The sequence below is a fragment of the Canis lupus genome, chromosome 24 (assembly GCF_011100685.1).
Source record: "Canis lupus familiaris isolate Mischka breed German Shepherd chromosome 24, alternate assembly UU_Cfam_GSD_1.0, whole genome shotgun sequence".
In the NCBI taxonomy this organism is placed as follows: domain Eukaryota; kingdom Metazoa; phylum Chordata; class Mammalia; order Carnivora; family Canidae; genus Canis; species Canis lupus.
The window spans coordinates 17982112-18119046 of NC_049245.1; the positions used below are offsets into that span (position 1 = coordinate 17982112).

General features: G+C 51.5%; 8 protein-coding genes and 1 pseudogene across 26 annotated transcripts in view; 6 read left to right on the forward strand and 3 right to left on the reverse strand.

Annotated features, from left to right (window-relative positions):
- Positions 1 to 8018: 8018 nt before the first annotated feature.
- On the reverse strand, positions 8019 to 14266 carry AP5S1 (adaptor related protein complex 5 subunit sigma 1). 3 transcript variants are annotated; one of them, XM_038571710.1, is made up of 3 exons: positions 13856 to 14266; positions 12936 to 13127; positions 8019 to 11278 (listed from the first exon to the last, which is right to left on the reverse strand). In XM_038571710.1, the coding sequence occupies exons 2-3, from the start codon at positions 13109 to 13111 to the stop codon at positions 10852 to 10854; spliced, it is 603 nt and encodes a 200-aa protein (XP_038427638.1). In that variant the 5' UTR covers positions 13112 to 13127; positions 13856 to 14266; the 3' UTR covers positions 8019 to 10851. The 3 variants fall into 3 exon arrangements, with proteins under 3 accessions (XP_038427638.1, XP_038427637.1, XP_038427636.1); XM_038571709.1 differs by having other exon boundaries at positions 13847 to 14266; XM_038571708.1 differs by lacking the exon at positions 13856 to 14266 and adding an exon at positions 13566 to 13744.
- Positions 14267 to 22746: 8480 nt separating this feature from the next.
- Positions 22747 to 32092, reverse strand: CDC25B (cell division cycle 25B). 2 transcript variants are annotated; one of them, XM_038571712.1, is made up of 16 exons: positions 31858 to 32057; positions 30896 to 31005; positions 30219 to 30270; positions 28340 to 28381; positions 28090 to 28126; positions 27742 to 27864; positions 27511 to 27633; positions 27175 to 27309; positions 26741 to 26821; positions 26448 to 26624; positions 26183 to 26278; positions 25631 to 25693; positions 25372 to 25470; positions 25022 to 25155; positions 24229 to 24340; positions 23941 to 24081 (listed from the first exon to the last, which is right to left on the reverse strand). In XM_038571712.1, the coding sequence occupies exons 1-16, from the start codon at positions 32055 to 32057 to the stop codon at positions 23941 to 23943; spliced, it is 1725 nt and encodes a 574-aa protein (XP_038427640.1). The 2 variants fall into 2 exon arrangements, with proteins under 2 accessions (XP_038427639.1, XP_038427640.1); XM_038571711.1 differs by having other exon boundaries at positions 22747 to 24081; positions 27511 to 27864; positions 31858 to 32092.
- Positions 32093 to 39924: 7832 nt separating this feature from the next.
- CENPB (centromere protein B) lies at positions 39925 to 42609 on the forward strand. Its single transcript, XM_038571713.1, has one exon. The coding sequence runs from the start codon at positions 39959 to 39961 to the stop codon at positions 41777 to 41779; it is 1821 nt and encodes a 606-aa protein (XP_038427641.1). The 5' UTR covers positions 39925 to 39958; the 3' UTR covers positions 41780 to 42609.
- Positions 42610 to 42762: 153 nt separating this feature from the next.
- Positions 42763 to 48890, forward strand: SPEF1 (sperm flagellar 1). 4 transcript variants are annotated; one of them, XM_038571714.1, is made up of 8 exons: positions 42763 to 45147; positions 46561 to 46672; positions 47008 to 47164; positions 47355 to 47394; positions 47509 to 47569; positions 47777 to 47900; positions 48017 to 48120; positions 48417 to 48890. In XM_038571714.1, exons 1-8 carry the CDS (start codon positions 45039 to 45041, stop codon positions 48739 to 48741), a joined length of 1032 nt encoding a protein of 343 aa, XP_038427642.1. In that variant the 5' UTR covers positions 42763 to 45038; the 3' UTR covers positions 48742 to 48890. The 4 variants fall into 4 exon arrangements, with proteins under 4 accessions (XP_038427642.1, XP_038427643.1, XP_038427644.1 ...); XM_038571715.1 differs by having other exon boundaries at positions 48017 to 48110; positions 48413 to 48890; XM_038571716.1 differs by having other exon boundaries at positions 48413 to 48673.
- Positions 48891 to 56414: 7524 nt separating this feature from the next.
- C24H20orf27 (chromosome 24 C20orf27 homolog) lies at positions 56415 to 70341 on the forward strand. 4 transcript variants are annotated; one of them, XM_038571724.1, is made up of 6 exons: positions 56415 to 56438; positions 64236 to 64352; positions 65755 to 65897; positions 68323 to 68509; positions 69333 to 69455; positions 69689 to 70341. In XM_038571724.1, the coding sequence occupies exons 2-6, from the start codon at positions 64334 to 64336 to the stop codon at positions 69787 to 69789; spliced, it is 573 nt and encodes a 190-aa protein (XP_038427652.1). In that variant the 5' UTR covers positions 56415 to 56438; positions 64236 to 64333; the 3' UTR covers positions 69790 to 70341. The 4 variants fall into 4 exon arrangements, with proteins under 4 accessions (XP_038427652.1, XP_038427651.1, XP_038427654.1 ...); XM_038571723.1 differs by lacking the exon at positions 56415 to 56438 and adding an exon at positions 56941 to 57075; XM_038571726.1 differs by lacking the exon at positions 56415 to 56438 and adding an exon at positions 56941 to 57075 and having other exon boundaries at positions 68323 to 68461.
- Positions 70342 to 70697: 356 nt separating this feature from the next.
- On the reverse strand, positions 70698 to 90363 carry HSPA12B (heat shock protein family A (Hsp70) member 12B). 5 transcript variants are annotated; one of them, XM_038571719.1, is made up of 15 exons: positions 90250 to 90315; positions 89530 to 89533; positions 84711 to 84770; positions 82932 to 83029; positions 82711 to 82761; positions 81782 to 81906; positions 78537 to 78723; positions 78123 to 78227; positions 77706 to 77822; positions 75691 to 75865; positions 74410 to 74496; positions 73879 to 73983; positions 73504 to 73762; positions 72903 to 73006; positions 71656 to 72293 (listed from the first exon to the last, which is right to left on the reverse strand). In XM_038571719.1, the coding sequence occupies exons 3-15, from the start codon at positions 84751 to 84753 to the stop codon at positions 71656 to 71658; spliced, it is 2094 nt and encodes a 697-aa protein (XP_038427647.1). In that variant the 5' UTR covers positions 84754 to 84770; positions 89530 to 89533; positions 90250 to 90315. The 5 variants fall into 5 exon arrangements, with proteins under 5 accessions (XP_038427646.1, XP_038427647.1, XP_038427649.1 ...); XM_038571718.1 differs by lacking the exon at positions 89530 to 89533 and having other exon boundaries at positions 70698 to 72293; positions 90250 to 90363; XM_038571721.1 differs by lacking the exon at positions 89530 to 89533 and having other exon boundaries at positions 78537 to 78639; positions 90250 to 90363.
- LOC111092247 lies at positions 79135 to 80042 on the forward strand (annotated as a pseudogene).
- Positions 90364 to 106572: 16209 nt separating the features above from the next.
- The window catches only part of SIGLEC1 (sialic acid binding Ig like lectin 1), a 30985-nt gene continuing 622 nt past the window's right edge, over positions 106573 to 136935 (forward strand). Inside the window, exons 1-22 of one of the 6 annotated variants that reach the window (XR_005377652.1) lie at positions 106573 to 106730; positions 112433 to 112507; positions 112772 to 113131; positions 113389 to 113685; positions 115053 to 115319; positions 115632 to 115886; positions 118321 to 118620; positions 119319 to 119576; positions 120331 to 120651; positions 120911 to 121165; positions 121317 to 121619; positions 122888 to 123148; positions 123310 to 123621; positions 124371 to 124622; positions 124927 to 125196; positions 125286 to 125537; positions 125851 to 126153; positions 126795 to 127055; positions 128066 to 128368; positions 129068 to 129170; positions 129552 to 129617; positions 130321 to 130463. Coding sequence is in view for 5 of the 6 variants with exons in the window: in XM_038571729.1 (XP_038427657.1) it covers positions 112459 to 112507; positions 112772 to 113131; positions 113389 to 113685; positions 115053 to 115319; positions 115632 to 115886; positions 118321 to 118620; positions 119319 to 119576; positions 120331 to 120651; positions 120911 to 121165; positions 121317 to 121619; positions 122888 to 123148; positions 123310 to 123621; positions 124371 to 124622; positions 124927 to 125196; positions 125286 to 125537; positions 125851 to 126153; positions 126795 to 127055; positions 128066 to 128368; positions 129068 to 129170; positions 129552 to 129621; positions 130321 to 130428 (5160 nt within the window). In the remaining variant the exon portion in view is untranslated. Of the gene's footprint in view, positions 106731 to 112183; positions 112234 to 112432; positions 112508 to 112771; positions 113132 to 113388; positions 113686 to 115052; positions 115320 to 115631; positions 115887 to 118320; positions 118621 to 119318; positions 119577 to 120330; positions 120652 to 120910; positions 121166 to 121316; positions 121620 to 122887; positions 123149 to 123309; positions 123622 to 124370; positions 124623 to 124926; positions 125197 to 125285; positions 125538 to 125850; positions 126154 to 126794; positions 127056 to 128065; positions 128369 to 129067; positions 129171 to 129551; positions 129622 to 130320; positions 131667 to 136935 lie in introns of those variants that run through there. The other 5 variants (XM_038571729.1, XM_038571727.1, XM_038571730.1 and 2 more) reach the window with 5 other exon arrangements.
- Positions 131878 to 136935, forward strand: part of ADAM33 (ADAM metallopeptidase domain 33) — a 20664-nt gene continuing 15606 nt past the window's right edge. The window contains exon 1 of the mRNA XM_038572980.1: positions 131878 to 131907. Coding sequence (XP_038428908.1) covers positions 131878 to 131907 — 30 coding nt within the window. The remainder of the gene's footprint in view (positions 131908 to 136935) is intronic.

A 136935-nucleotide genomic window follows, 5' to 3' on the forward strand; every position in this document is an offset into this window, starting at 1 on the left:
CTGTGTAACCAGCACCTGAACCAAAATCTGGAATATTTCCATCTCTCCAGAAAGTTCCTTTGTACTCCTTTATCAATCTTAACCCTAACTCACTATTCTGACTCCACCATAGTTTTTGCCTGTTCTTGAATTTAATATAAACAAAATCAAGGGGATCCCTGGGTGGCTCAGCGGTTTAGCGCCTGTCACATTGGGCTCCCTGCGTGGAACCTGCTTCTCCCTCTGCCTGTGTCTCTGCCTCTGTGTGTGTGTGTGTCTTTCATGAATAAATAAATAAAATATTTTTTAAAAAAAATAAACAAAATCAAATAAATACATGCTGTTTTGTGTCTGGCATCTTTCATGTAGTATTTTTTAAAAAGATTTTTATTTATTTATTCATGAGAGACAGAGAGAGAGAGAGAGAGAGAGAGAGGCAGAAACACAGGCAGAGGGAGAAGCAGGCTCCATGCAGGGAGCCTGATGCAGGACTCGATCCTGGGACTCCAGGACCACGTCCTAGGCCAAAGGCAGGCGCCAAACCACTGAGCCACCCAGGGATCCCCTAGCATTTTTTTTTTAAGTAATCTCTTACCCTAACATGGTGCTCAAATTCAGAGTTGCATGCTCCACTGACTGAGACAGCCAGGTGCCTCTACCCAACGTGTTTTTGACATTCATCTATGTTGTTGCTTGTTTCAGGAATTTGTTATTTCATTGCTGAGTAGTATTCTATTATATAAATATGCCACAATTTTTTTATTCATTCTATTTTCTATGGAATATTTGGGCCTCTTTGGGTTCGGGCTACTAGCAATAAAGCTGCTATGAACATTCACATATAAATCTTTTTGTGGAGTTATGCACTCATTTAAAAATTGTTGGACAATAGGATATGTTTACTTTATTAGAAGCTTCCAGGGATGGCTAGCTGTCTCAGTTGGTAGAGCATATGACTTTTGGTTTCAAAGTCGTGAGTCAAGCCCCACATTGCAGATGGAGACTACTTAAACAAACAAAAAGCTTCCAAGCAATTTGCCAAAGTGGTTGCATCATTTTACACTCCCACCGGCAGGGTACTGATGGTTTCAGGTGATCCAATTCAGTCCTCTATTTCACCAACACATAACTTGGTCAGTTTCTTTTTTCCCCAACAGGTAGGAATTTTATAGAGAGAATTAGTTTATTTCAAAATTGGAGGTGGCGGGTGTGGGGGGCGGGGGTAGCTGCAGGCAGCAGGAGGCTGCCAAGGGGAGTAACTGAATCAAGAGCACATCACCCAGGCAGAAGCAAGAAGGCCCCTGCTGTCACCCTCAGCCCCACACAGCTCTCTCTCAATATCTAGTCAGTGCAGGAATGCCAAGTCTGGCTGCTGAGACTGGCTCTAGACCCTCACATTTGTGTCCCTGCTGTCGGCAGAAGTGGTAGCAGGAAGATGGCCCCCACCCCCTAAATCTCTGATGGGGGCATCTAATAGATCATATATACCTATGTCTCTATGTCTCTATCATCTATCTATATAATTTAAAATATTTTTTTTATTTAAAAGATTATTTAAGAGAGTGTGTGTGTGAGCAGGAGGAGGGGCAGAAGGAGAGAATCCCAAGCAGATTCCCGCTAAGTACAGAGCCCAACTGGGGACTTGGTCCCATGACCCATGGGATTATGACCTGAGCCAAAATCACAAGTCTGGACATCCAACTCACTGAGGAACCCAGACACCCCTCATTTTATATTCTTTTTTTAAAGATTTATTTATTTATTCATGAGAGACACACAGAGAGAAGCAAAAACATAGGCAGAGGGAGAAGCATCCGCAGGGAGCCCGATGTTGGACTCCATTCCAAGACCCTGGGATCACGCCCTGAGCCAAAGTCAGATTCTCAAACACTGAGCGACCCAGGCATCCCTCATTTTATATTCTTAACTCTAGCTGCAAAGGACTCTGGTAAATGTATTTTTCTACTTTCCAGCCTTTGCAGATATAGGAAAGCCCCCTAAAAGGACTTAGAACTGGTTGTAGCACTTGGCTTTCGGGGAGTAAAAAAGCTATCCCAAAATGTAACTGACTAAAATACCAACCATTTATTTAGCTCACGATTCTGCAGGTTGGTGATCTGATCTGAGGCTCAGCTACACTGTTCTCATCTTAGTCCAGCTCACTCATGCCAGTTCCCAAATTTGTTGGGAACTGACTGGCCAAAGACAATATCAGCTGGGATGGATCATCTCTGTTCCATGTGGTCTCTCACTCTCCAGCAGGCTAGCCTAGGCTTGTTTTCATGATGGCCTGGCAGGTTTCTGAGAGCTCAAAATGTTCTTTGGGCCTCAACTCCAATATGGCCCATCACTTCTGCCACATTCTGCTGGCCAAAGCAAGTCACTAAGACTGGCTCAGATTCAATGGGAGTGGAAATAGATTTCCACCTCTTTCAGAAGGTGATGTAAAGCTACAGGGCAAGGGTGTGAATGAAGGGTGGAATGATAAGTCAGGGCAGTCCACCACATGAGTCCTTGGCACCCACAATATCTCCCACTCCTAGAACTAGCCAGCAAATCTCAAGTACCTTCTTTCTCTTCTGTCCAAAGCAACAAGATTTCCTGTATCTTACCTTTTCTGTTCCTGTATTTTGTCCTGTTTCCTGGGTTCCTTTACTTTCCAGATCTTCAAATTAAATTTTAATGTAAGCAATATCTTTACTTTCTGAGAACTCATTCTTATACTCTGTTGTTCCATAAACCAAACCTTATGGATGTGATATCTTCCTGAATCTAATTACTGAGAATAGTAATTAGAGAGGCTTACTTTTTTTTTTTCTAATGTTCCCTGCATGGTTTTCCTCTAAAGCTACTTTTTGCTCTTTGCTTAGTTTCTTTTTTGTGTTGGCAGTCTTTCCCCTAATGGCTGGAGAACACTGTTTGCATTAAGAATGAGGCTATAAAAAGCACTGGGGAGTTCTGTACACATCCACTGGTTGGCTTCCTATTGGGGCAGCTAGATGGGGATTGGCCTCTACAAAAACCCCACAGGCCAGAACATAAGAAGAGTCTCATGTATGAGACTATTCTGTCTCTTTAGAGCATGGATGCTTAACTTGGTTCAGGCCAATGATTCCTTGCATGAGTAAAGTCCAGAGGCCAGAGCAGCGTGTTTCAAAGCATTTAAAAATACACAGGATTACCCAAATGTCCCAACTGTACTGAAATAGTCACTGAAATATTAAACATTTCCTCTCTGTGGGGGCCAGCGCTCTTTTTGTTGGTGGATTTATTTATCTCCTGAGCACTACACATACTTAACGTGTACAATTTGATGAGATTTGACTTATGTGTATACCTACAAAACCATCATCACAACCAAGATAATGAATACATCCATCATCCCCCAATTCCAAAACTGCCTTTTATAATTTCCTTCCTTTTTATTTTTTTTAAAGATTTTTTAATTTATTCATGAGAGACACACAGAAAGAGAAAGAAAAAGAGAAAGAGAAGAGAAAGAGAAAGAAAGAGGCAGAGACACAGGCAGAGGGAGAAGCAGGCTCCATGCCGGGAGCTCAATGCAGGCAGGACTCGATCCTGGGACTCCAGGATCACGCCTGGGCCAAAGGCAGGTGCTAAACCACTGAGCCACCCAGGGATCCCCTCTCCTTCCTTTTTAAATGCTGGCCACAAGCAACACAGTCTTAGCAGAATCTGAGACTTGTTCACTAAAAGAAATGATAGATATTGTCATATCATGATATGGATACCTCAGATTATTGTTTATACATAATGCTACTTAAGTAGCATTTATTTGTTACTGAAACAAACATTTGTCATAGGGCTTTAATGTCCTTTTTATTTTTGATCAAGTATCGACCCCAAGCAATGCCCAGAGAGTAAATGCTGTGCTGCCAACTCTAGCTTAAGGCAGAGTCTTTGCTGGGCCAAAGATTTCTGCACCCTCAAGCCACCATGGCCCGCATAATTGGGGTGAACATAGAAGGTGTTGCTCTGACTACTGCTAGGCTGTTGCTCCAACCCAGACGATTATTTTGGAGAGAAGAGGAGTTCTGACCACTCTTACTCACCTTTCCTAGGGGCAGAAATCATAGGCCTATGCTAACATCCAATCATAACGCTAACCTCTTTCAGAACACTGAAGAAAAGGATCATTCGTTCCCATGAACAGCAGCAGTGTAAAAAGCAAGCTAAAGTTCTGAACACGAGGAGCTTGTAGCAGGAAAGTTGCAAATGCAACATCACTGCTTCCTTTGCTGTAACAAGCAGCTTATCATCTGGGAAAGAGACATGTGGTTCTGGGCGTACCATCCTTGAGAGATAACAGAGGCAGTCTGTTGTTTCCATCTGCTTCCCAGGAGAAAGAAAAAGTTGTTACACGGTGAGGCTGCAGATTCCCTGGCCTCAAGGGCCTCCTAAAAACTACCTCTCATTCATGCATTCATCCATTTGTTTAATATATTTTGGGTGCCTGCTACATGCCAGGTGCTATGTTTAATTGTAGAAAATAAGAGACACAATGTGAATCCTTCTGGAGGTCCTAGCTTGATGGGAAACAGAAACATGAAACTAAATAACACACAAATAAATATAAGTAATGGCGGGAAGGTAGAGAAAACTGATTTTAAAAAATTTAACAGCTATATCTGCTTCTTAATGGGTATATACAATTCATGTCTGGAAAGATATATCTTTCTATGGGCCCCTTTAAGCCTACAAACATTAGTGGGGAAGGGATTCTTGCTTGAGAATTTAATCATATCCTGTAAAAGTTTGTAAGTTCAAAGCAGAATTGAAAATGTGCTTTGAGTTGCTTCAGATGGGAGACCCAGAACAGTCTTTTTCTTTCTCCTTTTTAAGTGGGCACAAGTATGTCATCAATAGGCAGGCCTGAAGCCAAGCTGGGTGGGGTACACTGCTCAGTATGAACAGGACAGGGGAATGAACATGAATGAAACATGGCTGCTGAGCACAAACAGCACAGAAAGAAGCATGAGAAGGTACCACTTAATGGATGCGGGGTTTCTGCTTCGCATGATAAAACATGCTGGAAACAGAATGTTGTGAATATACTTAATGCCACTAAATTGTACATTTAAAAGTGGTTAAAATGGTCAATTTTATGTTATATATATATTATATAATAAAAAGAAGACAGACAATTTTTAATAAACAGAAGGAAGGCAACAGACTGAAAGTTGATGGGATGCTTAGGCTCCAGGAGGAGCTAGGAGTAAGAAGACCCCTTTAGGGGGAATGATCTAGACACTCAGAAAACAGGAATGTCTCACAATCAATCAAGTTTTTTGCTCTTTGTTGTTTAAGATAATTGTCCTCTATCCTCTTAAACTTTCGTAAAAGTTTGCTACACCCAAATGCATGATTTGAAGGTGTATCAAAGGAAAGAACAGGTATTCTGAGTCTGGACAGACACAGCACCCACGAGAGAAGAGAGGAGCTACATGTCTTGAGACCCAAATGAGTCTGACAATACCACAGAACCAGAGAAGATGAGAAGTGATGGCTCGGAGACACATATGATGTGCCAAGGCAGTGCTGAGTGTCCTACAATGGGTTGGATGAGGGCTCAGGCAACTGCCATTCCAACACTAAGGGATGCACCAAATCCATGCAGTGGAGGACTGGAACAATCAAGAGGTTAGAGGTCTGAGTCACACAGAGCCTCATGAACTTCATAGTCTGCAGGCTCTCTTAGGCCAAGCTGAACTGAGTCCAGTGGAGCCTCAGCCCAGAGTTTCTACCTCATGGAAAAATAAGACATTTTCGGGAAGTCATTTTTCTTTTCCAATGCTTTCTGAGATCTGCCATGTTAAAAGGATTAAGGGGTGGAGGGATGGGTGAAATAAAGGGAAGTAAAAGGTACTCCAGATATAAAATACGTAAGTCAATGGAGATGCAAAGTACAGCATGGGGAATACACCCAATAATACTGTTAACAATGTGTATGGTGACAGATGGTGACTACACTTGTGGGGACCAATGCATAATGTAGAGAATTGCTGAATCACTCTGCTGTACACCTGAAACTAATATAACATTGTGTATCAATTATATTTCAATAATATTTTTAAACTTTTTTTTTTAAGGAGGCTCCATACCTAGTGTGGAGCCCAAGGTGGGGCTTGAACTCACTAGCCTGAGATCAAGATCTGATCTGAGATCAAGAATCGGGTTCTTAGGGCGCCTGGGTGGCTCAGCTGGCTCAGTGTCTGCCTTCAGCTCAGGTGATGATCTCAGGGTCCTGGGATTGAGCCCCAAATTGGTCTCTCTGCTCAGCAAGGAGTCTGCTTCTCCTTCTCACTCTCCCTCTGTGCCCTCTCTCAAGTAAATAGATAAATAAATAAAATCTTAAAAAAAGAATACAAGTTCACATTTGTTTATATTTGTGTAAAGAGATATGTAGAAAACCTAGAAAGCTATTATCCTTGAGGCAGTGGGAGGAACACAGTGAATGGGGACAGAGGTGGGAGCAAGTTTTTTCAATAAAAACTTTATCATTTTGGGCAGCCCGGGTGGCTCAGCGGTTTAGCGCCGCCTTCAGCCCAGGGTGTGATCCTGGAGACCCGGGATCGAGTCCCACGTCAGGCTCCCTGCATGGAGCCTGCTTCTCCCTCTGCCTGTGTCTCTGCCTCTCTCTCTCTCTCTGTGTCTCTCATGAATAAATAAATAAAATCTTAAAAAAAAAACAAAAACAAAAACTTTATCATTTTAATTTTTTTAAGGATTTATTTATTCATTTATTTGTTCATAAGAGACACACAGAGTGAATCAGAGACATAGGCAGGGGGAGAAGCAGGTTCCCTGCAGAAAGCCGAATGTGGGACTCAATCCCAGGATCTGGGATCACACCCTGAGCCAAAGGCTGACACTCAACTACTGAGCCACCCAGGCATCCCTATCATTTTGATTTCTAAACCATGTTACCTGTTTGAAAAATAAAATTTAATTAAAAAATAAAATAATAGGGGATCCTTGGGTGGCTCAGTGGTTTAGCGCCTGCCTTTGGCCTGGGGCACGATCCTGGAGTCCCGGGATCGAGTCCCACGTCGGGCTCCCTACATGGAGCCTGCTTCTCCCTCTGCCTGTGTCTCTGCCTCTCTCTCTCTATGTCTGTCATGAATGGATAAATAAAAATCTTTAAAAAATAAAATAAACAAGATAAAATAATAAACGGGGCACCTGTGCACTTCAGTCAGTTAAGTGTCTGCCTTTAGCTCAGGTCATGATCCCAGGGTCCCGGGATTGAACTCCAGGTCGGGAGTTCAATCCTCCCTGCTCAGAGGGGCTGTCTGCTTCTCCCTCTCCCTCCCCCTGCTTTGTGTTCTTTTTCTATCTCAAATAAATAAAATCTTCAAAATAAAATATAACAGTTTAAAAAGTCAAGGCTGGCCCAGGTGGGTTCTCTGGTAATTCTACCAAATATTTAAGGAAGAAGATATACTGTTTCTCTAAAATCTCTTCCAGAAGACAGAAGCAGAGGGAATATTTCCTAACTCATTCTATGAGGCAAGTATCACACCAATACAAAAACCAGATGATATAAGAAAGTTACAGACCAATATCGGTCATGAACATAGATGTAAAAGTCCTCAACAAATATTAGCAATAAAATCCAACAATGTATAAAAAGAATTATACACTATAACTGACGAAATATGGTCTATCCCAGGTATGCAAGGCTGGTTCAACATTTGAAAAAGTTAATGTAATCCATTATATCAACAGACTAAAGAAGAAAAATCATATGATCATAAAAGTAGATGCAGAAAAGACATTTGACAAAATCCAACACCTATTCATGGTAAAAACTCAGCAAACTAGGGATAGAAGAGAACTTCCTCGACTTAATACAGACTATCTACAAAAATCTGCAGTCAACATCAGTCAATAGCAAGAGACTAGAAGCTTCCCCACTAAGATCAGGAACAAGAAAAGGAGGTCCCATCTCACCCCTCCTTTTCAACACTGCACTGAAAGTGCTACTAATTCAATAAGAAAAGGAAATAAAAGCTAAATACACTGGAAAGGAAGAAATAAAACTTTATTTGTTCACAGATGACACGATTGCCCATGTAGAAAATACGAAAGATTCAGAAGAAAAACTGTTGGATGAATAAATTATCATAGCAAGGTTGCAGGATATAAAATTAATATTTAAAGGTCACTTTCCTCTATATCAAAAATGAACAAATAGAATTGAAAATATATTGTCATTTACACAGCTACCATTAACACCCCCAAAATGAAATTTAAGTATAAATATAACAAAATATGCATAAGATTTATATGAAGAAAACCACAAAACCCTGATGAAAGAAATCAAAGGAGAAAAAAAATAAGTGGAGAGATATTATTCCCCGTTCACGGATCAGAAGACTCAAAATTGTCAAAATGTCAGTTCTTCCCAACTTGATATATTTGGTCTACAGATTTAATGTGATCCCAATCAAATTCCCAACAAGATGTTTTGTGGATGTGACAAACTGATTCTAAAGTATATACGTAGAGGCAAAAGATCCAGAATAGCCAACTCATTATTGAAGAACAAAGAGGACTGATACTACCTGCCTTTAAGACTTACCACTATAGGGGGGCACCTGGGTGGCTCAGCAGTTGAGTGTCTGCCTTCAGCCCAGGGCATGATCCCAAAGTCCTGGGATCGAGTTCCACATCGGGGTCCCTGCATGGAGCCTGCTTCTCCCTCTGCCTGTGTCTGTTCTCTCTCTGTGTCTCTCATGAATAAATAATCTTTAAAAAGAAAAGAAAAATTGGCAGAAAGGTTTCAGACCAGACAAGCTTGAGCCCTTCAAACAAAACCAGAGGAGCCTGTTCTTGTGAGAACATGGGCACCCCACCAGGACCACTAACCTGGAATGAAGGAAAGGGTAGCCCAAGAGAGCCAACTGTATAGAGCACTGGTGTCCCACTAGGATCTGTGGAACATTTCCAGTGGCACGACTTGCCACACACAGAGTAAGGTCCCTTTAGGTCTTCAAAGTCAGAGGGTGATTTGTGGCACCCTTTGATGGAGAAGGTAGCCTTGTCCCAATGGTGATGGTGTAAAACACAGCATGGCTGATGGTGTTGGCTGCAGACTCGAGAAAGCAAAACCTCGATCATAGGTGCTGCCTCCTGAGTGGGTGTGAATGGGTCCTTTTTGGGTGCCAAATGGCACCTGATACTTGGGAAGCATGATGGGGCACAAACCTAAACCATGACCACCTAAGGAGGCTAGTTTTTCCTATCCAAGAAAGCCATGCTTCACAGGTAACATTCAGATCATGAAAACTGATGTTGATGGAGGTTTTTTCCAATGGAATAATTTTAAACCACCACTAGGAGCTGCTGATTAATGACTTTTAATAGGAGTTTGGTGCCCCATGCACATCCCTTTGGGTTCGACCACTGTGCAGCGAGGCCCAGCTCCACACTGCCTTTTTCTGGAGGCAGAAAGAGCCAGGGAATTTGCCCTAGGACCAACTCACAACCACTGACTGAAGGGAATGGCAGACAAACATCCACAGCCCCTCACCCCTCCAATGTTCATTTAGAGCCGACTATTGTATTACAGGTCCCTAGAGGTACAAAGCTCCCTACCTATCCTTGATAATCCAAGTATCCTTGATACTTGTATGGGCTGCCTCCCCTTCCAGTGCTTCCTGGGATCACCTCCCATGTAAACCACTTGTATTTAATCCTTACCTCAGGCTCTGCTTCTCAGAGATCCATGCCAACCCACCACATTTTGGTAGAGAAAACAAGTACTGCTACCCAAAGGAGGCACAGGAGACAAGAGTGATGTGAGGCACAAGAGGTCTCCGCTTCTTGGAGGGCATCTCTGACCATAAAGGCTCAGATATCCAACTCAGAGCCATACAAAGAGGCAAGTACTCATTGAAGCAAATATGCATTAGCCAAACTTAAATAAATAGAGAGTGAAATCACACAATTGGTGCTTTTACTTCAAAATAAGAAAGAACCTCACCCTGGCCAGATCTCTTGCACCCACCTGATGGTACCTTCTCTCCCTGAAGACGAGGGAAACCTATGATTATCTCAAGGCTGCCTGGTTGGCAAGGGCTGGGCCCAAAATGAGTTACAGAATCTCCCTGCTGGGGCAGCCCCAGTGGCCCAGCAGTTTAGCACCACCTTCAGCCCAGGGCGTGATCCTGGGGACCCGGGATCGAGTCCCACATCGGGCTCCCTGAGTGGGGCCTGCTTCTCCCTCTGCCTGTGTCTCTGCCTCTCTCTGTCTCTCTCATGAATAAATAAAATCTTAAAAAAAAAAAAAAAAAAAAAAAAAAGAATCCCCCTGCTGAATGAATGACACATTTGTGAACTGTGATGGGGCTGGACACCAAGCAGGCCCTCACTGACAAAATCTTTGATAATGCTGCCTAAGTGGGTGTAAAGGCAGCAGCCAGCTCCCCCACCCTGGGAGTCTCTGATTCCTTTTGCACTGCAACAACTGTGGATTTGGAAGAGAAAGTGGGCTGAGTTCCACTCCTCATGCTCCAACACTAGCAACTGGTGGACTGTTTTGGGGGCTGGCTGCTGGAGATGGGAGAAACTGGGGTCAAGGACAGGTGGGGCTGGCCCACTGCAGCAGTCTGAATGAGTCAGATGGCAACTCCAGGGACAGGATGTTCTGGGATTCCTCCCCACCACCCCTTGCCCACCCCCCCTCCTCTCTGCCAACTTGAGCCATCCACCTGTCCTGGGTGTGGTACCACACGAGAGCTGGGAGCAGGCTGGGAAGGAGGCCAATGCCAAGCTTCACCTGGCTGTGTGTCCATCCATCCCTGTCCTCCCTCCTTGCCCCTTCAGAAGTCCCATCCCAGTGAGGAGTCAGCGGGGCCATGCAGCACTGAATTCCTTCTCCAGACCCTGGACAAACTGGTCATTGAGGAAGAGCAGTTGACCATGGGGCAGGAAGCGGGCAAGGATGCCCTCAATGCGATCTGCCCGAAGCAGGAGGTTGGCGCTTGGGGTCAGCAGCCGAAGGTGGTCAAGGAGGAGGCGTACCAGGAGCCGGAGTGTGCCCTCAGCCAGCAGTAGGTTCTCATGGGGATCTAGCACCAAGGCGAAGCCTAATGAGAGCACACCCAGCCACACCACTGTCCGCACCTCCTGGAAAGGGTCCCCTGCTGCCAGACGGAAGGCCCCAACTGGGGCCTCATGCAAGGGCACTGGCTCATCTGAAGACTGAGGCTGCAGGTCCATGGGGGTCCGGCCAGATGCCTGCTGCTGCAGCCGGCACATCGATTCCACCTGCCTGCAGAGAGTGAGTGGGTCAGACTTCTGTCATCCTCACAGCCACCCTGAGAATTGAGAGTTGCTATTAACTCCACATCTCAGATGCAGAAACTGAGTCCTAGAGAAACTAAATGACCTGCTTAGTACCACAAAGCAGGAAGCATGAACCATGACAGGAATCCAGGCTCCTGCCTCCAGGCCTTGAATCATTTCATTCCATGTGTTCAAGATAAGGGGTCTGGGACCCCTGGGTGGCTCAGCAGTTGAGCATCTGCCTTTGGCTCAGGGCATGATCCCAGGATCTGGAATCAAGTTCCACATCGATCCTTGCAAGGAGCCTGCTTCTCCCTCTGCCTGTGTCTCTGCCTCTCTGTGTCTTTCATGAATAAATAAAATCTTTAAAAAAAAAGAGAGAGAGAGAGAGAAGGCAGGTTTTGAACATAGCCCCTTGGGCCAGGAAAGGGCACCAGAAGAAAAAGATCCTGCCCCCACCAATTTCACAGAGGCCTCCTTAACATAAAGAAAAGCAAGCCACAAGAAGTAAAAGCCACACTCAACTGGGCCTCTCCACCCTGTCCCATCCTGCAACCCTCTCCAAACAAAAAAGAAAGACCTTCCACTTGGCCATTTAGGATTTTGTAATCACAGTCTGATCCCTCCTGAATCACCTTCTAATTTGGGCCATGCACAGGCTGGTTTTAAAGACCTTTGGTTTTCTGTGCCAGGCAGGGGCGGGGAAGGCCCAGAGGAAAAAAGGGGTGGCAAAAGGGCTGCCCCAGAATGTTAATCTCTCCACCCCACACAGAATGCAGAGAGGCAAAGAGATTCTGGCACTTACTGGCTCCATCTGGCTCTGTGAGGGGAAGGTCCAAGGTCAGCCACCACATTTGGAACAGTGTTTTCCACACTGTTCTCTGTGGATCCCAGGCTTTCAGGAGGCTCTGGGCTCAGAGTCCCTATGTATCACATTCTCTCTCCTCCTTAGGAGTTCATAAAGCCTGCACATATACTAAAAGCCCTGAGAAATCCTGCACTGCAAAGCATGTTTATTTTTTTTTAATTTTTTAAAATTTTTATTTATTTATGATAGTCACAGAGAGAGAAAGAGAGAGAGGCAGAGACACAGGCAGAGGGAGAAGCAGGCTCCATGCACCGGAAGCCCGATGTGGGATTCGATCCCGGGTCTCCAGGATCGCGCCCTGGGCCAAAGGCAGGCGCCAAACCACTGTGCCACCCAGGGATCCCACAAAGCATGTTTAATCTGTTCCAAGGTTTGCCTGCCTACACTCAAATTCCAGTCTGCCATGTTCTAGTTGCATAACCTTGGGCTGGTTAAATCCCTGTACTTCAGTTTATTCGTCTGTAAAGCAGGGATAATAACTCGATTTATCTCAATAGATTGTTATAAGAATTAATGAGTTCATATACATGAAATGCTCAGAACATAAACACTTAACACATATGTACAAGCTTGATAAATGCTAGCTGTAAGAGTCATTATAATGACAGCAGCATTTCACAAATACTTGTGAATGAGGGACAACTCGTGGAAACACTACTCAGATTTTCTCTCTGCCTCTTAGTCTGATTCTCTGTGCCTCCTCAACCCTCCCACGCACTCCCCCTCCCAAACCCATTACAATCAGGCATGCATTCAGTGAAGGCCTGCGTGTTACCTGGCCACAGCCAAAATCTGCTCCTTTCGGAGGAGCCTGTCCCTCTCAGCACCATGTGGTCGTGGGTCATCGGGTGAATTCTCAGCACCAAAGACACAGGAGTAGAGCACTCGGCAAAGGCCCATGTCCTGGGCCTGTGGAGCCCGCAAGGTGTGGATGAGGAAGGCGTAGACCATGGCTCCAGGGTGGACACTAGAGGGAAGCCAGAGACCTTGGTGAGGTAAGTGTGAAAGCCCAGCAGGGTAGGCAACCATAAAACAGGTCTGGGAGTATATCTGGGGGCTGCTGTGGCTGGTTGGTCACTGGTTCTCCTCCGCCACCCAGGATGTACTCCCTGCCTCTGAATAATGGCATCTGATCAGCAGGACTTCTGTCCATAAGTCAAATAGTGAAGAAATTTCAGGCAACCCCAAACCGGGTTCTACAAAACAAATGGCCAGGAATCTTTAAGAGTGTCAAAGTCACAAGAGTCCAGGGATCCTGGGTTGCTGCTCCAGAGCACTGGACACTAAGGAGACAGGGCAGCTGAACGCAGGGTGTGATGGGGTCCCTGGCCAAAAAAAGGGTAGTTTCAACATAGGCATTATTAGGACAATATACATTTTAGGTTATAGTCTTAATCGATGTTACCTGATCCTGAATATCCTGAATATAGGACAATGTCCTTGTTTTTAGAAAATACACACTGGGGCAGCCCCGGTGGCGGTGGCTCAGCGGTTTAGCGCCGCCTTCAGCCCAGGGTGTGATCCTGGAGGCCGGGGATCGAGTCCCGCGTCGGGCTCCCTGCAGGGAGCCTGCTTCTCCCTCTGCCTGTGTCTCTGCCTCTCCCTCTGTCATGAATAAATAAAATCAAGAAAGAAAAGAAAAGAAAAGAAAAGAAGAAAAGAAAAAGAAAAAGAAAAAATACACACTGAAGTAACCTCTAAATACTGCAGGGTAAGTAGATCATCAGCTTAAATTGGTCAAGCAGGAAGGTTCGCGAAGGCGCTTTGAGAACGGCTGCCAGCCGACCTGGCGCAGCCCTCTGGTGGCCCTCCAGCCTCACGAAGAGCGCGTCATCAACCCTCGCCACTGTGTCCCCTCCCCCCCCCACATAGACATGATAGCGACCAAAACCTTCACGTCACTGCCTCGCGCAAGCCTGCAGCGCAGTGCATTTGGGGGATTGTAGTTCCTTGCTCCAGTCAAACACACCTAAGCGAGGCACCCTGCCCCGAGAGTGCTGTCCCTTCAGCCCCGGGGCCGCTGTCCTCCAGGCGTCGTACTCACCCTTCCTTACCTGCCCGAGGACTTCCGCTAACAGGCCGCTCCACTTGGCAGCTGGAGTGCAATGGCGGCTCCTAGGCGCCTGCGCACAGCAGTCGCGGGCGCGCGCCCGGTGACGCGCGTAGGGTCGGCGGGCGGGGCGGGGCTCCCCCCGCGCCCCCCCCCGCCCCCCCCACGTCGGGTGCTCTGTGTCGGGGAGTGGGGAGGGGTGGCGTTCTGATATCGCGACCTCCGGCGCGGAAGGCTTTGGCCCTCCCACCAGAGATGCCTGCTTCGAACTCCCAGAGGGGCCCACGCCGGTTATTCCCGGAGCGGGTGTGGGGGTTCCCGCTCGGAGCCCTGGACCAGCCAAGCCCCAGGCCACTGCCCCTGGCGACCGCGAGGGGGCGCAGCTGCTCGGCGTCTGAACCTTCCGGAGATCGCCGAGCGGCCGCGTCGTCGCGGGCGGGTTTCGGGCCACCGCGGGCCCTGCTCGTGGGGCTCGTGGGGCCTGAAAGTGTCTGGCCGTTTCTCGAACCGGGCAGTGTGCGTGCGAGTCGCTGGGGTGCCTCTTAAAATGCAGATTCCTGGGCTTTTTTGGGGGAAATTGTTATTTTTTTTAGGTGAAAGGTGCTTGTTTAGGCAGGGGTGGGGGAGCTTGGGGTTGTGGACTCCTGCAGCGGATTAAGACCAGCGTTCGGGCTGGAGTAGAATGATTCAAATTCGTCCCCACCCTGTCAGCAGCTGCGTGCCCCTGGCAGGTAGGTCACTCCGCTGGGCCCCAGTGAAGCCCCACAGGGTTTTCAGGCTGACCAGTTCTAACCTTCATATTCCCACTTGTCGCAAGGTGACACCGCCTTGAGGGAGGCTATCAGAGTATAGTGAAGAGACTTCCTCCCTTTTTTTTTTTTTTTTTTGAGATTTTATTTATTCATGAGGGAGACACAGAGAGAGAGGCAGAGACACCGGCAGAGGGAGAAGCAGGCTCCCTGCAGGGAGCCCGACGTGGGACTCGATCCCGGGACTCCACAGGCCCTGGGCTGCAGGCGGCGCTAAACCGCTGAGCCACCCGGGCTGCCCGAAGAGACTTATTTCAAAGTGAAAGGGGTACTGCCAGGCACCAGCCCCCAGAGCCAAGCAGCGGGGTAAAGCTGCAACTAGAGGCTCCTCCTAGAGGGATGTGGGGCCCTGCAAGAACTGTCCTGAGCCTCACTGCCTCCCTGAGCAGCCCCACACGTGCATGTATACGCTCACCTGTTGGCATGTGAACCACTCAAGACACCCATGTTCTTTGTTTGCCTCAGAGCCTCCACACTGGCTGTTCTCTCAGCCTGGAATGCCCTTTCTTCCCCTTTTTTTGCCCTTCAAAATGCGCTCAGACCAAAACTTAGGGGAAACCTTCTTTCCTGGACTGCCCATTAGCATTCAGTTGCCCCCTTTGCATTGTGGGTCTGCCTGTGGTGGTGATGTGGGCCTGCCCAGGCTGCAGCACTCATCCTCCCTCCCCAGGGCCATGTATAAAACAGACCTGGAGCCAACAAGAACACACTCCTTGGTGACTGAAGAAATGAAGGGCAGGGCAGCTCAGGCAAGGACCCTCCGAGGGCAGGGCATGTACTCTGGGCCCCTCTGGCCATAGGATGTGAGCAGGGGGGCACTGAAGGAAGTCTAGAGGAGGTAGCTGGGGGGCTGGCCAGGGCAGGTGGGCATTTTGACCAAAGGTACAACACATAATATTGTATTTGTAGATGGAGAGGCAGGCCCAGAGGCGGTGTGGGGACTCAGTCACAAGGCTGGGGGTCATGTTGGCTCAGTTCCTGGTTCCTGGTCCCTATCACTCTGGGCCAGAACCCATGTCTGCTGGCTGATTACAAGCTGATTATAGCAGAGAGCTGGCAGAGGGCTCTGGTTGCTGGGGGCCACCTGGCATCTGGAAGACAGCATTCCAGCCTCTGTCCATTCCTTAGGCAGTGAATCCACTCCAAGTCCCAGGCCGCCGAGGGGCTGGCTGGCCGGCCCTGTGCGAGGTATGTGAAGGAGGCAGCAGTGAGAAGCTAGCCTGAGCCACTTCCATAGAAGGCTGTGGAAGACTCAGGTTGGGTGTCCTGATAAAAAGCAGAGTTGAGGGATCCCTGGGTGGCGCAGCGGTTTGGCACCTGCCTTTGGCCCAGGGCACGATCCTGGAGACCCGGGATCGAATCCCACATCGGGTTCCTGGTGCATGGAGCCTGCTTCTCCCTCTGCCTATGTCTCTGCCTCTCTCTCTCTCTCTGTGACTATCATAAATAAATAAAAATTTAAAAAATAAATTAAAAAAAAGATAAACTTTATAAAAAAAAAAAAAAAAGCAGAGTTGAGTCAGGTGCCATTCCCGAATTTTTACAGCCTTCAGCCAACCTGTGCCTTCAGATCAAAAGCCCTATGCTGAGGACAGCGAGGCAGGAAGGAGCCTGGGTCCCCCTAGATGCTGCAGAGCCTTGTGGGAAGAGCACACATGTTGATCTTGCTCAACAGCTGTGTGGAGTTGCTGTCATATACAGTCTAATTCATTCCTAATTGAGGCAGCGTGTGGAGTGGTCAGGATGTTGCCTGGCACATGGTAGGCACTCAGTAAGTCAATAAGTGTTGACAACCCTTAATACAGAGGCAGGATAGGAGAAGGTGTCAGAGAGGTGTTGGTCAGCACTGGAAAGCAAATGGGGCCTTCTGGACGGATGGGAGTCAGGCAGAGGGACGGACAGGCTGAACCTCCTGGTACTTACTTCTTGGAGTTATAAGACCTGCCCTGAAGACAAAATGGAACAGTCTGAGTGTGCTGAAGGTAACTCATGTTGCATGCTCTTGTGTATGAGGCTTTCATAGCAGTTACCTTAGAGATTGCAGCTGAGCCAGGCATACAATAGGTATGGGTTTATGGGATATGAACAGAAGGAGAGAGAGAGTGAGGTAGAAACAGAAACTGAGGAGAGAAGGGGGAAAAAGTAAAATGAAAGCACTACAGGGACCCCTGGGTGGCGCAGCGGTTTGGCGCCTGCCTTTGGCCCAGGGCGTGATCCTGGAGACCCGGGATCGAATCCCACGTCGGGCTCCCGGTGCATGGAGCCTGCTTCTCCCTCTGCCTGTGTCTCTGCCTCTCTCTCTCTCTATCATTAATAAATAAAAAAAAGAAAGAAAGAAAGCACTACAAAAAAATTAGAGGAGCTTCAAGGAAGCAGGTGGCTGGATTTAAGGCCTGGCCCACCTGTCTAGAAGTGGCTGGGGAACCACACCTTCCTGTCTGTCATTTCTCCTCCCCTCCCTCTGGCTGTGGGCAGAGGTGCTCATCACCCCACTCCCCAGCCCTGTTCTTCTCAGTGGTGCTCTGAATTGGGGGGGCGGGGGTGCCTACAAGCTTCTTGCATTGGCCCCTTCCCTATACTCCCACCCTCCACTGCTGTCTGCCCATGTCAGGGTGAGGCCAACCCCACAGTGGCAGGCAGCCTGGTTCCTGCCTTTTCCGATACCCCTTGGTGCCCACCACTATGATGTGTGCACAGTGACATACTGATTTAATTTGGAAAACAGGTTCCATTCCCCACCTACCCAAGCCACAGCAGGGTCCTTATTCGCTGGTGGGCAGCCTGGCTTGGGAAGCTGCGCTGCTTCTCCTGGACATTAGGACCAACCCCTGGGTCCTACTTACACACTTTCAGGTAGGGAGCTCACTCCTCGGAGACAGCCCCATGGGGTCTTGACAGCTAGAAACCCTTATTAGTGATCTTTACAGATCCTGAGTCCTCAGGCCAGACTAGTTGAGCAACCACCTACTTCTGGATGTGGGGAGGGCTGTTGGATGGAATCTGCTAGTCCCAGGCAGTGGATTTTTTGAATCACTCCCAGTTTACGATGTCTAGCTGTTTCTTGAAGAGTAGAGCAGCAAACTAAGAAGGGATCTGGTTTTTTGAGAATCCAGATGAGCTGAGATTAAATAGATAAGGTTGTCTTAGAATAAAGGGGACCAAAGTCAGACAAGCCTTGTCATTGTGTCCTCTTCCTCCTCCTTAGGCCACCTCAGAGATGGCATTGCCCTGTGCAAGCAGCCTCCCACTGGCCACACCAATAGCCTCCTCCTCTGTCTCTGCCACATCTTCCACAACTTCCTAACTGCTGCCTGGACTGGTGCAGTAGGCCACCAGCGTACACATAGCTTCTGGGCTTTTCTCTTACAACCCATCACCCAGGGGCTTGCCCATGCACAGAAAGGAAGGAAACTCTCAGCCTGGAGCCTTTCTTTTAATTGTCTTCAGGCCCATCCCTTCTATCTGTCTGATCTTGTAATCCTCACACTGGCCCTAAGTCATAACAGCCATAGCAGACTCTTGTATGGCACTTGCTGTAGATAGTCTTTGTTCTGAGTGCTTTACATACACTCACTTATTTGATCCAACCCACGACTCTTTGAAGGAGGGGCTTTACAATCCCCATTTTACAGATGCGGCAATTAAGACACAGTGAGATCAAGTAACTTTCCTGATGTGACACATGTGCTAAGGGAGGTATGCACATCAATAGATTTCAGCCTGCTCTCTCCCCTCCCCTGCGTGTTCCCTTCTCTCCTGTCCCCTGATAGTTACCCCAGGGGCTGACTCAGCCCCTGCTCCTGGCTCCAGAAGGTGATAAGCCTCCTCCAACCCCAGCCTTGCTTACCTTCTACAACCCAACCCTAGGAGCTCCATCCCACCCTTGGGGAGCCCCAGGCCCCATGGAAGTAGTCTTGGCTGGGCTCCAGGGGGATGGGGCCATGTGTGATTCGTCCTTTCAAACAGTGGAGCTTCCTGCAGGGCTGACAGCCAGGAGGCCCCACGAGGCAGCTCAAGCCCAGCCACGTGAGGCTCCCTCCCCTCCTGCTGCCCCAGCCCTGCTGACTCAGAGCCTGGCTGCCACTGCAGGCACACCACCCCCTCCCAGGGGTGTGTGCTGATGCTGGCGAGGTGGGGCAGAGGCAGCCCTAGCAGCATACTGCCTGGCACCCACACAAATTCCTGTGTGGGTTGGGTGGGAATACTTCTTACCTTCTGTCCCATAACCAGTTGTCTTCTTTGAACAATTGATTGTGAACAAGTCCACATCCTGCAGCGTTCTCTCAAGGCATGACTTTCCTGGCTGTAGAACGGCAACTTCACCATTACTCAACTTCCCTCTCCTGATTGTTTCCAGATTCCATGAGGCTGTGGACCTCCTTGTCTAAATATCCCTCCTTTCTGTACCAACAGTTTTATTGTCTCTGGAAAATGGGTCCTATGTGTTCAATTCCAAGGATGAAGACCTGGTAAATATCCCAAGTTTTCTAGATGGCTGTGAGCTGTTGTCAGTGGACAGACTCAAGCCAATAACATACAGCCAATTAACTCCAAAGAGTCACTTTAACTTTTTAAAGAATCTGGCCTGAGGAGAAAATTAAGACCATTACTTCAATATAGGAGAGTTGGAAAACAAGCTGGGTTTATAATGCTTGAAACCTTCTGCTGCTATGCCACAATGTGTAGGTTCAGCACTTCACAGAGCCCTTTGTTCTAAACAACAATCACATTTCCTGGCTAAGAGAGAGAAATTAAAATTCACCAATTTTTTAAAGGCTTTATTTCTTTATTTATTCATGAGAGACAGAGAGAGAGGCAGAGACCTAGGCAGAGGGAGAAGCGGGCTCTCTGCAAGGATCCTGATGCAGGACTCGATCCCGGACCCCGGGATCACGCTCTGAGCCAAAGGCAGATACCCAAGCACTGAGCCACCCAGATGTCCCAAAATTCACCAATTTTGAAGAGTATATGGAGCACCAGAACTCTCAGACTCTGCTTGTGGGAAGGTAACATTATAGCAACCATGTGGAAAACACTAAAGCTGCATGGAACGCATCTCGACCCAGCAATTCCACTCCTGAGTATATTCCCAATACCATTTGAGATCACCCCAAAGAATCTAGTGAGGGCAGAATGAAAATGTTCCATATCCTGGTGGTAGTGATGGTGGTTACACAACTGCATCCATTTGTCACAACTCAAAACTGAACCAGATGCTCAAATGGGTGAATTTGACTGCATATAAATTGTATCTTAATTTTTTAATTGAAAACTGAAAGAAAAAAATATAAAACGAACAATTCAATTTAGGAGTGTATTCATATGATGAAATACTATACAACAATGAAAAGAACAAAGCACTGCTAAAGGAAAGATAAACGAATCTCAAAATCTGAAAGAAGCCAGACATAAAACTATGAACTGTAGGATTTTGTGTATACAAAGCTCAAGAATAGGAGAAACGAATCTACCATGATAGAGGGGAGAATAGTGGGGGACCCTTGGAGTGAGGGAACACAAGAGACCCCTGTGGGATTCTAGAAAGGTCCTGTATCTTGAGCTGTGTGGTAGTTCCTTGGGTCTATGCTCTATGCTTAAGCATGTGTGCCCTTGAGGAAATGTTGATTATTCTTTAATTTAAAAAGAAAACATTTTTAAAAATTGATATTACAAGTGACCCAGTGAGGGACACCTGGGTGGCTCAGTGGTTGAGCATCTGCCTTTGGCTCAGGGCGTGATCCCGGGATCCTGGGATCGAGTCCCACATCGGGCTCCTCATGGGGAGCCTGCTTCTCTATCTGCCTATGTCTCCATCTCTCTTTCTTCTCTCAAGAATAAATAAAATCTTAAAAAAAAGTGACCCAGTGAGCAATTCAGATGTCCAGATCTCACCAGAGCCCACTGACTTGACCAGTCCTGGCCCCATGAAGCTCTTTAACCATGGAAGCAGACTGCTCCCAGGCTGGAATTCCTGCCCCGCCCTGGCTCAAGCAAAACAACCTTTAAAACTGGCCAACAGCCCAGGATTTTAAACCGCTTCCTTGCCTGATCTGCTCCCCTTTATGAGCATCCAGGAAGAAAGTTACCGCTCTTGCTGGGGAGGAGGAGGGATTGGAACTCCTCTGCCCCATCTCCTGGATTTCCCAGGAGTAGATGGATGGGGTCCTGGCCTGAGTTGGAGGGACAAACCTCTGGCATTCCCTTTACCAGGCTCAGGCCCACTCCCCTCAGGGTATATGTCGCACCAGGACCCTCTCTGGAGAAAGTTGTGTTCCCTGGGTTGACCAAGGCCCCCTCCCTGCCTCCTCTTCCCTTGCAAAATGAGCTATATACCTACCTGGTAAGCTTAGGAGACAATAGGTAAATCGAACAGTCTAAATGCCTTGTGACCACAGTTATGACTCTGATGGTGTGATATGAAGGGAACAGATGTAGCCTTGAATGTCAGCACCTGGCACACAGCCTGGGCATTGTTAGACACTCAGCACCCATTGCTCTCTCCTCCCCATGTGGCCTGATCCTGACCCATGGAGTGGAAAGAGGACACTCAGAGTAGAAGCAAGGCAGCCTAACCCCACCCTGTTGGCTGGGACCAAGGAGTAGGAGAATCCTGGGCAGCTGAAATGCCTGCTCAACGTGTATCTGCTTGTCACTTGGGGGCAAGCATATGTCCTCTCTGGGCATCCCACAGCCTTCCTCCTCTGTATAACCAGGAAGGAGGGAGTGGGGCTTCCTGAGACCATCTAAGCCGAGTGGAGCTGGCAAATCTCAGTATGACAGTGCCCAGGGCTGGGGGCGGGGGGAAGGAGATTCAGTCTTTGGGCATAAGAATCTTGGGGGGGGGGGTGGTAAAGCTAGAGATAGGACAAGCATCATTTAGATTCAGCCTGGGAATCTGGAGTCCCTTGTTGCCCTAACAGGAAATGTCTTTCATTTTCCCATCTGCAAAATGAAGTGAATCATCATTGGCACTACCTAGTCAGAAGGTAGGTGGACTTTGACAGAAGTGGTAATGATGCCCAACATGTTGTTTGCACTCTATCAGGAAGTACCTCAGTTGTACATGTGCGAAGGAGGCCCTACCACCAGACTCACATTTGGGGGCAGAGGTCACCTGCAGTGGTATTCTGAGGAAATCTCCTGAGGTACTAGGTTTGGGCTTGGGACCGGTTCTCCTGGATCAGCCCTCTCTTGATCTTGAACTTGGCATCTCCTAGGTGGTGGAACCTCTCTGCTGGGTGCTGGGGATACAGAGAGGAAAGTCATTTCTCTGACAGGGCAGGAAGGCTCCTGGGAGGAGGGGACATTTGAAATTGAGTCTCAAAGGAGGAATAACAGATGGGGGAGAACATTCCTGATGACGCAACAGATGCAAATGAAGGCGATGCAAAGAGCAAGGTATGGGTATTTGAGTCAAGAGATGAGGAATGGAGCTGGGGAGGGCCCAGGTCCTAAAGGCCCTGCCAGGAGTCTTCTAAGTTTATCCTGGGGCCAGTGGAGAGTCACTGACAATTCTTGAGCAGTGACAGGGTCATTTTGGCCCCCTTCATACAGTTTAGTTTAGGAAGGGGGAGTTCAGAGGTGCTGGAGTAGCCACATGATGGATAGGAGAGGCTGCGTTGGGGGCAAGAACATGAGGCCACCTCCACAGGCATCTTCTGGCCTTCAACCCACCCTCATGGTCTGCCAAGTTCTGGCCAAAGGCCCACAGGACATGATGCCAGTTATGTAGCTTGCTCAGTGCTTTATTGAACCAAGGTGCAAACAGATGAATCAACCAACAAGGCCTTGAAGCACAGCCCTCCACACATCCTGAGATTTGGAATCCAGATGTGGCTCCATCCTTGGTTTCATTGCTTCCATGACATTTTGTCTTGAATATTTCCAAACCTTAAAATATGAAGATTTTGTCCACACAAACAGACATGTATATTCTTGCCGCAGGCTGTCATGCTCACTGAAATGCTTCCATTCAGCAGTTTGTGTGTGTGAGACATTGGGCATTCGTGGCCATCCATCCATCCATCCATCATCCATTCATCCATCTGTCCCTCCACAACAAGACAGCAGCGAATTCTGACAAGTCAGGCCCTGGGGTTCACAGCAGTGGGGGCTGGGCTGCCGGGGGCTGAGGATGTAGGCCTTAGCCCTCCCCCAAAGGCCCCTGAGGAGGACATCCCTTTCTGAGGCAACGGAAGCCATGGTCAAGTGGCTAATGAATGTTTGGAGTCTCTAACCCCAAGTGGATAGAAGAACCTAAATATCAGCCTATGCATACCCTGAGATGGGCAACAGATCAGACAAATCAAACATGTAGGTAACACTGAAACAGGAAAGAGTAAGAGCTTCTGTTTGTGCTAGAGGTGTTCATGTGGAAGGACAGGAGAGAGAGAGGAAGAGAAAGGGAACATGGCAGACACAACAGGAGTGCCAACTCCCGGGCCAGGGAGGAGGTCTGCTTTGGCCCATCCCTGCGGGGCTGTGGCATTTCTCCAGCCACATACAAACAAAGCCCCTAGGAAAGAGGGGGCTTTTCTGGACACAAGAAGACAAAGGGCTAACTCAAGGAAGGGGGAAAAAAAAAAAAAAGAGCAAAAAGTTTCCACTGGACACAAAATACTTCCTTTGAGCTAGACTTAATCCAATTTCACAAAGTCAACAGACTGGGCTCTTCCAGGGGCAGGGCTGTCCTGGGCTGGGCTGGGCTGAGGTGAGGTGAGGTGGGACAGGGTGGGGTGGGGTGAGGGTGGCATGAAGATATGGAATATGATTAAAGTGAGACATGGGCTGGGGGCAGACAGGACACCCTCGCTGTCCTGCCCCTGGATGGCACCTGGGGCCTCCAGCAGACCCTCGGGCTCCTGGGTGGCTGGCACACAGGCAGTGAGGCAAAGAAGATAGGCAGGACTGGCACTGGCCCTTCACTGGTCCTGCAGGCGGCTACAGAGCTCCCGCCGGCTCCGCTCCCCTGCCCAGCTGCGAGTCTTGAGGCGGAAGGTCTTCAGCTCATCCTTGAAGGCTTCATGGTTCATAGGCCGGTAGTCCTGGGGCTCACAAAAAGTCTAAAGCAGGATGGGAGTGCCAGTCAATACAGCGGAATGGGAACTCTGGAAGGAAACCTCCCTTCTCCCTGGGCTACCTGCTAGCTGGGCCCTTTCCCGCAGCCCCGGCCCTCCCATGAAGGCTTCAGCCACCCTGACCCATGGTACCGGGTACTGTGGGAAGAACTCCTTATAGCCGCCCTTAAGGATATACATCTCAGGGTAGTAGAGGCTGGGGTAGTCATTGGCGGTTCTGTCACGTTCCCTGATGAAACGGCACCTGGGACCAGCAGGGATGTGGGAGTCAGAACTGGGTGTGCGGCAGGATATACCTCAGGAGACCAGTTCATTGCACCCACAACTCTGTGGGCCTTGGGGAGCCACAGAAGGCTTGAATGCAGGAATGTCAGCCATAAGAATGTTTTAGATCATTTAGAACATTTTTGGGTCCAGAAGAAGTTGGGGAGATGAGGAGGTAGATCAAAGGAGTTGTTTCTAGAAGGCAATTCACAGTCTTTGTTAGATATAACAGACCTGGACAGATAAAGAAGAAGCATAAAGGAGAGAAGTGGATACAATTTGAGAGATCTGGACAAGACTTAGTGAGCATGAGAGGTGGGGAGCAGAAAGATCAGTCAAACCCTGGAAGGGCCAGCATCACTGAGGAGTGGGACTGGGTCCTTGGGTATTAAGAACACTGCTGGAGACCTAGAACCAGACTTTGGGTGGTGACAATGGATAAAGGTGGACATAAGGCCTGATGAGAAGGATGGGGAGAGGGAGGTGGGAAGAGTGTGCCATGCACAAGAAGGTAGGGTGAGTTCTGTTCCAAGGTGCCAGGAGACTAGGCCCAGGTCTAGGAGGGGCTGAAGCATAGCTTAGGCCTCTTGGGTATCAGATGGCTCCAGCACCCAAAAGCCGGCAGGGAAGGTCAGGAGCAGATACTAGCTAGCTGACTCACATGCGGGGACCACGCTCAGATGAGAATTCACAGTGGAAAATGAGGATGATTCTCTTGTCCAGATTACAGGGTGTGATGGGGCTCTGTAGCAGGAAGGTCTCAGCGTCCCTTTCCAGGGGCAGGTTCACGGCAGTCTGCCAGAGGAGTTAGAGGTCAGACCACAGCCCTGGGGCTGAGTGGCAGGTCCCTCCTTTGCAATCCCCAACTTTCAAACAGGTGATTCCACTTCTTACTAGACAGGATCTTTCCCCTATGAGAGGGTGCAGCCGCCCTCCACTGATTCACCCTCCCCACAGAAGAAGGATAGAACAGATGGATCTTCAGGGCCTGTCCCCATCAGCCCACCTCACCTTGATGTGCCCGCCTTCATACTCGTAGGGGTACCTGCAGTCCACAATCACAAACCTCTCCACGATGTTGCTGAACTTGCCTGCCAGCAGGGCTGCCATCTGTGGGCCACAGAGGTGGGTCCTGGCAAGTCAGGCTGGCAGGAAGGGGCTGACCTCAACCCTACCACCAATTTGGCCTATGCAGCCCATCCCCCCAAGGAAGGTTAACAGGCAAACAGCCACCCTAATTGTGCCTGGAGAATGGCTCATCTCTGTGTACCGTTTCTGGTGAGATGTACTTGAGATCTTGGTGCTTTCCATCCACAGTCTGCAGAAGGAAGGCCTGAAGGGAAGGAGAGAGAGATTGAGAAAGGGAGATGGGAGAAAGAGACAGAGAGGAGGAAAAAGGTGAAATTGGCAAGACTAGTAGCCCAGAGGGCCACACCTGCTTTGACCTTCAAATTCAGCTCTGGTTCCCATAGCAACCAAGAGGCACTTCTCAGTCTGATATCCAGGGAACAACCCCGTTCCCCCCGGGGAAATGAAGAAGGGAACATAAGAGATGAACTTCTTGCCCCACGAGACAAGGCCAGAGGAGGCTACAAGCTAGATGTGTTTCAACCTTGGAAACTGTTTCCATACTAACAGCTGATGCCCCAGACAGATTTGGGGTAGAATCAGGAAACTAAGGAGAGCCAGAGAGAGGAGTCTAGGTGAGAATAAAGGACAAAGCCTGGGACGTGGGTGGGGAGGGGGAGGTACCAAAGCAGCTGCTGAGCTCAGGGGTCACACAGGGGTCGAGCCTCCTGAGCATCCCCCTCACTGCTAGTACCTTGGAGTAATCCCCAATCAGTTCTCGGTGGTCACTGTCCAGGATGGTCTCAATCTCATCATGACACAAGGACTTGGAGCGGAGCACACGGGCTTTCTGCAGGGTAGATGGTGGCCAGGGTCAGGGGTGAGGCTGCCCCTCAGTGCCCCCGTTTGGCTGGTACCTCTTTCCCTGCACCTGTCCTCTGTCACAGATCCAGCCAAGAAGAGCTTGCAGGGTAGACTTGGACAGTGGCTGCCCCACCCCACCCCAGGAGGGCACCCACAGGTTCTTCGGCCTCCCGTGGCTCCTCTGGAAGAGTCCCACTCCTCCTCCGCTTGTTCTGTATGGGCAGGTCCCGGTCATGGGGCCGCTCCAGCCTCTTGAGGATGGGTCGGATCACGCTGCAGGGCATGGATGGAGAACGGAAGAGCCGCTGGCACTTGCTGTACATGATGAGGTCCTGGCAGGAGTGGCAGGTCGGGGTCAGAGTGCCCAGCCCCTGCCCTCTACCAACCCCATCTGGAGGGTAGGGCCCCACTCCAAGTTCTGAGGGTGGTGGGCCCCCCAGAGACCCACCTGCTCTTCCTCCTTTTCTGAGGTCTTGACCAGTGGGGCGCTAATGAGGCTCTCCATGCCCGGGGGTACCGCATTATCATCCTGAGGCCAAATCAGCAAGTATAGGGTCACACCCTCAGGCAAAGGCAACACTTTAGGCCCCAAGTCCTCCAGCAAGGCCCTCCTTGGCTCTGCCAGCCCATCCACGCAGGGTGGTCCCCTAGGACCAGGAAACCCCCCACTTTGCTTGAGAAGCGCAGCCACGTGGAAGGGTCGGACCTGTCTCTGCCCTGCAGCACCCTCCCTCACTGCAGCACCAGCCACCTGCTGGTCTCTGGTAGGCCAGAGGTCACACTGTGACTCCATCAGCTCCGATTCCTCTTCTGAAATTGGAATGATGTCATAGTCTCACAGGCCTTGGGAGGTGGATGGCCTGGTGGGGCAAGACTGGTTACCTTTAAGTCACTCTCCAGGATGTCCACAAATCCATCATCTTCTTCGGAGGCCCCCCGGGGGGCAATCAAGGAGAAGTGGCATCGGGCCGGAGGACTCAGCTCCTCTACTTCCATCTTCCGCTCAGGGGTGAGACACTGTGCAGGGTGGTGGTGGGGGACAGACACAGGCTGCTCAGGGGTGGGGACTCAAGGCAGCCCCCACCCCCATCCTTCTGAGAAAAAGGCTCCCCACTGCCTAAGGGTTCAGAATCCCCCTCCCCCTCTCCTCAGGCTGCCTTTAAGGGCACCCACCCTACATGCAAGCCCGCCCTGCACGGTTCAGCTCTCCTGATGTACCATCAGGTCAGGGGCTGAGTTTGGTCTCTGGGCAAAGGCTTCTCTGCGGTCAGCCCACTCTGCTGAAGCATGGGCATGGCTGGGATGTGGGGGTTTCCATGGCATCTTGAAGACAAACCCATCCTGTGGGCAACATGGGTGGGTGTCATCAAATGCCAGAGAACCATCCCAGCACACCCCCTTCCTTCTCTCCCTGAAGTGCTCCCACACTCCAGCCTTCTGGAAGCGCACATTCTCTTTGTCCTCCCCAGAGCTCTGGGCAGCTCGGCCACACGCCTCACTCTTCCTCCAGCTGCCAGGTGCTTGGGAGTTGGTGATGTTCCGTAGCACAGGGCTGTGGCCCAGAAGCCTCACCTAGAGAGCCAGGTAGGGCAGCAGATACTGAAGGCTGCATTCCTCTGGCACCAGCCCTGGCCCTACCTTCTCCCGTCCACCTCCAAAACCCCATCTCCCACAGCCAGACCAGGGACACCAGACCCGTTCAAGTCTACCCTCTGGGGAGGTGACCCTGGATCCCTCCTGTTCCTCAAGCCTGGCCAGTGCCTGAGCCTCCAGTGTCAGGCCTCAGAGGACACTCACCGGCAAGGACTGGAAGCGTCGAATGGCAAACTGCTTGCTGCAGGAGGAAACAGGACATGTCAGGGCTGGAGAGTAGGGGGCAGTGAAGGAGAACACACGGAATGCCCCTCCACCACAGAGCTCTGTGCATCCCTTTGGGAGGGAATGGAGGAGCACCCTCCCCATGCCTACTCCATCCAACAGTGGGCATGGGAAGAGCCTGTGGTAGGCAGACCACCAGAGCCTGCATGAGGAAGGCTGGGGTACTTACTTTCGGATGACCCGGCTGGCTGCTTGGATGGCCTGCTCAAACCTAGGAGAGAGAAAAGTCCCATGCAGCCCGCCTCCCACTACAGCCCAGTGCCCACCCCCAGCATCAGGCCCCAGGGTCCACAAGGCCTGGGGCCAGGGCTCAGGCCAGTAGAAAGCAGAGGGAAGAATGATGACTCTCCAGGGTCCAGGTACTGGGGAGGGGGAGAAGCAGCTTGGGATTTTGAAGGCTGCCCTGAATGGAAGAGGACCCAGAGAATGGAGCAACAGAGACAGCTGGGGCAGGTCACAGGGTGGCTAAGGCGCTACCAAGGCAACGGTCTCGCCAGCCTGCCCACAGGCCTTCCACCTGTATGCAAATCATCTCGGCGGGGCCATATGGCCGCCAGGAAAGGCATCCATCCATCCCGTGATGACAGACCGTGGCAGACAATGTGGGTATCTCCAGGGCCTGGATGCCAGCAGGACTGGGCTTTCCTCCCCTTGCATGGGGCTGTCCTGACCCCAGGACAGGGGCCTGGGTTAGTGTGCCATGCCAGACCCCCTAGCGACAAATGTTCAGGGTCACATCCTCTCCTCCCTCCTCTGGAATTCTGCAGGACCCAGCCTCTGTCCCACCCCCTTCTCCTGCCTTAGAAGAGGCCAGCAGGCAAAGAATTCCAACAGATGTTCCTTTTGAGGCTGGGGCACAAGCTTCTGTAGATAAGCCCCACCCCTTAGCTATGTTACCAGAGACCACCTGCCACGCAGGGCTTTTGTGTGTCTATGGGAGTGCAGGCGCGCCACACACACACACACACACACACACACACACACACGCTTCTTTCTGAGAAACTGTAACTGTCAAAGCAGGTGTAGAAGTTGGGGTCCCGCTGAGGGCTCATGTCATGGAGATGACTCCCAGGGGTGGGGAGTGGTTGTGCCCAGACAACCTGGCATCAGGAATGATGAATTTTATTGGCTTGGTTTCCAATCTGCACCTGGGCCTCGTGAGTTAAGCAGGAACAGTTCTGTGTTGCCACCAAAACCCAACCTGCAGTTCCCCTGCCCACCCCCCCCCCACCCCCACCGAGTTCTCTCCCTGTTTCCTGTTTGTGAACAAACCCTGTGGCCCAGCCCAGTCTAATCAAAGGCAGTGGGAGGAAAGACAGCCACTACCCTAACCCCAAAGCCATAGTCCCTGAGCCCAGTTTGGGGATGCCCAGCTGTCCCCACTATTGCCTGGCAGCTGCTCTTCCTGCTGGGGCTCTAACAGCTGGATGGGAACAGCTGTGATCCGGGAGATACTACTCACGCCCCACAACCGAGGGGTAAGGATCTGTCCTGAGCAGAAGGCCCTCTCCATTCTCTCTCACAAAGGGCCTGGAACAGGGGTTGGCCAGAAGGGTTAAGTGTCACTGAAGGCAGAGGTTGCTGAGAGGGCAGCCAAGGGCTGAACCAACCTGCAGCAACTGTTTTGTTTGGACTACAGTGAATTAAAAGTTTTGAACTGGTTGGAGCATAACTTAAAATAGTGATATTTCACAGAAAAAAACAAACAAAACATGTGTAAAGGCAAAAGAAAAACAGGACACACACCAGGCCTATATCCCATAGGCCAAGAGCTGGCTGAAGTATCCACTGCTCCCAGTAGCGACTGTCCCCACTACCTGGCCCTGAGCCCACACTCAGCTGCTCCTTTGGGACCAGGCCCTTCTCTGAGACAGGAAGCAGAATCTCAGGACTTGAGATCAACGAGTCCCCCCCCACCCCCCAACACCACACAGATTAGAAGGGTCTGTCCACTCTCCCAGACTTCCCCAGTGGGTTTATGCTGGAACCAAGATTCCCAAAGGCAGGGGCCAACTCCTTGGTAGTGGGGATCTCTTTTCTCTACTCACGTCTGCTCTGCCATCTGGGGATCCATGGGGCTGGGGGAATCCATACAGAGACCTGGGGGGACAGAGCACTTTGGTCTAAAAGTGGTGGCATCTTCTGCACATATTCCCCCACCATGTCCCAACTCTATTCAGAAAAGGGAGAAACCAGTTTCTATTTTAGATCTTGACACACTTAAAAATAGTGAAACAGAAACCCATGCATGAACCTCAAGGGCTGACACACTGCCCCTGAAATCGTGCAAGGCTCCACTCCCTGTTTACTAGGGAAACTCCTCGGTATAGGTTTTAAACCAAAACTTTGCTAAGCATTTTACTTGAACTGGTTTAAAGCAATATGTTTTAGAAGAGATAACAGCTTTTTTAAAGGAAAAGGTTACAGCTGAAGGCAAGTGAACGCTATAAAATGACCAACTTTCAGCCCTGATGCCTCCCAGGTGGGGCTGTGGTTCAGGGACTTTGGCGCCTGGTTTTAAATAGGTAAGATCTCATCTCCCCCAGAGGGCCCCACCCTACTGCCCGCTCAGCCAGTCTGGGCTGGGTGTGGTGAGCCCCAACAGGGGTGAGCAGGTGGAGGCTCCTGCACCCACCAGGTTGTAGGGGAAATGTTAGTCTGATCAGCAAGGAAGTGGAGAGACTCAGGCAGCCCCCCTAAGTCCCCTGGCACCCCTGAGCCTCACCTGCATCAGAAGATTCAGAAGACTCAGACGACAGGGAGGATTCAGATGCCCGCCTCCGGGACAGGGATAGGCTTGTGAGCAGGCTGCCCACCTGCCGCTTTGGGGTCTCACTGAGAAGGCAACAGGGACCCAGGGAAGGAGGAAGGTAAACTGGGGCTTGAGGGCTGGCTGGCCTATGTGCCCACCACCCACCTACCTCTGAAGGGCCCACCATTGCCCCAGGGAGGCAATGGCCCTGAGGGTCTTGCCCTCTTTTCAGGCCTTCTGCAGAGGCCCTAAGTAGCTTTTCTTTATTAAGAAAGGTCCTCTTGGGTTCCTCAGGAGGTGAGCCCGGGGCAAGAGCAAGTAGGTAGGTTGAGGGCCATTCTGGGGGATGGCAGCAGAGTAGCCCCTTCCCGGAACCCCTCAGACCCCTACTCATCCACAAGCCTTTCTGGAGCAAGGGCAAGACTTAGCTCTCCACTGCTGCTGAGGGCAACCCAGCCTGGACACTGCAGGTTGCTCAGGAAGCAGGATCAGTGTTTAACCCTTAACCTCCAGAAAGAACTGGGGGTGGAGGGAGCAGGGGCACAGACAGGAGGACATAAGAGAACCAGGCTCCTCTGCCACCCTCAACTTCCCACTCCAGGCTCAGGATCCACTATCTGGGGCAAAATAGTGGTGGTTAGGGCAGAGATTAGAGAGACAGCATGGTGGAGGCACATGAGGGTGTGTGTGGGGGTGGTAGGTGGGACGGGTGTCTCCAGAGGCTCGCGCTGCCAGGAGCAAGCCACCTGGAGGGTGTGGGCAGCACAGACCCGGCCTCATCGCCCTAGTCCCAGATCCCTGAACCAGTCACTCCCCAGGACACCTCCCCACTCCGCTTCTCAGATTCGGCTCCCACGCGGGGGTCCACAGGAGGCCAGGGACCAACACCCTAGTGCCGGCCTCACCCCACACCCAGCGTCGGTGGGGCGCCCTACCTGCCGAGCCCCGCGAGGTTGTGCATGGTCTGGGTGAGGGTGGTGACCGGCGAGGAAGCGGCCGCGCGCTCCGGGGACCCCACGAGGCCGTGAGCTCCCGTCTGGAGGCCCAGGAGGTGGCGGGGACGCTCGGCTCCACGGCCCAGGCAGACCGGACTGAGAGCCGGAGCGGGCGCGGGCTCCGGCTGGGGCAGCTCCATCGCGGCGGGGCCCGCAGGAGGCAGGCGGGAGGGCCGGGCGCGGGGCGACGCGGGGCACAGCTGCCCGGGACGAGGTGGGGAGCAGGCCCGGGGGGGGGGGGGAGAGCCTCGGGGCCGGAGCGAGGGAGGAGGGAGGAGAGGGAAGCGGGGAGGGTGGGGCGGGGTGGAGGGACGCGGGGACCGACCGCCCGTCCGGGAAGCCTCTCGGCAGCAGCTGCCACCTCCACCTCCTTATATATTCGAAAAATAACAGCGGCCGCGCCGCCGGACGCCGCCAATGGGGGCGCGGGGTAGGGGAGGGCGGGGCCGAGGGCGGGGCCGGGGGTGGAAGGCGCGGAGGCTGACCAGCCCGGCCCAGCCCAGTTCCCGGCTTCGGGTGCGGCTAAGGAATTGGGGAACCTCTGAAGCCTCCACGCACCGTCCTGTCGCTCCCCCAGCCAGGACTCGAGGATCCTGGCTTCCCAAATTCTGCCTCTCGGGACGTGGTCTGGAGTTACCCTCGGTGCAGAAAGTCCCTGGGGAAGCCACACCTGCTGGGGTGGCCTCAGAGGGACCTCTCCCCCCACCCCCCGAGATTTAACACCACCTACAGTCTCACCGCCAGGCACCGTGAGAGGCTCCACTCCGCGGCTTCACCGTGCGGTCAGTGTTCGCCACTCCACTTTATCATCCACTCGGATGTTGAGGCGTGAAGAAGTTCATTAACTCGTTCAAGGTCACCCAAGGCAAGTGATAGAGCAAAAATTCACCCCCGGCGCTCCTGCAGCTGGCAGCGCGCTGTGTCCGTGAAGCGTCAGTAGCCAGCGGGGCCTCCCCACACACCCGGCACTGGAGGTAGACCCGAGGTGGGGACCTACGTGTAACTCATGGGGCCCCGGGTTACAGATGACCCCAGGGGGTCTTGTTTTCTCCAGCAGTCTCAGTGGAGGCTCTAATGGCTGAGGTTTTGGCGACGGGGGCCAAAGAAAGTGTTCCAACCTCAGAACCAAGTTATGGAAATAATCTCATGCCCACTGACGGTTTGGCTAATGTGATGTCGAGGGCATCACATTGTTTAATTGGTATTTCTTTGATGACCAAGGAAACGGAATCTGTCACTAGTTTAAAATGAGCATCTTATAACTGATGACTTTTCAGCAATCCTGCTTTCCTGGAATGAGCCCTGGAAGGCTACAGTAAAAAGTGAATTAGCAGTAAGTGCTTCTGCATCTCATCTCCCCAGCAAGGAGATGGCCTCTGGCTGGGTGGAACACAGCTCAGGAAAGCAGGAACTGAGGCTTTGCTTCCCTTCTCTGCAGCCTCATCCCTCTGGTTCCACGGGCAGTGGGTGGGAGTGGCAGAAGGGAAGGCCTGGCCTGTGTGGGGCTGAGTGGGCTAGGGGACTTGTGGAAGAAGGGGATACAAAGACCCCAGTCCTATGTAAGAGGGGTAGGATGGTGCAGATCATGACTTTTCCTTCACCCAACATTTTTCTCAGCTTCTGTGATGTGTCAGGTGCTATGCTTCATGCTGGACAGGGCTGAGGTTTCAGGTCCATCCACCCTGGATCAAGGATCCAGTTCCCAGCCTCCAGCCACTACTCACAGCCCAGGATGCAACTGTCCTGAGAGGTCAGAGGGAGGAGGAGACACTCTGTGGGCCTCCCACCTCAAACACCAGAAATAATACCAAGGGGTTGCATTTTCAAAATCAACCCAACAGGTATCCCCTTCCAACACACACACACACACACACACACACACACACTTCTACAGGGTGTGGGGAGGGTGTGTGTGTGTGGCCAACAAAAAGTGAGGGAGTATTATACCCTTGAATCCTTTGAAATCCCACACTCAGAGGTCACCTCTGGGCCAGTGAGGAAAGGCCAAGACCACAGAAGGGTCATTTCAGAGCATCCTACACGTCGGCTCTTTGTGTCTTCCCCAATCACCAATTAGATCACAGATTATGTGCTCAATTAAAAAAAAAAAAAGGTAGTCAATAAAAATAAGCTAAAATAAATATTTGCAATTCTATCATAGGAGGAATGACTCCTCCCATCCAACCAAGTCCTGAGTACAATGACAGTTCTTGGCTGCAGAAACCTCCACGTCCCATGAAAAGAATACCCTGGCTCTGGATTGTACACATCAAGCTCTGGGCTTACTTAAGGAGGTCTAGTGTGACCCCAGTACCTTGGCAGAAAAGAAGAAAAAATTATCACGTTTGCAGAATCCTTCTGCTTCTCCAAGCCTGTTCCCACACAGCATCTTTTTTGCAGTATTCACTTTTCCAGTGCCTTTTCTCGTGGCTTCTAACACGATAAATGTTTTTTTTTTAATTGGCACATGGTACCAAAAATTCAAACAAGGGACAAAATTCAAATGGTACAAAACAGCAGTGAAAAGTCAGTCTCCCACCCTACTAAAAACTTTCAGCACCCCTGCCTAGAGGCAGCCACCAATATGAGTTTGTTGCATATTCTGGAGATAGTCTGTGACAGCTGTAGGCAATCGAAACATAATGGGGAGGCACAGATATGAGCCATATTCAGAACTTAAAATTTCCAAGTAGCCACACCAAAAAATATTAAAAGAAGGACGCTTGGGTGGCTCAGGGTTTGAGTGTCTGCCTTTGGCTAAGGTGGTGATCCCGGGATCCTGAGATCAAGTCCGGCATCGGGGAGCCCGCTTCTCCCTCTGCCTATGTCTCTGTGTCTCTCATGAATAAATAAATAAAATCTTTAAAAAAAAATAAAAATAAAGAATAAAAAATATAAAAAGAGACAGCTGAAATTTTAATATTTTATTTAACCTAACATATTCAAAATATTATCATTTCAACACATTATCAATATAAGAGTTATTAATTAGATAGTTTAGGTACCTGGGGATCCCTGGGTGGCGCAGCGGTTTGGCGCCTGCCTTTGGCCCAGGGCACGATCCTGGAGACCCGGGATCGAATCCCACGTCGGTCTCCCGGTGCATGGAGCCTGCTTCTCCCTCTGCCTGTGTCTCTGCCTCTCTCTCTCTCTCTGTGTGTGACTATCACAAATAAATAAAAAATCTAAAAAAATTTAAAAGATAGTTTAGGTACCTTTTTTTTTTGATACCAAGTCTCAAAGTCCAATGTGCATTTGACACTTACAGCACATCTCAGCTTAGACTTGCCACATTTCACATGCTCGATAGCCACATGGGACTCATGGCTACTGGAGTGCACAGTGCAGGTATGTATAAGCATATGTATGTCCATATTTTTACAAATATAGCAAACAGTATGTGAAACATTGTTTTACACCTTGCTTTCTTCATTTTACTTGAAGATGGATCCATATTAATTAGTACCATAATGCCATATATTTAATTCCCTAATGCTGAACATTAGGTTATTAGCTTTCACACTGATGGAACAGGTACACACAGAATTAATTCATAAAAGGGAACTATTAGGGGATGCCTGGGTAGCCCAGTTGGTTAAGCATATGACTCTTGATCTCAGCTCAGGTCTCGATCTTAGGGTTGTGAGTTCAAGACCCACACTGGGCTCTAGGCCCAGCGTGATGCCTACTTAAAAAGAAAAAGAAAAGGGAACTATTGGAAGGTATGGCTTTATTTATTGAAATCTCCTTTTCCCTTTCCTGAACTTCATTTCCTCAAGCTAACTGAGCTGATAAAGAACAGAGACCAAGTCATCTGCCTCTCCTTCCATCTCCTAGCACCTCATATAGGCCCAAGTCCAAGGTTGGCCTTTGACCCAATATAACACTTCTAGGGATTTCTCTTAAAGAGATGATAAAAGTACACACAGATATATGGTCATTGAACCACCATTAATAGCAATGAGATACAGAGAGCTAGCTGGGTGTATTTACAGGGGTGTAGCTAATGAAATGACTCCTCTATACTGCGTAATACCCGCAAATTTTAAAGAGAACAGGCATGGGGGCGAGTAGGGATGCTAATTGTTAATATTTGAATGATTACATATTGGGCTTTCAGAAAATAGTCTTTTGAAGAAAGGGTTCCTAGAGCAAAAGAAGTTTGAAACTCACTGATGGAAATAATTACTGACATGAAAAGATGTTCACAATATGGGCTACAAAATATCATGCCAAGTGTAGTCCCATTAAAAACAATATGCATGATAAAGTATCCCACAAGGATAGTCTCTGAGTAGTGGAATTAAATGTTTCTACCCTCAAAATTTTCAGTATTTTCAAATATTTTCAAAAGAACAGGTATAATTTTTAAGTTAATTAAAAGACTGTGATCTCAATCTGGCAGCTCCTCAAACAATTAAACATAGAGTTACCATATGACCCAGCAATTCCACTCCTAGGTATATACCCAAGAAAAATGAAAACATATGTCTGCACAAAAACTAGTAAACAAGTGTTTATAGCAGCATTATTCATAACTGTCAAAACACGGAAATAATCCAAATGTCCATCAAATGACAAATACATAAAAATGTCATATATCAAGGCACCTGGGTGGCTTACCCAGTTAAGCATCTGCCTTCAGCTCAGGTCAGGATCCCAGAGTCCTGGGATTGAGCCCCATGTCAGGGTCTCTGCTTGCCTGCCACCCCCTCTCCCCCCTGCTTGTGTGCTCCCTGTCAAATAAATAAATAAAACATTTTTTAAGTGTCATGCATCTATACAATACAATATCATTCAGCTGTAAGAAAAGAATAAAGTACCAATTGAGGCTTAATCATGGATGAATGCTGAAAACATGAGGCTAAGTGAAAAAAGCCAGTCATAAAAGACACATATTACTTATCACTTCATTCATATATACACATACACATATCACTTCATTCATATGAAGTGTCCAGAACAGGGAAACCTACAGATGGAAAGTAGATCAGTGGTTGCTTAGGGCTGGGGAAGGGGCAGGGAGTGGATAGGGAGATAGTAGCTAAAGGCTATGGGATTTCTTTCTAAGGTGATAAAAATGTTCTAAAATTGTGATGATAGTTCCATGTGTCAATTAATTGTATATGCTAAATGGGTGAATTGTATGATATGTGAAATATATCTCAATAAAGCTGTTAAAAAATGAAAGCATGAATAGAATTATGGAGGACTGGGGGAGAGATAAGGTATTTCTCTTGGGACTTTTGGCTCTAGGAACTCTGGAGATGTCCTCAAATGGCTGGACAACCTTTTTCCTGTATCCACCTCCATCAGCAGGCCCACATTGTCTTCAATTTCTAGGCCCATTCTTGGTGCCATACAGAGGATACTGGTATGGCCATTTCCAGGACCAAAAAAAAAAAAAAAGCCACACACATGTGCTGATTACACAGCCATTTCTAGACATCTCATCTACCCACTGCCTGTAGCCGGGCATAGGGTCCATTTCCACTCCCTCTAAACTGAGCAATCCCCATGCCAATCCACCTGGAACCCTGGGAGCTTTCCGGTCTCCTTTTCATTTTATTTTATTTTTAAGATTTTATTTATTTATTCATGATAGACAGACAGAGAGAGAGAGAGAGAGAGAGAGAGAGAAAGAGGCAGAGACACAGGCAGAGAGAGAAGCAGGCTCCGTGCCGGGAGCCCAGGATCACACCCCGGGCCAAAGGCGGCGCTAAACCGCTGAGCCACCCAGGGATCTCCTCCTTTTCATTTTAAAAGACCTGTTATACTCACTTATTGAAAAAAAAAAAAAAAAAGTGGGAAATTCAGCAAAGTAGGAAAAATAAGCCTACCCACACTGCATTCACCCAAGCACACATTGATTGTAAGCCAGGATGGGTGAAGAGCCAGGAGGGACATATGGATGAAATCACCAAAATGTTGACATGGTTTCCTGAAAATGTATAGCAGGGAGTCTCAGACAGGTAGCCCTACACTCACCTTTGCATACAGACCATCGCCTATTATGGACCAAGAACTGATTTGGCTCCTGTAGGGAAAAGTCTCCCACATTTTCTCCTAGATCTGGTGATTAGAAGAATATTTTTTATGTCTCAGGAGTGGGAAAGGCCTAACTAAGACACAAAACCCTGAAGCAATAAAGGAAAAATTTGACAGACCTGCCTACCTAAAGGTTTACAAACTTTCCATATCTAAGATTTCCCTAGGCTAAATTAAAGGACAGCTGGCAGACTGGAAGAACATATTTGCAACATACTTAACAAAGATTTTGTGTTCAGAGCCTATGAAGAGCTCCTAGAAGTCCCCAGAAAGGCAAATACAAGAGAAAAGAGAAAAATCAGCAAAGAGTATGAAAAAAATCACAGGATTCAAATGGCCAAAACACATATGAAAAGAAAAATACACACGAACACAGCAGTGAGTAAACTTTCTTCACCCGGCCTACAGAAACACCACACTGGCTTGATGTTGCTCTTATCTCTTCAGCTGTTTTTCATGAATTTCTTGTTAGTCGTTTCTTGAACCCTTAACCTTGGAGAGCCCAGGGCACTGTCCCTGGTCCTCTTTTCTTCTTTGTACACGCCCCCTCACTTGAAGCCTTAATCAGCCCCAGGTCCTCAGCCCATGCCCCTGGGTCACAGGCTTCCTCTCTGACTACACCTCAGGCTACCCTAAGAGATTTTTTAAAACACTGCAATGCATTCATTGTTTTAAGAATATCTCATTTTTGGGATCCCTGGGTGGCGCAGCGGTTTGGCGCCTGCCTTTGGCCCAGGGCGCGATCCTGGAGACCCGGGATCGAATCCCACATCAGGCTCCCGGTGCATGGAGCCTGCTTCTCCCTCTGCCTGTGTCTCTGCCTCTCTCTCTCTGTGACTATCATAAATAAATAAAAATTAAAAAAAAAAGAATATCTCATTTTTATGTGTTCAGTACAGGAGGAGGTTTCAGGGATTCATATACATATATTATTTCTGTAGGTGAAAATACAAACATTTATGTCTGTATGCACGGAAAAGCCCAGAAAGTGACACACAGAGAGAGATGTTACTGGGGTTTACCTATGGATTATGGGATTACTATCAAATAGATTAAAAATTGTAATGTTGCTTATAAAAATAACCTAAATGTATAACAATAGGCTGTACATAGATTGGTGTTCACCCATAATTGGAACAATATACAACCATTAAAAAGTATGTTGGCAATATTTTATCGACGTGGCAAAATTCTCATCATTCGATGCCAGGTAAAACAGCAGGAGATGCCAGATACACAGTCTATACATCTGATGACAGGTTTATGCAATAAGTTTTTAAAAAGAAAACTGCATGAGCCTAGAGAAAAGACTGGAAGGAAACGTATCAAAATGTTACCTGTGCGCATCTCTCCAGGTGTTGAGGTGAAAGGTGATTTTTAGTTTCCCGTATTTTTCAGTTTCCTCAAAAGGCGTGAACTATTTTTGCTGTGACAAAACAAACAAAAGCCCCCCACAAAACACAGTTGTTATTCTTTATGCGCAGCAGATCGCTGCCCGCTGGGTGCAGAGGCCTGTCCGATGCCCCTGCCCGCAGGTCGCCGGCCGCTCGAGCGCCGGCGGGTCCAGCAGGCCGCAGCGCCCCCCCGCGGTCGGCCCGGGGCAGCGTGGCGGGGGGGGGGGGTGGGCGCGGAGGGCGGGGAGGCGGCGCCGGGCGTCCCCGCGCTTCCCGCGAGATCCCGCTCCGCCCGCTCCGCCCCGCTCGCCGCGCTCCCCGCTCCCCGCGCCGCGGCACTTCCTGCCTTCCGCGCCCGCGCCGCCCGCCCTCGCCCGCGCCCGCCGCCTGCCGCCCGCCGCCCGGCGCCGCGCCCGCCGGCGCCCCCGAAGGTGTCCCCGGCCCGGCCGGGTCGCCGCCCCGCCCGCCGCCCCGCGAGCCGCTTTGTCTCGGGCGGGGCGCGCGGGAGAGGCCGCCAGGTGCCCCCCGCCGCGGGCCCGGGCCCCCCGCCCCGGGGTGGCGGCGGTGGCGCCGGGCCCCGGGGCGGGGGGCGCGCCGGGATGGGCCCCAAGCGGCGGCAGCTGACGTTCCGGGAGAAGTCGCGGATCATCCAGGAGGTGGAGGAGAACCCGGACCTGCGCAAGGGCGAGATCGCGCGGCGCTTCAACATCCCGCCGTCCACGCTGAGCACCATCCTGAAGAACAAGCGCGCCATCCTGGCGTCGGAGCGCAAGTACGGGGTGGCCTCCACCTGCCGCAAGACCAACAAGCTGTCCCCCTACGACAAGCTCGAGGGGCTGCTCATCGCCTGGTTTCAGCAGATCCGCGCCGCTGGCCTACCCGTCAAGGGCATCATCCTCAAGGAGAAGGCGTTGCGTATAGCCGAGGAGCTGGGCATGGACGACTTCACCGCCTCCAACGGTTGGCTGGACCGCTTCCGCCGGCGCCACGGGGTGGTGTCCTGCAGCGGTGTGGCCCGCGCTCGGTCGCGCAGTGCTGCCCCCCGGCCCCCGGCGGCCCCCGCCAGCCCGCCTGCGGTGCCTTCGGAGGGCGGTGGCGGAGGTTCGACGGGCTGGCGCGCTCGGGAGGAGCAGCCGCCGTCGGTGGCCGAGGGCTACGCCTCCCAGGACGTGTTCAGCGCCATCGAGACCAGCCTATGGTACGACTTCCTGCCCGACCAGGCTGCGGGGCTGTGCGGCAGCGACGGCCGGGCGCGCAGGGCCACCCAGCGCCTGAGTGTCCTGCTGTGCGCCAACGCAGACGGCAGCGAGAAGCTGCCCCCGCTGGTGGCCGGCAAGTCGGCCAAGCCCCGTGCAGGCCAAGCTGGCCTGCCCTGCGACTACACGGCCAACTCTAAGGGTGGTGTTACCACCCAGGCCCTGGCCAAGTACCTGAAGGCCCTGGACACTCGCATGGCTGCGGAGTCTCGCCGGGTCCTGCTGCTGGCTGGCCGCCTGGCTGCCCAGTCCCTGGATACCTCGGGCCTGCGGCACGTACAGCTGGCTTTCTTCCCTCCGGGCACCGTGCAGCCGCTGGAGCGGGGAGTGGTCCAACAGGTGAAGGGCCACTACCGCCAGGCTATGCTCCTCAAGGCCATGGCCGCACTAGAGGGCCAGGATCGCTCGGGCCTGCAGCTAGGTTTGATGGAGGCCCTGCACTTTGTGGCTGCTGCCTGGCAGGCAGTGGAGCCTTCGGACATAGCTGCCTGCTTCCGTGAGGCTGGCTTCGGGGGTGGCCCAAATGCCACCATCACCACTGCCCTCAAGAGTGAGGGGGAGGAAGAGGAGGAGGAGGAAGAGGAGGAAGAAGAAGAGGAGGAAGAGGAGGAGGAGGGTGAAGGGGAGGAGGAGGAGGAGGAAGAAGAAGGCGAGGAGGAGGAAGGGGGGGAAGGAGAGGAGTTGGGGGAGGAAGAGGAGGTGGAAGAGGAGGGTGATGTTGATGACAGTGATGAAGAGGAGGAGGAAGAGGAGGAAGAGAGCTCCTCTGAGGGGTTGGAGGCCGAGGACTGGGCCCAGGGGGTAGTGGAAGCCGGTGGCAGCTTTGGGGGCTACGGTGCCCAGGAGGAGGCCCAGTGCCCAACCCTCCATTTCCTGGAGGGTGAAGAGGACTCAGAGTCTGACAGTGAGGAAGAGGAGGAAGAGGAGGAGGATGAGGAGGATGAAGATGATGAAGATGAGGAGGAGGATGGTGATGAGGTGCCTGTTCCTAGCTTTGGGGAGGCCATGGCTTACTTTGCTATGGTCAAGAGGTACCTTACTTCCTTCCCCATCGACGACCGAGTGCAGAGCCACATCCTTCACTTGGAACACGATCTGGTCCACGTGACCAGAAAGAACCACGCCAGACAGGCGGGAGTTCGGGGTCTTGGACATCAGAGTTGAGCCACTGGGCCTAGCCATGCCCTACCCGGATGTGGCAGCACCAGCCCAGGGTGGAGAACTCTCTGGGCGACTGCTGCAGGTGGAGCCAGAGTGGGGAGCTCCAGATCCTTTAGTGATGTTCCCTGGGCCGGGTGACAGGCCCAGCCACCTCCATAGGGCCCAGGGCTGGCGTCAGCCTCACTGCCTGCTTATTGCCTCTTTCTCAGAGTCCTCTTTCCTCCCCATTTGCCCCTGGGCTTGGGGGATCAGGTGGGGAGGGTGGGGAGCTGTCCGGTGCTACCACACCGTGCCATCAGTGGACTAGGCCACAGGAGCAGCCAGGGATGGGCCCTGGCAGCTCCTGGCCGGAGAGTGCCTCTCCCCTCTGCCGTCCACGCCAGGTCTTTGGTAGGGGGGACCCCAAAGCCATTCTGGGAAGGGCTCCAGAGGAAGGTCCAGCCTAGGCCCCCACAAGGCTGGCAGCCCCCCACCCCTGCCCCTGGGCCGCCTTGAGAAGCACAGTCTAACTCACCACAGGCTCCTGAGCCTGCCTCTGCCTGCTTCCCCATCTTCCCAATCCCTTTCTCTGGTCCAGTCCAGGTTACTTTGGCCCTTGGTTTTCTTCCCAGATTGGAGGTTCCCAAGAGGCCCTCCAGGGGAGTGGTAATGGGCACTTCCCTTGTGGGTAGCTGCAGGGGCCATGCCTCTCCTCCCTCTCTGGCAGGGCCCTATCCTGGGCAGGGGGCCTGGGGCTGGGCCCATAGTCCAGCCATCCAGCCGCTCCTTTGCCAGTCTGAATTCAATAAATCCGTCCACCCCCCTTTTGTGGGGGTGAACGTTTTAACAGCCAAGGGTGCATCCTTCATGGTCTGGGCTTGCGTCTGTCTTGGGAACACGTCCTTTCCTGGTTCCCTCTGGTCCTTGTTCTGGTGGGACATGGAGCCAAGTGTTGAGAGGGTAGCCACAGCTGAGGCCCTGACTGGGGTGAGGGGCCACCTCCATATCTAAATACTGTCTAGGCTTGGGGAGGCAGGTGACATATTCACACTGGCTTGGGTTTGAGGAAGGCCAGGCCTTGCACTGTTTTGGGGTTAGAAAGAAGCTGGGGGTCAGTCGGGTAGGAGAGGAGGGAGGGAGCCAACAATCCCTCTTGGGCCAAATTACACCGGCAACCAGGCCTATCAAGCCCAAGAAGATCCTTGCAGGATTGGAGTCAGAAGGCAGAGCAAAAGGGGTGTTGGGGCAACTTCTGTGGTCCAGGTTGGAGTCTGGAGGAACATACAGGGCATCCCTTGGTTTATCTTTGATGCCTTAAGAGGGAACCCTTTAGACCTTTTGGTGATTGGCATCTCCGAGCCTGGTGGCTATCCTGGGGACAGTGGCAGGAGGAAGAGAAAATTCCTGGGACAGATTGCACCCCGAAAAAGGCTGGGGGCACCCCAGTCCAAAGGTGAAGACTGGTGTCTCTGCTGATCCTACCCCTTTTCTCCTTTCATGGCTCAGCCCCTCCCTCACTGAGGCCTATAGGCCCCAGCAGTTCCAGCCGGGGGAGGGCCTGGGCTTGAGGCCGCCGGGCAGCTCCAGGCCCCAAACCGGTTTTCCCAGCTCCGCTAAGGCTGGCATGTCACTGCTGCCTTTCCCTCCCTACCACTTCCTTTCAGTTCTTCCTCTCTCCACCCTGGAATGTTGGGGGGTTGTAGACTGTCTAGTTCATCTTTTGTCCCCTGCCTGCGCTGGGTGTGATCTCTTCTAGAAAGGCAAGGCCACCATGTATGACTTTAAAACAAAGTAGAGTGCCAATTCCACACTTGGCCTTCCACACTTCTGGTGCTCAGGCTTCCCCTGTAGACCTTGAAGACAGTAAAACTGAGTGACAGCAAAAAGTAGTTGGGTTCCCCCTTATCATCATCCCCCACCCCCATTTGAGTTGTGGAGGAGGAAACTGGAAAGTCAAAAGGAAGCCCAGCCTACCCCCTGGCCTGCTCTGGAGTAAGGGGGGAGCAGTAGCCTTTCTCCTGTTCAACCCAGCCCCTTACTTCAAATACCAACAAGGCAAATTATTTCCATTTGTCTCCTCTTCTGCTGGAACTGAGGTCATCTCATTAATGGTAGCACCAACTGATGTAAATGGGGCCCTTGCTGTGTGCCAAGCGCTGTGCTAAGCACTTCAGATGCTCATACATCCCCTTTGAGGGAAGTAAAACCATGAGAAAACAGGCACAGAAAGATCCAGGATTGTACCCAAAGCCACATTGGTAGCCTTTGGTGGAAGCAAGCTTTCTTCTCTGGCTCATTGGCTGCTACTGTGTCCCTTCATTAAGGAAGGACCCACATCCCTAACCCTGCTACAATTCGTGCTCTTTTGAAGTGGATTTGGCTACTGAAATCCATTTAATCCTTGGAAGAATAGCTCTTTGAAAGGAGATGGGGGTTGTGAAAGTGTCTACAGGAGCTCTTACAGCTTTTACACCTGTGGCCAACTCCCATCCCCCCAGTCCCCATACAAATGCAGATCTTCTGTAAACACCTTTCCCATTTTCCTCCCTATTACCCCATTGGGACAAATATGTGAGAACCATTCCCACTTCACCAAAGAGGAAATAGGGTTAAAGAGTTAAATAACCTGCCCTAGGCACTGGCCTTGAACCTGGGAGTCTGAGTCTCATATTAAAAGCCCTACCAGGACACTGCTGGGAAGGGTAGTAGTGGTGGTGGCCTTAGTAGCACAGAGCTCTGAGGAGGGACCCAGCAGGGAGGCACTGTCACACAGCCTATCACACAATCCAGATGGGAAGCAGCAGATGATTAACAGTGGATGGCCAGATAAAGCTGATAAACATTGGTATACTGCCTTCACTTGGGACTGATCACTAAAGGATCCAGAAGGGGAAATCCCAGCCCTGGGGAGGCTGATGCAGGGATTCTGAGGGTCTGGTTGGCTTTGGCAGGTTCCTGAGTGGGCCAATGGCTGATCAGGTGAAGTGGGCGCAGATGCTGGGAAGACAAGGCCACCTAATCGCCTTTCAAAGCTGGGGCCCGAGAGTAAGGAGAGGGAGAGAACTACAACTCCCAGAAATCCCTGCTCCCTGCCTAGTCAAGGATAGTTGCCATGGTTTCAGGAAACAATATGGCTGCTCCCAGCTGGGAGGAGAGTCTCCGGATTAGAGGGGTGGAGGCAGGTCTCGTCGCCCTCAGTGGCAAGAGAAGAGGAGCCTGAGGGATCTGAGGTTGAGGCTGGACGCTGCACGGCTAGAACAGCCTGGCCTTGCCGACGGTGCCAATGGCGGGCAGCGTGGACGAGGAGGCGTTGCACCAGCTGTACCTGTGGGTAGACAACATACCTCTGTCCCGGCCCAAGCGAAATCTCTCCAGGGATTTCAGTGATGGAGGTGTGCACCTCAGTGTGTGTGCGCTCCTGTGTGTATCCCTTGTGTCCATGTTTGTTGACACGTTCTGTTCTGTGTGTATATGTGTAAGGGGTCTGTATGCATATGTCTCTTTGTGCTTTTGTGGGGGGGGTATGTGTGTTTGTTGGGGGGTGTCTATCTCTTAGAACTTCAGTTGTAGAAGTGTCTGTGTGTGTGTTTCTATCTCTATGGAAATGTGAGTGTGCATGTGTCCATATGTATGTCCCCTTGTTCTATCCTTTATGCATGTGTGGTGTGTTTGTGTGAGTCTGTGACTCCTGAGACTTTAATGACTAAGATGTGTGTCTGTGTATGTTTTTGTCCATTTCTCTGTGTGTTCTTGTTCATTGCTGTATTTTTTAAAAGATTTTATTTATTTTTTCATGAGAGACACAGAGAGAGGCGGAGACATAGGCAGAGGGAGAAGCAGGCTCCCTGCAGGGAACCTGATGCAGGACTCCATCCCACGACCCCAGGATCACACCCTGAGCCTAAGGCAGATGCTCAACCACTGAGCCAAACAGGCATCCCTCATTGCTGCATTCCTTATATCTGTCTTGTGGAAGTCTGAGCATGTGTATATTCATTTGTTTATTGATGATTCTGTCCTGAATGCATGTAGGACGTCTTGTGTACATGTGTGTTTCTTTGTGATTGTTAGGAGTCTCTGTATCTGAGACTCTCTCCTGAGATTTTAAAGACAGAGTATGCATCTCTGTATGCATTTATTGGTCCCTGTGTGACTTATTGTGCTTGTGTATGTTCGTGACTATCTCTTGGAACTTGAGTGATGGAAAAAAATGTGTGTGTATGTGTTTGTGTGTCTCTGTGTTGTGTGTGCGTGTGTGCCTTATGTGGACTTGTGTATGTATGGGCATGTGTGTGTCCTGTATGTCTACACACTTTGTCCTATATGCATCTCTATAGGGGGATCTTATCACATGTGTCTGCTTGTGTGAATCTGTGACTCTTTCCTGGTACTTTAGGGTTGGAGTTTGCGTGTGTGTGTGTGTGTGTGTGTGTGTACCTGTGTATGCAGGAGTATCCGTGTAAATGACTAGGGTGGAACCCAGGCTCCTGATGGGCTGTCCTTGAGACTCATTCTCTACTAGAGGACCTGTGACCTTTTCATGTGCCTGAGTTAATGGGGGTGGGATGCCACTCCTCTGGGGAATACTGGAGGCTGATTGCTGATTTCTGATCTTGCTTTCTTGAACACTTTTCCCTCTCCTTCAACACCCCTCCCTCCCTGTCATCTTTTCCCTTTCCACATCTCTACCTCTCTGCTTGGTCCTACCACTTTGCAACCCCTGATTCTCCCATTCCGTGCACATCTTCTCCCTACTCCTTCTCCCCCCCCCCCACCACTTTCTCTGTCTGCTCGCATTTCCTCAGTCCTGGTCGCAGAAGTCATCAAGTTTTACTTCCCCAAGATGGTGGAGATGCACAATTATGTCCCTGCCAACTCTCTCCAACAGAAGCTCAGCAACTGGGGTCACCTAAACAGGTAGCAGAATACCTGGTGCACTACCGGAATCTCCATCCCCTACCCCCGGATCCCAGGCAGGGCTGCCCCAACACCCCCACCCCCACACACATCTCCTAAGGTCTCCAACGGAGTCCCAGAGCCCAGGCTGGGATTCTGTTGGTGACATAACGCAGACAGAATCTGATAACGAAATCAAGGGACTCTTTTACTGGGGGAGGAGATAAGGAAATGGGATACCTGAGAACCCGGCTTACCCCCCACCCCTCGCCCCAGCCGCACCACTTCCTCCTCCATCACGTCCCTCACTTAATTCCCCGAGGACCCAGTCTGCCATCCCTGTGTCTATCCTCCAGGAAAGTGCTGAACAAACTGAACTTCTCGGTACCAGAGGATGTGATGCGCAAGATCGCTCAATGCGCGCCGGGCGTGGTGGAGCTAGTACTGATTCCGCTGAGGCAGCGCCTGGAGGAACGCCAGAGGCGCAGGAAGCAGGGCACCAGCTCCTTACAGGTGCCACCCTGCTCAAACATCTCCCACTGCTTTGCGGAAGCTTCCCAGGCGGCAGGAAGCCCCACCTTGCTAAGTGTGGGAGAAGGGAGTCTGGCAGAGGGAGCCTGGCCTTGGAGACCATGGAAGAGATATGGGATTCCTTGGGGATGAGCGAGCCCGATCTCACAGTACACCCCGGGGCTTCTTTCAGGAGCTGGCTCCCCAGGATGGCACTGGCTACATGGATGTGGGTAAAGTGGCCTTTATTTTTCTTCCCTCTCAGGAGCAGCTTTCTTCCTGTCCTACCTTCCTATTGGGAAAATAGGACTCTAGCATGGCTAACTCCTCTACTTGCCTTGTCTCAGGTTTGTCCCGGAAGGCCGGAGGGGAAGGTGCCCTGGACCCCCAGGGAGGGGGCCAGCTCAGGTAAGGAAGCTGGGAGTTCCTATCTTACCAGGCCTGGTGATCCCCCAACACTGGCAGGTAAGGGTGGGGCAGGCTGTTCCCGGGAAGGCAGGAACCAGGAGGGGGAGGATTCAGGGGAATGGGGAGGGAGGGCCTGGCCGAGGGACTTTGGAAGGGTGAGAGTGGGGCCCAAGGTCCAAGCCTCTGCTAAGCAGCTTCCCACTCCAGGGAGGGCCGGTTGCCAGGGCCTCGGCCTCCAGGATATAGCCAGGCAGTGCAGGGCGACCCAAGCTTCGTCCTCCAGATCGCCGAAAAAGAGCAGGAGCTGTTGGCCTCTCAGGAGACTGTGCAGGTGAGGGCGCCCTGGGAAGGTGCTGGCAGTGGTGGGGCAATGGGTGCTTAGGGCCTGCGGTGGTGGGGATAGAGGGCAGCAGGCAGCTGACTTAACCTCTGTGCCACACGACCCAGGTCCTGCAGATGAAGGTGAGGCGCTTGGAGCACTTGCTCCAGCTGAAGAACGTGCGCATCGACGACCTCTCGCGGCGGCTCCAGCAGGCAGAGCGTAAGCAGCGGTGAGCGGTGAGCGGTGAGCGGTGAGCCGCGAGCCACAGCCCGGGCCGATCGAGCGGGAAACCCCAGTACCCGCCAGAGCCCAGACACCGCCACCGAAGCACCCACCCACGCACCCACTGGCCTACCGATGGACGAATGGGCGGGCGGAGCCAGCAGGTCCAATGAGCCTCCCTGGGAGCCAACATGTCCCTCCCTTGGGGTGGGCGCGTATGGGGTGGGCGGTGGGGCAGCGAGGCAGGAGCCTTTAGAGCGGAGCCTGGAGCTGAGCCACCTTCTTCCACTACATCCGAGTCAGGAGAATGGACCGCTTTCCAGAACCCAGGAGCCACGTGCAGAGACCTGGCATGCTCCCCAAAGCAGCGCCCAGCCCCAGGGGCTCCATCTTGATGCTCCCTGCTCTGGGCCTTGAGAGGCAGTGCTCCCGCTGGGTCCACACTCCTAGAAACAGGTCCAAGCCCAGCTCTGAGGACAGCGTTGTCTCCATCCAGGCTAGTTCTCTGTGCTCTGGGCTGTGCAGGAAGCTGCCCCAGGCAGCTGAGGGAGACCCTTGCCCCTCTCGGGCACTCACCTGGGACCCAGATGGAGGCTGGGGAACACAGCAGCTGGAGAGGAAAGGATGAGTGGGTTCAGCGAGGAGTGGGGAAGACATGGGCTGTGCCTGTCCCAATTACTCTCCCTTCCTGTGGGGCACCTTTGAGAATACTTGGGAGGTATGGTATCACACGGCCCCCATTAAAGAGTTGTGCTATCTTTCCCTTGACTGCCTTCTCTCTCTGTCTAGATTTCTTGCCTCTCTTATGCTGCACTCCGCCACCACCTCCTCCCTTTGAGTGAAAGAGCCTTGTAGGCCCAGAGCAGGGCTCATCTTATGGGCATCTGGGCCCTGGGTAGCCACTGCCTGGTAGGCTGATGATATCATATGGGTCAGGTCTTGTGCACTAGAACAGCCTAACTTCTAACCCTGGTCTTAGACTGACCCCCAAATCCATCCTCACAGTGTCAAAACCCAACTCCAGACCCAGGTCTCAGATTCTCCCCAAATGTAACCACACACCCTCAACTCTGCCCATGGACTGACCCCTAAATCTGTCCTCTGCTTGACTCCCTATCCTGCTCACAGACTCATCCCTAGCTCTGTGAACTGAAGCCAAGCTTGACTCTCAAACATGACCAAGACACTATGGCCATGAAGTGACCCTAACTCTTGATAATTTAGTGACTACTAGAACATTCTGGAACCCCATGATTCTATTTTTGGACATATACCAAGGGAAATTTAAGTTCTTGTGTTTTGTATTTTGGAACACATGTACAGCGATGTTCACAGTGACAGTCTCTGTAATAGAAAATAATTGAAAAGTACTTGTATTAGCATCCATCACTGTATAAGAAATTACCACAAACTTAGTGTCTTAACACACATTTATTATATCATATTTACTGTGGGTCAAGAGTCCAGGCTGGGTCCTCTGCTTCAGAATTTCTCCTAAGGCTGCCATCAAACTGTTGGCTAGAGCTGTGGTTTCATCTGAAGTCCTGACTGGGGAAGAAATCACTTCCAAGTTCATGTGGTTGTTGATAGAGTTCAGTTTTTTTTGTAGGCTGTTGGACTGAGGGTTTCAGTTTCTTACTGGTTGTTAGCTGGTGCTGCCCTCATTTCCTTCCCATGTGGTCCTGTCCAGTAAGTATATTAGCTTACTTCACCAAAGCCAGCGAAGGAGAGAGTTAATGGAGTCTGCTAGCAAGATCACAGTTACAATCTTATCTAATGTAATCAGAGAAGTGACATCCATCACATTTGTTGTATCCTATTTATTAGAAGTAAGTCATGAGGTCCAGCCCACATTCAAGGGATGTGGTACATGTGGGTGTGAATACTAGGAGACAGGGATCCTTGGGATCCATTTTGGAAGCTGTATACCACAAAGAGGAAAAAGTAATAAAAGAGTAAAAGCTAGGAGGGTGGTTACCTCTGAGAGGAAGCGGAGGGCAGAGATGCAAGAAGCATGCAAGTTATTTGTAATGTTTTAGTCCTTGGACAGGTGGTGGGTTTACAGGTGTTCATAGTGGGCTCTTTATGGACAAGCAAGAGAGAATGTCATGAACTAAGGAGTATGTGTAGTCAAATTCTGTTCACCTAAGTTCCTCAAATAATAAATAAAAATAAAAATTGATGACTACTCCTAACCTTGGTCTGAGCTTCTTCTCTGCACTCAGCCTGGTCTCAGGTTAACATTGGCTTTAACCTGACCTTCTACCTTCCCCACATTAACCACCAACCCTCACCTTCCCCAAATTAACCACCAACCCTCACACATATTGACCTCAGCTCTAGCACTGTTATCTTGCTGTAGTCTGCACTGGGTCTCCAGAGTTCTGTTCTCTGGGTCTGTCATCATGGACCACATCTGTAGATTCCTGTGTGTGGAGCTGATAGGAATGGTTTGTAGAGGGGCTTGGGGACCAGGAGGTGGGTTAGGGCATGGTTCTGCCTGACAGAAACACAGTGGTCCCAGAGTACAAGTTTGGTGGCAGGGATCACCCTCTCAAGAAACTGCTGACTCTCTCCATGCTAGAGGCTGAGCCAAGTCCTCCTCTTCCCTGAATTCCAAAGCTGACCCCAGCTATTCCTAGTATCCAGATATGCCTGAATCTAAAATCATATCTGAAACCCTACAAATTAAATCCCCAAAACAATGGAGAATTTTATTGAATGTTTCTTGGGAATAAATATGAAAGTGAATTATATCACACATTATAATCCTATAACTCTTCTTTAAATATCTCTCTTGTTCCCCAAGCTTCCAAACTCCAATAGCCATTGCCATATTTCTCCCCCTCTGATCCTTACCCTACTCTTCCCTTTCTGACCCACACTAAATCTGCTTTCTTCTGGTTCATTCATTCATTAATTCTTCAAATGTGCATTAGTGCCAACGATGTACTAAATGCCAGAAACACAAAGATGAGCATAAAACATGATTTGCCTCCCCAAGCGTTTACAAGCCTAGAAGAGAGGAGAAGGCATGCAAAGTGGCACTTAAAATTTTTTGTAACTTAATGTTTTGCATAGAAAAACACACCTAATTAATGCACATAGAAAAGTAAGAAGTCTCTTTGGTGTCCATACACCTCTAATAGGGTTAACCTTTTAGTTTTTGTGCATTCTGCCAAAACGTCTTTTTGTGAATACAAGCAAATATGCACCCTTATTGTTACTCTCCTCACCATTTTTTAACCATGAAGGGAACACATACTACCCACTCTGTCCTCTATCTTGATTTCCACTCAATATGATCTTTTATAGATATGTAATGGTCACATGCCAACTTGATTGGGCCACAAGGTGCCTAGATATTTGGTCAAATATTCTGTGAGGGTGTTTTCAGATGAGATTAACATTTAAACTTTTTTTTTTTTTGAGATTTATTCATGAGAGGCACAGAGAGAAAGAGGCAGAGACATAGGCAGAGGGAGAAGCGGGCTTTGTGCAGGAAGCCCGATGTGGGACTCGATCCTGGGACTCCAGGATCACGCCCTGGGCCTAAGGCAGATGCTCAACTGCTCAGCCACCCAGGCGTCCCTAACATTTAAATTTAAAGGTAGACTGAATAGGGGATCCCTGGGTGGTGCAGCGGTTTGGCGCCTGCCTTTGGCCCAGGGGGCGATGCCGGAGACCCGGGATCGAGTCCCACATCGGGGTCCCGGTGCATGGAGCCTGCTTCTCCCTCTGCCTGTGTCTCTGTCTCTGTCTCTCTCTCTCTGTGACTATCATAAAAAAAAAAAAAAAGGTAGACTGAATAAAGCAGATTGCACTCCCTAATGTGAGTGGGCCTCATTCAATCAGTTGAAGGCATGAATAAAATAAAGAAGATATCTCTTCCCTGAGTCAGAGAAAATTTCTTCTTCTTGGTGGCCTTTGAACTGGGACATTGACTTTTTTTTTCTGTCTCAGACACTAACTGAAATGTCAATTCTTCCTGTGTCTTGAGCCTGCCAGCCTTTGGATTTGACTCTCCTAGGTTCCAACTTGCTGACTCAATTCTGTAGATCAGCCTCTTTCATCATATTAGCTAATTATGTCTTATAAATCTCTATCTGTATCACCTATATAATGTGCCTCCAGGGATCCCTGGGTGGCGCAGCGGTTTAGCGCCTGCCTTTGGCCCAGGGCGCGATCCTGGAGACCCAGGATCGAATCCCACGTCGGGCTCCCGGTGAATGGAGCCTGCTTCTCCCTCTGCCTGTGTCTCTGCCTCTCTCTCTCTCTCTCTCTCTCTCATAAATAAATAAATTAAAAAAATGTGCCTCCATATCATCTGCCATTAGTTCTGTTTCTCCAGAGAACCTCAACTAATAAAAGATTTTTCCATATCAAAACATTGAAATTTCCTGTTTTTAAAGCCATGTATTTTGTATTGTCTGTACAGAATTTAATTAATCAGTCCTCTCTTTGGATATTTAAGCTGTTTCTAACCTTATTTTCTTAATAACAATAATGTAACAATTAATAACCTCATGCATTCATAGTTTAGTATCCTGTGCAAGTATATCTGCATGATCAGTGCCAGAACTGGGGTTGTTAGGACAAAGAATATGTGCATTTGTGATCTTGATATTGTGAAATTTCCTCCACAAGGGCTCAAGGTTCAGAGCAGAGGCTGAAGACTGGCGGCCCATTGCCTTGCCTTGGTTTTGCACAGTATCATGTTTTTACAAAACTAACTGCTGATTTTTGTATTGATGAGAATGTGGAGCAACTGGAACTCTCATACTCTGCTGATGGAGTATGAGTACAACCATTTCAGAGAACAGTTTGTCAGGTTTTTAAAAAAGTTTTTATTTATTTATTCATGAGAGACACAGAGAGGCAGACATAGGCAGAGAGAGAAGCAGGCTCCATGCAGGGAGCCCAACACAGGACTTGATCCTGGGTCTGCAGGGTCATGCCCTGGGCCAAAGACAGGCACCAAACTGCTGAACCACCCAGGCATCCCTGTCAGTTTCATATAAAATGAAATATATGCCTATGCTGTTGTATCAGTTAGGGTTTTATTGGAGAAGCAAAAAGAATTTGTTACAGGAATTTGACTTTGGGTAACTGTTAAATGGTCTCTGTAAGACTATGGTTTTACAACTGATCCTGGAGTTTAAAGCCCACAGGTCAGGCCACTGGGAAGGAAAGAGGGATATAAAGTAGGCGAGAGAAAGGACAAACTGGAATCCATTAGCATAAGCTGGAACCTTTAATCACAAACTAGAACTCGTGTTAGTTCCTACTTGATGATGTGGGTGTCCAGCAGTAGAGGCTGGTGCCCTCTGTTATCTGGCCCAAGAGTCCAAGAAGTTGAAGGAGGATCCAGGGAAAGGGGGAGTAGTTGCAGGCCTGACTGTTATCCCATGTCAATGAAGCGAGCCAGCAGATCAGCAACAAAGTTTATGGGCTACAAAGCTCCTGCCCACATTTTGCAAGTGTACCAATACAGCCACTGCTTTCCTTCCACTCTCCAAATCTCGTGCAAAAATGTCTGTTGTGGCCCACCGTAATCGGAAGGGAATTCTGGAAAATGCAGTTCACCACAGCTAAGGTGATAGATTAAAAAGCTGCCACAGCTATGTTCCAGTAATTTCATTCCTCAATATATACTCAAGAGAAATGCATACATATGTTTACCAAGACAGGTACTAGAATATACAATACAGTTTATACTATTTGGGGGCAGGGGTTCTTTTGCTCAATATTGTCTGTGAGAATCATCCACGTTGTTGCATGCATTCGGTGGAGGTTGTTCTTTGTCATTGCTATAGGAGAGGCCATTGTATGAATACAGTATGGTTTCTTTATTCATTCTGTTGTTGATGGACACTTGGGTTGTCTTCAATTTGGGGTTATTACCAATAGTGCTGCCATGAATATTTGTATTTGTGTCTTTTGGTATATAACCAAACCAGTGGAATTGTCTGTTCAAAGGGTTGGCATTTTCAGCTTTATTAGATACTGCCCAGAAGTTTTCTAACAAGGTTATGGTTGTTTAATTCTTATTAAAAAGAATAGAGTCGGGATGCCTGGGTGGCTCAGTGGTTGGGCGCCTGCCTTCGGCTCAGGTCATGATCCCGGGATCTGGGATTGAGTCCCACATTGGGCTCCCTTCGAGGAGCCTGCTTCTCCCTCTGCCTGTGTCTCTGCCTCTCTCAGTCTGTGTCTCTCAAGAATAAATGAATAAATAATTTTTTTAAAAGGATAGAGTCCATAATACCACATCTTTGGAACTGGAATGTATTTAATCTGTTCTGCTAAATTGGAGTGGTTCTTTTTTTTAAAATTTTTTAATTTATTTATGATAGAGAGAGAGAGAGAGAGAGAAAGGCAGAGACATAGGCAGAGGGAGAAGCAGGCTCCATGCACCGGGAGCCCGATGTGGGATTTGATCCTCAGTCTCCAGGATCACACCCTGGGCCAAAGGCAGGCTCTAAACCGTTGCGCCACCCAGGGATCCCAATTGGAGTTGTTCTTAACTCCTCCCCATATAGCCCCCAATTTCCAGGGAGCCTGTGGCTTCCCTCAAAGCTCTGTTAAGGCCCTCTGCACAGGAAGTCCCAGGGCCTGGGCATCAATCTGATATTAGCATCCCTCCTCTTGGTGCAGACCCATTGAGCTGCAATGGGGCAGCCATGTACCTTCTAATCTAGCTTCCTCCCAGCACAAAGAATCACATTTTCTCCTGGAAGCTCTCCAGAACCATCTACACTTACTGTGGCCTTGGGACCTTCCCTGAGAGCCTGTAGTATCCCCAGGCATGGATAGCTCTGTATTAGAGGTCCTTCCAATTGGCTAGTCGGCGAGACTGCCCAACACCCAGGAGTGTGAAACGTGTTTGGCAGGGACAAGAAACCACAACTCTTTGTGTGGTATACCTCCCATCCTGAGCTGTGAGTGTCTCTAACTCCAGAGTAATTTGTTTATCCTACCCACTTAGTAAATATTTGTTTAAAGGAGTTGACAGAAAAAAAATAATAAAGGAGTTGACAGTAGGAAATGGCCCCAGGCAGTGCCCAGTAAGCAGCTAGTCTCTGTATTTTGAGGAGGGCTGTAGACATTAAAAAGGCAGGCCTTAACTTGGTCTTGAAGGGAGGGTGAGTTTGGCTATGAGAGGTGAGTGGGGAGGGCATTCTATGTAGAAAGGTAGCATCAGGAGGGTATCAGGAAATCAAATGTCTGCACAGACCCAGAAGGTAAAATCAATGTGAGAAAACAGGGATTAGTGGGGCAACAGCAAGTTGATGTGCCAGACTCTGGTGCCAGGCTAGAATGTGAGTCCATGTTGTTAGATCTTCTGATATTTCAAAAGGTGAATAAGAAGACAAAGAGGATGAAGAGGAAAAAGAGAAAGAGGGAAAGGAGAAAGAAAAAAAGAAGAGGAAGAATTAGAATTTTAAAAAGTCCCGTATAAAAAACAAAATATGTCTGTAGCCCACTTCGAGCCCACTGTCTGCCAACTTTAGACGTTGAAGAATAGTATAGACATGGGAATGCAATTTTTCTTTTGAGGGGGAGCATAGTGGGGCACATAGAACGATGGGGTTGGCAAGTTAGAAAGTATGTGGCAGGAGTCAGAATGTGAAATCTCCTAATGCCCACGCTGGAGGGCAGTATCTCAAACGCCAGAGTGCGCACGAATCACCCAAAATGCTTCCAAAAAGTTTGTGAAGCTCTGCTGGAGACAATTCCAGAGCACGGAGGTTATGGAGCAGGGGAAGATGCGATGGAAACAATAGCTCAGGAAAATTAATTCGCCCACCGTGCGGAGACCAGAGACCGTGAGACAGGGGAGGGACCACAGGGATACAGCGGAAGATAGGAGCCTTGGCCGGTCCTCAAAGGCAGCGGCCGAGGTCCTTCTGAAAGGAAGCCGACCCTCGGAGCCATTACCGTCGCTCTCCTAGTTCCACTGTTCGTAAGGAGGGAACCTAGTGCTCCGGACGGCTCCCCGCAGGAAGTTTAGGGACCCTCTCACGGCCAGCGAAATTGGGGGAGGACAGTCGCTCCAGGCGCGCCAGGGGGGCGGCGGCTGGAACACCTAAAGAGCCTAGGGCCACGCCTCTCGCCCTGGGGCTCCGTGCAGTTGCCCACACCCCACCCCACCCGCGCGAAACTAGGCGCCTCCCGCTGCCATGGCGACCGCCTCCATGGAGACCAGGAGCAGAGGCTGCGGTCCCCGGAGGCTCAGCCCGCGTGCTTTCTTTGTTCTGATGCTTATTCGGGCCGGCCGGGCGAGTCCGTGCGAGAGCGCTTCCTCCTCCTCCGAGAAGGGGGCTGGTGGGTAGATGGGGAGGAGGGTCGCAGAGTGGGAAGGATGGCGGGTTCCTCAGCTCCGGAACAGGACCCAGAGATTCCCATATCGACTGCCGAGGCGGGCTCGGAAGCCTAGTGAGAAAGGCGAGTCCCGCCTCACGGCCGCTCGAGGACACCGAGGCCAGGGGAATCCCATTCCGAGTTAGGGCCCGGGCAGGAGGTGCAAGCTCCGCAGTCGAAGTTGGGACGCAGGCGGGGACTCTTGGAGACGCGCCCCCTTCCCTTCGCCGCTTCTGGCCCACGCCAGCCCCAGGCTGCGTCGCGCGGCCTCGCTGCCTTCATCGCGAGAACTCGCCGGGTCGTGGGTAGGCGTGGGCTAGCCCCGCGCAGCCGCGGGCCCCTTGCACGTGACACGGTGGCGCAACGCCTGTTGGCGGTTCTCTGGCGCCCGCTCATTGGTCGGAAGCGCTCTCGCCCCACCCCCTCGCCCGGCCAATGGGCGGAGGCAGGGGGCGTACCCATGAGGCGGGCGGCGGCGGCGGCGGCGCGGGCGCGGGGCTCGCTCCTCGTGCTCGGCGTTGAGCCCCCGCTGCCGCCGCGACCGCCACGGCCGCCGCTGTGGTGGACCCTTCCCGCCCGGCCCTAGGGTGCGCCCTGCACGGTGAGACTGCTCCTCCTCCCGCCACCTCCCAGTTCCGCTCTGCTCGCCGAGATGCACTCCCGTGCCGGGCAGTCGGTGACTGGGACCCTGCGGGGCTGGGGCGGCGGCTCCGGCGTGGGGCCGCACACGGGAGTGCTCCCTGGCAACTGAGCTGGGGAAATGTCAGGCCCGAAGCCGCGGGTGACCGTTAGGTGGTGGAGCGGGGATGTTTTCCGCGGCGCGCCGTCGGGGGCACGTGTGACAGTGAGGGCGGGGGCGTAATGGGGTCAGCACCGTCAGCATTCCCCCTCCCCCGCTATTGTCACGCCTCGCAGTGTGACCTTGGACAAGTAGCCTCTGAGCCTCTCTTGCCTGGGCACCTACGGGGAGGAGGGAGGAGGGCGGTGATATCGGGGAGTGCAGGCTCCTGAGACTCCTGCGTCAGCAGAGGTGAGGGTGGGAAGGGCACAGGATTATCTCTAAGGGACAAAGCTGCCGCCTAGAAGCCCTGGAGGGGTGTGGTGGAGGGGGAACGTCTAGCTGCATCTGTCCCCCTAGAAAATGAGAAGGGGGCGGTGATGGGCCACCACACCCACGGGGATAGAGGCAGCAGAGGACAGGGTCCTAGACCTGGGCTCCTGATGCCTTTGGGGGCTTGGCCAGCACCTTCCTGTCATCTCAGCTGGAGGGGTTTTATTTAGGTTCTGGACCTGAAGCCCTGCTGGACTGAGAAGAGAATCTTTGGGTTGCCTTTTCTCTTAAGTCTTGGCATTGGGAAGTGGGGGTAGGGCATTTCTCTCCCAGGGAGCTGAAGAAGGTCAGGGGCAAGTGCCACCACCCTCCCCCCCCCACCCCCCCCACCAGGCCTGGCCTCTACTTCTTGGGGCCTTCAGGTGACAGGCTCAGGGCAAGCACCGGGTGGGGCAGGCAATCTGGAGTTCGAGAAGGTCTAAGGACCCTCTAGCTGGGGGATGGGGGGTTTTGAGAAGGGAATGCTGGGCAGAGGAGGATTGCACATTTTGTGGATACACAAGGGGATGGGATGGTGGGAGTCTCTTCCCTAATTCACCCCTGCTTGTGAGAAAGAGAACACCATACTTATCCTTGCACTTTTGGCCTGGTGGAGGGAGGAGGAAATGGAGTCCCATCCAGACTGAGTTGATGTATAATTGCCACAACCAAACCTGACATCCAGTTTTGCCTTTTCAGGCCTTGTCCTAGGTATGTGGTCCCCTTACTATGTACCCAGTTCTATATCAGGTTCTGGAGTCAGCAGGTCAGTGTGGTCTCAATGGGAGCTCTGTTTACAAGCTTGAGCTTTTTTAAAAATTTATTTATGATAGTCACACAGAGAGAGAGAGAGAGAGGCAGAGACACAGACACAGGCAGAGGGAGAAGCAGGCTCCATGCACTGGGAGCCCGACGTGGGATTCGATCCCGGGTCTCCATGATCGCACCCTGGGCCAAAAGCAGGCGCCAAACCGCTTTGCCACCCAGGGATCCCACAAGCTTGAGCTTTAATGAGAGGCTGGACCAGGATTTAGCCGAGGGTTAGGGTGGGGCAGAGTGGGGCCAGGGAGGGGGTGGGGGGTAGGGTGGAAGGTTGTGGAGTATCCTGGCTCAAAGTCCTTGAACAGGTTGAGAATGGAGATGCAGGAACAAATGAAAAATGAGACCCCAGGAGTTTGGGGCCATGCTCCCAGCCATAAACCAGAGGACAAGCTGGGGCTCGCCCTGTGGTGCCTGGGATCTAGGAGCTGCTTCCAGGGCAGGGAGGTGTGGTATAGATGTGCAGCTGTGGAATGGAGGGTATGTTTTGGAGCTCCACTTTGCTGAGGACAGACTGTCCTGGTCCTCCCTCCTGTCTGGAACCTTGGGTCCCAGTGTGGAGCAGCCTGGAGTAGCAGCTAGCACCCTGTGGGGCTGGAGTCTAGGGGGCTGAGAACTCTGGATATCTGTGTAACTGTCTCTTTGTCCATTTGTTTGCTCACTTGCCATGTTCCTGGGTCTTCTCCTGCCAGAAGTTCCACCAGGCCTGGCTGAGCCCTGACCTGGGTAGGGTAACCTTGAAGCAGACTTTCTCTCTAAAGCTGAGAGGGAATTCAGCTCTGTCTCCCAGAGAGAAGCTTCCTTCAATTTCCCTGAGAATAACAGAGCCAGAGAAACCCCCCAAGGCCCTTCCTTGTTCCAGCTTCCGAATGGGCCAGCCCTCCCCATCCTGTGACTGTCCGTGTTATCACTGATGACCTGTTCACAGCCCAGCTAAGCTGGGGTGGGGGCTGTCCTTGGTGTCCTTTTGTTTTTGTTGTTGAGGAGGGGGCATTTCTCAGGATATACACTCCTCACATCTTCCTCTGGTTGAAGGGGACAGCGGACTCTCAGCAGTCTGCTCTCTGGTTATCCCTGGGGGACCTGGCTAGCCTGGGAGTGGGGGAGGAGGGAAGTGGGAGAAGGGAAGGGGGAGGGGGCCTCTCAACCCTTGAGCTGTTTTCTGAGAAGGCTGAAGTCCCTGGGGCCCCCCCTGAGGGCCATTCCTGACTGTTCCAGGATTAGACTGAAGAGCCTCTCCACTGGTGCTGCCCTGAAATTGCTGTTGCTTCAGAAACCAGGCCTTTGGGATTTGCTTTTGCAAAGATGAGGGCAGAGCGGGGAGTGCCAGCAGAGCTTCAGGTATCGCCTGCACCAAACCCTCAGAGGAAGAGATCACTGCTTATTCCTGTGTTATAGACGAGGAAACTGAGGCACAGAGACTCCGAGTTAACTTTCCAAGCTGCCTAAATGTGAACCAGGACTGCTGGGCTCTGGAGCCCACGCTTGTGACCATGTCCCTCCTGTCTCTGTGACTGCAGCTTGGGCCACATTCAGGACGTGGCTGGCACAGGAGGAGGCCTGGGGTTGTGAGGGGACCCAGCAGTTCCTATGGATACAGCTGCAGCAAAGGGAGATGGATCCCCTCTCCTCCCACTTCTGATGAGGAATTGTGTTTGAATGAGAATCTGGCTCCCAGGGGACCTCGACTGACAGGGCTTTCTGCTGAGAAAGGAGGCTTGCTTCTTTCAGCCTCCTCTGGGCCCTTTAAGTCACTTGCCTTCCATCTCTGTTCTCACTGCCCAAGGGTTACAGGCAGGCCTGATTGAGCTCTGGGCAGTGCAGGAGATGCTGGTCTTGCCCTCAGGGGGCATTCCATTTCAAGGGAAGTAACTGATTGTGGCAAGGCCAGAATAATGCCCAGTGGGAAGCCATGTTCTGTGAGATGGGGGGAGGGGAGGACCCTCTGGAGTAAGAGTTGGCTAAGAGAGTGGGGTGGGGTGTTCCTCTTTCTGAGAGCTTCCGGTATAGAGATACTGGCCTTGACATGTCACATCTACCTAGAGGGCCCAACCAAGGCCCATGCTTGGGTTCCCCTTAGTTTGGTTATTCATTCATTTAACAAATATAACTGGACCCAGCTGCTCCCTGCCCCATGCTAGGCTGGGTAGTGTGTACACAGGGTTTGGCACAAACATAGTCATTGCTCTGGCAATGTGGGGAACATAAAATGATCCCAGAAGCTGGGAAAGGGGGTCCTTTTATTTATTTAATTATTTTTTAAAAAAAAAGATTTATTTATTTATTTACTTATTCAGAGAGAGAGAGAGAGAGAGGCAGAGACACAGGCAGAGGGAGAAGCAGGCTCCATGCAGGAAGCCTGATGTGGGACTCGATCCCAGGTCTCCAGGATCACACCCTGGGCTGCAGGCAGTGCTAAACCTATTTAATTAATTAATTTATTTAATTTATTTTTTAAAGGGGGTCCTTTTAAAGATTTTTAGGCCTATCTTGGGATGGGAGGCGGTGAGGTAGAGTTTTGCTACCCTAAAAAAGCCCTTGGGCTGAGAATGAGCTTAGGTATTGGTTGGGGACAAGGGTTGTTCCAGGCCAGAGGGAGAGCCTGGATGAAGACAGGCAGGCAGTAGGCAGTGAGTTAATAGGGAAGACAGGGAGGGGGCTCTGCATGTAGTGGGTCAGAATATTTGTGGAAGGAGTCTCCAGGAGCCTTTGCTTACCAGCCACTGGTTAAGAGTTTCATCTGGGTCTCTGGGAAGTGTCTTGGGAGATGGAGGGACCTTGTAGACATGGAGCTGTCATTCCTGTGTGGCAAGAGCAGCCTCTGCGCAAGGTAGGAAGAGGGCCTGGTATGCTTTTGGCCATTTTTCCCATGTTTTGAATCCACAGCTTCAAGGGATGACTAGAGTGGGTGGGGTTGGGGAGGCTTCACTTTAAGGGCCAGTCTGTCTGGGGACAAGCTGAGCATTCCAGGGCTAAGGGGCTGCTCTTCTGGGACTGACCCCAGAGTGGCCCTGGCCAGAGATAAGTGGGGGCATAGTTCCGTTCCCTATACCCTGGGCCTGGGAGCTAACTTCCAGTGGTGGCGGTGGTGCGGTACTGGCCTGAGACCTGAGACCAAAGTCTTGCCTTTCCCTGTAGCTCCTTAGGCCTTCTGCCTGAGGGTTCTTGGTTCCTGTCTGTTCCTGTCCCACCCTGCCCATGAGGTGCTTGGGGCTGGGTGGGCTTCTCTTGCACTGGAAAGTGAAAGGGGAGTTGAGGCCTGCTCCCAGGGCAGCTTGGTACCTAAGGGACCTTGAGGTTGTGTCCTCTACAGCCCAGCCCCCAACTAGGAGGGCACCCTGTGGTTTCTCTTTGCTCCTTGGATTAGCCAAGGTCTTTCATGGTTTACTCATCTCTAAATACTTCAGCCCATTTCTCTGAAAAATAAGGACATATGTCTCTATACGATACAATTCCATTATCTTACCTAACAAAATTAGCTTTTATTTCTTAATGTCACCATGCAAGATCCAGTCCTATTCATGTTTTCCAATTATCTCCAAAATGTCCTTTTTAAATAGGTAGTTACAAACCCCTTACCCCATTTATTTTTCTCCTTGTAGCTGACGTAGTGGAAAAAACCAGGTCAGTTGTCCCATTGAGCACCCTGCCTTCTTGGTCTCTTTGTGTGTTAATTTAGAGCAGTGGTTGGCAAACTTTTTCTGTCAAGGGCCAGACGGTAAATATTTTAGATTTTGCAGGCAGGCCATGTGGTCTCTGTTGCAACTACTCAAAGGAGCTCTGCTTTAGTGCAAAAGCAGTTTTAGACACCATTTAAACAAAGGAGTGCAGTTTTGTCCCTTTTTTTTTTTTAAGATTTTATTTCTTTATTCATGAGACACACACACACACAGAGGCAGAGACACAGAGGAGAAGTAGGCCCGATGCAGGACTCGATGGACTCGATCCTGGGACCTGATCACGGGACCTGATCCTGGGACCCCAGGACCTTGCCCTGGGCTGGAGGCAGGAATCAAACTGCTGAGCCACCCAGGGATCCCCTTGTCCAATACCACTGTAGAAAACAGGCGTCCGTCTCAGGCTCTGGCTGGCCCATCCCCTATCTAGAACAACTACCACTCCCTTAATTTTCTTGTAGTTTGGGGGGAAAAAACCCAAATGATGGGTCAGTTGTCCCATAGAACATTCTGCCTTCTGGATTTGTTTCTTTTCTTCCCCAGGGAGTCATCTCATGTATTCTACTCACCTCAGCCTTTTGAGTCAGCAGGAAGTTGGAACTAGGGGCTTCCTTAGATCCAGATTAGACATTTCAGGCAGGACCTCCTTGTCAGTGATACTGTGACTTCATGCTGCCTCACCTCAGCCTCTATGGTCAGGCTGTCTCAATGTGAGTGACAGGAGACTGACGGGTGTGTGTGGCTGACACCACATCCCTCCACTGCAAACCTGGGTCAGTGCCCTGAAGAAGCTCAGACCATGTGTCAGTGGTACTTGGGTATCTGTGAGCACCTACTTTTGTCAGCCTTTGTTCTCCTGGTTGAGGATCCCCAGACTGCCCCCCACCTCCAGCATTTGTTTCTTCGGTGGCTGCAGCATTTAGCATTTGGTCATTCCTTTGTTATTTAATAGCAAGAATTCTCCTGAAAAGAAGAGGTTTCCTTTAGCCACCTGGATGATTTGGTTACATGAAAGGCTAAGGGGCAGGCCAAATTATTTATCTTTATTGCCAATTTTCTTTAAAAAAAAAAAAAAAGACTATTTATTTGAGAGAGAGAGAGAGAACTCCTGCTTGGTGGGGAGGAGGGCAGAGGGGCAGAGAGAGAGACAAGCAGACTCTGCGGAGTCTGGAGCTCAACACAAGGCTCAGTCCCATGACCCTGAGGTCATGACTGGAGCTGGAGCCATAATCAAAAGTTGGATGCTTAACCAGCTGCGCCACCCAGGCACGCATCTTTATTGCCAATCCTCAGAGTAAAGAGTTAGGGCATTGCTGCTGTCGTGGTGACAAATGAGGGATGGAGTTTATTTAGCTTTGTCTCTTTTTTTGTTATCTCTGTGAATGCTGCAGTTTTATGTATTCCATCTGTTTTCAGCATTTGCGCTCATTATTCTTCTTGAAGCTTAGATGGTCCCAGCTTGGCCCATTAATGGCCAGGCTGCTCACACAGGCTTCCTGGGGGTGCCTCCTGCTGCCCCTGCCCTGAGGCTGCCCTTGGGGCATTGAGCCAGGAGACTAGTTCAGAGACTCAGGCCAGAGGCTGAATGGTGGGTTGCCATCAGGCAGCCCCTTCACCCAGCTCTGTTCTGTTTATGGCTCTGACCTGCTATCAGGAGGGAAGCTCCAAGGGCCCATCTTCTGTGGGCCCTGTTTCTTGCTTTCTTTCATGCATATTGTTGACTCCAACCTGGACCAGCTGCACTGGGTGTTTCACCTGAATAACGGGGCATCTGGCTGTAGGAGGGTGGAGCCCTTGGGGTCACTGGCATGAGAAGTAGCCTCTGAAAAGTGCCAGTGAGGTCCCCTTCCTTTCCAGGCAGCCTTTCCTGCCAGCCTCAGGTGGGTTGGGTACAAGAGTCCTGTACCAACTCTGGCACCCAGAAGCAGCAGCTCAGCACATGCTGGCAAGGCTCTGGGGCAACAGGGCATCAGGCAGGAGTGAGGGCTCTTGGGGAACATGCAGAGTGGGGAGCAGAAGCGCCCCCAGGCTAGAAGGTACAAGCACCCTTTGGCTGGTGAGAATAGCAGGGGGTTGAGTTTTAGTGTCTTCCCTAAAGGGAGATCTCTGCTTTCCCCCAGCCATGGGCCCCGTGGGTGGCTCTGACCCCTGCCCTCTCCACTCCCCACCCTGTAGGCTCCCACTGGTGTCCCTGGAGCATGGGAGGCTGCTGCGCTTGAGTGGCTGAGTCTGGCAGGAGCTGCGTGTCTTACCCTGTGGCAGGGAAGGCATCCATGGCTGCAGCCAACAAGGGTAAGTGCCTTCCTGGCTTGGCAGGGTGTGCATGAGTCTTCCAGTGGGCTCTGGCGGGAGGGGTATTGTTGCATGCGGGGCCTGCATTGGCTGTGTGTGTGTGATATACATTACATCAGTGTAATTATACCACTGTTTGTGCTGGATCCCGGCACTGACCCAAGCCCTAGCAGGGAACCTGAAGACTCATGCTGGCTCCTTGGTGTGCTGGTTTGTGGAGGTATGTGCCCCTATGTCCCCAAGTTCCAGCTTTCCTATTCCATTGCAGTGGCTAGGGGGCAATAGTCTTGGGGTGACGAGGTAGGTAGGGCCACAGGAAGCTACAGAAGGGAATTTGGGCTTCATTTAGCATCCAAAAAGGCTCAGAGAGGGTTTTGGGCGAGGGAGGCTAGGTAAAATTTGAGGGTCAGTTCCCGGGGCTCAGCAGGGCACCTAGCCTTCATCCCTAGGCTTCCACCAAGTATCTGAGAATTCAGGCCAAGCCTGGCCCAGCCCCTCCCACCACAAGGACTCTGGGCAAAGCTCTTGGGAGGCCTAAGGGCCGTGGCTGTGGGCCAGAGTATTGGGGTCCTGTTCATGGCAAGATGCACCTCCCCCAGCCCAGGCCCTCAGCCCAGTTCTAACTGTTCTGCCTATCTCAACTCCCTGCCTCCTGGCTTTGGAGAACTGGACCCAGGTAGGGACAGCTGATGGCCTTGTGTGTGTGTGTTAAATAGAGAAGGGAAGGGTGTCTTTGGGAGGAGTCTGAGAGGCTGCCCTGGTACTTCCATCTTTCTTGCTGATGATCAGTGATGAAGTTTAGCGATAGTTGCAGCCTCTTCTGGGTGGGCTCGGTGTGGTTTCTGGCCTCCCTTTGTTTCTCTCACCCTCAGAAGGGTCCCACAGAGCCTATTCCAGTCCCCACTCCCTTCCTCTCTCAGTTTGCAGTCGTCAGGAGGGGCAGGCAGGGGCCTTGGCACTCATAGACCTGTAAGAGATCTCAGCAATGGGGAGCTCGCCACTGTGAAGGAGAGCACTGGGCAGGGTACCCAAGGCCCAGGGCTGAGTCTGCACAACTTGGGGCTTGCTGAGAGTCTGGAGGATTATCTCCTCTTATTATCTCTGTCATCTGCCTCATCTCTAAGTAAGGGGTCATACTAGCCAATCCCTGACACGCCCATTCCCAAGGTGCTTATATTTTGTGGGAGGACTGGGCAGGTAAGGGGCCTTAAGCCTCATGACCCCTAGTATCCAGTAGGATATGGCCTAGCCCTGAAAGGAGCCCAGCTAGTGGGTGCTAAGTGATGTCAAGGGCAATTGCTAGGGGTGTGTGTGGGGGTGTGTGTGGGGGTGTGTGTGACAAGGGCAAGGGGGAGTAGAGGAAGCCCGCAGCCCCTGGAGCCCTTTCTCATTCTCTTCTTAGGCAATAAGCCCAGAGTCCGGAGTATCCGCTTTGCAGCAGGCCATGATGCAGAAGGCTCCCAGAGCCATGTCCACTTTGATGAGAAGCTGCATGACTCTGTGGTCATGGTCACCCAGGAGAGTGACAGCAGCTTTCTGGTCAAGGTACGTGCACACCTCCCCCTACCATCTGCCTGACTCCCTCTGCCCCCTGCCTGGCCCTGCCTGGCTTCCTGGGCCTGTCTGTTCCATTTCTTCTAAGCTGGCTACATAGGCACATCTGTGTCCCTACCTCGGCCTTGGTTTCACTGTTTGTAAATGGGAGGTGGTGAGATTACAATGAAATGAGTACCTTTAGAATGTTACTCAAACAAGTGGTACGGAGCTGTTGTTATCATTGTCATCCCAACAATGACATCCACTCCCCACCCTGTAGATGGTGGTGTCAAGGCAATGGAAGGTGGTGTCAAGGCTTGGGATACCGCACATCAGGTCCAGGCCTGCTATTCTGGAGCTGTGAATTTGGACAGGTCACCTCAGTTTCCTCTTCTCTGAAATGAAGACCGTTTCCATCCCAGAGAGTTGGTGTGAGAATGAGATGAAAGAATGTATGTGTGTCACACAGGTGTGAGGCCAATTCTGGTGATAACAAGGCGTGACTTTACTTACTCTTCTTTGCCAAACCTCTGGCTGCTTAAGGGTTTCTGTGGTATTAATGCTTACTGATCACCCCTATGTTTTCTCCTGGGTGGAGGACCCACTTCTCCCAGTGGTCACACCTCACGCACACCCCAGCATGGCTTCTCCAACTTCTGGGGCACTGTCACATCCCACATCCACTTGGGAGGGGCAGGAGGAAGTGTCTGGAGGGGACAGATTGGTGGAGAAACAGGGAATGAGCCCCTCATGAGGTTGAACAATAAGCCAGGGCTCTGGAGTTGAACAGGAATGCCCTAGCAAGGGGAAGGCATCTGGTCCATGGAGACCTCCCTGAGACGGGGTCCAGATTCATCATTTCTGCCCAACTGTAAAATCCTTGCTCTTTTCCTACAGCTGACAGCTTCCTCAAGGGAATTAACAGAATGAATCAAAACTTTAAAGAATAGCTCCCTCTCCCCTTCTTTCCCCATTGCAAAACCCATTGACATCTATTGGGGAAAACTTGGAAGCTGGAGAAAACTATAAAGAAATTTAAAAGCACACACCATCATACTATCCAGACACAACCATAGTTAATATTTTGGTTTGTGTCATTTCAGCTTTTTTTTTTTTTTTTTTTGCTTCATTTCCAAAAACAGCTGGTATCACAGCAGACACACTATTTTTTGTTTCCTTATGTTGTGAACCATCTCCTGTCTATGTCAGTAAATAATTTTCCATGAGATTTTCCAGTTGCCTGGTATTCCATTAAATGTATCATCATTGATTTAGCCGGTTGCCTATTCCTGGTACTAACGACTGTTTCTATTTTTTACTGTTACAAATGGCGCAGTGGTGAGTGTTTTTTGCACATCTCTTAGGATTCTGCAACTGGTGCAGCTGGACCACAGGGTCACCATTGGTGAGATAGCCAGAAAGCCCTCTTGAGAGGTGGGTCCTCCACCTGCAGCATGAGAGAGCCACATGGACTGACCTTTAGCATACACTGATGTCTGCCTGTCCCATTGAAAAGCTAAACGCTTTATGCAGCCAGTCCTAACAAGCCCCTTGCAACTGTGAGCAAGCCAGTGTGTGTGTACATGAGTTGTAGGTACAGTGTGCACCTCTGTGCCTCCTGGACTGCACTCTGGTTAGCCTGCCCGCTCAGCAGCCACCTCAGCTTGTGTCCCTTCACATGGCTGGACTTACCCAGGTTGGCATCTCTCCCAGGGGGCATTGGTTGCCAGTCACTGTGTATGAACAATAGAAAGGGCTTGGGCCATGAGCTGGGGCTTTGGGCACACTGAGCCTTTGAGTGGGCAGGCAGGCATCCACATTCAGGTGCCAGCAGGGTTCAGTAGCTGGTGCCCAGGGGCCAGCTCTAGACTGACAAGCTGATCTAGTGTCTTCTGTCTCCTCTGCCATCCCATGTAATCTGTGTTGCCCCTGTCTCCACATGAGTGACTAGAGGACCAGTGTCCCTGACCCCAGGCTATTGGCTCTGGGCAGGTGTTGGCAGTGGTGGAGGGAGGTGAATGATCTGTATTGTGGGACTTTGAGCTTCCCCTTGTGGGCAATGGCAGGTGCCTTGCTATGTGCCACATGTGGCAGGAGTGGCCCAGACGTCTAGGGAGAGCTTTACCCTGGCCACACCGTGCGGATTTCAGCCACTCACTGGCTTCCATCTATAAAATGGGCCACCATTTGCTCTGGGGCCTGTGAAACATGCTGAGCAGCAAGCTGAGGGAATGAGGTCCTCAGGCAAAGGGCCTGGAGCCATTGGGCTTGGGGCGTGTACAGGCTAGAGTGCTGGAGGGAGTTAGGCCCCCTCTGGGATCCCTAAAGCAATGGGTGCAGGGGCCCACAGGATCCTAAGAGGCAGGACCTGGGTGGGCCCTGGGGAGGCTGAGAATGAAGGTGCTCCTCCTTTCCCCCTACCTTTCTGCTATAGGTTGGCTTCCTGAAGATCCTGCACAGGTATGAGATTACCTTCACTCTGCCCCCAGTGCACAGGCTGAGCAAGGACATCCGAGAAGCACCAGTCCCCAGCCTACACCTCAAGCTCCTCAGCATCATGCCTGTCCCAGAAGGTGTGTCCCTTGCTCAGGTGCTGGAGGCCTGTTCTCTTCCAGCAGGAAGTAAGCGGGAGTGAGAGCATGGGTGCTATCCCCCCTTCTAGGGTGGATGGGCAGTTTAGCAACTGGGGAACATGAGGCCTCCTTATGGGCTTGCAGTGTGGCATTTCAGGAGGTCCCATACCTCAGGCCTTGGGGTTATACTATTGGCCCATGCCTGTGTGTCACCTTATAGTTCCCTCAGTGGGGTCATGGAGCCAGTGAATTGGCTCTGGGCTTCCAGCTCTCCCTCCTGCCTGCCCCTTAAGAAAAATCTGCCAGAGCCCCAGGAATCCTGGGCAGCTACCTCCTAGCACCCGCCAGGCACAGGCTTCAGACTTGGGGCTGCTACTCCCTACCCTGCCAACTCTTCAAGTCCTCTCCTGCCCCTGCAGAGGTTAGGGTATCAGTTTCACAGTACGCTGACACCCCAGCTTCAGTTTCATGTCCCCCCTACTTCCTCTTCATGATCTTTCCCTTAAGTGCATTGAGCTCCCTCCCTCTGGCCTTTACCTCTTGCCACCAGATATGCTCAGGGCTTGCCCTGCCCCTCTTTCCCCACCACCCCCTCTCCTTGCTTTCCTTTTTGGGGAGTCAGTGGGTCTTCCTCCTGGAAACTTGAGTTTGACCCTTGGAGCCCTAATGGGGTTGTCCACAGTCTGGAGTCACGTAGAGCTCAGTGAAGAGTGGGAAGTTTCCAAGGCCTATTTGCCCAGCCCTGGGCGGATAGGTCCTAGGCCATCCTTACTCCTTTGGAGGAGGTGGCCAGTCTTGGTGGCATGCTGAGGCCAGTGAGTGCTGGGAGGGGCAGGGGTGGAGACCATGGAAATGCTGATCACCTGTGCAGGTTACAGTGTCAAGTGTGAGTACTCAGCTCACAAGGAGGGCGTCCTGAAGGAGGAGATGCTGCTAGCCTGTGAAGGTGGCGCTGGCACCTGTGTGCGAGTGACAGTGCAGGCCCGCGTCATGGGTGAGTGTGTGAGCCTTGTGTCTGGATAGAGGAGGGAGGTGCCAGCTTGGCTGCAAGGGGTTTCTATCTTCCATGTCTGAAAAAGGGATTCTTACCCTGGCCCCCTGGATACCCGGCTGCCTTTCTCCCCACCCTCCTAGCAGAGCCCAGAGGGAAGGTGGGGGAGGGGCCTCCAAAGAGTGGGTGGGGCCAAGGGGCCAGCCTGGCTTCCTGATTTGTCATCTGCCTTGCAGACCGACACCACGGCACACCCATGCTGCTTGATGGGGTCAAGTGCGTGGGTGCTGAGCTAGAATACGACTCCGAGCACAGCGACTGGCACGGCTTCGACTGAGGCCTGAGGCCCTGCACGCCTCGGGGCCCCACAGCCTTAAACCCCACCTCATCTCCCCGAATGCTGTGTGATGGTGTGGCTTCCTCGCCCCTCCCCGGGGTGGGGGCGGGGGTGGGGTGTCTAGGGGCCTCTCACCTCTGCCTTTATTGTGCCACCTCCCTGCCTCTCCTGCGTCCTCCTCTCCCACTTCCTCCTCTCCGTGTGCCTCAGTCTCCTGCCGGAAGAAATGGGTTGAGCCCCTAAGGAGGCTATCTGAGGAGGGGAGGGGGGCGCCTGGGGTGGGTTCTGCCCACCCCTACCCCAAGCCATAGGGGATCTAGCCAGGGCTTGGGAGAGGAGGGAGCTGGCTCTGTGACGTCGTCACTCCCATTACTGCTGCTGCTGGCTGGCTTTAGCCCTCCCGTGCTCCCTCCCTCTTTCCTACTGCTGTCAGCGCTGAGTAGGAGGGAGGCGCAGTCCCCAAGCCCTAGCCCCCAGGTCTGTGTTACTTGGTTTTTAAAGGACTGGTTGGGATAAAACCGTAAAGAAATAAAAGTTTCAGTGGATACCAGGTGCCAGCCAGTGTTTGTTCTTCGATGCTCTCAGAACACCCACAATCCTCTGCAGACAGGCTAAGGAACAGTTTTGGCTATAATCATTTTTTTAGGAGGCAAGGGCACTCCGTGGTATTCTAGCACCTAGCCTCCAAAGAAGTGTGCACGTGTGGTATTTTAGGCCTGGGAAAAGCTGACTAGAGTAAATGGGGAGGAGCCTTCTGCCTGGGCCTGAGAGAGGTCTTTGAAGTGGCGAGTTCTGTTTGGGATGTTTGACAGAGAGCAGCGCCCCCTTCTGGTCAGTGTCCAGCTCTGCGCAGAGCCGAAAGCACTCCCTTTTTTGAACCAGCCCCCTCCACTACTCCTCCATTGGGGTCCTTTCTTGTGAGGTATCAGCAGGCTATACCCCACCTGAAGCATAAATGCTTTATTGTCGCCTTAGGGTTCTCAGGCAGGTGGGCAGCTGCACGTCATGGGTGGGGAGGTAATGTCCCAATGGCACACTGAGTTGACGGCAGAGCCAGGATCAGCCCTTAGTTCTCCAGTCTCCCTACAGTCCTCCAACCTCCTACTGTCGGTGGCTGGGAGAGGGTGCAAGAGGGTCATTCATAGGCTGCCCTTGGGGCCTTCTCAGATGAGTCATTTGCCCTGATTGAAGGCCCCCCAGCCGGCTTCCCCCACATCTTCTCATAAGTGCCTTCATCCCGTATCCTTCTCATTATCCTGTTAATTGAGGCACTTTAAAGATTAGCAGTCATACTTGGATGGCCAGTACCACACCCGGGAAGGTCCCATACCCCTGTGCCGCTTGTGCCAGCCTCCAGCCATTTATCTACACCGTAGCGTTTCTCTGTCCAGCGCCCTGTGCTGGCTAAGCCCATCAGTCCATGTGCTGGGCCCTTCAGGCCCAAACTCTGCACATCCCCCGTCCTCCTGCAGCCGCCCTGGCCGGCCTCTCCCAGCTACCTCCACCTCCCACCCCTCCACCCACCCAGTTCAAACCGTGGTTTGGTCTTCTGGTGCATGCTGCCTTCGAGGTCACGTGCCCCCTGTGAGCACACCGTCCTACAAACCTTTTCCCAGTCCTTGACCTCAGCCCTTGGCAGAGCTTTTCAGCCTTCCAGTCAGCGGACCCGGGCCCAATTCCAAAGCTAGAGTCTGTCCCCACCCATCCTGCGACCTCATCTTCCCGGGCAAAAGGGAGGGGGAAGAGGCGCTGACTTCAGAACCAGCAGCTTTGTCCACGCGAGCCGGCGCCCCAGACCCGGGACCGCAAGAGGGCGGGGCCCAGCACAGGGTGGGGCTTGGCACCGCGCCCCGCGCGCGCGCGCCCTCAGTGGGAAAGGAAGTCGATGGCGGCGCGCACGGAGCGATTGGTGCTGACGTCGACGGCGGTGACCTTAATCTCGGTGTCGCCGAACTGCATGGCGGCGCGGATCTCGCGGCGGCCGGGGACCGCGCCTTCGGAGGGCTCCAGCTCGAGGCTGAGCGCGCCGCACTTGCGCACGCCCGGGTCGGTGATGAAGCGCGCGTCCTCGGCGGCGCAGCAGTACAGGTTGATGAGCACGCGCCGCTGGCCCGGCCGCGCTGGGCAGTAGCTGCGTCTCACCTCCTCGCCCAGGGCCACCGACTGCTCGGCGGCCACGAAGCGCTCGAAGACGTCGGTGCACCAGCGGCGGCCGTCGCGGACCAGCAGTTTCTCGGGCGGGTGGCGCCCGGCCACGAAGCGGTTGAGCACGCCCACGCCGTAGGTGAGCGGCGAGCGGCGCACGCGCACCACGCCCGGCGCCTGCCCGAACAGCACGGCGCCCTTGAGGATGGTGAGACCCACGTCGTGCGGGACCACCACGCGCAGGCCGCGGGCGCCCAGTGCCGTCTGCACCGCGTGCTGCAGCACGGCCGACTCGGCAAAGCCGCCCACCAGGAACAGCAGCTTCACGCCCTGCACCTCGGGCCGCGCCAGCAGCGCCTCTGCGGGGAGGGGGGGGGGAGGTGAGAGCTTGGAACAGGAGGTGAGAGAGCACCTGCGGCCACAGGCCCCTCCCCTCCGCCATCCTGTACACAGCTGGCAACTAGAAACTAGCTATTTCACTCTAAAACAGTAGCCGGGTTCTGATGAAGAAAAAGCGAGAGTTTTCATTTAGTGCTTCTGGCAGTCTTCGCGGGCTCTGCTTCCCCAGCATGCTACCCCCTTTCCTCTCCCACCACAATGTGGAGGGCTAGATAAGGATACGCATTTACACGTACTAAGTGTCTACTGCCGACTGTGTGCGCATCTCTAGATGTTTCAGCTCATTGAAATCCCTGGGATCACAGTTTTGGGAACCCAATACTATCGCCCGATTTTATAAGTAAGGAAACCAAGGCACCAGAGGTTCTGTCACTTGGAGAGACTACGCATATCATCCCTCCTAGTTCTTAATACCCACCACACTGTGTCCTCCAGGTGTTCCAGATGATTCTGGGTCTCATTGCAGTGTATGGATGTGTGGATGTGTCCAGGCACTAATAAGGAAGAATCATTTCTGCACCTGAGTGTGAATGCGGGGGTTAGTGGAGGACCCAAGCTCAGGCACTCACCTATGTGCTGGATGATCCCACTGACGGTGGGCTGAAAGAGCTCGTTCATGGCCTCGCAAGACATCCTGAGCATCCCCTGTGAGGACCACTTCACGAAGTTCACGCTGTTGATGAAGGGGGGCACAGGCTCATGGGTCAGGGTCCAGGGTTCTTCCAGGGTTCCTGGAAGGCCAGTGTGGCTGGGTACTGACTGCAAATTGTGTGTTCTTCCAACCCCACTCCCTCAGGGGCTTTAGCAGCCCGCCTGCGTTCCAGGCATGAAGTCCCAGGAGAGGAGCCTCTCTTTGCTTCTGGGCGGAGGAACAAAGGCACACTGCCTGGTATAGGGTGTGTGTTTGTGTGTGGCTGTCGAGGTGGGTGTGGTGCAAGGAGAAAGTTACTGGCCCTTCCTCCAGGCTCAAGATTTGTGCCCCAGTTGGCACCCGGGTTCTAGCGGATTCTAGCTGGGATGCTCATGCCCTCCGCCTGCTGTCGGCTGGCAAGAAATGTGCACGGGGCAGATGGGGCGGATTCCCACTGTCCTGTGGGACCCACATCCTCCCTTGCAGGGGCTTTCCCCAGCCGCAAACCCTGGTTTGAGTCCGTGGTCCCCGGGCCCCACCTGCTGCGGCGCAGGGCTGTCTCCACGTTGTGCCCTCGCTGCTTGCGGTAGAAGTCGATGAAGGAGAAAGGCAGGGAGATGTTGAGCGCCCCTGCACGGTGCGGGCCTGCCGTGCGTTTGCGGGCCTCGAAGGCGATGGTCAGATCCACCCAGGCTGCCGGCCGTTGCCTTTTGAAGGTGGTGATGAAATCCTCGCCGAAGATGCGGCCCAGCAGCTGCTCAAAGGCCAGGTCCACGCCCACCGCGCCATAGGGGCCGCCTGGGGTCGGGCAGGGGAGAAAGGGGACGTCGGCGCAGACTCCGCCGCCAGAGGGCGGTGGCAGGGCCCGCGAGCCCTGGGTACCCAGCGTGCTGCCTGGCTGGCTACTTACTCACCGGATGCCTTGTAGAGTTCCTTGAGGGTGCCATGTGGCTGCTCCAGCTGGTGCACCGTCAGGTCCACCGTGCCTCCTCCGCAGTCTGCCACCACGTAGCGGTCTCCTGTGGCGGCGAGCGTGAGCACACACTCCTGGTCTGCTTTGCACCCTCAGCTCTGCTCCCCTTCCAGATTCACCCAGCCCCCAGCCCTGCCCCACACCAGAGACCCTTGCCTGCGGGGAGGATGGGAGTAGGAGTGGCTGTAAGGGGCTTCAGGTAGTTGAAACTTAGGCCACCGGGAAGGGGCGCAAGGGTTTTGGGGAAAATGTTTCCAGGACTCTATCAGCAGAGAATCCCCCGGAGAAGTGAGAGTTAGGGGTGAGGCTGAGTGACATGGAGGTGCAGGTGACCATGGGAAGACTACCAGGTTAGGTGCAGCTGATGGAGGAGTAGGGGCAGGGTTTCTAGGGTCTGGAACCCACTTCAAGAAGGTTCCCTTGCCCCTACGGTTCCCCTCAGGGCCCAAGAAACATCCCTCTGTCCCCCCACCTGCTTGCATCTCTGCCCACAGCTCTCCAACACCAGACTCCACCAGGAATGTACGGCTGTGGCGGGACTTGCGCAGCTGCTCGCGGGCTGGGGTTGGGGGGGAGGCAGGGAGGGACAGCAGGACAGTGGGGTTAGAGGGAGGTGCCTCAGCTACCAATCTTGACCCCCATCCTCCCACCAGTACCCTCCATGAGTATCTGGACCAGCCAGTTCTCCTGAAACTCCTGCTCTACTACTTCTAACTAGGAGAAGGCAATGTTGAACCTCAGAGGGTCCAGAAAAACCTGATGGGGTAACCAACAGCTGAGGGGAAGTTTTTCTGGCTACAGTACATTCCCTTAACGCTGGCAGGCTTGAGGCATGGCAAAATCAGAGTTGGGACAGTTTGGAGGACCTGTGCGTAGCTGGGGGAGGTGGGGAGAGGTTGGTCCTGGGTGATTCAGGGGAGCCTAGCGTTAGGGACCTCTCCTACTTACAGGAGATGGTATCTGGGAGAGTGACTAAGATTGACCATAGCAGTCTCAGGGCCCAGTCCAGGGACACTGGAGCTGGAGCTTGGTAGCAGGAGCTCAAGGCTATTGTGGGGGAAGGGGAATGACAGCTGATGTGCCAGGATGGGAGAGGCGGCTGATTCAGTGGCTATTTAAGACAAAACCCTTAGAGACCACCTTTGGCTCAGAATGGGAGCTGACGGGATCCCTGGGTGGTGCAGCGGTTTGGCGCCTGCCTTTGGCCCAGGGCGCGATCCTGGAGACCCGGGATCGAATCCCACATCGGGCTCCCGGTGCATGGAGCCTGCTTCTCCCTCTGCCTGTGTCTCTGCCTCTCTCTCTCTCTCTCTCTCTCTCTCTCTCTCTCTCTCTCTGTGTGACTATCATGAATAAATAAATTAAAAAAAAAATCTTAAAAAAAAAAAAAAAAAGAATGGGAGCTGACTTCCTCATTGTCAGTACCTGAGCACCTCCCCTCAGGACAGTTTGTTTCCCCCTACCCTCAGATTCAGGATGGGCGCTGAGTCCTACCCTCCTCAGACAATGATCCTCCAGGGCAACATGAAATCTCTGTCCTCAGATTGGGCTTCCCCAGGTCAGGGCTGTGCCTCCTCCCTCAGACTGAATTGCACCAGAGATGTTTCTGCCCTCTCAGATTGGGCTGGAGACGGGGGAGGAGGGGTTATCTCCTCTTTATGTTGGACATGGCCAAGCCTCTGGCCTCAGTGACCCTCCAACCCTCCAAGGGCAAATGTAATACCATTGGGTAGTGCCCCTGGGGGAAGCTCACCCTGCCGGAAGCTGGAATCGATGGAGCGACGCTCACCCAGGCGTCCACTGCCTGGAGCCCGGCTGCTTAGGTCCAAGAGCTGGTGTAGACGCAGCTTGCGGCAGTAGACAGAGGCAGCCTCTGGCTCCAGGGCGATGAGTAGTTGCTCTGCATCCTCCCTGGACACCAGGCCAGCCTGGGGAGAGGTGGTGGGCAGGGCCAGGGAGCTCTATGGGTCAAGTGTCACACCTAAGCTGGCACCTCTGGGCAGGCAACCAGGGCCTGTGGGGCTCCCACCACCTCTCCATCACACCCCACCCATGGTGGGCCTCTCGCCGCCCCCTCCCCCCAGTGCTGCACACATGTGGAACTGCCTCCCAGCCACCCTGTGACCAGGCTGGGGAGTGGCACCGCCACTGCCAGGAATGCCATGGGGTTACCCAGGAGGAAGAGACCCTAGACAGAGTGAGAAACCTAGAGCACCTGGGCTCTGTCCCTCCAAGCTGCCTAAGGTGGCCCAGGCTGCAGCAAGGTCCCCTTCACATGTGCAGGGCTGGCCAGCTGAGCACCAACTGAAGTGTTAGCCCAGACTCTAGCACAGTGTGTATGGGGGTGTAATGGCCAGACCCCCAATTAGAGGAGATGGTATGTGTGGGGGGTCCCCTTTGGCTCCCTGAACCTTTGTCCTTCATGTCCTTCACCAGGCTGGTTGGCAGAGAATACCCATAGGCCTCCTCACTCCCAGAAGAACTTGCTTCCCCAGAGAATCAGATACAGGCACCAAGAGACAACAGTAAAATTCCAGGTGCCAGGACAGGTCAGTTGGGGGGAGAAAAACACTCGGGATCTTCTGCTTCCTGTATCAGGACAGGGGATCCCTGTGGGAAGTACTCTACAGTTTTGTGGGATTCCCTGGATTCTGACTGGGTGGGGGTTGGGGATGGGTGGGTATCTAGACTTCCTGTCCAGGGTCAGCCCTTCCTGAACTGGCAGCCATGGAACAGTGTGGGAGGAACCAGGGTGGATAAACCGGCAGGGTGGGGGGCAGTGCTTATCCTGGCTGGGCACAGCCTTGCTTTCATCCTGGTCTCTGCAGTAGGGATGCCCACTACCTCAGGGTGAGCTCCTATAAGTGCAGGCACACACAGATCTGACACCTGGAGCATACCTGGCCCATGGTGGGTGGGGGTTGGGAGCTCTGATATCTTCCAGGGGGTGCACTGGCAGGCCTTTTGGAGGTCCTAGGATGTCCCCCAAGGACCAAACAATGGGTCTTGCTCTGGGAGGTTGTGCTTCCTTACTTCCTCACTCCATCTCACTGGAGGTAGGGGGACTTGACTTGTCCACCCTTCCCCCCATTCTCCAGACCTTTGGGCATCTCTTATGGTAGGAAGCCCAGCTTTGGTCCAAATCACTTTCCTTCATCGTCTCATAGTCCTGTGTCCCTTGCTCAAGAAATTACAGTGGTTGAGGCATGGTGGTGGAGTCCCTGACAATACTGGTGCTGGCTGAGGTGGAGGAAACCATCTCACTTGGAGAAGTTTCCCACACACCCCCCAGCAACCAAGACAGACTGATGGATATACAGAAAGCCAGGTGCCTTGCCTCACTGTGGTCAACTGCTGGGTACAGTTCTCCCTCTAGCACTCTCCATGGGACCTGGCTGAGGCTAGACTCCAGTTGAGACCACATTCCTGCTCGGGTCTTTATCCTGTCCATTTCCCTCATTCCTTTCTCCTGAGAGCCCTTCTTCAATATACCACGTGCACAAGAGTCCCTGTCTTGGGCTCTGCTTCTAGGGAACCTGACTTAAGACACCGGCTAAGCTGGCTTGGCTGTGCCTCTTGTCCCCCTGCTCTCTGTTCCTGCAGACTCACACCCTCTCCTGGGGGCAACAACCATCCAGTGTGCTCAGGAGGAGAAGGCCAGAGGTCTTTACACAATGACTGGTCCCAAGGGTGGTGGGTAAAGGAGGGCCTGGGGTCTCCCTGGAGCCCTCCCCAGTGACACCCCCTGCTTTGCTTGCCCGTCCTCACCAGGTAGGCAGCCTCACGCATGAACTGCTTGGCAGGCTGTTTCCAGATGGCAGGCACTGTCAGCACCCAGCGCACAGTGTCCTTCTCTGGCAGCGATGGACACTGCTCCCTCAGCTCCTGGAGCAGGAGGGGGCAGTGAGGGATAAGCTGGTTTGGGTTGGGGTGTGGGGTGTCTTCAGCCTTTAGGGCTGTATGGGAGCTGGAGGAACTACTCAGGCCTCAGCACGACTTCCCAGCTGAGTAGGAGCAATTCCTAACACCCCCTTCCCCAACACCTGTGTGTTCCCCACAGGCTTCATCAGATGGGAAGGCAGGGGCCAGAGAAGATAATTTCTGACCCCTGACGGATAGGGTGAGAGGAGAGGATGGACCCCGGGGGTTCCTGCCTCGGTGGGCAGGGGTGGGGCCACAGCGCACCTGAAGGGCATGCTCCTTGAAGAAGCGCAGGGCATGGGCGAACACCTCCAGAGCTGGCATTTTCTTTCCATTTACAGCCTCTAGCTGGGTCTTCAAGGTGAGATCCTGGCAGGGATATTGGCAATTCTGTCGAAGGTCATAGCTCTGCCCACATTTCCTGACGACCTCTCTCTAAAAATCCCCCCACTTCCTGGTGCTTCCCTTCTGAAGTGTCCTTGCTAATTCTTTAGTAGCTCTGGCCCCAGCCCCTCTCGTTAGCCCCGCCCCTCATCCAATCCTGGCCCCACCTCTAGCCCCGCCCTCTCAGCCTCTCCCCCACCTCTTACCTCTGCTCCCCCTACAGGAGCCCCTTCCTTTCCCCTCCTGGCCCCGCTTCCCTGGCTGGATTGGTCCCCGAACCGGTGCGTGCCTTACAGTGGCACTGTGGATCTTCATCTTGAACTTCTCGAAGTAGAGCCAGTCTCGCGCCTCCTCAGGGTCCAGATCGTGGTAGTAATCGCGGGCTGTGTAGCCAAAACTGTGAAAGGCGCCCTCCGGGGTCAAAAGCAGGCAGGTGGGGGTCTTCTGGTGGGCCACTCCTGGGTCCCCGCCCTCCCATTTCCTGTGGAGGCACAGGGCTGTCAGTGCGGTCCAGTGAAACCTTCCCTTCCTGGGGTTGGGAACCAGCTCTGTGATCAGCTGTATGACCTTGGGCAGGCCACCTAGCCTTCCTGAGCTTCAGTCTGCCTGCATGTAATATGGAAATAATAATACCCACCTCTTAGGGTTCTTGTGAAGATGGTGCTTGGCATCCACTTAAATCTCCATAAATGCTGCTCATGGGATCCTCCCTATCCCTGGGCCACAGGACCCATCAACATTCTCAGCTCCTGCTTCCACCCATGAGGTGCACCATTGGACTTCACTTTGCTGTACTCTTAAGCAGCAGCAGGCCATTATCCACCTGTCTGGGTCTGGCCTCCTGACGTATCCTTAGAGGACATTAGCAAAAGATTTCTCCCAGCCAGATGGTATGCCCCCTTCTAGGCTGTCTTCCACCGCCAAGGTCCTTCAAGGCATTGGTGATCATTCCTATCTGACCCACCTTTACAGCTATCCCCAAGTTGACTGTACCTCCAGCAGGGCTTCAAAACCTGAATCAGATTCCAAACCTCCCCATCTGCAGGTGCCATCTGGATCTCCAGAACTCCCTGTCTAGTTCATTGGCTTGAAACTTCTTTTTCCCCTCCCTCTGCCTTTCTCTGATGCCTGGACCCCTCTAAGCCAAGCTTGTCCCTGCAGCCTTTAGGGGAAGGAACTGGGAATATAGGCAGAAGGAACAGCATGTGCAAAAGTTTAGAGGTATGAAAGAGCACGGGGAACTAGCTACTGTCCCTTCTGCCTAGATTTGTGGTAGCAGCAGTGGTGACCGCCATTCAGTTTCTGGTTCAGAGCTTTTCATTCACGCCCAGGAGCTACATACCCTTGAGGTGACTGGCTAGGGGCCAATAGCTCAGATCAAGGCTCACATAGACTGGGAAGTAACCATCCACATGCTTGAAGGTAAAGTCCATGGTTCCCTGGGCCATGCTGGGAAAGTAAGAGGGCAGACCCAAAGTGGCCAAATAGAAGAAAAAGAAGATAGGCCAGGCCAAACAGTGGATGCAGAACTGGTGCTTTCTTCTTCTTTTTTATTTTTTTAAAGATTTTATTCATTTATTCATGAAAGACACACAGAGAGAGGCAGAGACACAGGCAGAGGGAGAATCAGGCTCCATACGGGGAGTTCGATGTGGGACTCAATCCTGGAACCCCGGGAATCACACCCTGAGCCAAAGGCAGGTGCTCAACCACCGAACCACCCAGGCGTCCCAGAACTGGTGCTTTCTTAATGCTGTGTCCACATTTGGCAAGAAGAAGGGCCCTAGTGCCAACTCTTAAGTCCTTTGTAATCCTGTCTTTCTCTAATAAAGCCATTTAGCCCAGTCAAAGAGAGAGAAAAAGGGAGAGAAAGAGAGAGAAAAGGAGGAGGAGATGGGGGAGGAAAGGTCACTGGTCTCCATGTGGCCACAGACTGGAGGGAGAGAAAAATGGAGAAGAAAAACCAGAGAGGAGGATATTGCTACCATCCAGGTGAGAGAGGGGAGAGCTAAACTTAGGAGTGGTGACCATGGAGAGAAGTGTCTGGGTATTCCAGAGATATTAGGGAGATGGAAATGACAGGGCTTGGTGGCTGGTAGGGTTGGGGGAGGGCTTGGGAGGAAGCCAAGAAGTTTTCCAGTTACTTCCCGTGACTGTCTCCTTCATCAGACAGTGTCCTTTCTTGGTCCTCAGCCCCAGCATGGAGTCCAGCATGGTCTCAGCTGTGTGTGTTGACAAGCGTGCCGGCTTGAATGCCCTGCAGCTCCTAGAGGGCTTTAAGTGCCCAGAGCCTTTGTGGCTTGATATGGATGTGGATAGAACAAAGAAAGGGGAAGGACAGTTCATGCAGGTCAAGTCCCTTGTATCTTTGGGGAAGTGACTCTAATGTTTGTCTCTTCATCCACCCTGCCATCTCATCCTCCCAGGCCCTGGGGAAGCCCCGTTGCTCCCCCATCCCAGTCTGGGATGGAGCTTTGGGGTCTTCTAGAAGGGTCTTCCACCTACTGGCTGCAGCTTCACTAAGACGCACTCAAAGAGGGGATCCCTGGGTGGCTCAGTGGTTTAGCGCCTGCCTTCGGCTCAGGGCATGATCCTGGAGTCCCGGGATCGAGTCCCACATCGGGCTCCCTGCACAGAGCCTGCTTCTCCCTCTGCTTCTCCCTCTGCCTGTGTCTCTGCCTCCCTTTCTCTCTCTCTGTGTCTCTCTCATGAATAATAAATAAAATCTTTTTTTTTTTTTTTTTTTTTTTAAGACACACTCAAAGAAAAGATCAGGGTCTTGAGGCCTAGAGGGGAGTGTCAAACAAAGGCATTGTTCAAACAAAACTTATTAGAATGGGTTTTTTGCACATTTCTTTCATAACAACTGTGGCCTGTCAACTCAGTCAAGCCTCTGATCCTTCACATCCCCGACCTTAACTGGGCCTGGTGCTCAATCTAGGAATCTGCCTGTTGACCACACACAAAGCGCAGCACAGGCTTTCAAGGAAGATATTCATTGCAGCACTTTTTGTAATAGTGAAAAATGAGAGGGGAAGAAACCTCCTAAAACTATCAGTAGAAAAATCATGACACATATGTACTTGTGGGATACTATGCAGCTTTTAAAAGAAATTGTGGCTTTAACAGGAGCTGATATGAAGAACAGCTCTGTCAAACAAAATGCACATCTAGATCCCAGGGGAGCCAGGCAGCTACCTTGTTTTTGTTGTTTGTTTGGTTCCTTTTTCTTTTTCCTTTTTTAAGAAAAAATAAAGCAGGTGAATTAAAAAAAAAGAAAAGAAAAGAAAAGAAATTGCGGCTTTATGTGTTGACATGAAACATCTACAAAAGAATATTGCAAGTTTAAAAGTAAGGCAAATCTTATGATATCCCACTTTTATTTAAAAAACACATATATGTGCATCTCTGTGTGTGTGCTAAGGATGGAGGGAGCTCTGGGGAGATTCCATGTGTCCTCAGTGACAGTCTTTCTGAGACCAGGCCCATCCCAGGGAGTGAAGACCCCCGCTCCCATCTCCCAGCCCAGCTACCCTCACCTCATCATGTGGATGGCTTCAGGATCACTGGCAAAGCTGAAGGCATAGCCACTGGAGGTGGTGCCAAAGTCGATGGCCACCACCACGGAGAAAGGAGCATGCTGGGGGGCTCGGGCCTCGGGCTTCTGTGAGGGCAAGACCCAGAGTTAAGCAGCAGCCTGAGGGCCTGACTGACTGCATACCCAAGCCCCTCCTCTCCTCTGGCTATGGTCCAGACTGGCCCTGGCTTCTGTTACCTGTCCGGGCTCCCCTCGCCTCCCACCCTCCCACGCTCCAGGCTGAGCCCTGGAGCTGCCAACTGCTCAGAATCTCAAAGGCCTCTCAGGTCGCCCTCTGCAGCTTTTGGCTTAAGCATTGGTTTTCCTCTTTCAGTTCTCTGCCCACCTTCTGCCTGGCCATTCCTGAGCCCCACCCCCATCTCACAGCTCCTTGGGACAGCTTTAGTAACACAAGAATCTGTGTATATTTGACCCTCCAGATCTTTGTGGCCACAGTGAGACAACCAGACTGTGTCGGTTTTGTGGCAGAGAAGAAAGGCCTGTGCACATGCACACAGTGGCTCCTTCCTTCTCCCAGGCCAGGCCTGGGCTCTCTGAGAACAAGGGGGGGTGGTCCTCAGGCTGGATCACTAGGGTGACACCACCTTGGTTGGGGTGACCCAGGGAGTTTGCAGGGGCGGATTATATCCTGTATACTTCAAGTTAATAGTTTCCAAGCTAATTTTTAGCAATGTGTCTTCTCTTCCCCAGATAGAACTTGTATTCGGGGAGGGCTATGGGTGACAGGACGTTGAGAAACTCTGAAAGGCCCAGTGCTCTAAGGCCCTAAAGTAACTACATGCTCAGATGTCCCCCTGCCATAGGTGGGGTCTGGTCCATGGATGTCATCCCAGAGCGGGGCTGTTTGGGTGTTAGTTCTGTGGGGCTCACCTTAGTAGACTTGTTACCTCTATAGTCCAAGGTCACCTGAGGCTGACTCTTCTGGGAGAGACATGACTGGAGTGTGCTGGGGCAAGAGGCATGGCACCACTCCCAGCCCAGCCCAGGCCCCACCAGGACTCTGCTAGACACCAGGCTTTGCTCTCTGGAGCACGACCCATCTCCATAGCATCCAGGCCACCCACCACCAAGATCCTTGCTCCCAGGCTTACTGGAGACTGCGAGGGTGTGAGTGGAGCGATGCCACAGCTTTCCTGGGTCCTTGGGGAGCCCGGCGGGCTGGGCACAGGGGACCGCTCAGGGCTAGAGCCTGCAAAGAGAGGGCAAGTCACTCTGGCACAATCAGGATAGGGGCTGATGGCCTGGCACTAGGAGGTTCTCCATCAGTCCTCACTGGGCTGAGACAAGAGGCACCTTGCTGGGGAAGTGGGTCTAGTGGGGGAGGGAAAAGACAGAAGAAGGGGCAGATGGAGGGCCTGTTTAGTCAATTTGAGGTGATCTACCCCTGAAGGGTGGCTCAGGCCTCACCTGGTGACTCCTTGTCTCCCCCAGCATCCCTCAGACACAGCAAGGGGAGGGGAAAGATGGAGAAGCATTATGGGGGATGGAGGAGACTGAGTCCAGAGCCAGAAGGGCAGAAGAGATGGGGTGAGTGGGCTCCTGGGGCAGAGGTGAGGGTGGAGGGCAGAGAAACCAGGGAAGATGGGGATGCACAGAGGGAACTGAGCAGGAGGTGGGGCTGCTCCCCTCCCCAGTAGCATTTGGCCACATGGTTCTAATCAGGAGCTGAAGGAGCCACCCTCCCACCCTCCCTTCACTAAGGGCCAAGGACGGTCCCAGCCAGCTGCCTGATGAGGACCAAGAAGGGGAATGGAACTCCCCCAGCCCAGCCCTGAGCTGGGGGTGCCCACAACACTAGGACGTTGGCTTCTGAGCCTCCCTTCACAACATGCAGAAACCTGGAGCTGGCATTTGGGGGCAGGAGGCAGAGCAGCTCCGGAAGGCAGCCCCAAGTCTGGCTTGTCAGGCAGCTCAAGGGCCTGCCTGGCCAGACATCCCCTGGGTGGGGGCTGGTGGCTCATCACCACCAAACTGGGGGTACTGCGGCTGCCCCGAGATTTAGGTGTGGGGATAGGGAGGCTGGCCCAGGAGGCTCATGGGGTCTGGTGTGCAGACTCATTGGCATGTCAAACATGTCTGGCTGGCTTTAGGCTGAGCCAGGGCCAGGGCCTGTGTTCCTTCAGCAGCTGTCCTGCCCTGAGAGGTCCTAGCTCTCCCTGGCCTTGGGGCACCCCGGGGAACATATGTGAGGCATGGGGTGGGGGGATGCTAGGAAGTGCCTAGGTAGGGTCAGAGTCTGTCCCAAGGTGCTGGAAGGGCAGGGGATGGCGGCCACTCTCCCAGGGCTCCTTTCTCTAGGCGGTCAGTATAGGCCCAGGCCCTGCCACCAGCTCCAGCTTGAGGCGCCAAGTTGCTGTAGCTCAAGCGGAGCGGAGCAGGGGACGGGAGGCAGGAAGGAAGGCCCAGCCCGCCAGGTCTTTGTTAATGGACTTCCTGAGGAGTGTCCCTCCTGCCTCCTGGCTTCCCACCCCTGCAGAGAGCCCAGGGCCCGCCCCCAGGCCAGGCCACAGGCAGAAGTGGGTGCACACATGCAGAATTCTGTGCATGCAGACCCACCTGCCAATATATATGCACTGTCACAAAGGTCCTGCACACAGAGACTTGCCCGCAGGCAGAGAGACAGACAGACAAACACAAATACACTACTACCAGGTCCCATGTTCACAGAACTTGCTCAAGACATGTACACACATACACATGGTCCTGTGAGTGTTGGGTGCACACACTCACAGACATACACTCACACACACAGTCCTGTGTCTGCTCGCTCAGAGTGGGAGAGACACCCACATGCAGACTGGGGGTGGGTCTCAGTGCCAGGGCGGGTGGGGTGGTGGGTCAGGGCCAAGGTTGGTGAGGCAGAGTCTTACCGATGTAGAGCCCCTGCAGGCCCACGTCCGGGACAGCTAGCATCTCTGCAGGCCCTGTGACTGTGAGCAGGAACAGACAAACAGAACAGCATTTATTTGTTCTTTTGTTTCCTCCTTGAACGCTTATTTATTTTATTTTATTTGTTTTTATTTTATTTGTTTACTTCTGGCTGGAGTCCTCTGAAATGAATCCCAAGCATCATGTTGCTTCACCTATAAAATCTTCAATACATCTCTCCAGTAGATAAAGGCTTTAAAGACAACACTGCAACACCAGTGTCATGTGTAACAATATTAACAGCAATCCCTCAGGCTCATCTAATGTTTAGTTTCACAGTCCCTGCTTGTCTCAAAAATATCTTTTTAACAGTGGCTTTATTGGAATCAAGATGCTCCTAAATGTTTTCAAGCACTCACTCTGTGCCAGGTGCTAGCAGGCATCAGCGACCCAGAGAGACACTGTTCCTGCCCTGGAGGCCCACAGCCTGGTGGGGAAACTGATTAGAGTCAGATAATCACCCAAGTGAATTTGAGATTACAAAGGATGCTGTCAAGGTCACAGCTGGATACAAACCAGGCAGAAAGGCTGGACTGGTCTGATCCTGTAGGCAGGCCCCCAAGACCCTATCTTATTTTATTTTTTAAATTTTTGAATATTTTATTTGAGAGAGAGAGAAAAAGAGAGACAGAGAGAGGGCATAAGCAGGGGGGACGGGCAAAGGGAGAGGGAGAAGCAGACTCCCCACTGAGCAGGGAGCCTCATGAACTTGATCCCAAAACCCTGAGATCATGACCCAAGCCGAAGGCAGACGACTGAGCCATCCAGGCACCCTTCGGGGACCCTATTTTAGATTTGGTTTTATATGAAGGCCAACAGCAAACCTTGAAAGGTTTGAAGTAGCAGAGCAGAGGTGGAGGCATGACTAAATTGGCATTTTCAAAAGTCCCTCTGGCTGTATGGAGAGTGCAGATTGCAGCAGGCAGCACGGAAGCAGAAGCCCTCTCAGGGCTCCAGGTGATGGATGATAGTGGTGGCTGTATGTCTTGAGACAGAAGCAGAGTTCTCGAGTTAGAGGTTAGAACCAACAGGGCCGATGACAGAAGATGGCCAGATTGGATATGGGGAATTAGGAAGAAGAAGATGTCAAAGGTGACATTGTCCAGTTTGAGCTAGGAGGTGGCCGGTGAGGTGGAGAACACTGGAGAAGGTCAGGCTGGCAGGGGCAAGGGGTAGACTTCTGGGTACAGTTTTGAAACTGCCAAGAGAACAGACAAGGAGCCAGATGACATGAGATGCAGAGGTCAGAGAGAAAGCGGAGGTGGAGATGTGCCTTTGGGAGTCATGGTCAAGGGAGGCCTGGCAGGGAGTAGCGGGGGAAGAGAAGGGAGAATCAGCACAGAAAGGCTGTCTGGAGGAAGGCAGGCTGCCTGAGGAGACTGGACGCCTGCTATGGTTCCAGGGAAGATCTCAGATCTAAGACAAGCACTCGAAGCTAGATGCCTTTAGAAGTTATTAGATGAGCCTCGAAACACTTGTTTTCATTGGCCCAGAGCCAGCATTTCGGTGAATGATGGAGATGGGGTAGAAGTCAAGTGAGCCTCGGCAAGAAGTGAGCAGAGGGTAGGAGAATGCAGTGAGCATCTGCAAGAAGGTTGGCTGAGATCAGGGGCTGGTGTGAGGGCAGTAGCTGCAGGAACACAGAGCTTGAGGAGGGGAGGATATGTTTTCATTTTCTTTCCTAAGATGGGAGGAACCTGAGTTTGTGCCTGTGAAGTTCTAGGGGCCAGGCTGGAGGCAGCAGCATTTGGACCCCTGGGAGCTGTTAGGCCCTGCCCAAGAACTGCTGAGTCGGAACTTGCATTTTAACAAGATCCTACATGGTTCTATGTGCATTCAAGTTTGAGAGATGCCATGCAACGTACCTCTGGGCCAATCTTCAGATCACCCATGCTACTGTCCTCAGCTATAGGCCGGGCAGCCCCACTATACACAGGGGAGGCTGCTCAGAGCCCACTCCCTCTAGCCAGTGGCCCCATCAGGAGGTGTTGCTAACAGAACACAGGCAGACACACAGAGCTGAGCACTGTCACACGCAAACGCACACACCCTTGCTCACACACAGTTTACACAGCCCAGCCCCAGGAAGGACGGACACTTCGACATGTCCAGAATACTCCCCCATGTCCAGCACCATAGAAATTTCCAGACACTTGGAGCACCTGGGTGGCTCAGCGGTTGAGTATCTGCATTTGGCTCAGGTCATGATCCTGGGGTCCTGGGATTGAGTCTCACATAGGTCTCCCCGTGGAAAGCCTGTTTCCCCCTCTGCCTATGTCTCTGCCTCTCTCTGTATGTCTCTCGTAAATAAATAAATTAAATATTAAAAAAAATTCCAGACACTTGCAATCCTGCTGTCAGCAGAGGCGCACAATTTGATGCCCAGGAATGAGAATCACGAGAAAGATAGGGGCTGCTTGTGGGTACTCTGAGCAGCAGGGTGGTGCTAAGAAAAGGGAAAGCCAATAGTAGGCATGGGTATGGCTCTTGAGAGCCAGAACAGGGGCTCAGTTTAGGGGGAGGGAGTGGTGTGCTGGAGGTGGTCCTCCCCAGCCCCAAGAGCTGATTCTGCGTCTCCTCCCAACTCTGTATTCATTGACAGCACATGGGTGACTTGAAATCAGCCACAATGGAAGCATTTACACCACAGAAACTGGCAAACCCTCTACATCAGGTTTTTCTCCCTCTGAGAGAGTTGATGGTAAAACATTTACCAGCACACCACTGGAATGAGGACACAAGGGAGAGGCTGACAGCCCTGTTGGTAGTTTGTTTCAATTCTTCAGCAAACACTGAGCATTTCTTTGTTTCAGACTCTGTGGTAGGAGGTTGAAGGAATGAATGAATTTTCTGGACCAATGCTATTGTATTTGGAGGCGAATCAATCTAGAACCACCAGGAGAAAACGACTCAGGAGTTATCACTCTAAGCTGGATTCCATGTCCAAACTGTGTGCCTACAGTCCTCCCAGCTGTCTGAAGCTGCTCCAGTTATCTCCCATCTCTGAGTATGTGGACACAGAATGCCCCTCCCCTGAGGTCTCAGGGCCAGCAAAGGCCTATGATGGCACCTGGCCAGAGTGATTGTGTCATTTCTGTGCTTCATTGTCTTTCCTGTAAAATGGGTCACACAGGGGACTTGTGAAGACCAACAAGTCCAGGTAAGGAAAGTGGTTGATTAAGGGAGGACTTGTACAGGTGTGAGCAGTTTTCTTTTCCTTCATGGTGTAGATTTTGAATTTCCTCGTTAGAAGTTTTTGGTCTTTTTTTTTTTTAAGATTTTATTTATTTATTCATGAGAGACACAGAGAGAGAGAGAGAGGAAGAGACATAGGCAGAGGCAGGAGAAGCAGGCTCCCTGCAAGGAGCTTGATGCGGGACTTGATCCCAGGAGTCCGGGATCATGCCCCAAGCCAAAGGGGCATGATCACACCCCGAGCCAAAGTGGCTCAACCACTGAGCCACCCAGGTGTCCCAGAAGTTTCTGGTCTTATTAAGACTTTTATTCTAATCATTCTGAGTTCTGGAGGGAGGGAGAACTTAAATCAATCTGTGTTAAAGAAGGAGGATCCTGATGATTCCTTGAGAGATGGAAGTAGAAGGGAGTGGCAGCCTCATATGTCTTTGGGACATCCCCCATCGTGCATACATACCCAGAAACACTTAAAAAGAATGTTAATCATGAAGCTCGAGACAACACTGGCTCCCCAAAGCTATGACTGGGCAGTATCCATAGCTGGACATGGGGTAAAGTAGACCCTCACCCCAGGGGCCCACTAATTCAGACTGGTGATGCTTATGGGTTTGAGCATAACTGGGTGTGGTAGTCTGATTTATGCAGAAAGGAACTTCATTTCCTGGCTACAAGCACAGGCTAAACTCTGGCCCCAGCCAGACCCCAACCCTACCCACAGCCAGACCCTTAACCCTCCCATGGACTGACCCCTAGTCCTTGGCTTCATATTGATCTCCAATCTTCAGCTTCACGCTGACCTCTGGCCCTGACTTCTACCCAATAGGTATGATCTACCCGTCACTGGGGACCAGGATGGGGTGTGGGTGAGTCCATGGACTCAAAACAGGAGACTCCCATTCCAGAGTGCTTCCCAGACTCACAAAAGCCTAGGACTTCTGGGCTGATGGAGAACATTTTCCCAGAATCTCTTCCTGGGAAAGGGGACGTTAAGGCTGAGTACTTACACCCCCAAAGAACACTGAGGGTGTGTAGTGTTGCTGGATTTCAGGACTCCACACATACCTGTCCTCTGCCCATGTAGACAAAGAGCCCACCCAGATCTTTACAGTTCCCCTCCCTCCCCTGCCCGCTTCCTTTCACTGGACCCTGCCTCTCCCATCCACTGTTCTCTGCTCAATGTCCTGCTGGCTCTTTAACGGAATAGGCCTCTGTCAGCAGGCAGAGAGGCCACAGGCATTTCTCCCAAGCCACAGATTGGACCAACCAGGGCCAAGGGACAGATTAGAAATGGCACCCAAAGGGCTGCTCCAGTCTGTTTCTGGAGAGGAACCCTCAAGACCACTAGGAGCTGTGGGGTAGGGGGGCTGCCTCTCCTGTGGTGGGGCAGCGGGAGGCATAAACGGCCTCCCACAGCCCCTCCCTGTCCTCAACTTTTCTTTCCATACATCCTGCCCCACCCCTGTTGGGTCCTCATCATTGCAGCAGCCAGTTCACAAACAACCTCTGTCCCACTGAGCCCAGGATCCGAAGCCCCTCCCATCCTCTGCCCACCAGTCCCCCCATCACCTCCCTTACCCTCTGGGGCTCCAGAGCCCCTTTTGCTCGCACAGGGAGGCCATATTTTAGAGCTCCCTCCTTCGCAGTCTCTCTACCCCCCCCCCCCCCCCCCCCCCACGCACGCTTGCTTTAACAGAGCCGCTCCACCGCCTCTGCAGGGAGTGGAGACCCCACCCTACCTGGGCCCCTGAACTGGCCTCACAGAAAGAAACCAGAGGTCCCTGGTCAGGAGGCCTGCCCACGTCTGGAACTGTAGCATCCTGGCCACTCCGCCACTCTCGAGCTTCCCAGACCATAGGCCCTAGGAACCCTTTCCCCCACCAGGTGACCCCCAAACACACACACAGCCGGGTCTCAAGCCCCAGGTCTCCGTGTCTGGTCGAGGCACTGTGTCCTCCACAAACTGGCTTATGGGAGCAGACCTCGGCCCCACTCCAGCCCCGCAGCCCCACCCCTACCTCCGCCCTGGGGTGTCCTCAGCCCCCCCCCCCCGCCCTCCGCAGAGCCGGTGTGGGGTCCCGAAGCCCGGGTGGGAGCCCACGGTCACCGCTCCGAAGCCCCACTGGAGAGGACGGCGGGCAGGATCCGTCCCCAGCCCGGCCCCACAGGGCTAGGAAGCCTTTTTGGAGGCGGGGGTGGGGGGGGGTCTCAGCGGACAGCCCGGGACCCACCGGACGGCGCACCTCGCCGCCTTTCTCCTCTCGGGGAGCTCCGGCGCCCAGAACTCACCTCCGCGCTCCCGACAGCTCGACCTCCGTCCCGCCGCCTGGATCCCGGGCCCGCAGGCCGTGGCCGTGCCCCGCCGCGGCGGCCGCAGCCCTCGACGTGCGCCGGCCGGTGCCTCCAGCTCGCCGCGCGCCCCGCCGCCCCCGCCCCCGCCCCCTCCCCCAGGCCGGATGGCCGCGCGCTCCCGGCCCAGATGTGCGAGGCCGGGGCGGGGCCTGCCTGCGCGGGCCTCTCCGAGGGGCCCAGCCCGGCCCGCGCCGCCGCCCCTCCCCGCGCCCCCCCTCCGCCCGCCCGCAGCTCCCGGGTGGGTGTGGGGGGCGGTGAGGAGGGGAGGCGGAGGGAGGGAAGAGGAATTCCAGACCCCTGGTTGGCCTCCTGCGGCCGGCGGCGGCGGCGGAGGGGCTCTGTCTCCCCGCCCAAAGGGCCCACCTCGGGGCTCAGCTTAGCGGCTGGTGAGGGAGGGCCCGGCCCAGACCCCTCCTGTCCCCCCGGTCCCGACTCCTCTTACTTACAGTCCCCAATCCATCCCACCTTCCACGTGCCACCCAGCCCTAGCCTAGGCTCCAGGGTCAGACTGAAGGTGAGGTCAGCCCGTTGGGGCCCGGCTGGGCCTGGCTCTCTCCTTGATGAAGCTTGGTCTGCACAGTGGGCCCCCACGAGGACCCCGGCTGGGCGCAGGTGGGACAGGGGCCAAGGGCTGCTTCTCAGCCACGTCTCCCAGCAGTGGGGGGCTGGCCTCCCCCTCCCAGACGAGGGCCCCACAGTTCTTTGGGCATCACAGTTGCCCCACTACCCCAGACCTTTGTAGGGGCCATTTTTTCCCTCCCTAAAAACTGTACCTCCTCCCCTACTGCGCATCTAAAAGTTCCTCAGCTTAAGCATTGCCCCTCCTAGGCATGTTGCCCTTACCATCAGGTCACTGACCTGGAGCGCCCCTGTAGCCAGGTCCGAGGTAGGGGATGTGCTGTGCCACTCAGTTTGGGATGGCAGTACCTAGGCCAGTAAGCCAGCAGGGTATCCAATCGGCAGCCTCCCCTGACTGCTCCGGTGAGTGCGTGTCTGTGTGAATGAGTGCATCTCTGTGTGCCAGTGGCTGTATGTGTGTATCTGTGTTCATGTGTTAGTGTGTTCTTGGGACATCTGTGTGACTGCGTCTTTGTGTCTATGTATATTACATAATTGTGTCACTGTATCTTGTGTCTTTGTGCATGTGTTTGTATTTATGTGTGTGACAGGTGTGTGATGGGGGGCTGTTAGGTCTTCATGTCATGCCAGAAGCTGAGCAAAGCTGAGGAGGGTGGGAGTGGCTGCAGGTGAGGGTATGGGGAATGAACGGGCCAAGGGTCTGGCCCCTCCAATATAGCCCAGTCTCTTGTTTTCTTTTGCCCTTCAACTTTGGCTTCTTTCCATCCCCACCCTGAGCTCTACATATTGGATCATCTCTGAGGGCCAGGGCAGCAGGCTCTTGAGCAGGAGTGAAGACTCATGGGAGGGGGTCTCCAGACCTCAGCAGCATCTACTTGGCAGCCTTCACCCCCCATCCCACGATTTCAGGCCTTCTCAGTATGATTTGGGAATTACAGACCCCACCCTTGGGCAGCTTCCAGTCTGACACAGAGAGGACAGCATATAATCCCAGCGAATCCTCAAATTCAGGAATGTTCGATTCAGTTGCCAGCAGGTTTGGCCTCATGAAGGCGTGCACAAGGATCCTGCAGAGCCCCTGCCTTTACCATCCTCTGTGTGCCTGGATGCCCTCCTCTCCCCTCCCAGTGCCATTGTGGGAACCTCCCGCCCCCCACTGACTTTACCGGCTTTCTGCTTGGCTTTCTGCTTCTCCCTGGGTGGGGAAGCTGGTGGAAGGATCCACATCTAAGAGTATCCTCCCAGGAGCAGTGTCTCTCCAGGCCAGGCTTCCCACCTCTGGCCTTGGCTCACTCCTTCTTCTGAGGATGCCCTGCCTTTCCAACTATCTCTATTGTGCAACTGAAGGTAACTTTCCAAAGTACAAATCTGGCCCTGTGGCTCTTCATTACCTACAGGAGAAGATCCAAGTGATCCAAGAAGTAGCCTGCCCTTGGTTGACCTCCCAAGCTTCCCTTCCCAGACCTAAGCTCCAACCTTATCTCCTGCCTTTCATTTTTTTTAAATTTTTATTTATTTATGATAGTCACACACACACAGAGAGAGAGAGAGGCAGAGACATAGGCAGAGGGAGAAGCAGGCTCCATGCACTGGGAGCCCGACGTGGGATTCGATCCGGGGTCTCCAGTATCACGCCCTGGGCCAAAGGCAGGCGCTAAACCGCTGTGCCACCCAGGGATCCCATCTCCTGCCTTTCAAACACAATCTTTGTTCCACTTGGGCCAAGCCCCCAGCCCTGACCTACTCAGCAATGTTCTGCTTTTCTTTGGGGCCTCGGGAAGAAACTAGCCCCTTGGACCCTGTTGTGGGTGCTGTGTCCATTCAGAGAGCCTCGAGCCCTGGTTATCACTAGGGGTCTCTCAGGAGAACTCTGGGTTGGGAAGGCAGAAGCAGGGCTCTCCTTTCCCAGTGCCCACCACCTGGCCTAACATGGTAGACCAGCAGGCAGTTTTAGGGCAGAGGGTCTCAATCTCCCTTCCCTCCTGCCCAGGTCCAGCTGCTTGTTCTGCCCCAGCTTGGGGCCCCACACATGCACACACACTCACCACTGGGGAGGGCATGTACCCCCATAGCTGGCCTTGGGAAGGATGGGCAGATGCTTTTATTCACCAGTAGAGCTTATTGGCTGAACCCCACAGTGTACTGATGCCTAGCTGGGTAGCTTACCCTGCCACCTACCCTGCCACCAAACCCTTGGCGGGGAGGGCCCTCCAACCTCATTCTACAGAGGAGAAAGCTGAGGTTTAGGGAGAACAGAGCAATGTCCCATTCAGACCCAACAGTGGCCTCAGGGCCTATGTCCTTGATTGTGCCACATGTGGCAGGAGGCTAGCAGGGGAGGATGATGCCTAGGCATCCAGAGGTGGCTCCCCGATGGTTGCCTAGCCCTGCCTGCCCCTTCCTGGGGACAGGAGGTGGAGAGCTTCTGGGACAGGGGCCTCTAGAGTGTTTCTCTACCGGATTCCTTAGGTGCGAGCTTCCTTCCAGGAATTACTCCGCCTGCCCCCACCCATCTGGACTTCCTTTCTGTGGCCCACAGCCACACCATTTTCTTCATCAGAGATGGGAGTGTGGGAGGCCCAGTCCACGGTCAGCCTTGGTAGCGCCGTGCCTCCACTGTTGTAAGAGAAGTTGGTGCCTCTTTTTTCATAAAAGAAAGCCCTGGGGTCCCACCTTCCCACTGAGACTCTCCAGCACCCTGCCCCAAATGACACCCAAAGGACCAGAATCAGCCTCTTTCCTGCAACTCTGCACCAACACTGTCCCACTTGCAGGCCCTTTTCCAGTGTGATATCATTAGGGTTCCCAGCGGGAACATCGGGACGACTTCTTGGAGGAGGTGACCCCTGATCTGAGCCCTGAAGGACGATAGAGAGAGTCATCCGTGTGGAGAAGTGGGAAGGACATTCCAGGAGGAGGAAACAGTACATATAAAGGCAAGGAGGGCAGAGAGAGCAGGAGGCAGGATGGGATTGACAGGCCCAGTAGCCAGCTGGATGACAAGCTCAGCATGTTTGTCCTTGGCGTCTTCAAGTAGACCTTTGTGTCCTACTCCAGCAGGCATGCTGGTCCTTTGCTCGGGAATCCCCAATCTCGCTTGTTGTTGTTCCACTTGAGTATCTTGTTTAGGATCTTTGGTTTCTATTCCAGACCAAAGGTTGAGATTTATTGCACAATTCTCTCTGCTCAGCCCTTTCCTTAGTTTGAGTGACATCTCCCCTGGCCAGCTGCTATCCCACAGAATTGCCCCTCTGCTAGGGTTCTGTGAGGGTACAGGAAAGGACCAAGACTATAAGGGAACAGGATGTGTTGAGGCAAGATAATACTTCCATTTTAGCCATGTTAAGTTGAGGGAGGCTGTGGAGCTGCCCCCATCTCCCATACCTATTTTCTTATTTTTAACAATAAAATCTCTTTTTTTTGACCATGCACACGGCCACCCAGCATAAAGAAAAGATTTCCCAGCCTTCCTTCTGCTTGGCATGGCCATGGAACTAAGTTCTGGCTAATGAGACACAAACAGAAGTATTACATAGGGTCTTCCAGCCTTTAAACACTGATGAGTGCCTCTTGTTCCTTGTTCCTCATTTTGCTACTCTCCATCCTGTGCCTGGAATGTTGATAGGATGACTGGAGCTCTAACCACCATTTTGGAACATAAAGTTGAGGAACATGCCTGGGCGGTAGAATAGTGACCTGCGGAGAGACTTCCACTTGAACAGTATTCCCATGCCAGCCAAGGGCTGTGTACATCCAGACTCTTAATGCAGAAGAAAGAAACCCCTTTGTTTAGGACACTGCATTTTCAGGCTCTTCTGCTCATAGCCAAATGTAATCCTATCTGATTCGACCCAAAAGAGAAATGTTGACTAGGCAGTTGCTATATGGATCTGGAGCTCAGAACAGAGTTTTGGGTTGTGGGTAGAAATTTGGCAGTCACCCTCATGGAGATAGTAATTGAAGCCACGAGAGTGGATGAGATCACCCAGGCAGGGAGTGCAGTGTGAAAGAGAAGGGTAGAGGGCTTCCCAGGAGGCAGCCTACCCCACCGTTTTGCCCTCAAAAGACAATTCTGGAGCGGCCTGCGTGACTCAGTGGTTGAGCGTCTGCCTTTGGCTCAGGGCATGATCCTGGGGTCCTGGGATCGAGTCCCACATTGGGCTCCTCAAAGGGATCATGCTTCTCCCTCTGCCTGTGTCTCTGCCTCTCTCTCTCTCTGTGTCTCTCATGAATAAATAAATAAAATCTTTAAAAAGGTGATTCTGGCTTTGTTGCTCAGTTTCAACCATCCCCTCCCAACATTGTTGGAGGAGGAAAGTTCTGTCTCTCTGGAACACTTTTTGGTTTTTATGATGCAGACTCAGGATGGAGGGAGGCTAGGGGAAAGACAAGAAGTGTATAGACAGGGTTGGGGGAAATTGTCTTGAGTTTTTCAAGAGAGGGGATCCCTGGGTGACGCAGTGGTTTAGCGCCTGCCTTTGGCCCAGGGCGCGATCCTGGAGACCCGGGATCGAATCCCACGTCGGGCTCCTGGTGCATGGAGCCTGCTTCTTCCTCTCCCTCTGCCTGTGTCTCTGCCTCTCTCTCTATGTGTGACTTTCATAAATAAATAAATAAATAAAATTAAAAAAAAAAGAGAATTGTAGGAGCACGTGTGGTGTGTGGTAAAGGGGGTGGAAGAAGAAAGAAAGGGGTTTTATCATGTGTTGCTTAATCTAAGTATCTCTTTCGTGATGTTTAAGAAAATACGCAGAACTTGAAATTTGTTGAAATTACTTTTTGGTAGCTAGCCTGGACCTCTTCTGTCATAACATCACCTGGAGACTGGGTCAATTTGGGTAATAACTTTAGAAGAGTTTCATAAGTATCAAAACCCATTAGAGCAGCGTGGGTGAAGGAGAAGCTTATGCTCCTTGGTTTGTAGGTTATAGAATCCAGGAGCAGAAGAAGGTGCATCTGGGCCTCATGAGGGCCTGAAACAAAGAACTGGAAATATGTCAGTAGCCAGGGAGCCACCACCTGGCCACTTTCCTCTCTGTTGCTATTTGACTCTCTGTGCTATTCTCTGCACATCTACTAGATTCTTCCTTGTTAAGGATTGCCTTTAAAAAAAAAAAGGGATCCCTGGGTGGCGCAGCGGTTTGGCGCCTGCCTTTGGCCCAGGGCGCGATCCTGGAGACCCGGGATCGAATCCCACGTCGGGCTCCCGGTGCATGGAGCCTGCTTCTCCCTCTGCCTGTGTCTCTGCCTCTCTCTCTCTCTCTCTCTCTCTCTCTGTGTGTGACTATCATAAATAAATAAATAAATAAATATTAAAAAAAAAAATCAGGGGCAGCCTGGGTGGCTCAGCGGTTTAGCGCTGCCTTCGGCCCTAGGCGTGATTCTGGGGACCCGGGATCAAGTCCCACGTCAGGCTCCTTGCATGGAGCTTGCTTCTCCCTCTGCCTGTGTCTCTGCCTCTCTCTCTCTCTCTCTGGATCTCTCATGAATAAATAAATAAAATATTTTTAAAAAATCAATAGATTTTAGTTATTTTTTTTTTAAGATTTTATTTATTTATTCATGAGAGACAGAGAGACAGAGAGAAAGAGGCAGAGACACAGAGGGAGAAGCAGGCTCCATGCAGGGAGCCTAATGTGGGACTCGATCCCTGGACTCCAGGATCACGCCCTGGGCCAAAGGCAGACGCTAAACTGCTGAGCCACCCGGGGATCCCCCAAGTTATGTTTTTTTTTTAAACATTTTAGTTATTTACTCATGAGAGACAGAGAGAGAGGCAGAGACACAGGCTTCTCACAGGGAGCCCGATGTGGGACTTGATCCCCGAACTGGGACCATGCCCTGAGCGAAAGACAGATGCTCAATCACTGAGCCACCCAGGCGTCCCGATTTTAGTTATGTTTTCATTGAAGTGTATCGACATATGATGTTACTTGAGTTTCAGGTATACAACATACTGATTGGACAAGTCTGTACATTATGCTGTGCCCACCTGGAGCGTAGCTGACACTGATCACCACACAAAGCTATTACCATACCACGGGCTCTACTCCCTGTGCTGTACCTTTCATCCCTATGATTTATTCATTCCATGCCTGGGAGCCTGTATCCCCTACTCCGCTTTACTCCTTTTTGCCTATCCCTCACCCCATAGATTTAAAAAAAATATTTTATTTATTTATTCATGAGAGACACAGAAAGAGAGAGGCAGAGACATAGGCAGAGGGAGAAGCAGGCTTCATGCAGGGAGCCTGACATGAGACTTGATTCCGGGGTCCTGGGATCATGTCCTGAGCCAAAGGCAGACACTCAACCGCTGAGCCACCCAGGCATCCCCCCATAGATTTTATTTATTTATTTTGAGAGGGGGAGGGGAAGAGGGAGACAGGGAGAGAGAATCTTAAGCAGGCTCCATGCTCAACGTGGAGCCCAAGGCGTGGCTCAGTCTCATGACCCTGAGTTCACAACCTGAGCCAAAATCAAGAGTTGCAAGCTTAACCACTGAGCCACTCAGGCGCCCCCCAAAAGATTTTATTTTTAAAAATAGTTGTAAGTTTTCAAAAATGTTGAGCAGAGACTACAGAGTTCCCATGGATCCTTTCCTTGCACAATTTCCCTTATATTAACATCTCAGTTTGGTGTTGCCTGTTTGTCACAATTACTGAACCAACATCGATACATTGTTAACTAAAATCCACAGTTTACATTGTTTCATTCTTTGTGCTTTACATCTATAGGCTTTGTTTTTTTTTTTAATATTTTATTTATTTATTCATGAGAGACGCACACAGAGAGAGAGAGAGAGGTAGAGACACAGGCAGAGGGAGAAGCAGGCTCCATGCAGGGAGCCCGATGTGGGACTCGATCCCGGGACTGCAGGATCACGCCCTGGGCCAAAGGCAGGCGCCAAACCGCTGAGCCACCCAGGGATCCCTACATCTATAGGCTTTGAAAAATGTATGATATCCTGTATTCATCATGATAATATCATACAGAATAGTTTTTCTGCCATAAAAATCTTGTCCTCCACTTATTTATCTGTTGAGCGCTTGAAAACCCCAGGCAAAATTTTTGCCTTTTTCAGGATCAAATAGTTGGAATCACACAGGAGGTAGTCTTTTTTTTCTCCTCAAAGATTTTATTTATCCATTTGAGAGAGAGAGAGAGAGAGAGAGACAGATTGGAGAGGCAGAGGGATAGGTAGAAAGAATCTGAAGCTGACTCTGCACTGAGTGTTTAGTGGTCACAGGGCTCGATCCCACAACGGTTGAGATCACCACCTGAGCTGAAACTGAGAGTCAGACGCTCCACCAACTGAGCCACCCAGGCACTGCCAGAAGGTAGCCTTCTCAGGCTGCCTTCTTCCACCTGGTCCTATGTGTTTAAGTTTCCTCTGTGCCTTTTCATGGCTTGATAGCTCATTTCTTTTTGTTACTAACTTGTATTCCCTTGTATGCATGTAACACAGTTTATTTATTCATTTACTCATTGAAGGACATCTTGGTTGCTTCAGTTTTTGGCAATTATAAGTTAAGCTGCTATAAACATTTGTAGACAGAGTTTTGTGTAGACATGTTTTCAACTCAATTGGGTAAATATCTAGGAGTGTGACTGTAGGATCATATGGTAAGACTATGTTTAACTTTGTAAGAAACCCATCAAACTGTCTTCCAAAGTAGCTATACCATTTTTCATTCCCACCAGCAAAGAATAGATGTTCCTGTTGCTCTACATTCTTATCAGCATTTGGTGTTGTCTGTGTTCTGGATTTTGGCCATTCTGATAGGTATGTAGTGAAATCTCATTTTAATTTGCGATTTCCCAATGACATAAGATGTTGAGCATCTTTTCATTTGTGTGTTTTTGATGATATATCTGTTCAGATCCTTTACGCATTTTTAAAAGATTTAAAAAATTTTAAGTAATCTCTACACCCAATATGGGGCTCGAACTCACAACTCCCAGATCAAGAGTTGCATGTTCCACTGACAGAGCCAACCAGGCACCACCCCCCCTTGTGCATTTAAAAAAAGATTTTTATTTATTTAGTCATGAGAGACATGCAGAGAGAGGCAGAGACATAGGCAGAGGGAGAAGCAGGCTCCCTGCAAGGATCCCGATATGGGACTCGATCCCTCGACCCTGGGATCACACCCTGAACTGAAGACAGATGCTCAACCACTGAGCCACCCAGGTGTCCCCCTTTGTGCATTTTTGCTGGGGTTGTTTGATTTCTTATTGTTGAGTTGTAAGACTTCTTTGTATATTTTGGATACAAGTCCTTTATTAGATATGTGTTTTGCAAATATTTTTCCTCAGTCTGTGGCGTGTGTTTTTCATGCTGTTAATAGATTGCCTGATTTATTTTTTTCTTCTCCATGCATGTGAGCATTCCTAAATTTATCTGCCTTCTCTTTCAGCTACAAGCAGAAGCCTAAGGGTGTTGGTCCCAGTTCCAGAGTTTTGAGAGACCCTATTATTTGACAGTCTGGTGAAGTGGGAAATTAATTTTGGCTGAACAGCGGTGTAGTGGCATTAAGACAGCTGGAAAGGAGCCTGGGAAATGCAGATGTGGTTTTCCATTCCCTGTGGTATAGGCAGACAAAGTAGAGGGAGATGGGAATGGTGCTGAGTGCTGACCCTCCATAGAAACATAGGAGGTAGAGTAAGGTGGGTGGTGGGGAATCTGTTAGGGTGTAGTCTGTGAAGGTAGAGATTCAGCAGTACAGGATGGGACAAAATGGAAAGCAGAATTTCCTATACCCACTCAACTCCTCAGAACTTTTTCTATTATTAGATATTTCAGAGTTTTAATATTATAGTTCTAAAATAATACACTTTACCTGTTTCTCTGGGTGCCTTTTAAGCAAATGACTCTTGATTTTGGCTCAGGTCATGATTTTGGGGTTGTGGGATGGAGCCCTGCATCAGGCTCTGTGCTCATTGGGAAATCAGCGTGGGATTCTCTCTCCCTCTGCCCTTGCACACTCTCAGAAAAATAAGACTACCTCTGTTTCTCAAGTTAGTAACTTGAGAGCATCTAATGATACCTCATTGTTAAAGCAAGAATTTAAATCACAGTATCTCCCATCTCCCCACCCTCCCCCCCGACTTTTTCATTTTGTTGGGTATATTATTATCACAGTCTCATGTTGCTGTTATTTATAGTTCTTGCCAATCTATATTTAAGATTTATTTATTTGTTTATTTATTTATTTATTTGAAAGAGAGAGAGAGAATGTGCACACAAATAGGGGGAGGTGCAAAGGTATAGAGAGAGACAGAGAGGGAGACACAGAGATAGAGATCTTCAAGCAGACCCCCTGGTGAGTGAGGAGCCTGCCCCAGGGGGAACTGATTCCAGGACCCTGAGATCACCACCTGAATTGAGATCAGGAGTTGGCCACTTAACCAACTGCACCACTCAGGTACCCCTGAACAATCTACATTTATTTATTTATTTACTTACTTATTTTTTAAAAATATTTTATTTATTTATTCATGAGACAGAGAGAGAGAGAGAGAGAGAGAGAGGCAGAGACACAGGCAGAGGGAGAAGCAGGTTCCATGCAGGGAGCCCGACGTGGGACTCAATCCAAGGTCTCCAGGATCAGGCTCTGGGTTGAAGGCGGTGCTAAACCGCTGAGCCACCCGGGCTGCCCTACTTACTTACTTATTTATAAAAAGATTTAATTTATTTATTTGACAGAGGCGAGGAGGGGAGCATGAGCACAAGCAAGGGGAGCAGGAGAAACAGACTCCCACAGAGCAGGGAGCCTAGTGTGGGGCCCATCCCAGGACCCCAGGATCATGACCTGAGCTGAAGGCAGACACTTAACTGACTGAGACAGCCAGGTGCCCCAAACAATCTATATTTAAAACTTAGTTCCTTTTCCATCAACTTCAGACAACTTCTTGAGCCCCATCACTATGTAAAGATACTTAGCCTCTAGGCCACCTGCCACCTTCCTTCCCTACTCTCTTCTAATTTCTATTGGTTTTATCTTCACATTTCCATGGTCAAAGTTTATAACATCTACATTCTGTTTTGTAATTATAGTTAAACCATCCATTCTTTATCTTCACATTGATTCTGAAAACAGAGAATAACCAGTTTGGTGATTATATAAACATAACTACAGAACCCAAGTAATGACATAGCTCTGTTGAAAAGGAAATGTAAAGTCATTCCCTTCACCTCCACTGCTTGAAGAATATTTGTTGTCTCCAACATCAAGGTCAAGCCACTTCTCTTTTCTTCTACTCCACTAATTGCTCAAAATCATGCCTCACATGTGTTTGCTTCATATTCAGTCCCTGGAATAGATTTTGTTGTCTCTGGTTTTCTAACTGCTTTTCTTTTTTCTTCCTGAGAGAAGAAACAGATGTTGTTTCCATTATGTTACCGCAAAATCTACTTGCCATGCACACTTTCCCATGCCTGGGCCCTTTGTCTGTCTAGTGAGATATGGTGGCTGCTGTTGTGTTTATCCAGCACCCGTTTTACCTCCTCCTTTCTTTTGGTGAATGGCTGCTTCCCTAGTCCAGTTGTGTGATTTGATTTATTTTTGTATCCAATTGCTGTGCCTTCAGGGGTGGGCTTGTACACAGGCCTGGCAGTTTACCTTGATGGTAACTCATCTGAGGGCTGGAAACACAGCTGAGGAAAGGATAATTGGAGTCTTTCTATAGGATTTGATAGGTAGGTATTGGAAAAGAGAAGCATTCACTCTTTTAGCATCAGGTATGGCTTGATCCAGGGACTGCAATGATGTCATCAAGGACTCGGGGTCACTATATATCTTTCCTCTGCCATCATGGTTGTCTTCATCCCCTGGTTCCTCAGCATGGACTGTCAACAGCAACATGTTCCTTTTGTGTATAAAATGGGGAGGGGGATGGTCCATTCCACCCAATCCACAGTCTTCAGAATAGAGGAGGGAAATCAGAGTAGGTTTTTTGTAATCAAAAGAAGAATGAATTCATTTTGGACATCCAAACCATAGATGCCCGCACTTCTTTCTATTGAATTGGTTTCTCTCAGTGATTCTATTTTAAATTTCCAATAACTATTTCTTGCTTTTCTTCATAGCTTCCTCTTTTTGTTTTATGAACATGATAGAATTGGACTCTTTTATATAAGTTCTGTTATTTGAATTATGTTTCCTCTGGGGTCAGTAGTTCTTTTCTTTTATTTTATTAAAGTGGCAGTATAAGAAGCAGCCCAAGTGGCATTGAAAGATGAATGGAAAATGTAGTGTGTGTGTGTGTGTGTGTGTGTGTGTGTGTATACACATATATATATGAATATATATGATGGAATATTATTCACCCATAAAAAAGACTGAAACCTTGCCCTTTGCAGCAACTTGGATGGAGCTAGAGGGTATTATGGTAAGTGAAATAAGTCAGTCAGAGAAAGACAAATATCATATAATTTCACTCATATGTGGAATCGAAGAAACAACAAGCAAACAAAAGGAGAGAGAGAGGAAGACAAACCAAGAATCAGACTCTTAACTACAGAGACAAACTGAGGGTTACCAGACGGTAGGGGGGAGAAGGAGGGAGGAAGGAGGGAGGAAGGAGGGAAGCTGGTGAATGGGGGATTAAGAGGACACTTACCATGATAAGCACTGAGCAATGTATAGAATTGTTGAATCATATTGTACACCTGAAACTAATATAACACTGTATGTTAACTGCACTAGAATTAAAATAAAAACTTAATATTAAAAAGAAAAGAGGCAGTGAGCTGAGTAGCTCAGAGTACAGTGCAGGAAACAGGCTGCCTGGGTTCAGAGTCTATGTCTCTGCCCCTTACTAGCTGTGTAAACCTCGGCCAAGTTAATTTACTGTTCTGTGACTCAGTTCCCTGCAAAGTGGAGGTGACAATAGCACCTGGCTCAGGAGGTCGTTAGATGGTTACTTATTGTAAATGCTTAGGCTGCTGCCAGTCAGAGCTCAATAGTGGTTTGTTATGCATTTCTTGATCCTCCTTTTATGGGTTTTTCTCATCTGGCTGGTAATAGCTGGTGGCCACTTTGTGTATTTGAAGGGAGGGCAGGGCTGACTAATCTTGGCATTGATGGAAGGGAATTTCTCTGCCCTGGACTGTTAGCAGTTGGGGGTGGAGAAGTCCATATGTCTTCAAACTCTCCGGGAGCAGACATGGGGGCATGAGCAGGGGTGGAAAGCCAGAGGGACAGACCACAGGCCCTGGGGTGACTGAGTGAGTGACAGTCCAGGGTGTGGCTATGGAAGTGGTTACCTCGGGAGGGGAAGGGGGAACACAGCCTTCAACCACCCCCACTGCACTCACAGAACTCTTCTGATATTCCTGGCGTTGTGGCAGGCTCTTCACACAAGCTGCCTCGAAGGCTCTAGGTTCAGAGTGGTTGAGTGACTTCTCCGTGATCACACAGCTCGTGAATGGTATGTCTGCATTTGAACTCAGCTCTATGCAAGGCCCAGGCTCTTACCCACTGAGCTACCAGACTCCCACCTGTCCCCAAGCTGACCACAGCAGGCCCTGAAGATCTTTGGGCCACTGTGGGCTGAGCTGGCTGTACCTCAGATGTTGCAGTTGCATGTGAACGGATAATGGAGTGGAAGCAGAGGGCTCTGGCGCCCTCTATGTGAGATAGGAGGCTCTACAGCGATGCTGTCAGAGTTGAGCAGGGGCCTAGGGCTGGATCCTAACAGTTCCAAGAAATGAACGATTTAATTAGGATCCTAGTTGCTCCGTAGAAAGGCAGGTCTTCACTTCCCCCCACTCCTTAGTAATGAGTCCCTAATATTTACCTGGGCACATCATCTCTTGGAATAAAGACATAAGGCCGTGTTACTAAGTTCTGGCTAGTGTGATATAAGCAGAAATGAAACCTGCAATTTAAGGAACTATCCTTAAAAGATGGGGGCATGACCTGCTTTGTTCCTTTCACCCTCTTGCTTTCTGGAATGCAGATATAATGGTTGGCATTCCAGCAGCCATCTTAGATCATGAGTGGAAGCAGCCCATTGAAGATGGCAGAACAGAAAAACCTCAAAAGGTTCTGGTACCATATTGATTGGGCTGTTGCCACATCAGCCTTGGATGCCAGCACTTAGTTGAGGGGGAGGGAGAGAGAGAGAGAGAGAGAGAGAGAGAGAGACAGATGTCTATTTTATTTAAATCCCCATTAATTCTAATTTTCTGCATTTTAGCCAAACTTTTTCTTCATTAAATAATTATGTTTAGGGCAGCCCGGGTGGCTCAGTGGTTTAGCACCTGCCTTCAGCCCAGGGCGTGATCCTGGAGTCCCAGGATCGAGTCCCACGTCAGGCTCCCTGCATGGAGCCTGCTCTTCCCTCTGCTTGTGTCTCTGCCTCTCTCTGTGTGTGTCTCTTATGAATAAATAAATAAAATCTTTAAAAAAATAATTATGCTTATTTATTCCAGAACAAAAGTAAAACACATTTTCCAAATTTTGCTAAGAATAACACTAATAAGCCATGAAATAAATTCATTTATTAGCGAGATTTAATTTCATGTTAAGGATTTCCCATTTCAAGCATTGCCACCAAAAACATATTGTGCGGCATCTCTGCTCATGCTCTTTCCCAGTCCTGAAAGGTTCTATTATTTAGGATCTGCTATTCTCAGGACAGATTTTGATCTGATGTTTTTAATTACAAAGAGATGGAATTCCAGAATACAAAAGTCTGAGAACCTTTAAAAGGGTTTCTCCTCACCAACCTTTATTCCTTCTATTTTACAACTTGCAAACAATAAGGGTATGAAAGTACTGTGCACACCGCCTTCAGCCACCTACCTCAAGGCTGAAACAGCAATGGGGTTCCAGAGTCAAGGGCCTGAGCTGGCATAAGTTTCCAGTGATAGAAAGTGGCTGCCAGGGATCCCTGGGTGGCTCAGAGGTTTGGCACCTGCCTTTGGCCCAGGGCGCGATCCTGGAGTCCTGGGATGGAGTCAGTCCCACGTCGGGGTCCCTCCTCTTGTGTCTCTGCCTCTCTCTCTGTGTGTGTGTCTATAATAAATAAATAATCTTTAAAAAAAAAAAGAAAAGAAAATGGCTGCCAGAGTTGTGTACCAGTTATGGTCCAAATTCTTGAGAGAATTTTTGAGCTTTCTCTCCAGTGGCTGTAGAGCAAATGGAATGAACTTTGTCCTTTTAATTATTTTCTTTCTTTTTTAGAACAGTTTTAGGTTCACACCAAAATGAGGGGAAGATTTCCTATATGCCCCTTACCCCCCGACATGCATAGCCTCGCCCCGTTATCAACATCCCCCACTAAGGTATTGTAACTGATGAACCTACATTGACAAATTATAATCACCCCAAGTCCATAGTTTACGTTAGGGTTCACTCAGTTTTGTACATTCTGGTGACTTGGGCAGGTGTATAGCGACATGCATCCATCATTATGGTACCATACAGAACTGCTTCACTGCCCTAAAAAGTCTTCTGTTCAACTATTCATACTCCCCCCCCCCCCCCGCCCCCACTAACCTCCAGTAACAACGACCTTTTTTACTGTCTTCCTAGTTTGGCCTTGACCAGAATGTCATTTGGTTGGAATCAGTGGCATGGACCTAGAGCAGAACCAACAAGTCTTATGTTGGGGTTGGAGGAGGAAGCAATGGATGAATCCATTATGTCTTGGTCAAAAGAGGAAATGACCTGAGGTTTGGAGAGATAAGGGGCTACAAAGAGGTCAGAGTGAGTGACAGAGCCCTAATTTTTCTGAGGCTTTAATGTCAGGAGACAGTTGCTTTGGGCCACTGCATCCTGGGATCCTGGGTTCATCCCAATTCAGGGTTTCATGTCCTTTTTTTGATCTGTATGTGTGGGTTTGCCCACAGAGTACAGGGGACCTGATCTGCTGTGGTTGGGTTCTCCACCACCACAGGTGGGTCCAGGTTGAGTTGAATTAAGTTTGAGTTATGATAATGACATGAGAAATGTGTTGTCACTTGTATCCAGCATTGCTTGGAGCAATTAACACCTTGCTCCATATGTGGAGTATGTGGCGCATAGTAGGCCATCCAGAAAATGGGCTCCAATAAAAACCAGTAATTCGCCATGGTGGGGCCCTTCTTTTTCCACTTCAGTGGGGGTTTGGGGATGCTGAAATCACATATGGGGGTAGTGGGGGGTGTCGGACAGACAGTGGGGAAGGGAGGGGGAACCAGAGACGCTCTTCCAGCCTGAGGAGTATCCCGAAAGGTGGGGACCCTGTGTCTCCCATGACTAGGGCCTACTTCTTGAGGGGTTCTTTTCAGAGTATCCTGGTAGTAATGGGGTTCTGAGAGGCTCCCAAAAGGCTTGGAAAATCAATATTTGCGTCTGGCTACCCTGGAACGACCCCCTCACCCCAGGTTGGGCTTGCCAGCTTCCCAGCTGTCAAGAGGACCACGTTTAGAAAGTTCTCTTCCTCCTCCCTCAGACTCCCTCAAAGGCCAGTGATCGCCAAGAAGAGAAGAATGGATGTGGCTGCTAAGCAGGACCCACCCCCATTTCCCATTTTGCCTGACAGTACACTCCAGTGTGGCCCCAGCCCCTACTTCTGCTTGCTCAAGCCCCAAAAGGCCTTCCAGGGGCCCTTGCCCTGCCTAGGATGCCTTTCCTGTCTTGGTATTTCGCAAGGTCTGCAGCTGCCTCCCTGACCAGCCTCCGGGCTGAGGCTTTGGGAAAAGAGGAAGCAGCCCCTGAGGCTGGATCTCCTCTCTTAGGGCAGCAGAGCCCTGGGAAGCCACCAGCACTACAACCACCTGGGCCTCCTTCCTGTTCTTTTCTTCTGTGGTTTACAGCCCTGCAGCCCCTTCCCTGGTGGAGCAGGTACTGTTATCCCTGGAGTATGTGAGGAGGGCTGGGGGAGAGGCTGTGCTGAGATTTGCTGGGAGGTGGGGGGGGGGGTATCGAGGGTGAGTGCTGGACCCCAGACCAATCCAAGCCCTAGACACCAATCAAAGCTGCAGTCATGACCCAAACCCTTCCACACCCCCAGAGCTTCCCCAACCCACATCCTGATCCCAGTCCTCACACCTTCCAGCCCTACCTCGCCCTCAGTTACACTCCAAACATTACTGCATCTCCATCCAGCCTCAACCCTGACCTTCATCCTCTCCCAATCCATCACTGTCCCTTCCACATCCACCCAATTCCATCCCACACTGCAGCCAAAATTGACCTTCACCCTCACCCCACTGCCGCCCACCCATCTTAGCCCCACAGGAGCCCAGTCCACTCACTCCTTTCATCACCACTTCTTCCCCGCAGTAGGACCCCTAGAATCACCTAGCACAGCTTGGGGGAGCTGGTCTTTGGGCTCCAGCCATTTATAGCCAGATTGAAGAACGAGATGTGAGATTTCTATTGCTCATTTAAGCCAGTAGACTTCATTTGTGGATTGTATGGCTTTTCAAGTGAAATCTTTGGCTTATGTTTGGGGCTTTCCACTATTACAAAGATAGTACACTCTGGAAGTGTCTGTCTGTACCCTGATTTCCTATCTGTGGGGCAGAGCACTCCAGATGGCCCTGTCACCTCATTTCCCTCCTTCTGCAGCTTGATAGGGAAGTTGAGGGGGAAACCCTGGTGCTAGGAAACAGAAACTGAATCTTGCATCACTGTCTAAGTTTTTTTTTTTAATTTTTATTTATTTATGATAGTCACACACAGAGAGAGAGAGAGAGGCAGAGACATAGGCAGAGGGAGAAGCAGGTTCCATGCACTGGGAGCCCGACGTGGCATTCGATCCCGGGTCTCCAGGATCGTGCCCTGGGCCAAAGGCAGGCGCTAAACCGCTGTGCCACCCAGGGATTCCTGCATCACTGTCTGCAATGAAACTACCTCTACCCTTCCTTCCCCAGGCCAGACTGGTCTCTGGGATCAGAGGTCAGGGACCAGCCAGCCCTGCCCAGTTATCTTGGGACACTTGGTCTCACATAGACTTTGCCCACCCACTTGCTCTCACACAGGCAGCAAATATGTGCCCCCACTGTGTGCCAGGCCACCCCAGCCCAACCCTGATGCATCATATACTAGTGGGGATTTAAACCCTATCTTCAGAGCACCCGAGACTTGGAGATACAAAGATGAACCTCAGGGACTTTCTGAGGTCTGGAGAACAATCCTCTCTCAGATGGTCATTGCCTAAGGAAGGTGTTGTTTCAGGGCTGCTCTGTCACCCCCCCCCTCCCGGCCCAGGACTGGCAATCATCCCTTTACCACCAGGGGGTGCAAGGTCACAGCCACACATCCAGCTCATTGTCCAAGCCCTAGGAGTAGCACCTACCCCACAGCGGGAGGTTTCAAATAGAGACAAGGGTCTTCCTTTCTGGGGCTCATCTTGACCCTTCTTTTTCCCAGAAAGTTTTCTTGGATGAGGCTGGTCTTTGGGGTGGAACAGTTTGAGACAGTGAGCTGGACTCTGGTGGGACTGACCTCTTGGGTGTTGGGGCTGGGTTAAGTGTAGGTGACATCTACATGATGTGATTTGGGGTGGTTCTAGAAAGGGTCCTCTCACATGTTTCAAAAATCTCTGCTCCATTCTGGGGTTAGTAGGTCTAAAATATCATCATTCCTCTTGTAGTTTCAGCATTGTCCTTTCCTCTTTTTTTTCACATTTTATTTATTTATTCATGAGAGACACAGAGAGAGGGGCAAAGACATAGGCAGAGGGAGAAGCAGGCTCCTCGAGGGTGCCTGATGAGGGACTCGATCCCAGGACCCTGGGGTCACGACTTGAGCCAAAGGCAGAGGCTCAACCACTGAGCCACCCAGATGCCCCAGCATTGTCCTTTCCATGGCCCCAAATGGGAACAGTAGGAACACTGGAGCCAACATGCTGCTACCTTCCTGATGTCTCTGCTACAGCAGAGCTGACCTCATTACCCAGTGCAGCTCTGAGCCCCAGAGCCTGTCCCAAACATGCCCAGTGTTGCCTTCCAGCCCAACATCCAGGCCATACCCCAGCCCAGCATGGGCCTTTCCTACAGCCAAGGACCAGGTGTAGAGGCTGTTGGGTATATCCTCCTGGGAGAGGAACAGGTCTAGAAACACCCAAAGAATCGGGACAAGCCACTGGGCCTCAGCAAATGATCAGGGCTGTCTGCTGTTGGGTCCCCTGAGAAACAGTGTTCTTCCCACATCTTTGCTTTGCCCTGTTCCTGAAAGGATGCCCTTTCTCACATCACACTTGGCTAAGTACCGTCACCCTGATAGACAATTCAGATCCCATCCAGGCCCTGGGTGTCTGCTCAGCCCCTTCCCAGGTATGCCTCCTGATAGTCGCCAGAATCAGTTGGGCATCCTGTGGCCATGGGCTGGGGGCTGGGAGATGTCATGAGTTTCCTGTACCACTCTCAATCTTCTCAGGCCTGCCCCCTCATTCTGCTGAGTCAGCATGTAGGATCAGGGAGGATTGCAAAATTGACAACATGGATTTTTGTTTTTTGTTTTTTAAAGATTTATTATTTGAGAGAGAGAGAGAGAGAGGATGAGCAGTGGGAAGGGGCAGAGGGAGAAGGAGAAGTAGACTTCCCCCTGAGCTGGGAGCCTGACAATGGGCTCAATCCCAAGACCCTGAGATTATGACCTGAGCCCAAGGCAAGATGCTTAACTGACTGAGCCACCCAGGTGCCCTAGCACCATGGGTTTTTGTATGCATGTTGTAAAATATACTTAACATAAAACATACAGTAGTTTTAAACATTTTTAAGTGTACAGGTCAGCAGCATTAAATACATTCACAGTATTGTGTAACCATTACTGCTGTGGATTTCCAGAAATTTTTCATCATCCGAAAAAGAGACTCTGTATTCATTAAACATTAACTCTCCACTCTCTCCTTCACATCCCCTCCTTGCCCCTGTAACCTCTACTTCACTTTCTGTCTCTTTGAATTTGCATACTCCAGGTACCTCATATAAGTAGAATCATACAATATTTGCCTCTTGATATGTGGCTGATTTCACTTAGAATAATGTTTTTAGGGTTCACCCCTGTTGTCACATGAGTCAGAATTTTGTTCCTTCCTATGATTGAATAATATTCTATTGTATGGATAGACCACATCTCTTTTATCCATTTGTCTATTGATGGGCACTTAGGTTGTTTCCATTTTTTGGCTATTGTGAATAATGCTGCTATGAACATGAATATACAAGTATCTGTTTGAGGTTCTGTTTCTTATTTTACTTTATTTTATTTTATTTTATTTATTTGAGAGAGAGAGAGAGAGAGAGAGAGAGAGAGAGAGAGAGAGAGGCAAAGACACAGGCAGTGAGAGAAGCAGACTCCATGTAGGGAGCCTGATATTTGACTCGATCTCGGGTCTTCAGGATCACACCCTGGGCTAAAGGCAGGTGCTAAACCGCTGAGCCACCCAGGGATCCATGAGGCTCTGTTTTAAAATCCTTTGGGTTGGGGTGCCTGGGTGGCTTAGTGGTTGAGGGTCTGCCTTTGGCTCAGGTTGTGATCCTAGGATCGAGTCCCGAATTGGGCTCCTCAGAGGGAGCCTGCTTCTCCCTTTGCCTATGTCTTTGCCTCTCTCTGTGTGTCTCTTATGAATAAATAAATAAAACCTTAAAAAATAAAATAAAATCTTTGGGGTTGATACCTAGCAGTGAAATTGCTGGAGGCCATGGTAATCTATGTTTGACTTTTGAGGAGCCACCAAACTATTTTCCACAGAGGCTGTGCCATTTTACATTCCCACCAGCAGTGCACGGGGCTTCCAATTTTTCCACATCCTCATCAACACTCATTGTTTTCTGGTTTTGTTTGTTAAGAGCCATTCTGATGGGTATGAAGTGGTAGCTGATTGTGCCTTTAATTTGTATTTCCCTATTGACTAATGATGTTGAACATCTTTTTATGGGCTTATTGGCTACTTGTATATCATCTTTGGATGATGAAGTGTGTATTGAAGTTCTTACCCCATTTTTTGAATTTGGGTTGTTTGGGATTTTGTTGTTGTTCTTGTTGAGTTGTAGGAGTTCTTTATATATTCTAGATATCAACCCCTTTCAGATAGATAATTTGTAAATGTTTTCTCCCATTCTGTGGGTTCTCTTTTCACTCTCTTGGTAGTGTCCTTTGATGTGTACAAAAGTTTTAAATTTTTATGAAGTCCAATTTAGCTAATTTTTTTTATTTTGTTGCTTATGCTTTTGATGTCATACCTGAGAAATCATTACCTGGTCTTAGGGCAGGGAGATTGTCACCCATGTTTTCTTCTAGTGGTTTTATACTTTAAGTTAAATGTATTTCTGGCATTCCTCCTCCCCAGATTCATATATGTGGCACCCCTTAGGGCCTCATCTCCAGGAGGGCCACTCAAAGGCAGAAACTCACTTTCTTTTTCTTTTTTAAAGGTTTTTAAAAAATTTATTCATGAGAGAGAGAGAGAGAGGCAGAGACACAGGCAGAGAGAGATAAGCAGGCTTCATGCAGGGAGCCCAATGCAGGACTTGATCCCGGGTCTCCAGGATCATGCCCTAGGCCAAAGGCAGGCGCTTAACCACTGAGCCACCCAGGGATCCCGAGAAACTCACCTTCTTATATATGGTATACAGTAGGCATTTAATTCATGTTTGTGGGATACATGTTGTGCAGGGCTTGTGTCCCCTGCCCAGACTTTCCCTGCCACCAACCCCAGGCCCTCAAGGATCACATTCCTCTCTTGTTCACAACTGCAAGGCTTGGGGGGCTCTGCACTGCCTCAGGGCAAGTGTCCTCAGTCCTCACTCTTAAGAAATGGGGATCACAAACTGCCAAGGTCCAGGCGAGCACAGAGATGCCTGTGGGGTGACTACAGGGACCCCACAGGGGAAGTTTCAGCTGCCTCTTAAGAGTGAATAAAGAGGGTTCAGCGGGCAAAGATTATTTGTGGTGGGGGCAGAGCTGCTCAGTTGGAAAGTCTATGGGACTGGCCATAGGCTGTGCGTGTGGGGAGCAGGGAATGGGGGCAGAAGTGTGAGTCGGAAGGAGGACCTTTCAGGGATGGAAGTAAGGGCTTAAAGGCAGCACTTTGGTAAGTATTCAGTCCCATTGTGGCCTACAGCTGGTAAGGCTTATTATGGTCAGGAGACAAGTTTTAAACCCTCATTCTTGCAGGGTGCCTTGGAGTGAGTCACTGGGCCTCTCTGGGCTCCTAGCTAGTTCCTGTTGGCTTGAGTGGTGGGAAGAGGTAGGGAAGTGAGAGGAAAGGGAGAAACAGCTGTTCATCTGTTTTGGAGGAGTGCCCTCGAGGGGCTGGGAAAGCAGAACTTGGGGTGGGGCTGAGGGACACACAGAGGGTTTTCTGAGGCATGCCACTGGGTGAAGGTATTCTGGGGTGAGTCTGAGCCAGGAACGTGGGCTCCTGGCTCCCCGCTGCTGGCTGCCCTAGAGTCCTTGGCAGCCCTGCCCTTCCACGGGGTCAACTGTCATAGCATGCTGGGGGCACAGAGCTGGACTCTCAGCAGGCCGTGAGGCTGAGGTGCCCTAGGGTGCCCTTGTGTGCCCAGCCAGCACAGTGTATATCTCCTCCTTAGGCACCAGAGCCAGCATCAAACCTGCTATGGACTTCCTGCTCCAGCTTCTCCAGTTGGTCTCATTTATCTCGGCAGGTGAGCTGCATTGACTTTGCCCATGCCACGGGGCCTGGCCCTGGGCCGTCCAGCCCTCCGTCCAGCCCTGACAGACGGCACTGGGCCCCGTCACAGGTCTGTCCGCAGAACGAAGGAGAGCTCAGGGCAGCAGTGGCTGGGGCGGGGGATGGGGGGGTGGGCAGGCTGCTCCAGGTGCGCATTGTTGGGGGCAGGGCAGACCTGAGGGCTTTGCAGTGACACCAGGTCTTCACCACTCTCCTCTCTGTCTTGCCTCACCTGCAGGCTTGGCCTCATGGGGTGTCTCCAGTCCCCAGGATGTGAAGGGCGTGAAGGGGTCCTGCCTCATCATCCCCTGTGTCTTCAGTTTCCCGGCTGACGTGATAGTGACCAATGGCATCACAGCCATCTGGTACTACGACTACTCGGGCAACCGGCAGGTGGTGAGCCATTCGGAGAACCCCAAGCTGGTGGAGGCACAGTTTCGTGGCCGTGCCCAGTTCCTGGGGCACACGGAGCACAAGATGTGTACCCTGCTGCTGAAGGACCTGCGGCCTGAGGATTCGGGCTCCTACAACTTCCGTTTTGAGATCAGTGACACCAACCGCTGGTCTGATGTTAAAGGCACTGTGGTCACTGTGACAGGTGAGGGCAGAGTGACCTGGCTCCTGGCTGGAAAGGTCTCTCAAGCTGCTTCTGGCCCCATGGGCTCAGAGCCCCAATCCTAAGCCCAACCCCTGCAGCTCCTTTGCATTTACCCTATGTGGGGCTGGGGGTAGGAAGCGGCCTCTCCTTCCTCTTGAGGGACTCTGCCCAGGTCCTGCCCCTCAGCTGGGCTTTCTAGGGCAAGAGGCCTCACGTGTGGTGAAGGGGAGTCCCAAGTCTCCGGTCTTTGTCCCCAGAGACGCCCGAGACACCCACCATTGCCTCGGCGGCAGAGCTTCATGAAGGCACAGAGGCCTACTTCAACTGCTCCACTCCCTACGCCTGCCCGGAGGAGCACATCAGCCTGCAGTGGCAAGGCCAGGACCCCTCACGCTCGGTCACCTCCAGCTTCCAGAATCTCAAGCCCACAGGCATCAGCCACCTGGGGACCCTCCATATGGCCCTGTCCTGGCAGGACCACGGCCGGACCCTACAGTGCGAACTCTCAGTGGCCAAGCAGAAGACTCAGGGCAAGATTCACCTCCAAGTGCAGTGTGAGTGTGCTGGGGGCCATACCCTTGGCACCAAGCACACATCTGTGGCTTCCCCAGTGGAAACCAGTCTCTTCTCCAGCCCTCGCCTCGACCCCGAAAAAAAGTCAGGCACAGTTGGACCTCCAGGGTCAGGCAGGGAGAGAGACACTGCAAAGCCCTAAGACCCACGGCTCAAGGCTCCCTTCTATCTCTTGTCCCTGAGGCCAGGTTGGGCAGAGACGAGGAAACACAGAGAGCCGGAGAATTGGGGGCTCAGACAGAGAGGCCTCTGAGATTTAACACAGCTCTGGAGGATGTTGGGGGTGGTAAGGAGGGTTCATCCCTTTCCTGCCTAAGGCTGCTCATGGTGATCAGGGTATCACCTGGACATGGCAAAGAGATGGTGGAAGAAAACCTGAGTTTCTACTTGATTCTGAGTCTTCCCCTCACAGTAAAACATGAAAGCCTGTTCTAGAACCACTACTATTCACAGACCTCAGGCTGCCTGGATCCACCACTTAGCTGAGCAAACTGGGTGAATTACCTGCCCTTCAGAGCCTCTGTGTCTTCCTCTACTAAGCAGACTCCTAGATCTCAAGGAACTGTTATGGAAATTGAAGGAGTGCTTGGCACATACAGAGTGCTCTAAAATATTAGCTTCTGTTATTTTCATATTTACCTAGATTAAGCACTTAAAATATTAACTTTTATTAGCATATTTACATTTTGGAACAAGATTTATAGAAATGCAGTTGTTTTGTATGGTTGGGACCTTCTTTTTTAAACAATTTTATTTATTTATTTGAGAGAAAGAGATAGCAAGAGAGAGAGTATGAGCAGAGGGAAGAGGGAGAAGCAGGCTCCCTGCTGAGCCAGGAACCCTATATGGGACTCAATCCCAGGACCCTGGGATCATGACCTGAGCCGAAGGCAGATATGTCACCAACTGAGCCACCCAGGTGCCCTGTTGGCACCCTCCTTATGAATGGGTTAACCATTCTCAGAGCTCTCTGGACTCTGCCTTTGGCCCCCTCCATGAAGTGTTTTGTTCCCTGCCAACAGCTACTACAGGCCACCTAAGCAGGCACTATGGTGCTCACGATACCCAAATAGAATTGAGGGCAGTGGACAGTGTCATGAAGCAGAAAGCCATAGAAGGCAATGTAGGCTGGACGCTAAGCCAAGCACTGCATCGTCAGGCCCTCAGTGGAGAAGGAAGGAATCAAGACCTCCTCACGAGGTGGGGGGCAGCGCCTGCCTTGACGGGGAAGTGAAAGGCCTAATGATTATCTGGGCAGGCTTCGTTAGGCAGAGTGTTGAAAGAGGTGAGAAGCGCCACCACTGCCCTCCCTGGGCCTCTCGCCTGATGCCGCCATCTTGTCTTACAGATGCCCCTAAGGGCGTGGAGATCCTTCTCAGCCCCTCAGGGCGGAACATCCTTCCAGGCGATCTGGTCATACTCACCTGCCAGGTGAACAGCAGCTACCCTGAGGTCAGTTTTGTGCAGTGGACCAAGGATGGGACGCAGCTCCAAGTCCAGGGTCGTATGCTGAAGTTGTCCCAGGCAACCCTGGGCGATGCTGGTATCTACACCTGCCAAGCTGGAAATGCCGTGGGCTCCTCAGTCTCACCCCCCATCAGCCTCCACATCTTCAGTGAGTCCTGCATGAGCCTGGGTCTTGACCAGAGGGTGGGGAGGGGTCCTGGCCACTGTTGCTGAAGAAAGCCAGGCCAAGGTGCCTCCTGGGACGTGGGTATCGAGTCCTAGCTCTGCCTCAGTCCCTGGCAGGGTGGGATGTCACAAGAATCCCAGTAAACAGAACAAAGAGATATAGCACCCATCCAGAAGCCTCTGCTGCAGAAGGGGTCTGATACAGAACATGCAGGGATTAGGCTGATTGGCTACAACCCCAGTGCATGGGGAGTCAGCTGGGTGTTCCCCAGCATACCTTCTGCTGCCCCCACAGTGGCTGAGGTCCAAGTGAGCCCAGCAGGCCTTATCCTAGAGAACCAGACAGTGACATTGACCTGCAAATTGCCCAAAGAAGCACCCAGCGAGCTGCGCTATAGCTGGTACAAGAACCACGTCTTGCTGGAGGATGCCCACAGCCACATTCTGCAGCTGCGCTCAGCCACCAGGGCCGATACTGGCTTCTACTTCTGTGAGGTGCATAATGCCTATGGCAGAGAGCGCTCCGGCCCTGTCAGTGTGGTGGTCAGCTGTAAGTACCCAGGGCAGGGTGGCACTGGACACTGCCAGGGCCTGGTTGGAGGGTGGGGCCCCCACAAGAGGGTTAGGGTCCTGGGCTTGGTTGGCTCTGAGTTCACATCTTTGCTCTGTATATATAGGCAAGCTTTGACCTCCCCGGGCTTCAATTTTCTCCTATTTTAGAATACTTTTCTTTTTTTTTTTTTAATTTTTATTTACTTATGATAGTCACACACAGAGGGAGAGAGGCAGAGACACAGGCAGAGGGAGAAGCAGGCTTCATGCACCGGGAGCCCGACGTGGGACTCGATCCCAGGTCTCCAGGATCATGCCCTGGGCCAAAGGCAGGCGCCAAACCGCTGCGCCACCCAGGGATCCCTAGAATACTTTTCATGTCGAACAAGTTAAGCTTACAAAAAGTTGCCAGGAGAATACAAAGAATTGCCACATACCTTTAACCTAGATTCCCCATTTGTTAAGAGTTTGGTACATTTGCTTTTTCTATTTTATTTTTGAGAGAGAGAGAGAGAGAGAGAGAGAGAGAGAGCAAGGGATATGAGGGTCAGAGGGAGAAGGAGAGAGACAATCTTAAGCAGGTCCACACCTGGCCCAGAGCCTCAGAGTGGGCTTGGTCTCATGACCCTGACTGAGATCATGATTTGAGTTGATTTCTTGGTCTCCCTCTAACTGTGTCTCTGCCTCTGTGTGTGTGTATGTCTCTCATGAATAAATAAATAAAAGTCTTAAAAAAAAAAAAGAATTGGACACTTAGCTGACTGAACCCCCAGGAGCCCCCCAGTAGATCTTATTTTTAAAAATAGTTTTATTTTTTTATTTTTTATTTTTAAAAGATTTTATTTATTTATTCATGAGACACACACAGAAAGAGAGAGAGACAGAGACAGAGACAGAGAGATGCAGAGACACAGGCAGAGGGAGAAGCAGGCTCCATGCAGGGAGCCCAACGTGGGACCCGATCCCGGGTCTCCAGGATCACACCCTGGGCTGAAGGCGGCGCTAAACCGCTGAGCCACCCAGGGTGCCCTAAAAATAGTTTTAAATTTACAAAAATGTTGAGCAGATAGTATAGAGTTCCCATGTATCCTTTCCTTGCAAAGTTTTCCCTATATTTGACATCTTGGATTAGTGTTGTGTTTGTTGCAATTACTGAACCAACACTGTATTCATCATTACAGTACCATACAGAATAGTTTCACTGCCATAAAAATCCCCTGTCCTCCACCTATTTATCTGTTGAGTGCCTGGCAACCACAGGCAAAAAAAATTTGCCTCTTCCAGAATCAAATAGTTGGAATCATACAGAGGTATTTTTTTTTTTAAGACTGTATTTATTCATTTGGGAGAGAGAGGGCATGAGCGACCAGGAAGGGAGAGAGAGAGAGAGAGAGAGAGCATCTGAAGCAGACTTGCCCTGAGCATGGAGCCAATGCAGACTCCATCCCACAACAGTGAGACCATGACCTGAGCCAAAACCAGGACCCTGCATTACATTCAGTTGTCACATCTCTTTATTTTTCTTTAATCTGAGACCATCTCTCATTCTTTCTTTATCTTTTTTTAATAGCTTTTTATTTACTTATTTAAGAGAGACAGAGCACACGAGTTGGGGGGGGCAGAGGGAGAGGGAGAAGCAGACTCCCTGCTGAGCGGGAAGCCCAACATGGGGCTGGATCCTGGGACCCTGAGATCATGACCTGAGCTGAAAGCAGATACTTAACTGAGTCCACCAGGCACCACTTTCCTTGTATTTCTTGTGAAACTTAAAGAGCACAGGCCAGTTGTTGTGTGGGTGTCCCTTGGTTTACATTTGTCTGAACTGAGTAGACTGAGCCTCTGCACCCGGGCAGCAACACCATGGCTGTGATGCTGTATCTGTCTTGCTATATCCCATCAGGAGGCCCATGATGTCGGTCTGTCCCATTGCTGGTAGTTATTCACCTTGATCACTTAGATGAGGTACTGTCCACTGCCAGGTGCCTCACCAGGTTTCTCATCTTTATTTTGTTTTAAATTTTATTTATTTATTCATGAGAGACTCACAGAGAGAGGCAAAGACATAGGCAGAGAGAGAAGCAGGTCCCCTGCAGGGACCCTGATGCAGGACTCAATCCCAGGACCCCGGGATCACAACCCGAGCCAAAGGAAGACGCTCAACCACTGAGCCACCTACGTGCCCCAGTTTTCTCATCTTTAAAGTAGGGACCCTGACCCCCACTCACAGGGTTGCCACAACTCCTGGTTGAGAAGACAAAGTGATTTGCCCAACCCAGGGACAAAAGTGTATTCAACAGGCACTCAGGATCTGTGGAGTTGCTCCCTTTGCAGAGCCTTGTGGGACAAATGAAGTGCAGGATCATAGCCTATTAAAAGGGGATTCAGGATTGCTCCTGTCTGACGGTGAATGTCATTTCCTCATCTCCACACAGACCCACCCCTTACCCCGGATCTAACTGCCTTCCTGGAGACACAGGAGGGGCTAGTTGGCATCTTTCATTGCTCGGTGGTCAGCGAGCCCCTCGCCACCCTGGTGCTGTCACACAATGGCCTTGTCCTGGCCTCCACCCAAGGGGAGGGTGACCACAGCTCACGCTTCAGTGTCTTCTCCACCCCTAACTCCCTGAATCTGGAGATCCGAAACCTGGGGCCAGCTGACAGTGGGGAATATACATGCTCCGCCACCAACTCCCTTGGGAATTCATCCTCTACCCTGGGCTTCCATGCTAAAGGTAAGACAGGCATGGGGCGGGGGTGTGGGGTAGTGCTGGTGAAGGGCGGGAGGAGACGGCTTGCTCTGGCCTTCCTCCTGGGAGTCCCAAGGACTTAGCTGATGGGATGAACACGCTGGTTGATTATATATATATATATATATATTTTTTAAATCACATCAAAGATCTGGGCTATTCAGTCATCCCAACCTGGGAGGTTCCAGAAGTCAAGGCAAAAGGGAAACATGGCAGATTGCATTATTCCTTTCATGCACATTCTGACTCTGAACTTGAAGGGTCCTTCATATCCATTTGCTTTTTATTTATCAAATGTTTGGGGCAGGCTAAGAGTCAGATGCAGAAGGAAAAATAGAAAAGCACGATTGTCCACATCTTAGTGTATGCACTGCCATTCCCTCCTTCTGAGGCTATGGCAGACATAGCTCAACAACCAGGCCAGGTTTTTGATGTAAGCCGGGGCTCTGGCTCACAATCCTTCTCAATCATGCTGCAGCCAACTACTACCAACAGATCAGAATTGGCTTTCAAGGACACAGCCTCCTGATTATCAAGAGGTTCATGGAGCTGATGCCATGAAGTCCAGACCTACCTGTAGTCATGTGGGGGAGAGGAGAACCCTGGAGGTCTTCCTGCAGTTGGTGGCACAGAGGTGCCAGTGTGCAGGGGACCTGAGCCTCCTTCACTCCCTCTTCTGCCAGTGGCCCACCTTCTCATCAGCCCTGCAGCAGAGGTGGTAGAAGGACAAGGAGTGACACTGAGCTGCAGGAGTGGTCTCAGCCCGACGCCTGACATCCGCTTCTCTTGGTACCGGAACGGAGCTCTGCTTCACCAGGGGCCCCACAGCAGCCTTCAGCTCACGGCGGCCTCCAGCACCGATGCCGGCTCTTACCACTGTCAGGCCGAGGATGGCCACACTGCCAGCGGCCCCTCCTCACCTGCCATCCTCACCGTGCTCTGTGAGCAGTCTTCCCACCAGCCCCTGCCAGCCGTGGGGAGGGTCAACCCACTGGAGCCCACCAGCCACCACGACCTCCCTCAGGCCCTCCTGCCACTGCCCTGCCCTGCCCTGGGGTCTAGATCAGGAAGGCAGCCACAGGTCTGGGCGCCATGCAGCTGTCTGCCCAGGACTGAAATGTGGGGAACAAGGCTGGGGCTTTCTCTACCTCCCCATGTCCCCTCCCTCAGCCTCAGCCCCAGCCCCTATAGTGCCTCTGCTTCTAGCCTCAAATGCATCATGGACACCACATCCAAGCTTTGTCTTGACTGGGCCCTAGGCACCATACTTTGATATATATGTGCTCACCCATAGACTGTGCCCTCACAGGCTCCCATAGCCACAAAGGTAGAACCTCTCAGCACAGGGTCTGTGTCCTGTCAAGAGTGTCTCTCCATATTAGCCTAAGGGGCCAACACTCAGTGTGTCAGAAGCATACGACATTATGCATGTTATGCTAGCCCACATGACGCCCTTGTCCAAAATAGAAAATGGCATTCCTTCCTCTGAAGACTCAAAATAGCACTAGAGCACACCTTAGCATGAGGGGCATGGGCTAATTCCTACTTTGGTTTGGTTGTCCTTGTGCAGCGCACAATCTACACAGCTGTGTATGGCAACTCTGAGTACATGCCCTTGTTTACTGTGCTTTGAGTGGACCTGGAGAACCCTGGTGGAGGCCATGGAATGAATACGTATGATCTTTCTCCCTACAGATGCCCCACGCCAGCCCACGTTCACTGCTCAGCTGGACCCCAATGCCTCAGGAGTTGGGGCTAGACGTCAAGGGCTACTCTTGTGCCGTGTGGACAGCAACCCCCCAGCCCAGCTGCGGCTACTCCACAGGGACCACGTTGTGGCCTCTTCCCTGCCATTGGGCTGTGGGGGCTGTTCCCAGCGGCTAAAGGTTACCAGAGCCCCCAACCTGCTGCGTCTGGAAATTGGTGAGCCGGTGCTGGAGGATGAGGGTGTGTACCTGTGTGAGGCCAGCAATGCCCTGGGCAACACCTCTGCCTCTGCAAACTTCGATGCCCAGGGTGAGTCAGCACAGGGAATGGGCGGCTCAGGGTCAGGGGCTGGTACGTGGGTCCCTGCAACCCTCCCACTCCAAGGCGGGTCTATCAGGTGAAACCACCTCCATTGGGCAGTGGGAGTTGGCTTTTCTCCCCTGCCCCATGGGCACCCCAGGGGTTCTCCTTCCTGTCTTCTCCAGGCTGGGAGGCTGGGTTCTGACTCCAGGGGGGAAGCAGTCAAGGCGAGGCCTGTCTCAGGTGGCCTGTGTTGGCTGCTCTCCAGCCACCACCCTGGTCATCACGCCATCACACACGCTGCCGGAGGGCACTGGAGCCAACCTGACTTGTAGTGTGAGCCGGGAAGCCAGTGGCCCTGCCAACTTCTCCTGGTTCCGGAATGGGGCCCTGTGGACCCAGGGCCCCCTGGAGACTGTGACGCTGCTGCCTGTGGCCAGAACAGATGCTGCCGTCTACGCCTGCCGCATCCTCACAGAGGCTGAGACCCAGCTCTCCACCCCGGTGGTCCTGAGTGTGCTCTGTGGGTGATGTGCAGGATGGGGTTGGGTACTCCGAGGGTGAAGGAGTGGTCAGTGGGGAGGGAGCAAGGTGGGGGGTGGGCAGAGCAGGCTTGGACTGTGTGTGGGGAGAGGGAGGGGCAGGGAGTGGCCTGAACCCCTTCCCGTCTGCAGATCCCCCTGACCCTCCAAAGCTGTCAGCCCTCCTGGACGTGGGCCAGGGTCACATGGTAGTGTTCATCTGCACTGTGGACAGTCGCCCTCTGGCCCAGCTGGCCCTGTTCCATGAGGAGCGCCTCCTGGCCACCAGCCTGGGGCCCCTGCTCTCCCTCCGTGGCCGCCTCCAGGTCAAAGTCTCAGCCAACTTCCTGCAGCTAGAAGTCCGAGACTTGAGCCTTGGGGACTCTGGAAGCTACCGCTGTGAGGCCACAAATGTCCTCGGATCCACCAACACCTCTCTCTTCTTTCAGGTCCGAGGTGAGTGTTAGTTCTCTAAAGATGTGATAGATCCAAATGCCCTGGGGGCGACTCTAGCCAGGCTTTGCATAGAAATGTGAGTCTTTTTCAGTCCTCATTAGGGGAGTTTCTAGCTAGCCAGCAGGCCTTCTGTCTTCAGCTGAATATTTTCACCTGCAATCACTGTGGCAACCACTAGGAGGCAGTGACAATCGCATAGGGTGCCTTGTTCGGTTGGAACACTTACAGAAACTTCTTTTATAGTAATATAATCCTGTTACATAACAAGAATTTTCATACACAACCGAAGACATATGTATACTATGCATACATATACTGTAATACATGTATGTGAATGTGAATATATGCACATATATGTATACACAGAAATATATACACATATAAAAAGAATGTATCATAATCTTTATACATACATATATATAAATTCTATACATAGAATTTATTTCTATAAAATAAAATTTCCTTTTTTAAAAAGGTTTTTTATTTATTTATGAGGGAGAGAGAGAGAGAGAGAGAGAGAGACAGGCAGAGGAAGAATCAGGCTCCAGGGAGCCGGATGTGGGACTCGATCCCGGGTCTCCAGGATCACACCCTGGGCTGCAGGTGGTGATAAACCGCTGCGCCACCAGGGCTGCCCCCTAGGTAGGATTTTTATGGAAATTTTATTTTAGGGCAGCCCCAGCGGCTTAGCGGTTTAGCATCCCCTTCAACCACTGAGCCACCCAGGTGTCCCAAACCAGCGTTTTTTAAAAATTATTTATCTATTCATGAGAGACAGAGAAAGAGAGTCAGAGACACAGGCAGAGGGAGAAGCAGGCTCCCTGCGGGGAACCTGATGCAGAACTCCATCCCAGGATCCTGGGATCACAACCTGAGCTGAAGGCAGACATTCAACCACTGAGCCATCCAGGCGTCTCAAACCAGCATTTGTTAAGAGCAAACTTGTGCAGGCACTGTGCCTGGCACAGGGTTAGAGGTCACGCAAGCTGGGCCTTCTGGTAGGTGAGAGATGAATGACAGAACAAATCTGTTGCTCAAGGTGGTGGGTGCTAAAGGCCAGGAGAAACCCAGTGCAGGGGAGTTGGGAGCAGGACAGGAGGAGGCATGGAGCTGAAGTGGGGCCTTTGCTGGCGGTCTGGTAGAGGGGTTGTGGCTCCATAACATAGAATTGGGATCATGCAGTCCTGGTGTGGACCTACCCACAGTCCCAGACTGGGGGAGGGTGCTGGGCCAGAGGGCCCTTACCTGCCTTTGGTTTCTCCCTACAGAAGCCTGGGTCCAGGTGTCCCCATCACCTGAGCTCCGGGAGGGCCAGGCTGTGGTCTTGAGCTGCCAGGTGCCCCCAGGGGTCCTGGAGGGGACTTCATACCTCTGGTATCAGGATGGCCAACCCCTCCCAGAGTCGAACTCGGCCACACTACGCTTTGCAGCCATTACTTTGAGCCAGGCTGGGGCCTACCATTGCCGAGCCCAGGCTCCAGGCTCAGCCACCATGAGCCTGGCCGCTCCTGTCAGCCTCCACGTGTCCTGTAAGCTCTCATCCTTCTGTTTCTTGGGGGTGGGGGGAGGGTGAAGGAAACAAGGGTACCGCTGGAGGATGGGTTGGGGGAGCTCTGGCCCTGGGCTCTGCCTCCACAAGAGAGCACCTGATGAGGAACCAGGTGTCCTGGCCACTCCCTGCCTCCTGTAGATGCCCCTCGCCAGGCCACGCTTACCACCCTGATGGACACAGGCCCCAGGCGACTGGGCCTCCTCCTGTGCCGTGTGAAGAGTGACCCTCCAGCTCACCTACGACTGCTCCACGGGCACCACCTCATGGCCTCCACCCTACAAGGTGTGGGGGAGCTTGCAAGTAGCTCTCCCCGGCTGCAGGTGACTGTGGCCCGCAACACACTTCGCTTGGAGATCCATGATGTAGTGTTGGAGGATGAGGGCGTCTACACCTGCCAGGCCAACAATACCTTGGGCCAGGCCTCAGCCTCTGCCACCTTCGATGCCCAGGGTCAGTGTCAGAGTGTGAGTGTGTGCATGGGTGGCTCCTTTAAGAGAGGAGAGGAGAGGAGGAGCAACCCGGGTGGCTCAGCGGTTTAGCGCACCTGCCTTCGGCCCAGGGCATGATCCTGGAGACCTGAGATCAAGTCCCATGTTGGGCTCCCTGCACTGAGCCTGCTCTCCCCCTGCCTGTGTCTCTGCCTCTCTCTCTCTCTCTCTCTCTCTCTGTATCTCTCATGAATAAATAAAGTCTTTAAAAGAGAGAGAGAGAGAGTAAAGGAGGCTGGAGAGCATCCGGAAGCCTGAGGCACGGGCAGGTGGGCAGGCGAGCTAAGCAGGACTGTTCCATTCCCAGCTTCCTTTAAGGGCAGTAGACTCCAGACTTGGCTTTCATGAAAGAGCCTTTTTAAAAACCAGATGATTTCCTCGATGTCCAAGTGATAAAGCTAATCAGAAAGTGGCGGAGGTGGGAGGTATTCAAGGAGAAAATACCACAGGGCAGGGAGGTTCATGTTCTCCCATGTGCCCCCCACCAGGGTCAGGGCGGGCTCAGGGCACTCCGGGGCCCTCCAGAACCATGCTTGGGGCCACCTGAGAGATGGTGAGCTGTTTCCCAAGTTTGACCTCGAGCCCCCTGTGCAGGTGGGCAGCCTGTGCCTCCCAGAGGCAAAAGGCTTCCCTCCCTCATGGAGACAAGTGGCTTGCTTTACACAGCTTTACAAATCTCACTGGTGTCCCCGTGTCTTTCCCTCTCCCCAGCTGTGAGTGTGCATGTGTGGCCCAAGGCCATCGTGCAGGAGGGGCAGCTGGTGAACCTGACCTGCCTTGTGTGGACCACCAACCTGACCCAGCCCACCTACACCTGGTACCGTGATGGGCAGCAGCGCCCAGGTGCCCTCTCCATCCTTCTGCCCAATGTCACAGTCATGGATGCTGCCTCCTACCGCTGTGGTGTGGTGAGGCCTGGCCAGGCACCCCACCTCTCCAGACCTGTCACTCTGGATGTCCTCTGTGAGTTTGGTTGGATGCAGGATAGGGCAAAAAGGAATGACAGCAGCCCACAGGGATCAAGGGCATGGCCAGAGCCCCACAGATGTCCAACCCAGGAACTCAGCCCCCATCCATGTGATGAAGCTCAGGACAGGGAGCACTGAGTTGGGGGTCAGAAGGGAAAGGTTCTCTCTGGGCAGAGGAGCAGAGCCCTCCTTTGGGCAGTTGGGGGCCCTTGGGATGGGGAGTCAGGGCCCTCCCGCTTTGAATCCTGCCAACTGGCCTCCTGACTGCGGTCTTTGAACTTTTCTTTGGGTCCCTGTAGATGCACCCCGCAGCCTGCGCCTCACCTACCTCCTAGAGAGCCGTGGTGGACGGCTGGCCCAGGTACTGTGCACTGTGGACAGCCGCCCACCTGCTCAGCTGGCCCTCAGCCATGCTGGCCGCCTCCTGGCCTCCTCGACCACGGCTTCTGTCCCCAACACCCTGCGCCTGGAGTTGTGGGAGCCTGGGCCCCGTGACGAGGGTCTCTACAGCTGCTCTGCCCACAGTCCACTGGGCCAGGCCAATACATCCCTGGATCTGCAGCTAGAGGGTGAGACAGGGCCCAGGCCACGCCTAGGAGGGGAAGGACCAGCTGTGGCGTCCAGCTGGGCCTCGGTGATCCTGATCTCCCTGGTGCAGGTGTGCAGGTGACCCTGGCTCCATCAGCCGCTGTGCCCGAGGGAACCCCCATCACGGTGACCTGTGAAGACCCTGTTGCCCGCCCGCCCTGTCTCTACACCTGGTACCACAACAGCCGCTGGCTGCAGGAGGGGCCAGCCGCCTCTCTCTCGTTCCCGGCAGCCACACGGGCTCACGCAGGTGCCTACTCCTGCCAGGTCCAGGATGCTCAGGGCACTCGCAGCTCCCGGCCCATAGCCCTGCAAGTCCACTGTGAGTAGGGGTCCTTGGCTGGGGGTGCTGAGGATGAGAGCTGGAGGAGGTCACCTCTGGGCCTTCATGGGGGTGGACACAGGACTGTAGTGGACCTCAGAATGGGCACCTGGGAAAAGAAGGACATAGGTGAGGAGAGGAGAGACCCTAGGGCCCTGTGAACCCTGCCTGGGGGAATCTGCCCACAAGGTGTCACTTCTAGGAAGTGACCGTCTGTCCAGAGGCTTCAGCCTCACCATTGCCAGGCAGGTAGGCTGTAGATGGCACAGGGTTGCCAAACAAGGGCCCTAACTGTGTCCTGTCATGCCCCCAGATGCCCCTCAGGGTGTGATCCTGTCGTCCTTTCGGGACTCGAGGCTCAGCCCCATGGCCGTATTACAGTGTACTGTGGACAGCGAGCCACCTGCTGAGCTGGCCCTGTCCCTCAATGGCAAAGTGTTGGCCACCAGCCATGAGGTCCACGGCTTGGCATCGGGGACAGGCTACGTCCAGGTGGCCCGCAATGCCCTGCGGCTGCAGGTGCCAGATGCATCCTCAGGTGACAAGGACACCTACGTGTGCACAGCCCACAACTTCCTGGGCTCAGTCAGCACCACGGGTCAGCTGCAGGCAGAAGGTGAGTGGGTAAAGGGGGGAGTAGGGACTCAGGCTCAGTGGGGCTCTGGCCATGCCATGTGTTTATATGAGTGGTGGAGCTCCTACAAGAATGGGTAGATGGAGCCTTGCCCCATCTGACGGAAGAGGAACAGCTCTCTGGAAGCGGTTGGCCAGCCTGAAGGGAAGAAACCCTTGTCCTTGGGGAACCCCCTACAAGGGTAGAGCTGTAGCAGTGCCAAGGGTACCCCCAGATGCAGGGGAGACAGCACCCTGCCCTCACAGAACCCATCTGGAGTGAAGGCAGACCTGCCCTGGGGAAGTGTGGGGTGGGAAGAGAGACACAGCCCTACCTTTAGGGAGCTCAGGGTGAGGGATGCGGTGGAGTCCCACCTTTGGGGGCATTCCATTTGAAAGCAGGACCCAACCCAGGCTTGTCCATCAGAAAGCCTGTCTTGTTAAGAGATACACAACCTTGTCTCAGAGGTCCCTAGTGCAAGAGATCGCAGTCTTATGGGAGAGACAGTCTCACCTCCGGGGGCCCCAAATCAGAACAGACCTTCCCATAATGCACAGAGACCTCTCAGATGCCCAGATCCCACCCAGGGACTTCAGCTCCGAGAGCCTGCAGATCCCTGACCGCCTCCTGGCCCCGGCCCACAGGTGTGCGTGTGGTGGCCGAGCCGGGGCTGGACATGCCTGAGGGTGCACCACTGAATCTGAGCTGCCAGCTCCCTGGTGGCCCTGCGCCCACGGGCAACTCCACCTTCACTTGGTTCTGGAATGGCCAGCGGCTAGACGTGGAGCCTGTGGCCACCCTTGCCTTCGCCCACGTGGCTCGTGCCCAAGCTGGGCTGTACCACTGCCAGGCTGAGCTCCCCAGTGGGGCCAGTGTCTCTGCTCCCGTCCTGCTCCGTGTGCTATGTGAGTATGACACCCCACACCCTGCCTCAGTCTATCCACACCTCACCTGCCCACCTCAGATCCTCCTCCTCTTCTCTCTGCAAAGAGCAAAGACTTTGCAGGTGTGGAGTACGGGCTTGGAAGGCTCTCGCTGGCTGACTGTGTGACCTTGTGCATACCTGCCTTGCTTTCCTCATGGGTAAAATGTCAGACAGGAGTATAGAGGATGCTACACGCAGAGTGCCTGGGGCCCTACTCCGTGCCTCGTCAATGCCCCATGCTGTATCAGCCAGTGGTGGCTGCAATAGCAAGCCACTCCAAAATAGAGAGCTTATTTTTTTTTAAGATTTTATTTATTTATTTATTTATTTATTTATTTATTTATTTATTTGAGAGAGAGAGAATGAGACATAGCGAGAGAGAGCATTAGCAGGAGTGGGACAGAGGGAGAGGGAGAAGCAGGCTCCTCACTGAGCAGGGAGACCAATGCAGGACTCGATCCCAGGACCCTGGGATCATGACCTGAGCCGAAGGCATATTCTTAACTGGCTGAGCCACCAGATGTCCCTAAAATACCTTAAAACAGCAGCTGTTTTATTTGCTTACAATTCTCTGGGTCAGAAATTCAGGCTGGGCTGCACTGGGCAGGTCTTTGGCTGGCCTCACCTGATGTGGCTGCAGTTGCCCAAGGGCTGAGCTGAAGCTAGATGGTCGAGGATGGTTTCATCCTTGTGGCTGGCCGTGGGGGCTGGCTGCTGGCTAGGTCCGCATGGGTCCAGCAGGCTGGCCTGGGTTTCCCACATGACTATATTTGTAAGAGGGCAGAAGCTGTGAGGCCCCTTGAGGTCTAGCTCTGAAGCCACATAATGTCACTTCTGCTTTCTAGTGGTCAAAACAAGTCACAGATCAAGGAGTGGGGAATAGATAATACCTCTTAATGCAACAAGTGGCAAAGTCGTCTGCATGGGTACAGGGAAGGGAGGAATTTGTGGTGGTTTTCTGTAAGCATCCTACCCCCTGTGTTCCCACAGACCCTCCCAAGACGCCCACCATGACGGTCTTTGTGGAGCCTGACAGTGGCATCCAGGGCATCCTGGACTGCCGTGTGGACAGTGAGCCCCTAGCCAGCCTGAGCCTCCACCTCGGCAGTAGGCTGGTGGCCTCTAGCCAGCCCTGGGGTGCTCCTGCAGAGCCACACATCCATGTCACAGCCACTGCCAATGCCCTGAGGGTGGACATGGAGGAGCTGAGGCCCAGTGACCAGGGGGAATATGTGTGTTCTGCCTCCAATGCCCTGGGATCTGCATCCGCTTCTACCTATTTCGGAACCAGAGGTAGGTGGCGGGGAGGGGGTCCATCTCCCAGGTCCCTATGTAGAAAGGCCCAGCTCTCGAGTCCAGAGGCTTCCTTCTGAGATCTCTGAATCCCTTCTGCTATAATCAGTTTGTCTGACTAGTCTAGACCTGTTGCGTGAAACTCCTTTGCATGAGGAAGCTTCTTTTTTTTTTTACAGCTTTCTTTCATATTTATTTATTTATTTATTTGAGACACACACACAGAGAGAGAGAGAGAGACAGAGACAGAGACACAGGCAGAGGGAGAAGCAGGCTCCATGGGCAGCCCCTGTGGTGCAGCAGTTTAGCGCCGCCTGCAGCCCAGGGCATGATCCTGGAGACCTGGGATGGAGTTCCACGTCAGGCTCTCTGCGTGGGGCCTGCTTCTCCCTCTGCCTATGTCTCTGCCTCTCTCTCTCTCTGTGTGTCTCTATGAATAAATAGATAAAATCTTTAAAAAAAAAAAAAAAAAAAAAAGAAGCAGGCTCCATGCAGGGAGCCTGACGTGGGACTGGATCCTGGGACTCCAGGATCAGGCCCTGGGCTGAAGGCGGCGCTAAACCTCTGAGCCCCCTGGGCTGCCCCATGAGGAAGCTTCTAAACTAAGATAGTTTTCATCTTGGGGGAGTCACCAGGGAAGGGAGCACTGGAGGCCCCTGGAGCCCTAGCTGCCTCCTGAGCCTCACCTCTGTGTTTCAGCCTTGTATCGCCTGAGTCTGTTCCAGAAGCTAGTCTGGTTTCTGGGGCTGCTGGTGGGCCTCCTCTTCCTGTTGTTGGGCCTGGGGGCCTTCTACACCTGGAGGTAAATTCAGAGCTGGGGGTGGATGGAGTCACCTCATCTTCCCCACCTTCCCCTCAATATCCCCTCCTGTCACTCCTACCAGATGGACGGGTTCTGTATTTCCTAGCCCATCCCTTTTCCTCCCACTGCTCCAAATTTGGGATTGCTTCTAGAATCATCTTTAAATACATCTTGCTATAGTTTTCTTCTTTCTTTATCTGGACCCTGTCTGTATAAAGAAAGAGCTGGGAAGGAAGGAAGAAAGAGAGGGTACCTCACTTCCTCCAATGCCCTCACTGCTCTATTCAGTGAGCAGTCTGGGGCTAAGTACTTGGGGTCACGGGAAGGGACAGGGGTAGGCAGAGGGAGGGGAGAGACCCTCTGAGTCCTCTCTTGTTGCAGGAGGCATTTTCGTAAACTGAACATGGGTGAGAATTTGGTGGAGATGACTTCTCAGAAGGAAACCATGCAGGTATTCATCCACCATGTAGATGCAGGCAGACACAATGCCTGGCTAACCCACGGTGTGGGGCTGGCGCCTAGAGACTGCTCTCATATATAGAATGGCCCCTGGGACTAGCTGGAGATTGGATAGAGAATATAGAGAAAGAGGGGCCCCTGAAAAGATAGGGAAGCCACATTCTGAATGGGGTACATATCAGTCCCATGCTTGTCTCAGGGGCACTTCTTTAGGTATCCTGCAGGCCAGGGTGACTGTTGGGTTCTCTATGGGACCTGTTGGCTGGGTAACTGGGGCAGACATTCCGAATGTAGCCGCTCCCAAGACACATCTTGGAACAGAAAACCCACCTGTGTTTCAGGTTCTCTCTTCCCCACTCCAGAGTCTGCCCACCACCTGGGCAGGGGTGAAAGTCTGTTTTCCCTTCCCTGTGATGTGTCCCCTTCTGCAGATCATCCATTTGGTGGGTCAGGGCTCATAGCCTCATTACCAGCCAGGCACATGCTCACTAATCCTATTGGGACCCCTACCCAAGGTTTGGGGTCTGGGAGACTGCCCTCCAGAGTTAGAGGTCAGACAATGACCACTCTCGGAGTCATCCTGTCACCAGGATTTTCTCTGTGGGAAGCTCATTAGTCCTGATACAGTCACATGTGGGACCTTGTCCCATGCTCTGCCCCTGAACTGACCTGTGGTGCTGTCTAACCTCAGGAGGAGGAGGTCACCAGAATCTCCGATGACTTGGGCCTCGTGAACAAGGCAGCATTGAGTCCCGACTGCCTCTGTGAAAGCAACTCTACATCATCTGACTTTCTATGACCTGGCTCCAAACCCCTTGCCAAGAAAAATGGGCGGTGAGAAGTGGAAGTGAATCCTAATTTACCCAGGAGAGTGCTGACCCTGGGGGACTCTGAGGAGAAATGAACTGGCCATGTTGTCTATTTCTCTTTTCCTTTTCTGATTCCTCTCTTTATCTTCCAGTGGACTTCCCCTCACATCTTCTTCCTCCAAGTCCACCCTGGACTTCTTAGATGGATTAGAAAAGGAGAGGAGCTTCCTACATCCTCACAGGCTGGTCAAAGCACTCTGTATTAGCTAGAGTAGAAGTTAGGCTGCTCTAAGAAGAGACCAAATACAGTAACTTCAACATGAGGGAATTTTATTTTTCTCTCCCATACTAATTTGGGTATGCTATAGTAGTTTAAGGTGTCAGAATTTGAGATCCTTCTATTTGATGTTTCTCCACCCCTGAAATGTTACCTTTGATTGTGAGGTTCACGGTTGGCCCCCCACTGTGTTCACATTTCATCCAGCAAGAAGTGGAAACCATGTAAGTTGAAGGCACACTGATTCCCATTGTGGACACAATCCACAACTCACCAGTCATTTCCAGTCACTCCCCATTAGCTAGAATTGAGTCACGTGGCCACCCCAAAGCTGTAAAGGATTCTCGGAAATGTAGTTTTTATTCTATTTACAAAGGACTCCCAACCATGGCCTCAACCCTGAGACTTCTGACATTGGTGAGGTTGCTGCCAGCAGGCTACATTTTTAGTGCCCATCTACTGAAAGCCAGGACATGTCTCTGGTCATTCTGTTCTTGGGTTTCCCAGAGGAGGTGGTCCCTCTCACACATTAAGGCTGAGGAAATCAGGATGGTTTGGTGGTCTCATCAGTGATCAAGTGTGCCCCCTCCCTCTCCCTCGGGGGCTTGTGTGCCAGAGGCTGTTAAGCGGAATGAGGGTCACAAAGAAGGAATAGCTTGCTCCTGTGAAGTCAGTGCCTGAGAGGAGCTAGTTCTTGGGTGGTCTGGTTACTCCCATCCCAGCCTGGTGGCAAATGATGGGAGGAGCAAAAAGCCTGCCTGGAATTTGGGAGAGTACCGGGGAGTTGTCAGAGAGGCTCACAGATTGGGAGGCCAGGTATGCTCCATGTAATCACAGCCAGTGAGCAGCTTCCTGGTCCCAGGTCCCATTTCTCATAGTGCCTGATTGCCAGACTCTTCCTGGGAGCCTGTCTGGCATGTCCTTCCAATAAACAGCCATTCTGTGGCATGACTGGAGTGAGTCTCCTTCTCGCAACACAAACTGCCGCCTGCCGTGAACACAGATCTAAATGTGAATGCAGCTCCTTCTGGCAGACTGCCTGCCGGAACTGGCCAGCAAGTGCAAACGACATGACATGTGCCGCAAACTATCTTGCACTCAAGAGATTTGTGCCCCTTCCTGCTCCTTGAGGCTCTAGGTGTGGCTCACCTCTTCTGTCCACATGACCAACACCCTGCTTGGCATGCAGTACGTGAGGTCTTAGTAAGCACTGATTTTCTGCATTTGTTGTAGAGTGAGGGGGTAGAAAGTGTGCACTAAATCCAGAGGTGGGACAGAGAGAGAGCAAGCCAAATGCAGCCAGATGTTTTTAGGCTGTCCAGGGAAGAGATGGTGAGGGGAGGATTGCATCTGTGCATCTCCACGGAGGCATAGGTCCACCTGGGATTGGAAGGTTCTCAGAGAGGTTAGTTGTGTCCACCCCCAGAGGTACAAGGCCCTCAAGACTTTTTTTAAAAGATTTTATTTATTCATGAGACACACACACATACAGAGGCAGAGACATAGGCAGAGAGAGAAGCAGGCTCCCTGTGGGGGACCTCCATGAGAGACTCGATCCCAGGACCCCAGGATCACCCCTGGAGCCAAAGGCAGATGCTCAACCACTGAGCCACCAAGACATCCAGCACCTCAAGACTTTTTTATTTTTTTTATTTTTATTTTTATTTTAAAAATATTTTATTTATTCATGAGAGATACACAGAGAGAGACAGAGACACAGGCAGAGGGAGAAGCAGGTCCCACGCAGGGAGCCTGATGCGGAACTCGATCCCGGGACCCCAGGATCACGCCCTGAGCCGAAGGGAGGTGCTTAACTGCTGAGCTACCCAGGCATACCTCAAGACTTTTTTAAATGATTTTTTTAAAGATTATTTATTTATTTATTCAGAGAGAGTGAGAGAGAGAGACGTGGAGACACAGAGGGAGAAGCAGACTCCATGCAGGGAGCCCAACCTGGGACTCGATCCTGGGTCTCCAGGATCACACCCCGGGCTGCAGGCGGCTCTAAACCGCTGCGCCACTAGGGCTGTCCCCTCAAGACTTTTTTAAATAGACTTTTAATTCAATGTGGCATGCATACAGAAAACTGCATACATTGTAAGTATACAACTCAATGACTTTCTAAAAAATGAAACCAGCACCCAGATCAAGAAACAAACCATCACCAGCACCCCAGAGTCTCCCTTGAGCACCCTGCCAGTTGCAAGCCCCTCCCTGAGTTAACTACTCTCTTAATATCTAATACCATAGATTTGATTGGCCTCTTTTTGAATTTTATTTTATTTATTTATTATTTTATTTTATAGATTTTATTTATTTATTTATTTATTTGAGAGAGAGAAACCACGATCAGAGTGAGGGGTGGAGGGAGAAGCAGACTCCCCACTGAGCAGGGAGCCCAACAGAATGTGGGGCTTGACCCTGGAACTCCAGGATCATGACCTGAGCTGAAGACAGACACTTAACTGAATGAACCACCCAAGCGCCCCTTGAATTTTATATAAATAGAATCATATAGGGCAGCCTGGGTGGCTCAGTGGTTTGTCGCCTGCCTTCGGCCCAGTGATCCTGGAGTCCCGAGATCGAGTCCCACGTCGGGCTCCCTGCATGGAGCCTGCTTCTCCCTCTGCCTGTCTCTGCCTGTCTCTCTTTGTGTCTCTAATGAATAAATAAATAAAATCTTAAAAAAAAATAGAATCATATAGAATGCATGATGAGTTTGGAAAACTGTCTGACGTAATCTATTAGAGCTAAAATACTCTTGCCCTATGACCCTGACATTCCACCCCAGGGTATTTTACACAGAAGAATTAAGGGCTGCGTTCACTGTGAGACTTGTAGGAAAACGTTTATAGTCACCCTGTTGTGGGTCACTCTTCAGAAGGAGTCCTGTTTACACATGGTGAACGTCACCCATTACGAGAGCACTTCAAAGGTTTAACTCTCATTGGCTTGCCTTCTTCCCGGGACACTCTCCAACGTTCCTCTGGAGAATGACTCTAGCAAGCCACTCGAGAAATCGTCTTTCCCACAGTGGCTACTTGTAGGATCCATCTTCCTTAACTTTGGTTCAGTGGCCCCACCCTCTCTTCTGCAACCGCCAAATAAATAGTTGCTCTGAGATTTCTGCAGAAAATTCCTCAGATATATTTGGGCATAGCTCATCTGGATTGGGGAGGCGTCCACTTTGCAAGGATGGCTCCAATTCCCACATGGCTCTTAGGCTACATGTTCATCTTCTTTTATTAGCACTGTCTGGGTGCCCAATCCTGTGCCAGGCAGTTAACAAAGACAGCCCCAGACCCCATGGAGCTCAGGGTCTGGGGAAGAGAGACAAGGAAATGGGCAGGGAGAAGTATATGCAGGGAAGAGTGACCAGGCGTTGGGTCAGAAAGGACCCCCTTGACAAAGAGGCACCAAAGCCTAGATCTACAGTAGGAAGAGGAGTTCACCAGTTTGCTATTTTCTCCCCCAGAGGACTGGGCCCTGCCTCCCACACTGTAGCCTCCCACTGGTGTTCAGAGTCTGGCTGCTCTGGGAGCCTGCTCTGCTTTCCTGACCCCCAGCTTATTTAAGGCTCAAGCCACCTCCAAGTCTTCACCAGGTCCTTCCAGGCTGAACATTTGGTGTTGTCCTGCTTTCCTAATCTCTGGGGCTTTCTTAGCTGCCTCTCTCTTCTTCCTCTTCAGGACCCCTTTACCATGGTGAGGACTATGTCTCCATCATTTCCCCTTCCTCACGATCCTTTTTTTTTTTTTTTTTTTGGAATCTCTTGTTCTCCTGGGTCAAGATGGAAGCCTAGATGTCTCGTCCACCCTGATTCTTCCCCAAATCCTCCCTAAAAGATCACAAAATGGATCCAGGGTGTGACAAAATGCCTTGTTCTCTGCCCACCCACCCCCAACCCCTGCTCATGTAGCCCTTGGATCAGGGAATTCTGTGCTGGGAGGGTGGCCTCTGCTGCTAGCAGCACCTGTGGTGAACCCATTTCATCATCCACAAAGGGAGGAGTTGATGTCTCTCCAGCCTTGCCCACATGGGAGCCCCAGCATGACCAAAGCTGTCTATGTCTATATTAGGTCTGGTTCCCCAGCATGAAGTTTCATGTGCAAGCGATGTCAGGCTGTGCTCCAAGGGGGAATCAGTAAAGGGAGCAAGACAGGCAAAGGCAGGAAGGTGAGGCCACATGCACATAAATGTCTATAGCAGCACTTTTTTTGTGTGGCAATGCTCTGTATTTTGTTTTTTAAAAATTTAATTTAATTTAATTTCAATTAATTAACATATAGTGTTTTATTAGTTTCAGAGGTAGAGTTCAGTGACTCATCAGTTGTGTATAATATACAGTGCTCATTCTATCATGTGCCCTCCTTAATGCCCATCACCCAGTTACTCTATCCCCCACCCCTCCAGCAACCCTCAGTTTGTTTTCTATGCTTAAGAGTCTCTTATGGTGTGTCTCCCTCTCTGATTTCATCTTGTTTTATTTTCTCCTCCCTTCCTCTATGCTCCTCTGTTTCGTTTCTTAAATTCTACATGAGTGAGATCATATGATAATTGTCTTTCTCTGATTGACTTATTTTGTTTAGTATAATATCCTCTAGTTCCATCCAGGTTGTTGCAAATGGTAAGATTTCTCCTTCCTTTCTTTCTTTCTTTCTTTCTTTCTTTCTTTCTTTCTTTCTTCTTTCTTTCTTTCTTTCTTCTTTCTTTCTTTCTTTCTTTCTTTCTCTTTCTTTCTTTCTTTCTTTCTTTCTTTCTTTCTTTCTTTCTCTTTCATTTTTTTATGGCTGAGGAATATTCCATTGTATATAAACACCACATCTTCTTTATTCATTCATTTGTCGATGGATATCTGGGCTCTTTCCACAGTTTGGCTATTGTGAACACTGCCACAGCAGCATTTTTTGTTAACATCTCAAAACTAGGAACCACCCTAATGTCCAGCAACAGTAGAATCAATGAAAAAAATGTTATATTCACACAATTGGGTGCTAATTAGCAATGAAAACAACTGAACCTAAAGCCACACACAACAGGCTGAATGCATTTCACAAACTGTGAAAAATATTTGCAGCTCACACTCCAGACAAAAGAGGAATTTCCCTTATAAAAAAGTTCCTTCAAGTTGTTACAAGAAAGATCAACAGCTCAATAGAAATATGAGTTGTGGCTGTGAACGGGCAATTCAGGTAACAGGAAATACAAATGGCTCTTAAATGTTTGAACAGTTATCCAAGCTCACTGCTAGGAGAAATGCAAACATAAGACTGCACTTTCACCTTCAGAGAAGCATAACATGGTTTGAGAACTGTGTTGGTAAGGTTGTGGGCAAAGAAGCACTCTAGATGTTGCTGGCGCAACTATAATTTGCACAAATTGCAGTGCAATTTAAGTGTATCCTCTTAAATCATAAAAATACATATCTTTTGACCCAGGAAACCCATTTGTAGGAAATTATCTCACAGATGAGTTTGTGTATAAAATTATCCATCACCGCATGATTTGCAAGTAGCGGAAGGGCTGGAAACCATTTATATGTCCAAGAGGGGACTATACGAACAAGTAGAAGCATTCAACTATAGAAAAACAGTGGGGATGCACACCCACTAGAATAACTAAGATCACAAAGGCTGACAACACTAAGTGCTGGTGAGGATGCAGAGGAACTAGAACTCTCCTACAATGCTGGTGGGAATGCAACATGGTGCATTCACTTTGGAAAATAGTTTCTTTTTTTAAAAGATGACTTGTTCATTCATTCATTCATTCATTCATTCAAAGAGACGCACAGAGAAAGGCAGAGACATAGGCAGAGGGAGAAGCAGGCTCCCTGCAACGAGCCCAATGTGGGACTCGATCCCAGGACCCTGTGATCACAACTTGAGCCAAAGGCAGATGTTCAACCACTGAGCCACCCAGGTGCCCCTGGAGAAGAATTTCTTTAAAACTTAAATATGTCCTTGCCATGTGACCCATTCGACTTCTGGGTCTTGACAAAGGAGAAATGAGAAACGAAAACATCTATTCATACAAAGACTTCACAGCAACTTCATAGCAGCTGTATGTAGAAGAGTCTCATACCAGAAAAGAACCCAAATGCCAAACTGGAGAATAGAGAATCCCTGCTCCCCTCAGAACATACTTGGCACTACAACAGAACAAATTACTGATCACGAAACGGTGTAAATGAATCTCAAAAACAGAGAGGAGGAAGCCA

Bases quoted from the DNA above. Each gene is read 5' to 3' on its own strand.
- AP5S1 (XM_038571710.1), bottom strand. From the start codon at position 13,111: ATGGTCTACGCCTTCCTCATCCACACCTTGCGGGCTCCACAGGCCCAG. The intron at 11,279-12,935 runs GTAACACGCAGG...CACTCTCTGCAG, and splicing joins CAGATTTTGGCTGTGGCCAG to GCAGGTGGAATCGATGTGCC.
- CDC25B (XM_038571711.1), bottom strand. From the start codon at position 32,057: ATGGAGCTGCCCCAGCCGGAGCCCGCGCCCGCTCCGGCTCTCAGTCCG. The intron at 30,271-30,895 runs GTGAGGCTCAGG...CTGTCCCCCCAG, and splicing joins TTCTGAATCTTCTGATGCAG to GTCTCTGTATGGATTCCCCC. The intron at 26,279-26,447 runs GTGGGTGCCCTC...TCTACCCTGCAG, and splicing joins CACGGGAGGCCGAAGAACCT to AAAGCCCGTGTGCTCCGCTC.
- CENPB (XM_038571713.1), top strand. From the start codon at position 39,959: ATGGGCCCCAAGCGGCGGCAGCTGACGTTCCGGGAGAAGTCGCGGATC.
- SPEF1 (XM_038571714.1), top strand. From the start codon at position 45,039: ATGGCGGGCAGCGTGGACGAGGAGGCGTTGCACCAGCTGTACCTGTGG. The intron at 45,148-46,560 runs GTGTGCACCTCA...GCATTTCCTCAG, and splicing joins CAGGGATTTCAGTGATGGAG to TCCTGGTCGCAGAAGTCATC. The intron at 47,395-47,508 runs GTAAAGTGGCCT...GCCTTGTCTCAG, and splicing joins CACTGGCTACATGGATGTGG to GTTTGTCCCGGAAGGCCGGA.
- C24H20orf27 (XM_038571724.1), top strand. The intron at 65,898-68,322 runs GTACGTGCACAC...TTTCTGCTATAG, and splicing joins ACAGCAGCTTTCTGGTCAAG to GTTGGCTTCCTGAAGATCCT. The intron at 68,510-69,332 runs GTAAGCGGGAGT...TCACCTGTGCAG, and splicing joins CTGTTCTCTTCCAGCAGGAA to GTTACAGTGTCAAGTGTGAG.
- HSPA12B (XM_038571718.1), bottom strand. From the start codon at position 84,753: ATGCTAGCTGTCCCGGACGTGGGCCTGCAGGGGCTCTACATCG. The intron at 74,497-75,690 runs GTGAGCTTCCCC...CCCCAACCCCAG, and splicing joins CGATTCCAGCTTCCGGCAGG to CCCGCGAGCAGCTGCGCAAG. The intron at 73,984-74,409 runs GTGGGGGGACAG...TCGCCGCCACAG, and splicing joins GTGGGCAGAGATGCAAGCAG to GAGACCGCTACGTGGTGGCA.